The sequence below is a fragment of the Pinus tabuliformis genome, chromosome J (genome assembly GCF_031772625.1).
Source record: "Pinus tabuliformis cultivar Carrire ecotype Pingquan chromosome J, CPIR1, whole genome shotgun sequence".
NCBI lineage: Eukaryota > Viridiplantae > Streptophyta > Pinopsida > Pinales > Pinaceae > Pinus > Pinus tabuliformis.
In genome coordinates, this window is record NC_142295.1 from 864881394 (window position 1) to 865025572 (window position 144179).

The 144179-nt window shown below is 37.5% G+C and overlaps 1 pseudogene; it reads left to right on the plus strand.

Annotated features, from left to right (window-relative positions):
- Positions 1–2625: 2625 nt before the first annotated feature.
- On the plus strand, positions 2626–99915 carry LOC149229419 (peroxisomal adenine nucleotide carrier 1-like; annotated as a pseudogene).
- Positions 99916–144179: the final 44264 nt, after the last annotated feature.

Consider the following 144179-nt stretch of genomic DNA (forward strand, 5'->3'; position numbering starts at 1 on the left):
GATAAATCGGGATCTAATGGTTTGAAATGCACTATTATGATATGGTTGATTATGCGTATTTCTAGATCTGCATACTGTCGCAATATTATGTTCTGGGTCTAACTGATGTCTGGTACAGCTGCAAGTTGAGAGAATTTATTTTTAGATCTGTACGCAGGTTGGATTAGGTAAAAGCGCGTGTATACGCGGGTTTCGCTCATTGAAGTAGCGTATATCTCTTGAAGCTTGATTTTTGGGTTTGCAGTTGGATCTGACTGTTATTGCAGAGTTCTGTAGACTGCTCTGTGTTCTGGTATCTGGTGATTGACAGGGTTCAGTGGTTCAGTGATTCAAAGTTTGATAATGCTAGTATTGGTTGTTTTATGCTTCAATGATCTGTTGTGAAAGTTGAATGAATTGGGGTCTACAGATTGTAATGTTGTGCTTCAGGAATATCCAGTCTGAAAATGTATGAAAGGTGGTACCTGAAAGAAAGAAGATTGTAGGTCAGCACCTACGTACTAGTATCTTAACTAGTACAAGAGCAAAGGGGGTTGGAGCTCCCTTCCAAGGAAGTTTGGAGAACGAGAGAAGGTTGTAGCCTTCTGCAGGTTGTAGCCTGCGTACTGGTATAAGGCTGCACCAGTACAAAAAGATTGTAAACTGAAGTTTCATATTAAAGAAAGATAGAGACAACTTGCAGCAGGTGGTTTTCACCCACATTGGGTTTCCACCTTATATCTTGGTGTTCATGTGTGTGACTTTTGATCTGTTCTGTTATACTGCACCTGTTTACTGTTAATGTGGTGAATAATGTCATGATGCACTTAACTGAAGAATAAGCTGACTAAATTATGAGTTTTCTTCTTATACGCTGTTTTATTTAGTCACAGTAGCGTGTACACGCTGGTTCACTTAACTGAAGTAGCGTATATGTTTCTGAGCATTGAAAAAGTTTGATTGATCTGATAATACTGATTCACCCCCCCCCCTCTCAGTATTATTTCCAACAAATACATGTAGTCTAGAACATGGTTTCCACTGAGAGATGTCTTGCTCAGTGGTTTGAAGGTTTCAATACATATTGTTCCCCCGTGTTTCTATATTTTGTGGGGCATATGGAGAAGTAGGAATGAGAAGATTTTTGAACAAACATAACCAAATACTAGAGGCACCTATTTAAATATCTTTGCATATTTTGTGGAGATAGGGCCAATGAAGGAGGAACAACCTAGCAGACATTTTTGACTCATGGAGCTATGGTCACACTTTCCTATTTTTTTTTCTTAATGGAACATCCACTGATAGGGTTTGTAGAAGTGGGGCATGGACAACGCATTCCATTTCAATTGGTATAGTGACACACATTCAAATAATGGAGTTGAGCTAATCACATTTTGGGGGGATCTTCTACGTGCTACCTAGCTTGCAATTAAAGATTTAGCTGTGTTTGGAGATTCCAAGGTGATCTTGGATTGGGTACAGTTGAGAACAAAATTTGGATCACCTTCCTTTACTTTTTGGATGTAATGCATAAGATATTTGATGAAGACCTTCCAGAGACTAGCTTTTAATCATGTCTATAGAGAAAAAAATCAAGTGGAAAATATTGTATCAAAGAAGGGATGCAAATGTGTGCCAGGGAGGATTTTCTACTAAGCTTTTGACAAAGTAATCCTTTTCATCTCGAGGATTTTTCACTTATAAAGGGATGCCCTTGACAATTTTTCCTTCATCTGGTTTATTTGTCATCAGTCCATAACAATTTCCATAGATCATCATTTGTTTTTGTCATGCTTGAATCATATATGTTATACTTTTCATCCTGAAGAATTTTAAGATCACATACAAATATTATGTTGTGAATATTGATATAGTAGACAATGGTCACATATAGAATAACTACAATTTAGAGTAGTAACATACTTAGAGATTTAAATATTTTGTTTTGAGATCTCGTATGTGACTCACTAATGCAAATACATTAGCAATGAAATACTATAATATATATCTACTTTTTATTAATAAAAATTAAATATATTTTTTCTTATTAAAAAAAATAAAAAATTAACCTATTGAAATATTATTTAACTTCTTTCCATACTTGATTAATCCAAAATTAAAATAAATTTAATAACAATGTTTAATTTGCAATCCCACTTGACTAGTGCACAATACCTCATTCAATATCATTGTGAACCACACAACATGTAGTTACATAGAGCAGTCTCGCCCAATTTTAAACTTAGCTTCATCAAAGAGCTCTAATTCCAATCTAGACCTACATTGGGATCCCAGAGAAATTTTTGCATCTTAGTTAATTGAGACAACAAACATCCACACAGTCAAAATATTCAAATGTGGCTGAAATATGACCTTCATCGTAACTGATAGCCCATTCAATTCATTAAACATGCTAATTTTTCTCTATTCTAATCCCTCAAGGGTATTTTTAAATTTTATTTGGAATCTCAATTGCGAGCAGCCCAACTTATTATTTTTGGACCTCCAGCTTCAATCATCAATAATTTGTATTCACACTAGGAATGTAAATTTAAAATTATGTTATGAATACTTGATTTTATACCCACACCGTAGACAGATATATAAGAGATCAAAGATTTTATTTGGTGGAATTTATATGAAATGGGGGTTGATTTTGAATTTGTGACAGGAGAAACTTCAAGAGACATAGGAGGGCTCATTAGCACTACCACATTGTATCCCTTAGATACCAAGTACCATATAACAAGCATAAGTTCATGCCGGGGGTCAACAAAAATATAGGTTTGTAGCTCCAACGCATATTTTCCTTAGAATTAATCTGGATTGTTTCTTCTTTTTTGGAATGGGTTTTGCAGAATTCAGTATCGAACACATGTATTTCCTTAGAAATCATTTGGTTTCAATATTTTAAAATGGTTTTTTGTATCTGGTTGCAATTTGCGTCACTGGATCGTTGGTTGGTGTCCTTAAAATTGATGGGGCTGATCCTTCTGTAAGAATGCATTGTATCTAGACTGTCTATTGGGTTCATTGAAGGTGGACACTAAAACTGTCCCATATAAATCTTGCATATGTCAAATTCAGAAAAATGGTCGACATTCAAATATTAGAGATAGTTTAAACCCCAAGGTGCAAATAAGACCATGGTTTAGATGGTTTTGTGCTAATAATCTTTCATTCCTCTTCGAAGATTAAAGAGTGACTAAGATTGAAATGCACACAACCTATATATTTTGTTATGGATGTTTGCTGATTTAGGATATTGTCCCAATATGGAATTTGTGTTTGATTTTGAGTTTGAAAATGAATTGTCTAGCCATTCTGCTTTGGTACATAATTAATAGTTCCATGGATTCACCACATTTTGTTTTTGAGTTGTTAATTTGCATGGACTAAAAGTAAATTCATGTTAAATAGGCATCTATATTCTTACCATATTATCATGGTTTAAGAGGGTTGCATTGTTTTCATAAAGGTTTTTGGACATCATAGCCTATCTCCTTAGAATCTTTTCCATAATAGTCCCAGTAACCTATGGTACTTTCCCAATCACCCTCTCTAGAGGGTTGCACTGTTTGCTTAAAGGTTTTTGACCACCATAGTCTGTCTTCTTAGCATTTTATCTATAATAGTCATAGTAACATATGGTACTTTCCAAATCACCCTCTCCAAAAGCATCCAATAAACACTTTCACTATGGAACCAGATGCATCTATTTTACGAATTAGGTCCTTGAACACCTTGACTACTATATTTTAGTCTTAGTTGGTAAAGGTCAGGGCTTAAAGTTAACTCCATGCTTATCAGAAACCCAGATTGTTAGGTTGTCTTAAGAAGCTTGTGCTAGTTGTTTATGAAGTTTTGATCATCATGGTTTATTTGTCTAGCAGTTTTCTCAAAATTCTCATCATAATTCTGGGAATTCACTGGATTAACCTACCCAATGAGATCCAAAAGATAGTCTCACCATGGAATTGAGTGTCTTAGATCCACAAATGTGCCCTCTAGGTGAATTCATTGCTCAGAGTAGTTGTGGTGGAAAAACTGTATATAGTATTTTACTATTTTGCATAAATAACAGATGTTATCATTTTTGAATTTGTAGGAGTACAAATAATTCTTCAAAATTAGTGGTTTATAAAATAATAATTTAGTTGTCTATCTATTTTGGAAAAACCCCAATACTTATATATCACTAAAAGGGATATAATTGTCATCTCTTCAAAGATTACATGCTAAGCTATTATTACATCAAAATAGCTTCGTCACTATCAACCCTCTAGCTTGTTGTGGTCTTTTCTCAAGGAAATTAATTGAGTGGAATGTTGAATAACTGTAGAATCCAAAAGCAAGAACTTGTTAATTCTAGCTCCCCTTTCTTTGGGAAAATCTACGAAATTCTCGTCACATCTATTTTGCCATAGGAAATGGAAGGAAACTGTCTTGATTACTTGCCAGATAGATTTGTGGTAGTACCATGGGCTCTCGGGAAGAAACAAAATTGATTTATTAACATTGTTTGTTTGTCTTCATCTGCATTTATTTCCATTTGCATGCTCTCTTTTGTTATGTTTTAGTGTGTTTAGTCATATGAATCAATTAGCAGTAATTTTCAGCATGAGAGACAAAAGTCTTCATTGCCTATGTTTGGGGACAAATATTAAGAGAGTGCTCCACCATTTGATCAAAAAGTTACAAAATATTTTATAGTAAAATTGTTCAGACAGACAAATAATGTTCTTTTCTATCACCTATAATATGTATCAATAAATGAATATGATAAGAATTGTTTTAGCTATAGTGTTTTGAGGTTTTTCATTCTTCTTTTGATGATTACATCTTGATCTTGTGGAGGTTTGTTGCTTTGGCATGTTCATTGTTTGCATTGCATATATGATATTATGATTGCTCAACGCTGCCTGCTGTCGTTGAAATTTCTGCATAGACTATGTTGTTAAGGTTTTGGAATTCACCTTAGTTTGAAATGTTTTAATGATTCCAACTAATTCTAAGTAAATAGGATGTTTCATCCTAGTCTCTGAGGATTATGAGGGATATTAGATAAATTACGTCTTCTTCCCTACCATAGGCTTGTAGAATAGTTATGCATCGATGAAAATTACTATAACTGTAGAATCACCACTATAAATATGAGTCATTATTACTATAGTTTGCAATTGCACTTATGGAAATGAATTGTAAATGAAGCTGCACTTTTTACTGATTCTCGTTATATTTTATGCTTAAATGTGCATACATCTATCTGTTGTGTTGTGGGAGGTGGTTTCTACTAGGCAATTTCATTATTTTTATTAGGACCTTGGCACCAAAAATTTACAATTATTCATATCTCGATATATTTATTTTATATCTATGGTTACTTTAATATATTTTACTTGAAACAAAGTAAGCAGAAGTATATCGGAAAAAAGGAAAATTTGACTGTAGCCCTCGAAGCTAGAGCTTGCACATCTGTGATGACATAGGTGTTATAGCATCATTTACCACTCTTGGTATTTGTGATGCTTTGTTTATGGCCTGGGGCAACCCCTCCTTCCATACTAGGTCCAAATATGTAAAAATAAGTGTTTTATTCCCTGTACGCTACTTTTCCCTGAGCTAAAAGTGTGTGCACGTGGGTCAGTCAATACCCAACCCACGTATATATATATTAAAACACTTAAAAAAATTAAATTTCCTTAATTATGTGTAGAGTTCATGGGCTTTTACCTATTTATTACCTCCTATTTCCCGTGGCCCAACTGTTTCCCAACTAAAAGACTAATTAGGAAAGGTATAAATAGACCTCTACTGGAAGGCCTTATGGGGGGGAAGAAATAGAGTTATTATACTGATATTATCCCTGATTGGGTATGATGAATCCCTATGCCTCATGCACCTCCCCAAGCTTCAAGAAAACCTTGTTTCCTTGATTATAAATATCCTTAATTTTGCTTGAGATATCATGGTGTTGGTGATGGAAGAAGATTGTTGAAGGCTGGGATAGGATGAATCTAGAGGACGGTTCGCCTTTGAGCCAGACGAAGAAGACTCAAGTGGATTCTCTCAATGTTATTTATATCTTACTACAATAAAAGAAATGTTGTCTTGTTTCCGAAATTAACTATGCTTATGCATCAAATTATGTTTTAATTCATATATGAATTTCGTTTTGATGTATGATCAATAATTTGTTTATATGATATAAGTCAATTTCGTGAATATGCTTTACTTCTATACTACTATGTATGTTCGAATTGAATGATTTTCAGGTTTGAAGAACATCGAGATTTGTAGAGGGTATGAACCTTGCGGGACCTACTCGAACGAAGGAAATCTAGGTACGGTCACTCTTACGTAGTTTGATAATATAAGAATTTTTCCTTAGCTATATGAGTATTTCTTGTTGTAGTTTGCTTCTGCTCTGTTGGGGTTCTAACCCAAAGCCTTAGGGTGCTTCCGCCCGAAACAAAATTGGTGACTCCACTGGAGATACCAATCTTCTTATTCCTGGTTTGGGTTGTTCATTATCAATCAAGGCTCAGCCTTTTCTTTGCTTGTTGTTACAGTGTTATGTGGTCTACTAGAGTCTCAGACCTTAAGTCTGATCTTTTGGATCAGACTTTGCTTTTTATATTTCTTGCAAAGCTTTGTATATACACTTTACTTTGTTTATAGTAGCGTATACATGCTAGTTTCTGTAAGGTGAACTCACGTATACACGAGTTTCCTATGTCAGAAGCACATGTGCATACTTCTTTGTTTGAACACAGTTGCATATGCAAATTTTTGCATTGTTTTTTCATATCTTTCCGCCCAGATAGATTTGTTGCCTGGTCTTTGCAGTCTTTGTGTGGTCAATTGCTATCTGAAGAATTTAATTACTCTGCAAACTTATAGTTTCGAAGTCTCTTCCTAATTGAAAAGATTTGGCCTAGGTTTGCGTCTTTAGTGAGTTTGTAGTTTCTTTTTTGGCACAAAAGACTTCGGTCTGAAGTTCTTGATTGTTCTAGTCCTCCAAAACATGAAATTGTTTTCAGTTTCAATGTCAATCCCCGATTTCACATCTACTTGATTTTCTTTCCTTAGTTTTGTGGCCTCATAGATTTTCTTGCTTTTTGAAAGTCTTTTTGACCAATTTGGAAGTATTTCTTTCCTCCCTTCTTGGTCAGTTTGTCAAACTCTTTGCTGCTATTTGGGTCGTTTTGTACAAGTTGAAGTCTTATGTCTCAAGTTTTCATTCATTTTCAAGTTTGTAACTTGCAAAGACTCCTTATTCCTTTTTTTCAATCTTTTGAGCTTATAGTAGCATTTTGGTGATTTCAAAAAGTTGTTTTGGTTGCTTCTTTAAAAAATAAAAAATCTCAAAAAACTTAGTTTTTGTTTTTCTTTTGCCAAGTTTGGTTTTTGGCTTCCTTTTGTTGTTGAAAGTGAATTGTGATCTTTTATAATTTGTCCTTCTTGTTTGGAGAGAATTGTGTGTTAAAAATTTGTATCCTCTTCAGTAATTAAGTTGGCTCATTTTTAATTATAAACAATTGCTTTTTGATTTTTAAGTTATTTAGGATCTTGCATCTCCATCATATCTTGCATTAGGGTAATTTGCATTGTTAAAGCATTCACAGTCTTTTAGTTTTTGGGTGTTTGAAGTGTGTTTCAAGAAAAGAAGAGAAAAAGTACTTTGCTTTGTAGAAGTCTCGTAGAACCCATACAGAGATATCTTTTCATCGAAGAAAAAATGATTGCATTCATGTAGTTAGTTTTTCATTGATTTATGTTGTGTCATCGAAACATCATTGGTTTCACTCCCATCTATACCCTTGACTTAAAGAACAGCCATTAAAATCAAGAAATTAATGAAAATAAACTAGAACCTTTGTATTGTCAATTGAATACACCAACAAGTTTAGGTTTATTAGGGCCTTGGAATAGGTGAGAGGAGAGTTAACTCTCCATATCCACTCAAAATTACAAAACATAGAAGTTTGATTAATGAGAAAAATCCAATAGTGTTAGGGAGACCAGGAAAGCTCCATAACTAGGAGTAAAGAATGAGGGAGAGTGAAGATAAGGACGAAAGGTACCCCCTCTATTACTTGTCTGATCCTGCCTCACGACTGTTCCGCTCAGCTTTTGATACAAGTTGGTGACCATAGTTGCATATCCTAGGGATCACACATGTGGCTGCGGAGGGGAATTCCATGGCACCGGAGGTTGACGTTGTATCATGTTCAGCAGTACTTCTGGAGGGTACCCTTGCAAAGCTTGGGTGCTTGCACCGGCAAAGGCTATTGTCTGGAGTTCAACGTAACTACCTTTGATACCTTCGCTAGTATGCCTGGGGTGTAATTATCCCAGCATATTTTGGGAAGGCCCTTGTTATTAACTTTCTTGTATTTTGGTGTCTAATCCTAATCACCTGGAGCAGAAATACTTGAGAGTTGTTTGATTGCTGATATCTTTAGGGACCTTTAGTGAGTTTTCTTTGCTACTAGTTGGCCTAGCTTTATAATTTTTTGAGTCTTTAAGTAGATATTTTAAATAATTCAAAGTGGCTAACCAACCATCTCGACGGTCTAGGAGACTTTGTGGGCTATCACCTATGAGTCCTGAGCCTTCTCCAAGAAGGCGTAGGATCCAGGCGCATCGGAGATTGATCCTATGCTTGGGGTCATTGATTCACAAGATAGACCTAGCACTAGTAGAGAGTTAGAGAGGAACACACCAGTTCTTTTTCGAGTACTTTTTCAGTCAGAAGATAATATCGAAGTTGAAGAGCTTTCAGAGTCAGTTGTGGCTCTGAATTCTCCTCTTCCTCCTAATCATCCAGACATTCTATTATACATCGGAAATCCAACTCGTAGGCCTTCGAGCACAGGTTAACATCCATGTATTCCTTCGATGACCACTGCTGGAAGCATGGAATCTATGACGAGTGTTGCAAGCATACAGACTCCCATATCTGTACAAGGTGTAGGAACTATTTCCATCCCTTCTATTACTCCCAACACGGATAGAATTGGGTCTACTTCCACTCCGTAAATGAGTGGAAGTTCTTAGGCTACTGCATACGATTTTGGATTTATCCCTTATGGAATGTCGTCTCACGGGATTCCTTCAATTCCTTTGAACATACCATCGACCGCTTCTACATCCATGATGAGTGGATCGACTTCTTTTCAGGGTTTCCCATTTGGAAGTCATCATATACCACATTCCAATATTATAGTAGGTTCAATGCCTTTTTCTTTTACAAGTCAAGGTAATAACCCATTCCTGAGTTGGACAAACCCTGCGGTTAGTGGCATGGGAGATGGGAATAAATTTTTCAGCCAACAAGGGAATGTGTCATATTCTTCAGCTAATTCATTTTAGAATTTTCCTGTCTTTGCTAACACATGGAATCCTTATTAGGGGCTATCAACTCCTTTCAACACTTCGTTAGGGGTAACTTCACTAGTTATAGAGGATTTTAGACAGGAGTTGGTCAAACTCAAAATTTTGTTGGACCACAAGGACTACCTTTTGGCTCAGTAGGCTCTACGAGTTACTTTGGGCAACCTGGTGTTTTTAAAAATCCAGGTCATTCTTTTCAGACCTTTGGGAACCCCACCCGCACTAGATGGAATTCCCAAGGTCCACCACGACTCCCTTTTCTGGCCACGCTGAACTTGCCAGACTTAACTAAATGGAAAAATGATCCGGTTCGATACAATCCAGCTTGGCCATCAGTCCTGACTAAACTTCCCACGGATATCCCAAAATTCGAAGCAAAGAGTGGTGAAGATCCGGGAGACCACATAACCACATTTCACTTATGGTGCTCATCCATCTCCCTGATCGATGATTCGATCAGGTTGAGGTTATTTCAGTGCACCCTAACTGAAAATGTGGTCAAATGGTATATAGAGTTTTCAGGGGGCACCATTACTTCTTTTTGTGATTTGGCTAATATATTCTTGAACCATTTTCAGTTGCTTGTCTGATATGAAGTCGGAACTAAACTTCTGGCTAACCTTCAGCAAGACACCGCAACTCACATTTCATATCATATCCAAGAATGTAGGAGGAGGAAAAGGCTTATCAAAGCTGAAATCCCATAGAGTTCCTTCTTCAATGGTTTCTCAAATCATTACAACTTGAGATCTCAAAGTATGTGTCTCTTTCCGGCGTTTATTCGAAAGAGCAGGCCATTTTTCGAGCCCAGCAATTGGAACTGATATATTCTCAGTCTAGGACTCTTCAAAAATTTCTACCTCATGCTCCCAGATCTAAAATCGATTTAGCCAAACTGAAACTAGGTCCCCATGCTGATGGTATAGTCAGATCGATTGATATTAACGCAGTGAACCTATTGAATCAATTACAACAGTTGTCTCTACAAATTGTTTCTTCTAACCAGGCAGCACCGTATGTACCTACACCTTCCCAACCTACCTCTATAAACATCATCCAGACCTCTAACCCCAAAGGAAATCAAAAATTTGATGGGAAGAGGAAATGACGAGGTAAGAAGAAGAACCAGGAAGGGAAAGGCAATGCAAACAAACCCGATAATGGTGTCGGAGTGGGTAGGAAAGAGTCCAATAAAAAGGTAAAATTTCCATGCAAGTTATGCAATGGAGATCATCTGTCTCACCTCTGCCCCAAGATGCAAGATGCTCAGTGCTTATTAGTGTAGCAAGGGTCCTCTATCTCCCAAGTTGTTTTGACTAACCCTTTTCCCCAAGGGCAAAAATTACATGCTGGCGCGAATTCTAATGTTGGTACCTCCTCTAGGGCTAACCAGGAAGGGGACAATTCATCAAATGTTTATATGATGAGCTCTCATATCGACGTCGCTACATGAGCATGTGATTATGGTGAATCGGAAACATCTAAGGCTAAATATGTTCCTGAAGCCACAAAACCACTTCATATTGAGCGACCCTCTATTGAGTCTATACCTCGGATATCGAAAGGTTTCGCGAAGTGCTCGACTATTAACCCTAATGCTAGGGAAACTCAGAACTACTTGATTGTAGAAGATTTGGCTCAAAGTCCTTGTGTTATGTCTGCATTGGAGGTACTCCAGTCATGCCCTACTTAGAGAAGTTCTTTACTTTTGGCATTGGCGCAGTAGATCCAAGGAGTTCTTTAGTGCTCACTTTTGATATGTTGAATGTCAAAAAGAGACTTCCTCACTATATGGCTTTCCAGATAAAGTCCACATATTGAAAGACCAATATTTTTGGACAGTTATAGATGAGGGAGCTTCCAAACATGTGATGTCTATGTCATGTTGGAAGGCCCTTGGATCACCTTCAGTTGTTCCTTCACTGACTCTTTTGACAGCATTTGATGGACATTCTCATAGTTTGCATGGGATTATCCCAGCCTTTCCTATATGTGTTTGGGGAAAGGTAGTTAATATTGAGGTAGAAATTGTCGATGCGAACCTAGATTATAACCTCGTCTTAGGCAAGAATTGGATTTACGATATGGATGCCATAGTTTCATTATTATTCGGAATCCTCTGTTTTCCTCATGAGGGGAGGATTGTTAGAGTTGATCATTTAGATTATTCTCTAGGTGACTCTCACGCAACTTCGAATTCTACTGTCCCATTGGTGGACAATCCCCGTCAACCTATTGAGAATTTATGAGTTGGGATGTACTCTTTGTTAATGGGTATATTTGACTTACCTCCTCCTCAGCTAGAATTAATACGATTTCATCTTCTAGGGGACCTTCTCAGAAAGAGTTCTTTCGAACTCATTATTTTTTGGACCCTTGGCCCTTACCTTCATCTACCACCACATTAGATGGAGGGCAGGTAGGTGGAATGACATTTCCTATGTCTGTAGCAGAACTTAGTTATCAATCTATCGTTAAATCTGTAAACAACCACCCCACTCTTTTTTCACAAGAGGAGTTAGATGGCGATGTGGCTCTGGGTTGGACCCTCGATTCTTCTTCAACTCTGGATTTCTTTGATATAGTCTTACCATCTTAAGAAACAATTTTGGAGGAAATTATGGGTGTAGATCGACCATGGGAGGATTTACATCATCGTTCATATTTTCTCCCTCCATTGCATGAAGTTGAATCTAGTTTGTCCAATATGTCTACTAGTGATGTTTGTACAGTTTCAAACCCTTTGGCTCCAGCACAATTTTCTGCTGAAGGTAACATGTCGGTTATCTCATGAACTGTACCTATAAACATCTCTAGGAATCCCAACGTAATTGAAAATTTCTTCATCGAAGTTGATTGTTCCCTTGAAGAAATTCAAATCTATATCGATCTCTTTAAAGAGTTTCGAGATGTGTTCGCTTGGTCTTATGAGGAAATGCCTGGAATTGATCCATCTATAGTCCAGCATGAGATCAAGACATACAAAAATGCCAAACCTATTCGTCAAAAACTTTGACCGGTTAATCCTTAGAAAGCAGCAACTATTAAAGCTAAAGTTTAAAATCTACTTAAGGCGAGTTTCATTTACCCCGTTCCTCTAACTGAGTGGGTTTCCAACCCAGTCCCAGTAGATAAGAAGCAAGGAACGATCTGAGTATGTTTCGACTTTAGGGATTTAAATAAATCTTGTCGAAAAGACAATTACCCCACACCTTTTATTGATCAAATTGTTGATAAATGTGTGGGTAATGAAATTTTTTCATTCGTGGACAAACTCTTTAGTTACAATCAAATTACAATCCATCCAGAGGATTAGCATATGACAACCTTTATTTGTCCTTGGGGCACATTTGCATACAATAAGATTCCTTTTGGCCTTAAAAATGTTGGAGCTCCTTCTCAGCGGGCCATGTCTTATGCTTTCCATGACATCAAACATGTTATTGAAGCATACCTGGATGACTTAGCTGCTCGTTCTTGCAAGAGAATTGATCATCCCAGCCACCTTCAGTTATTCTTTGAGAGATGTCGTTTTATAAAATCCGATTGAATTCGAATAAGTGTGTTTTTGCGGTCACATACGATCAACTGTTAGGATTCATCGTATTGACTAAAGGAATTTGTTTTGATCCTTTCAATGTTGAGGCAATAATTCAGTTGCCTCCCCCGTCTTCCATTCGTCAACTTCAAATTCTCCAAGGAAAGGCAAATTTCTTGAGGAGATTTATAGTAAATTACGCTGAGATTACCAAAGGATTTATGCGTTTGATTAAGAAAGGAGTTCCATTTTTATGGTACAATTTCATGCAACAATCTCTTGATGCTTTGAAAAAAGCATTAACCTCTGCTCCATTATTGAGTCCACTAGATTATGGCAGAGATTTCCTTTTGTATCTCGCTGCGGTACAAGTAACCATCGGTATGGTTCTATTTCAGGAGGATGATGCTCTCAGTGAGCATGTAATCTACTACTTGAGACGAGGCTTAGTAGGACATGAGCTACGCTATACTTCCATCGAGAAATTGGCCTTGGCAATTGTCCATGTTGTCTAGCAGCTTTGTCATTACATTCTACTTTGCAAAATGTTCGTCTTAGCAGCTATCAATCCTTTTCAGTTTGTCCTTAGTAGGTGAGTGATTGGGGGCAAGTATAATCGATGGATTGTTATTTTGCAAGAGTTCGATCTCGAATTCTTGTCAACAAAATCAAAGAAGTCATTAGCTTTTGTGGAATTGATTTCAGAGCTGCCTTGTGAGGAAGCTATTGTTTATGAGGAAAATTTTGCCAATGAACATTTATTCCTCATTTCTTCACAAGATCCCTAGTGCATAGATATCATTATATATCTCTAGACTTTGAGGTTTCCACTTGCTTTCTCCAAAGATGAGCATCGAAAGTTACATCACCTTGCCAAAAACTATGTTATTATTGGTGAAACATTATATCACATAGGGGTTGACTCAATCCTTAGGCGTTGCTTAAATTTGGAAGAAGTTGAGTCTGTACTTAATGATTGCCACAGTGGAGCTTGTGGCAGTCATCTATCAGGGCTTGCAACAACCCAAAAATTTTTGTGAGAAGGCTACTTTTGGCCTTCAATTTTCAAAGACTGTATTGAAGTGGTCAAACATTTCCATCCTTGTCAAGTTTATACTCGGAAAATGCGCGTGCATCCAGCTCCACTTTTTCCTGTTATCACTGTCGGTCCATTTATGAAGTGGGGCATTGATTTTACTACTTGTAATCTGCCTTCGGCAGGGAATCACAAGTACATCATTGTGGTTGTCGACTACTTTACGAAGTGGGCTGAGGCCATGCCTACTTTCAAAAATGATAGTGAGACAACAACCTTGTTTCTCTTCAACCAGGTTATTTCATGATTTGGTATCCCAAGATAGATTGTCACTGACCATGCCAGTCACTTCCAAAATCAACTGATGACCGAATTAGCTCTCAAGTTGGGCTTCCGGCAGGAGCATTCATCTCCATATTATCCTCAAGGCAATGGCGAGGTTGAAGTCGTGAATAAGTCCCTTAAGACTATCCTGCAAAGGACAATTGATAAAACTCAATCCAATTGGCACATCATGTTGTACCCTGTGCTCTGGGCATATCGAACCTTAGTTAATACTTCCACTAGTTTTACTCCTTTTCAACTAGTTTACGGGTTGGAATCTATTTTCCCTATCAAATGTGAACTTTTGTCCCTTAAGCTAGCTGTAGAACTTCTTTCGAAGACACCTAGTCTCAAATAACGCCTCATTCATTTGGAACATATTGATGAGCAGTGTCAAGATGCAACCATAATAAACGAAGCCCATAAGAAGAGGATTAAAACTCAATATGATAAAGTTGTCCATCCTCTAGTTTTTTCTGAAGGCGACCTTGTCTTAGTCTATGACCAAGACGAAGACGCCCTAGGGGCAGGCAAGTTCAAATCTATGTGGTATTTTCCCTTTATAGTCAAGCGTGTTTTGGGAAAAGGGGCTTATGAATTAATTGATTTTGAGGGGAACAAGCTAGCGAAGCCTCGAAATGGGCTCTACCTTAAGAAAAAAAATTCTTTGGCTTCGGCCGAGCAATTGCTTGTTTGTATGCGTTGTATATTTGTACACATTTTTCTGTAACTTTGTGATATCGATATTTTTTGATCTTCTTTGGCAGGTATTGATGGATAATTTGATATATTTCAGATTCTCTTATGGTGCAAGTCGGCACATTCAAAATCTTACTTCCGTGGCTTGGGTGATTTATTATCCATCTGGCCAGTTAATGGTGTCGAGGGGAATATGTACTGGCCCTGCTTTGAATAACATTGTCGAATATACTGTCGTTCTTAATTTACTATCCGAAGCAATATCTTATGGGATTGATTCATTAGTAGTTTATGTAGACTCAAAACTGGTGGTGTCACAGTTAAATAACACTTATAATGTTTGTGATCCTTATTTGTATTACCAATTTTTGAGAGTGAAAGTGTTGCAACGATCATTTATTTATATTACATATGTTCACATTCCATGATCTGAGAATTCATTAGTAGACTCTATTTCTAATCAAGCATTATATTTGCACATTAATCATTCATCAAATTAAATAACATAAAAAAAACTGAATCTGTATATATATCATAAAAACGTTTGTATATAGATGGAGTGTTCAAAACATAATATACAAAATTAGGATAGGATGCCCTAAAAATTTGGGCTTATTCCCATAATCATGTCCAGTCATACATGGGTATACCTATCGACCCAACTTAGGATGAGTGGCTAAAAAGTTAACCATAGTGTTGGCTACACACCAAAGTATCCCAACCCAGTCCCATGGTACCCCTACCACAGGGCGCTGCATCTCCTCAGGTAGATCCTCTACATCTATCATAGGTACCTGGTGAGTTAGTCTCACCAATTTTCTCTGAATAGCATAAAGGACTCTCTCTGTCTCAGTTGCCACCTCTTCGACCCCTCTTCTGTGACGCATATGCCTCGGAAATCCATGAGGTCTCACTGGACCCACATCTGGAACATGGTCATTATATTTTGTCAATATTTTGTCTCATCAAAAATATTTTCTAAGTTCATTTCATATTAAAAATCCAAAAAATCTTAAAAAATTCACAAAAACTTAAAAATTGTTACCTATGTCTCCCCATGCCGCATTTGGTGGTAGCACTAAGTCTGGATCTCCTCGGAAATCCATGCCAGCATATGGGTAGTCATCGACCGCGATGATTTGTTGATCCCACCAGGTGAAAAACTCATCATCAAAAGTCATTCTAGGCATGTCTCTGCCACCAAGGCACTTCATCATGTTCACCCATATAACCATTCGTGGATCTCTAAGGCTACTGATGGACACTGATACTTTGGGACGTAGCCCAGCTATCTTCTTGAAGAATAATGAACACAAGATGGTTCTGTATCCAAAATTCTTCATTTGACCCTTCTGTATAGAGGTCAATTGACTCTTCATGTTAGTTAGAAGAGGTGTACACCAGTGAAATACTGTGGTAAGACATTCCACTACTAGGCTCATAGATACTCGTGATGCCTGATGTAGGGAAGCTGACCCCTTTACCCGTGCAATGGTAAATAGTAAAATCCTTAGGGATAAAATTTCCACATGTTCAATTGGAATTTGACTTCCAATCTTCTCTGGATGTCTAGGACAATATATATGGACATAGTCTTCCACTAAAAGACTACCTCTCGTTTGGCCAATCGAATGCACGACCTCCCATCTTTGGGAGAGACCGGTAATAACATATATATCTTTGACCTCAATCCATAGAGGCATCTAGTCTATCATGAAAGCATCATCCTCTGCACTCAAGTAGTGGATCAAAAGTTCTAGCAAGCCTGTATTGGCTTTCATATTTGGCATTTTGAAGAACTTAAGTAAGCCACAACCTCTCGGCGCATCCAATGCATTTTGGTTATTCATTACCTCATTATCAATAGTGGCATGCTCTCTTTCCCTCCAAGTGATAGTAATCCTGCAAAAAACTGAAGTTTCAAACATTAGTTTTAATGTTAAAACTTTAACTCATGTACACGCGGGTTCCCTTTACACACAGTCGCGTGTAGGGACATCGTATACACGGGTTGTTCACATCCAACCCACGTGTATGTAAAGTTGAATTTTTGGGCATAGTTTCCCACGGTCAAAACTTTGAAAAAGCTTCTAAAAACTATCATAAAACATTGCAAGTAGGATTTGAGGGTTACCTGGAAACCTTGTGGTGATTTGAATGGTCCAATTGTTCAGAGGAAAGCTTACTTCATTTTTCTCCACAGCTCTTTGCTCCAAACATAAATGAAAAAACTATGAGTCCAAAAGTCATTATATAACTTTGAAATTGCAAAATATTTTTTCAAAAATTGATTTTTGTCTCATGGATTTTTTGACTTGTGGGCTTGGATTGTCAAGAGTGGGTTGTTTTTTTAGGAAATTTTGAAGACTTCTTTGAGATGTTAATTCAGTCCCATGACCGCTGACCCGTCATGGCAGGTATCATTCTCTCACTAGCATTTAGGTTATGGAAAACCATTTTTCGCTGCATCTTGCATACTAGCCTCCATTCAGTGATACATTAGCCATAGGGTCGACCCCATTGTATCTTGGTTAGAAAACCATTTTCACTCACCGATTTTTAAATCATGATGCAATGGTAGAGCCATCCTTTACATGGGCATCTTAGTTAGAAACTTGCTGACATTGGGTGCCCATGCTACTATACTGAGTAGGCTCGAGAGTCCTCTTTAGTCCACCATGACTGATGCGTTGAAGACACATTCTCCTTTCTTCCGTGCTAATTTATGGTCTTATACCCTAGAGTCTCCTTTGTGTTGACTTGTACTGCTACATTGCATTTTGACTATTTGTACCTTTTTAAGCCACTTATTTGACCATGTCTTCTGCGAAATCAACCGTGCAATCACTTAGCTTCTGAAACTTGAAGCATCCTTTTACCAGTGGAAAGAGCATCCCTTTAAGTGTCCTTGACCAGTTTCGCCTCCCTGCATTGAGCATATAAATGTTTCCCTCCCAAGAACTAGATCATATGTTTCTCTGACACTCATTCTTTCCACTATACTATAACATTATTTTATTCTTTTTCCAACTTAAAGTAAAAGACAAAAAAAATATATATTCCAAAAAGAGCATGAACGGGACAACATTTCCATATTTTTTTGGCAGCTAGAGTCAGTTGTGTCACCCTTGAACAAAGAACTCAAAAGAAAGTCTCTCCTCCATTTGGGTGGGATTTAGTTTGACTTAGGTGCGCCTTAACCTTGTTATTGAGTCAGTACTCCTCTGATTGGTTATCTCTTCCAATCATATGGAGATTTTGCTTATGCCTCTTGCATGACAAACTTATATAGAGTTATCATATGCTGCCATATAGTCATCATTGAGTCGTGCTTTTGCTCAAGGGAAATAAACCTGAGTCGGCCTCTTTGCGATGTCCCTTGACTTATTTTTCAGTCGGCCATCCCTGGTTGTTAGCATCATGTTTGTTATCACATCAGTTATATTGGTCCTTTACTCATTCTGGTTTGAGAAGGTCTCCACTGACTTCTTACTGGCGGGTCTTGTCCTTATCGACTATGACATAATGCTCTGAGGGTAGACCTAGAGTCACACCCTTGCCCTATTTTCATTATTGATAGGTCACCTTGTGCTCAGCATCGATCAGTATCATGGGTCTTTGACTGAGTAGTTTCCCTTATGTTCAACGTCAATTTTCATTATCACGCATTGGGTTCATGCAGTGACTTGGTTTCCATTTGACCCTATTGGTGGATTCCTTGCCTCTGTGTCAGCTTTCATTATTGGTTGGTTCAGAGGGATTCTATCGTGTGTTAGCTACATCTTGTGTACGCCGGAAACATGCTTTGGTTGGGTTACTGCATCTTTTTTGTCTGATTCCTTCCATATTATTGGCCTACGGGTTATACTCACACTAGATTGATGAAGGATGCCTTAATTCCTTCCTTCTAGTGGATCTTTTCCTATCGACTACAACTCATTTTCTCTAGGAAAACGATCTAGAGTCCATTTGGTAGTACCTTGGGGTTTGCAGTCATCAGTGGCCGATTGCTTTGCTATCGACAGTGGGAAACCATCATTGTCTCCTGATTGATAGATTATTTCAAGTTTTCGACTTCAGCTCATTTATTTGCACTTGTTAGATTGCACTGGGTACCTTGACTATCATTATCATTATCGATGAGTAGTCTCGCATTTGTTAACGGTATACATCAATGACCGATAATCAAATTATTTCTCACGTGGTCGACCTCAGATCATTTATTCCCATTGTGTAGAAATGTACTGTGACGATCGGTGAAGACCTCGGGTAGCATCAAAATCTTTTGGTTCACTTATCAGTTTCTCCTATCGCTGCTAGTTGGCACCATCCATCTTATATGTTGCAATTCTTCACAGCAACATCCTATATGCTGGTATCCGAGTTGCGATGTAGTATCATTTTATTCCATCATGTTCATTTGGTACTATTAGGATCAGTTTTTTGACATCAGTGATTAGCTTCATCCTTCAACATCATTTATCATCTTCTTATATGTGATATTCAGACATGTACTTTTTTTATCACGATCAGATGATCCATTATGTACTTTCAGTTCCTTTATACTCGAATACAAATTGGATCCGATTGTAATTGATATGCAGACATGCTTTAATTTCCCTGAGCATGAGTATGCCCATCTCAGACAATAATTTCTTTCAGATCTCTTTTGATATCTTGGCAGACTGAATTCTGGTGAAGTCCTTCTTAGTCTCGATAGGATTCTTTCCACATACTTAATACATTTCGGCCATCATGTACCCCTTCTGACCTCATATATTAGGGAGCATCTGTTATAGTACCATTTACCACTCTTGGTATTTGTGATGCTTTGTTTATGGCCTACGGAAACCCCTCCTTCTAGACATGGTCCAAATATGTAAAAAACTGTGTTTTATTCCTTGTACGCTACTTTTCCCTGAGCTAAAAGCGTGTACACGCGAGTCAGTCAATACCCAACCTGCGTATATGTATTAAAACACTTTAAAAATTAAATTTTCTTAATTATGGGTGTAGTTCACGGGCTCTTACCTGTTGATTACCTCCTATTGCCCATGGCCCAACTGTTTCCCAACTAAAAAACTAATTGGGAGAGGTATAAATAGACCTCTATGCGAAGGCCTTAAGGGGGGAAGAGATAGAGCTATTATACTGAGATTATCCCTGACTGAGTCTGTCGAATCCCTGTGCCTCATGCACTTCCCCAAGCTTCAGGAAACCCTTGTTTCCTTGATTATAGATATCCTTCATTTTGTTTGAGATATCATGGTGTTGATGATGGAAGAAGATTGCTGAAGGCTGGGATAGGATGAATCCGGAGGACAGTTCCACTTGGAGCCAAAAGAAGAAGACTTAGGTGAATTCTCTCCATGTTATTTATAGCTTACTGCAATAAAAGAAATGTTGTCTTGTTTCCGAAATTAACTATGTTTATGCATCAAATTATGTTTTAATTCATATATGAATGTCGTTTTGATGTATGATCACTCATTTTTTTATATGATATAAATCCAATTTAGTGAATATGCTTTACTTCTGTATTGCTATGTATGTTCGAATTGAATGATTTTCAAGTTTGAAGAACATCGGGAGTTGCATAGGGTATAAACCCCATGGGACCTACTCGAACGAAGGAAATCCAGGTATGGTCACTCTTACATAGTTTGGTAATATAAGCATTTTGCCTGACCTATATGAGTATATCTTGTTGTAGTTTGATTCTACTCTATTGGGGTTCTAACCCAAAGCCCTAGGGTGCTTCTGCCCAAAACAGAATTGGCGACTCCACTAGGGATAAAAATATTGTTATTCCTGGTTTGGGTTGTTCATTATCAATCAAGGCTCAGTCTTTCGTTTTCTTGTTATTACAGTCTTATTTGGTCTACTAGAGTCTTAGGCCTTAAGTCTGATCTTTTGGATCAGACTTGTTTTTTATTTTTCTTGTAAAGCTTTGTATACACACTTTACCTTGTTTATAGTAGTGTATACATGCTAGTTTATTTAAAGTGAACTTGCGTATACATGAGTTTCCTGTGTCAGAACAGCGTGTGCACGCTTCTGTGTTTGAACACAGTCGCATATGCAAATTTTTACATTATTTTTTCAAATCTTTTAGCCTAGATAGATTTGTTGCCTGGTCTTTGCATTCTCTCTGTGGTCAATTTTTGTCTGAAGAATTTGATTATTTTGCAAGCTTACTCTTTCGAAGTATCTTCCTCATTGAAAATATTTGGCCTAGGTTTGCTTCTTTAGTGAGTTTTTAATTTGTGTTTTGGCACACAAGACTTCATTCTGAAGTTCTTGATTGTTCTGGTCCTCTAGAACATGAAATTGTTTTCAGTTTCAGTATCAAGCCTGGATTTCGCATCTACTTGCTTTACTTTCCATGGTTTTGTGGCCTCATAGATTTTCTTACTTTTTGAAAGTCTTTTTGATGAATTTGGAAGTATTTATTTCATGGCTTCTTGGTCAGTTTGTCAAACTCTTTGCTACTATTTGAGTCATTTGTACAAGTTGAAGTCTTCTTGCTCAAGTTTTCGTTCATTTTCGAGTTTGTAACTTGCAAAGACTCCTTGTGCTCTTTTTCGATCTTTTGAGTTTTTAGTAGCATTTTGGTGATTTCAAAAAGTTGCTTTGGTTTCTTTTTAAAAAAATAAAAGATCTCAAAAACTATTTTCTTTTGCCAAGTTCGGTTTTTGGTTTCCTTTTGTTGTTGAAAGTGAATTGCGATATTTTACAATTTGTCCTTCTTGTTTGGAGAGAATCGTGTGTTAAAAATTTGTATCCTCTTCAATACTTAAGTTGGATCATTGTTAATTATAAACAATTGCTTTTTTCTTTTTGAGTTATTTAGGATCTTGCATCTCCATCATACCTTTCATTAGGGTAATTTGCATTGTTAAAGCATTCATAGTCTTTTAGTTTTTGGGTGTGTGAAGTGTGTTTCAAGAAAATAAGAGAAAAAGTACTTTGCTTTGTAGAAGTTTCGTAGAACCCATATAGAGATCTCTTTTCATCGAAGAAAAAATAATTGCATTCATGTAGTTAGTTTTTCATTGATTTTTGTTGGGTCATACAAACATCATTGGTTTCACTCCCATCTATACCCTTGACTTAAAGAACATCCATTAAAATCAAACGATTAATTAAAATAAACTAGAACTTTTGTATTGTCATTAGAATATACCAACAAGTTTATGTTTATTAAGGCCTTGGATTAGGTGAGAGGAGAGTTAACTCTCCAAGGCCACTCAAAATTACAAAACATAGAAGTTTGATTAATAACCGAAATCCAATAAAGTTAGGGAGACCCAGAAAGCTCCGTAACTAGGAGTAAAGCATGAACGAAAGTGAAGATAAGGATGAGAAATACCCCCTCTCTTACTTGTCGGATCCTGCCTCACAACTGTTCTGCCTGGCTTTTGATACGAGTTGGTGACCATAGTTGCCTATCCTAGGGATCACACAGGTGGCTGGGGAGGGGAATCCCGTGGCACCTGAGGTTGACATTGTATCACATTTAGCAGTACTTCTGGAGGGTACCCTTGCGAAGCTTGGGTGCTTGCACCGGCAAAGGCTGTTGTCTGGAGGTCAACATAACTACCTCTAATACCTTCGCTAGTAGGCCTGGGGCGTAATTACCCCAGTCTATTTTCGGAAGGCCCTTGTTAGTAAATTTATTATATTTTGGTGTCCAATCCTAATCACTTGGACTGGAAATACTCGATATTTTTTTATTGTTGATATCTTTAGGGACCTTTAGTGAGTGTTCTTTGCTCCTAGTCAGCCTAGATTTATAATTTTTTGAGTGTTTATGTAGATCTTTTAAATAATTCAAAGTGGCCAATAGACCATCTCAACAATCTAGGAGACTTCATGGGCTATCACCTACGAGTCCTGAGCCTTCTCCTAGAAGATGTAGGAACCAAGCACATCAGAGATTGATCCTCAACTTGGGGTCATTGATTCACAAGATAGACCTGGCACCAGTAGAGAGTTAGAGAGGAACACATTATTTCTTTCTCGAGTACTTTTTCACCCGGAAGATAATATCGAAGTTGAAGAGATTTTAGAGTCAGTTACAGCCCCAAATTCTCCTCTTCCTCCTGAACATCCAAACGTTCTATTGTACGTCAGAACTCTAACTCATAGGCCTTCGAGCCTAGGTTTACATACATCTATTCCTTCGATGACCACTATTGGAAGCATGACATCTACGATGAGTGTTGCGAGCATGCAGACTCCCATATCTATACAAGGAGGAGGAACTATTTCCATCCCTTCTATTACTCCCAACACAACTGTATTTGGGTCTACTTCCATTCCTTCAATGAATGGATGTTCTCAGGCTACTGCATCCAGTTTTGGATTTATCCTTTATGGAATGCCGTCTCACGAGATTCCTTCAGTTCCTTTGAACATACCATCGATCACCTCTACGTCCATGATGAGTGGATCAACTTATTTTCAAGGTTTCCCATTTGGAAGTGGTCATATATCACATTCCAATCCAACAATAGGGTCAATGCCTTTTTCTTTTACAAGTCAAGGTAATAACCCATTCCAAAGTTGGACAAACCCTGCGATTAGTGGGATAGGAGTTGGGAATCAATTTTTCGACCAACAAGGGAATGTGCTGTATTCTTCAATTAATTCGTTTTAGAATTTTCCACCCTTTTCTAACACATGGAATCCTTATTAGGGGCTATCAGCTCCTTTCAACACTTCGTTAGGGGGTAACTTCACTAGTTACGAAGGATTTTCGGTAGGAGTTGGTCAAACTTAGAATTTTGTTGGACCACAAGGACCACCTTTTGGTTCAGTAGGCTCTACAAGTTACTTCGAGAAACTTGGTGTTTTTCAAAATCTAGGTCATTATTTTCAGACCATTGGGAACCCTGCCCACACTGGATGGAATTCACAAGGTCTGCCACAACTCCCTTTTCTGGCCACGCTAAACTTGCTAGACTTAACTAAATTGACAAATGATTCGATTTGGTACAATCCAGCTTGGCCTCCAGTCCCGACTAAACTTCCCTTGCATATCCCAAAATTCGAAGGGAAGAGTGGTGAAGATCTAGGAGACCACGTAACCACATTTCACTTATGGTGCTTGTCCAACTCCCTGATGGATGATTCGATCAGGTTGAGGTTATTTCAGTGCACCCTAACTGGAAATGCAGCCAAATGGTATATAGAGTTTCTAGGGGGCACCTTTACTTCTTTCTGTGATTTGGATAATATCTTTTTCAACCATTTTCAGTTTCCTATCTGATATGAATCCGAAACTGAACTTCTGGCTAACCTTTAGCAAGACACCACAACTCACATTTCAGATCATATCTAGGAATGGAGGAGGAGGAAAAAGCATATCAAAGCTGAAATCCCACCAGAGTTCCTTCTCGAATGGTTTCTCAAATCATTACAACCTGAGATATCAAAGGATGTGTCTCTTTCCGGTGTTTATTCAGAAGAGCAGACCATTTTTTGAGCCCAGCAACATATTCTCAGTCTGGGACTCTTCAGAAAATTCTACCTAATGCTCATAGATTGAAGGTCGATTTAGCCAAACTGAAACCAGGTCCCCACGCTGATGGTATAGTTAGATCAATTGATATTAACACGATGAACCTATTGAATCAATTACAATAGTTGCCTCTACAAACTGCTTCTTCTAACCAGGCAGCACCATCTATACCTACACCTTCCCAACCTACCTCTATAAACATCTTCTATACCTCTAACCCAAAAGGAAATCAACAATTCGATGGGAAGAGGAAAGTACGAGGTAAGAAGAAGAACCAGGAAGGGAAAGGCAATGCAAACAAACCCAGCAATGGTGCTTGAGAGGGTAGGAAAGAGTCCAAGAAAAAGGTAAAATTTCCATGCAAGTTATGCAATGGAGATCATCTAACTCACCTCTGCCCCAAGATGCAAGACACTCAGTGCTTATTAGTGCAGCAAGGTTCCTCTAGCTCCCAAGTTGTTTTGACTAACCCTTTTCCCCAAGGGCAGCGATTACCTACTAGCATGAATTCTAATGTTAGTACCTCCTCGAAGGGGAAACCAAGAAGGGGACAATTCATCAAATGTTTATATGATGAGCTCTCATATCGACGTCGCTACGCAAGCACGCGATTATGGTGAATCGTAAACATCTAAGGTTAAATCTGTTCTTGAAGCGACGGAACCACTTCAAATTAAGTGACCCTCTATTGAGTCTATACCTCAGATACTGAAAGGTTCCATGAAGCGCTCGATTATTAACCCTAATGCTAGGGCAACCCAGAACTACTTGATTGTAGAATATCTGGCTAAAAATCCTTGTGCTATTTCTGCATTGGATGCACTCTAGTTGTGCCCTGCTCAGAGAAGTGCTTTGTTCTTGGCAATTGGCATAGTAGATCCAAAGCACTCTTTAGTGCCCACTTTTAATATATTGAATTTCAAAAAGATACTTCCTCACCATATGGATTTCCAAATAAAGTCCACATACCAAAAGACCAATATTTTTCGGACAATTATAGATGAGGGAGCTTCCACATGTGTGATGTCTATGTCATGTTGGAAGGCCGTTGTATCACCTTCAATTGTTCCTTCACCAACTCTTTTGATGACATTTGATGGACAGTCTCATAGGTCGCATGGGATTATCCCAGCCTTTCCTATATGTGTTGGGGGAAAGGTAGTGAATATTGAGGTAGAAATCGTCGACGCAAACCTAGATTATAACCGTGTCTTAGGCAGGAATTGGATTTATGAGATGGATACCATAGTTTCATCATTATTTTGCATCCTCTGTTTTCCTCATGAGCGGAGGATTGTTAGAGCTGATCAGTTAGATTATTCTCTAGGTGACTCTCACACAACTTCAAATTCTACCGTCCCATTGGTGGACAATCCCTGTCAACCTATTGATAATTTATGAGTTGGGATGTACTCTTTGTTAATGGGTATATTTGACCTACCTCCTCCTACAGCTAGAATTAATGCAATTTCATCCTCTAGGGGACCTTCTTGGAAAGAGTTCTTTCGAACTCATTATTTTTCAAACCCTTGGCCCTTACCTTCATCTACCACCATATTAGATGGAGGGCAGGTAGGTGGAATGGAATTTCCCATGTCTGCAACAAAACTTAGTTATCAATCTATCATTAACTCTGCAGACAACCATCCCACTCCTTTTTCACAAGAGGCGTTAGATGGTAATGTGGCTTTGGCTTAGACCCTCGATTCTTCTTCAGCTCTAGATTTCTTGGATACAATCTTACCATATGAAGAAGAAATTTTGGAGGAAATGATGGGTGTAGATTTACCACAGGAGGATTTACATCATTGTTCATATTTTCTCCCTCTATTGCATGAAGTTGAATCTAGTTTGTCCAATCTGTCTACTAGTCATGTTTGTATAGTTTCAAACCGTTTGGCTCTAGCACAATTTTTTGTCGAAGGTAACATGTCGGTTATCTCACAAACTGTACCTTTAAACATCTCTAGGAATCCTAATGTAATTGAAAATGTTTTCATCGGAGCTGATTGTTCCCCTAAATAAATTCAAATCTATACCGATCTCTTTAAATAGTTTCGAGATGTGTTCACTTGGTCTTATGAGGAAATGCCTGGAATTGATCCATCTATAGTCCAGCATGAGATCAAGACACACGGAAATGCAAAATCTATTCGTCAAAAACTTTAACCGATCAATCCTCAGAAAGAGGCAACTATTAAATCTGAAGTTGAAAAACTACTTAAGGCGGGTTTCATTTACCCCGTTCCTCTAACTGAGTGGGTTTCCAACCCAGTCTTGGTAGATAAGAAGCAAGGAACGATCCGAGTATGTATCGAATTTAGGGATTTAAATAAATCTTGTCCAAAAGACAATTACCCCATGCCTTTTATTGATCAAATTGTTGATGAATGTGCGGGTAATGAAATTTTTTCATTCATGGAAAGATTCTTTGGTTACAATCAAATTACTATCCATCCAGAGTAACAACACAAGACAACCTTTATTTTTCATTGGGGCACATTTGCATACAAGAAGATGCCTTTTGGCCTTAAAAATGCTAGAGCTACATCTATGTGGGCCATGTCTTATGCTTTCCACGATATCGAAGCATACTTGGATGACTTAGATGCTCATTGTCGCAAGGGAATTGATCATCCCAGCCACCTTCGGTTAGTCATTGAGATGTGTCATTTTATAAAATCCGGTTGAATCCAAATAAGTGTGTTTTCATGGTCACATCCGGTTAGTTGTTAGGATTCATCGTATTGACTGAAGGGATTTGTGTTGATCGTTTCAAGGTTGAGGCAATCATTCAGTTGCCTCCCCCATATTCCATTCATCAACTCCAAAGTCTCCAAGGAAAGGCAAATTTCTTGAGGAGATTTATAGCAAATTACACTGAGATTACCAAAGGATTTATGCATTTGCTTAAGAAAGGAGTTCCATTTTTATGGTACGATTTCACGCAATGATCTTTCGATACTTTGAAAAAAACATTAACCTCTGCTCCATTATTGAGTCCACCAGATTATGGCAGAGATTTCCTTTTCTATCTTGCTGCAGTAGAATCAACCATCGGTATGGCTCTAGTTCAGTAGGATGATGCTCTCAGTGAGCATGTAATCTACTATTTCAGTCGAGACTTAGTAGGACCTGAGCTATGTGATTCTCCCATAGAGAAATTGGCCTTGGCAGTTATCCATGCTATCTAGTGGCTTCGTCATTACATTCTGCTTTACAAAACATTCATCTTAGCGCTGTCAATCCTTTTCAATTTGTCCTCAATAGGCGAGTGATTGGGGGCAAGTATAATCGATGGATTTTTATTTTGCAAGAGTTCGATCTCAAATTCTTATTAGTTAAATCTATGAAGTCATTAGTTTTTGTGGAATTGATTTTGGAGCTACCTTGTGAGGAAGCTATTGTTTATGAGGAAAATTTTCCCGACAAACATTTATTCCTCATTTCTTCACAAGATCCCTAGTACGGAGATATCATTATATATCTCCAGACTTCGAAGTTTCCACCTGCTTTCTCCAAAGATGAGCATCGAAAGTTACGTCACCTTGCCAAAAACTATGTTATTATTGGTGATACATTATATCACAGAGGGGTTGACTCAATCCTTAGGCGTTGCTTAACTTTGGAAGAAGCTGAGTCTGTACTTAATGATTGCCACAGTGGAGCTTGTGGCGGTCATCTATCAGGGCTTGCAACAACCCAGAAAATTTTGCGAGCAGGCTACTTTTGGCCTTCAATTTTCAAAGACTGTATTGAAGTGGTCAAACATTTCCATCCTTTTCAAGTTTATACTCGGAAAATGCACGCCCATCCAACTGCATTTTTTCCTGTTATCACTGTCGATCCATTTACGAAGTGGGGCATTGATTTTACTACTTGTAATTCACCTTCGGTAGGGAATCACAAGTACATCATTGTGGCCGTCGACTACTTTATGAAGTGGGTTGAGGCCATGCCTACTTTCAAAAACAATAGTGAGACAACAGCCTTGTTTCTCTTCAACTAGGTTATTTCACGATTTGGTATCCTAAGAGAGATTGTCACTAACCATGGCAGTCAGTTCCAAAATCAACTGATGACCAAATTGGCTCTCAAGTTGGGCTTCTCGCAGGAGCATTCATCTCATGTTATCCTTAGGCCAATGGCCAGGTTGAAGCCGTGAATAATTCCCTTAAGACTATCCTACAAAGGACAATTGATAAAACTCGATGCAATTGGCACATCATGTTGTACTGGGCACTCTGGGGAATATCAAACCTTAGTTAAGACTACCATTGGTTTTACTCCTTTTCAACTAGTTTACGAGTTGGAATCTATTTTCCCTATCAAATGTGAAATTCCGTCACTTAAGCTAGCTTTAGAACTTCTTTTGAAGACATCTATTCTCTAAGAAAACCTCATTCATTTGGAACATCTTGATGAACAACATCGAGATGAAACCATAATAAATGAAGCCCATAAGTAGAGGATTAAAACTCAATATGATAAAGTTATCCATCCTCGGGTTTTTTCTGAAGGTGACCTTGTCTTAGTCTATGAACAAGAAAGAGACACCCTCAGGGCAGGCAAGTTCAAATCTATGTGGTATGGTCCCTTTATTTTCAAGCATGTTTTGGGAAAAGGGGCTTATGAATTAATTGATTTTGAAGGGAACAAGTTGGCAGAGCCCCAAAATGGGCTCTATCTTAAGAATAATTTTTCTGAGGATTTGGTCGAGCAATTGCTTGTTTGTATATATTGTATAGTTGTACATATTTGTCTGGCATTTTGTGATATCGATATTTTTTTATCCACTTTGCTAGGTATTGATGGATGACTCGATATATTTCGGATTCGCCGATGGTGCAATTTGGCACACTCAGAATCTTGCTTCCGTGGCTTGGGTGATTTATTATCCATCTAGCTAGCTGATGGTGTCGAGGGGAGTATGTGTTGGCCCTTCTTCGAATAACATTGTTGAATATACTGCCATTCTTAATGTACTATCCGAAGTAATATCTTATGGGATTGATTCGTTGGTAGTTTATCTAGACTCACAACTGGTGGTGTCACAATTAAATAACACTTATTGGGTTCATGATCCTTATTTGTATCACCAATTTCTTAGAGTGAGAGTGTTGCAATGATAATTTATTTATATTACATATGTTCACATTCCACAATCTAAGAATTCATTAGCAAACTCTATTGCTATTCAAGCATTAGATTGGCACATTAATCATTCTGTTATCTCAAAATCAGGCCTTGGAAGGTTGCAGACCAGGAAGACTTCAAGTAACTGTTTCAAACCTACTTTAGGCTGAGGCTTAGCCTCCCCAGCCTGAGAGGGCTCTCTCAAAGGATTAGAGGTTTTTTGATTATGATCAGATGGTTAACTCTTGTGAAACAAATAAAATTGAAAATGGTGGAAACACAACTAGAAAGTATCCATTGGGCTTATGGAGTCATATATGATTCAGTATTAACAGTAGGGTTGGCTTTGCATAAAAGTCAAGGCATTCGGATTTCAACATATGTAGAGCACACCAAACACATAGAAGGCCGTTTACGAGTATATGAAGGAAATTAGAGCACTGTAAGTGATTTCTAAGTAATCAAATACTCATAACATTGTAGATAACATGAAAAGACAACAAAAGAAACTCATACATTGAACTCTCTATGATTCTTGAGAAGCATAAGCCAGTACTGTATTACCAAAAAACAGAGTCTTTACATAAGCCAAATATCAGAGCTTTTTTCCATAAATTTCCAACCCTTGGTACATTGCTCTTTCTCCTATATATAGAGTTCTTTTACAAAGCTGAGGTTCCCCCTCCAACATGAGGGGAAATCGAATTCTACTTCTTATGACACCTATTCAAATTTTAACTACCTATTAAATGTAACAAACTACTACTAGACATTTTAGAGATCTAAGTCAAATAGGAGTCTAACTCCATATCATGCTAATAATAGCCTTAATTACAATCATTCTCATTCTTTGACAAGTGGTATTGTTTTTAGTTTGGCTGTGGTGGATGTTCGAAGCTCCATACTGGTCCTCAATGTCACATCTTCTCCATTGCCCCTGAAAAATAGGAAACTGCCCCTGTTTATCTGCCTTTGGTTTTCCTCAAAGATATTCGAATCCAATGAACCATGCCCTTCATCTTTGATTATACAAAATATATCAGAATGCCACGTCCTTGATGTGCTGTCAACCGTGTGAAGACAAAAGCTCCTCCAAGTTGTCTGACATATCATGGACTGTAGTAAATGTGATCACTTGATAACAAAAAGTTTAGAGTTGGGTTCGAATATATGTTTCCTCCACCTGTCTTGACTTTGTTGAAAGTTGATACCTTTAGATGATCCCTTGAAGATATTCCTTTTTCAAAAATTTCCCTCGGTCTTTAAAAATCGATTGACTGAGTTTAAATTATGTAGCTTCAATAGTTTCGTAGCGCGCTACGAAACTGTTGTGCATTAGTCATCATCTTCAACAGTTTCGTAGCACACTACGAAACTGTTGTGTAACTCCAAAAACACAATTTCAACCCAAAATTTTGCTATTTTGAGCCTCTTGATATTTAAACATCCCTTTCAATTTCTCCAAATCTTTTCAAAACTGAGTGGAAATGTATGATTCTTCAAGAACGATTATAACAAGGAAAACCATCAAAATTTGAAACATAGCCTTACTTGATGTGTGACTGCCTTAAGGAAATTGTTTCTGCTGGCTTAACTGTATCGTTAAGTCTTCAATTTGTTTCTTCATGACTCTGATCCCAGCTCTCAGGTTTGTATTGACCTTTTTGATGAATTGCGCTTCCTTTATTGCAGGGACAGTCCAGCTACGGAATTGAACATCAAAATCAACCACCTAGGGTATTTGAAATGTTTTGTCCTCCCACCGAGCTTGCATTTGGTTAAAATAAGCCTCTTTGATTGCAAATTTCCTGGAGGCTTTCTTCAGTCTAGCAATTTCAAAGTTTGCCAATTCCAACCTCCTTTTCAACTCTTCCATACTATCTTCTTCTTGAAGGGTAACTGCTTTGCCTTTATCTTTTCCTTCATGAGGATGTGTTACCTCCCCTGTTTCATCTACTCTTGGCAGTACCTCCTGTATTTGTTTAAAATTCATTGTTATGGGTCTCCTTGGCTTAAATACAAATTCATCAACCTGATCATCAAACTTGATTTTTTTCGAGGCTTTGACTCTCTTAGCCTTGTCTTTTCCTGACTCTATCAAATCTGCTTGAACCAAGGGAGATTCTTCAATGTCAATGGCTTGTAGTAAGTCATTTAAGTCTCCCTTTGAAACAAGGCTTTCTTCAATAATCACTGATTTTCCTTTTTCTTTAGCTACCTGGCTCCTAGTCCTTCTTCTTTGAACTCCTTCACCTGTGCTTGATTCATGTGCACCTTCTTTGACCTGAGCTTTCTCTTTAAGGGACTGCTGGGGTGTATCCTAGATAGTCAGTGGCTTGGTGAATTCTCTTACTTGTTTCCTAGCCTTCAACTTTGAAAACCTCCTGGATCTTGTTTTTGCCTGATGACCAGTTGTTGTTGGAAGATCTTTTGCAGCTTGAGGACTGAGACCAGTCTCGTTCTTGAAACCAGACATGAATATGAATGTGGGCCAGTCCCTACCTACTCTCTGGAGTTCATGCAGAACAATCAACTTAATTAAACCGTGGTGAAACAATGAGGTCTCACAGGCTTCTTTCCTTAGCTGCACCTTATCACACGTTTTTCTTAAGCTACGGAATAAGTAAAAAGGTAAATCAAGGTATATCTTTCCTATAAAATGTAGCAAAAGCTTGAAATGGTATGAATACACCTTACTATATATCCCTTCACAGGTAAGGTACCTTTGTATACAGGTAAGCAAATTGGCATATGAGTCCTTGACATAATTTCTAGGCACAGACTTGTTTAAATTTGAGTCAATGTACTCTGGCTTTAGAAATTCTTTGCAGGGGGTCATATCAAATTTGAAATTCTTAAACCAAGTTTGTTGTCCCCTTGGAATCTCAGTAACTGTGGATATTACCTCTGGTGAGACTTGCAATTCGAGCATCCCAACCTTTGAATTCAGCTCTATGAAAGTCAAAGCAAATTCCTTGGTGATTTTTGCTTGACCTCCCTGGAGTTTCCCACAAAAATTCCGACATCCAACCTGCTTGAATGCATGCTCAACTTCTTTGTTTTTCAAGACAATGTCTACACCTTAAGGTTTGTTTCTCAAGCATCTGCCTAATCTGTGGTCTTTTCTTTCTGCAGATCCCTCCATGAGACTTCAGCGTAATGAAGGTTTGAAATGCTAGTGCTGCTCAAACTTCAATCTCTGCCTCACTTGATAACTGCCTCGCTTGATAAAAATGCCTTCAAATTGAAAACTTGCAGACTTGTTCCCCATGCAACGAATATAATCATCATTAAGACTGTGAATACCTGGCTTTTCTTGGAACTTGCAATCCGTGTGTACCAAGGTACCTAGCGGCTGTAATGATGGAGATAAGCGGTTGGACATGATATGTGGAGTGTATAAGCTGACAGTGAATGATGCAACCATAACTGAACTTGACAGATTTGACAGTTAGGAAAGATTTGCTACGGATTGCACGAATCTCCGATTTCGTAGCGCAGCCAGTGTAAAATTTGAGTTATGCGCTACGAAATCACCTAAAACATGTTGCGCTGCGAAACTACTAAAAAGATTTAAAAGGATTTATGCGCTACGAAATCACCTAAAGAGCTTTGTGGCACATAGTAACCTTTGAACAAAGCTGACACATGGTTATGAGACCGGTGATGAATGAGAATGCATAATTGACCTTTATTTAAGTATACCATCAAGACTCCTAAGACTCAGACTCTAAGGCAAACAAAAATCAAACTTAGACTAGCACCGACCTTTACCATCAAACTAATGTGAGAAATTTGGGCATTAGACTTCTTAAGTGATAACACATTCTTCAAATTAAATAATAATAATAAAAAAACGAATCTGTATATATATCATAAAATCAGCTATATATAGATGGAGTGTTCAAAAAATAATATATAAATTTGGGATAGGATGCCCTCAAAATTTGGGCTTATGCCCATTATCATGTCTAGTCATACATAGATCTATCTATCGACTTGGCTGATGATGAGCGACTAAAAAGTTAACCATAGCATTGGCTACACGCCGAAGTATCCGGACCCAGTCTCGTGGTCCCTTAACACACGGCGCTACATCTTCTCAAGTAGATCCTCTGCGGCTATCATAGGTACCTGGTGAGTTAGTCTCAACAAGTTTCTCTAAACAACATAAAGGACTCTCTGTCTCAGCTGCCACCTCTTCAGCCCCTCTTCCATGATGCCTATGCCTTGTAAATCCATCAGGTCTCACTGGACCCACATCTGGAACATGGTCATTATATTTTGTCAGTATTTTGTCTCATCAAAAATATTTTCTAAGTTCATTTCATATTAAAAATCCAAAAAATCTTAAAAAATTCACAAAAACTTAAAAATTGTTACCTTTGTCTCCCCATGCTGCATTTGGTGGTAGCACTAAGTCTGGATCTCCTTGGAAATCCATGCCAGCATATGGGTAGTCATCAACCGCGATGATCTGTTGATTCCACTAGGTGAAAAACTCATCATCAAAAGTCGTTGTAGGCACGTCTCCGCCCCCAAGGCACTTCATCATGTCTGCCCATCTACCCATTTGTGGATCTCTAGGACTACTGATGGACACTTATACTTTGGGACATAGCCTAGGTACCTTCTCGAAGAAGAATGAACACAAGATGGTTCTGTATCCAAAATTCTTCGTTTTACCCTTCTGTATAGAGGTCAATTGACTCCTCATGTTAGTTAGAATTGGTGTGCACCAGTCAAATCCTGTGGTAAGACATTCCACTACAGGCTCATAGATACTCATGATGCCTGATGCAGGGAAGATGACCCATTTACCCATGCAATGGTAAATATTAAAATCCTCAGGGTTAAACATTCCACATGTCTGATTGGAATTTGACTTCCAATCTTCTCTGGATGTCCAAGACAATATATATGGACATATTCTTCCACTTAAAGACTACCTCTTGTCCTGCTAGTCAAATGCATGACCTCCCCTCTTCGGGAGATACTGGTAATAAAATATATATTTTCGACCTCAGTCCGTAGAGGCATCTGGTCTATCATGAAAGTGTCATCCTCTTTACTCCAGTAGTGGATCAAAAGTTCTAGCAAGCACGTATTGGCTTTCATATTTGACACTTTGAAGAACTTAAGTAAGCCATAGCCTCTCAGCACATCCAATGATTTTTTTCATTCATTACCTCATTATCAATTGTGGCATGCTCTCTTTCCCTCCAAGTGATAGTCATCCTACAAAAAATTGAAGTTTCAATCGTTAGTTTTTATGTTAAAACTTTAACTCACGTACACACAGGTTCCCTTTACACACAGTCATGTGTAGGGCCATTGTATACGCGGGTTGTTCACATCCAACCCACATGTACATAGAGTTAAATTTTTGGGCATAGTTTCCCACGGTAAAAAATTTGACAAAGCTTCTAAAAACAATCATAAAACATTGCAAGTAGGATTTGAGGGTTACCTGGAAACTTTGGGGTGATTTGAACGGTCCAATTGTTCAGAGGAAGCTTGCTTTGTTTTTCTCCACAGTTCTTTGCTCCAAACAGAAATGAAAAAATTTTGAGTCCAAAAGTCATTATATAACTTTGAAATTGCAAAATATGTTTTCAAAAATTGATTTTTGTCTCATGGATTTTTTGACCCGTGGGCTTGGATTGTCGAGAGAGTTTTTTTTCAGGAAATTTTGGAGACTTCTTCGAAATGTTATTTCAATCCTATGACTACTGACCTGTCATGGCAAGTATCATTTTCTCACTAGCATTTAGGTTCGGGAAAACCATTTTCCGTTGCATCTTGCATACTAGCCTCCATTCACCAATACATTAGCCATAGGGTCGACCCCATTGTATCTTGGTTAGCAAACCATTTTCACCTGCCAATTTTTAAATCATGATGTGATGGTAGAGCCATTCTTTACATGGGCATCTTAGATAGAACCTCGTTGACATTAGTTCCCCATGCTACTATACTAAGTAGGCTCGGGAGTCCTCTTTAGTCCCACCATGACTAATGCATTGAAGACACATTCTCCTTTCTTCCGCACTAATTTTTGGCCTTATACCCTAGAGGCTCCTTTGTGTTGATTTGTACTACTACATTGCATTTTGACTATTTGCACCTTTTGGCCTTGAGCTGGCTTCACTTGGACTCATGTTTAAGCCACTTATTTGACCATGTCTTCTGCAAAATCAACTGTGCAAGCACTTAGCTTCTGCAACTTGACGCATCCTTTTACAGTGAAAAGAGCATCCCTTTGAGTGTCCTTGACCAGTTTTGCCTCCCTGCATTGAGCATAGGAATGTTACCCTCCCAAGAACTAGATCATCTGTTTCTGTGACACTCATTCTTTCCACTATACTATAGCATTCTTTTATTATTTTTCTAGCTTAAAGAAAAAGATAAATAAATTATATATTCCAAAAAGAGCAGGAACGGGATGAAATTTCCATATTTTGTTGGCCACTAGAGTCAGTCATGTCGCCCTTGAACAAAGCACTCAAAATAAAGTCTCTCCTCCATTTCGGTGGGATTTAGTTTGACTTAGGTGTGCCTTAACCTTGTTATTGATTCAGTACTCCTCTGATTGGTTATCTCATCCAATCATATGGAGAGTTTTCTTATGCCTCTTGCATGACAAACATATACAGCGTCATCATATGCTGCCATATAGTCATCATTGAGTTGTGCTTTTGTTCAAGGGAATTAAACCTGAATCGGCCTCTCTGCGGTGTCTCTTGAATTATTTTTTAGTCGGCCATCCCTGGTTGTCAGTGTCATGTTTGTTATGACATCAGTTATGTTGGTCCTTTGCTCGTTCTGTTTTGAGAAGGTCTCCATTGACTTCTTACTAGCGGATCTTGTCCTTATCGACTACAACATATTGCTCTAAGGGCAGACCTAGAGCCACACCGTGGCCCTATTTTCATTATTGATAGGTCACCTTGTGCTCAGCATCGATCAGTATCATGAGTCTTTGACTGAGTATTTTCCCTCGTTTTCAACGTTAGCTTTCATTATCACACATCGAGATTCATGCAATGCCTTGGTTTCCATTTGACCCTATTGTTGGATTTCTCGCCTCTGTGTCAACTTTCATTATTGGTTGGTTCAGAGGGTTTCCATCATATGCTAGCTACATCTTGTGTATGCTGGAAATGTGCTTCGATTGGGTTACTACATCTTTTTTGTCTGATTCCTTCCACATTATTGGCATATGGGTTACACTCGTGCTACATTGATGAAGGATGCCTTAATGCCTTCCTTCTAGCAGATCTTTTCCTATGGACTATAACTCATTTGCTCTTGGAAAAAGATCTAGAGTCCATTTGGAACTACCTTGGGGTTTGCAGTCATCAATGGAAGATTCCTTTGCTATCGACAATGGGAAACCATCATTTTCTTCTGATTGATAGATTCTTTCAAGTGTTCGACTTCAACCCATTTATTCGCATTTGTTAGATTGTACTGGGTACCTTGACTCTCAATATCATTATCGATGAGTAGCCTCGTGTTTGTTAACGGTATACATCAATGACTGGTAATCAAACGATTTCAAACGTGGTCAACCTCAGATCATTTATTCCCATGTAGAAATTTACCGCAGTGATCGGTGAAAACCTTGGGTTGCGTCAACATCTTTTGGTTCACTTGTCAGTTTCTCATGTTGCTGCTAGTTGACACCATCCATCTTATATGTTGCAGTTCTTCACAGCGACATCTTATATGCTAGCATCCGAGTTGCGAGTAGTATCATTTTATTCCATCATGTTCATTTGGTACTATTGGGATCCGTTTTTTGACATCAATGATCAGCTTCATCCTTCAGCATCATCGATCATCTTCTTATATGTGATATTCAAACATGTAATTTTTCGATCACGATCAGATGATCCATTATGTACTTTTAGTTCCTTTATACTTGGATACATATTGGATCCGCTTGTACTTGATATGTGGACATGCTTTACTTTCTCTGAGCATGGGTATGCCCGCCTGAGATAGCAGTTTCTTTCCGATCTCTTTTGATGGCTCGATAGGCTGAACTCTAGTGAAGTCCTTCTCAGTCTCGACATGATTCTTTCCATACACTTAATACATTTCGGCCATCATGTACCCCTTCTGACCTCATATATTAGGGGGCATCTGTTATAGCACCATTTACCACTCTTGGTATTTGTGATGCTTTATTTATGGCCTAGGGCAACCCCTCCTTCTAGACTTGTTCCAATATGTAAAAAATAGTGTTTTATTCCTTGTATGCTACTTTTCCCTAAGCTAAAAACATGTACATGCAGGTCAGTCAATACCCAACCCACGTATATGTATTAAAACACTTTAAAAATTAAATTTCCCTAATTATGGGTAGAATTCACGGGTTTTTACCTGTTGATTACCTCCTATTGTCCGTGGCCCAACTGTTTCCCAACAATTTCCCAACTAAAAAGATAATTGGGAGAGGTATAAATAGACCTCTATGGGAAGGCCTTAAGGGGGAAGAGATAGATTTATTATACTGAGATTATCCTTGACTGAGTCTGATGAATCCCTGTGCCTCATGCACTTCCCCAAGCTTAAGGAAACCCTCGTTTACTTGATTATAGATATCCTTCCTTTTGTTGTAGATATCATGGTGTTGGTGATGGAAGAAGATTGTTGAAGGCTGGGATAGGACGAATCTGGAGGACGGTTCTGCTTGGAGCCAAAAGAATAAGACTCAGGTGAATTTTCTCTGTGTTATTTATAGCTTACTGCAATAAAAGAAATGTTGTCTTGTTTCCGAAATTAACTATGTTTATGCATCAAATTATGTTTTAATTCATATATGAATGTCGTTTTGATGTATGGTCAGTCATTTGTTTATATGATATAAAGTCAATTTCATTAATATACTTTACTTCTATACTGCTATGTATGTTTGAATTGAATGGTTTTCAGGTTTGAATAGCATTGGGAGTTGTAGAGGGTCTGAACCCTGCGGTACCTACTAGAATGAAGGAAATCTAGGTATGGTCACTCTTACATAGTTTGATAATATAAGCATTTTGTCTGAGATGTATGAGTATTTCTTTTTTTAGTTTTATTTTTCTTTGTTGGGGTTCTAACCCAAAGCCCTAGGGTGCTTCCGCCCGAAGCAATAGGTAAAGGTCCTTTTCTTCCTGTGTTGCCCTAGTGATTTGGATTTTCTAGCCAAATTTTGGTATTTTGACTTATACATTTCTTCTGGAATTTTATACATCAACAATTTTTTATGTGGTTGTTTATTTTGTTTTGGAAATCCACTACACATAGCTTGTACTCAGATGCAAACTAGTGCATTTTGGAATTCAAAGGGAATTTGGTAAACTCTTACTGATGGTTCTTGGAAAGAGGCATTCGATGGACTTGGCATGTCTTTACTATTGACATCAAATATTGCTATACAGGTACTATTAACACCACACTCTCTATTTAGTTTCTGAGTTAAGAAATTGCATTTTTCATTTGTATATATTTTATATGTTCTAGTTTACATGTTTAGCTCTAATTGATATATTCTTTGTCTACTAATGGTTTGTTTTATTTCTTACTTGGTATGGGAAAATGAATAATTGAAACTAAACTATGAAAACTATATAAATCTACAGAAAACCCTTTAACTATATTTCATCATGATCAAAGCCTATGACTTTGCTAAAATATGCCTACAACTTTAACAACAAAAAAGCTAGAGACTCATTGTAGGTTGAACATGGCTTTAAAATTATATAACATCAAATTAACATCTCTGAGTAACTGCAGATGCAACTTAACAAAATACTAATATTTTGTTGTATATTAAGTCAATTTCCTCTCAATCCTGGGGTTTGAAGCAATTTATTTTCCCATTGAGATGATTTTTTCTAGAACCATGCAATAAATTTTTTGTTATCTATGGCAAACATTTATGAAAATAATGTTAAATAATCTAGTGTATTGAATCATTGTTCGATCTATACTTTGTTTGACTTAACTCTGTGTCTTCCTATGCTAGTCACTCTTTTAATGATTCAATTTCTCACTATGGTAATATTTTTTTGATCAGTTGGTTCATATCCTTTGTGAGATTTTCTACCTTGTTTAACTATGACAATCTTCTCCACAGTAATAGGGTGCACTCAGTTGATGGGCACAACAGTAGTAAGGGCATAATTTTTGCAGGTCCATACAGCAACAATAATGGCAACAGTTTGCCATGGTTCCTATGCACATTATAGTATCAGGGAGGTGTCGTTATGTAGGAGAGTAGAGGGTATATTTCTAGTTTGGCTACTGTTGGTAAGGTAAATCCCCTCTGCGGACAGAGGCGATCCCACTAGCCTATCACAGAACTAGCCACAAACAAACCACGCTGCTACGCAAGTTCCTAGTTATGCATCAAAGGTGAATCAAGAAGACTAACCTGGAGTCCAACACTATGATTGAAGCAGAGTTGATATCCTCGCTCCCTTGCTCCAACAGATCATAAACGAACACCTGCACATGCAAAGGAAGAGACAGATACCAACATAGAAACTACCAAGGCACAACTATATTTCAGTCAGAAAGGAAATAAATCAACATATCACCATGATAGATAATGAGATTGGAACTATAATAGCAGTTGCTCATCAATTAATAAACAGGAAAAGTTACAACCATTGTTCTGACGTCGACCCTTCTCCTGGCTGGGCGAATAACTATATGTGTCTTGACATGCATCTCCTCTCCGGCAGCACAACCTCTCTAGCACTCATTAGCATTCCTCCAAGAACTCAACATCTAACACTCCATGACCAATAATCATCACTACTATAACTCAATCACCAAATCACTAGCATAACACTAACACCAACACTCTCTAGCTTGTCCAATGCATAATGACAAGCTTATATAGATGGAGAAGGGAGGAGGATGCAATGAACCTGGACACCTTTCGCGGATTAGCAAAAGCCATAAAGATGGATAAAGCTCGACAAAAGACTGATTTTCTATCCTCAGAAAAGCTCCATGTAATGAAGGAAACAACAGTCGGACGTGCATTAAGGCAAAAAGCACGACTAAATTTGGTTGGCGCGACTGTTGCTCTAAGACAGAGCGCCAATGGTCGCGCCCCCTTTTGAGGATCTCCATCATTGGCGCGGGTAGAATACTGTGGACTTGCGCCAATGGAAAAATAACACTTTTTAGGGATGAGGTGTCTTTAGGGAACATGGAGTACATACTCAGGGGAACATAATGCAAGTGTTTTTAGCCTTTGTCACTTCTTATAACTCCCGGGACGGGTCCTCCAAGGTACAACAAGAGGAGTAACAGGGATGGTGACAAATTACTGTGTAACAGATGCCCCCTAAAGCATGAAGCCCGAGAGGTGGAGAGGGGTGAAATGCTTTACAAGAACACACACATAAGAGCACACAAGAGCACATATAGTTACTGCCGCCAAGGAGCTGTATTAAGAGACATGACTGATAGTTCAATTACATGATGTACATGGTATGGTCGCAGCCATCCATAAGAGAGTACATAAATAATCTGGATCCATAGTATGGACGCAGCCATCTGGTTAGGATCAATGATTTGACTCAGGTATGGTCGCAGCCATCCAGTGAATGAGTCAAGTACCAAGAATCACGCCTAGATTACAACAGACAGAATCCAGGGTCTTGCGCTCCATCTCGACCCGAACAAGAGTACAAGTTCAAGCATGTGAATTTATGAGCTGAAGTCGAACATGCATGAACATCGTCTGATTACCAGTCAATGGTGGGAACTGTTAGCAGACGCGAGAGGTACCACCAATAATGACAATGGCCCTCAAGGTACTATAGGTACAATCTACGACGTGTGAATCAATGAGTTGAAGTCGAACACCCGTAGAATCATTCGATCGGAGGCCAATGATGAAAACCTCATGTCGAACACGAAGAACCTGCCATTGAGGCATGCAGGCTCCAAGGCACCGGAAGGGAGTCTCTAGGTCAACTTCCTGGATAATGAGCTGAAGTCGACAGGGAGTGACCTTGATCGAAGGTGGGCCATAATGTTTCCCACATCATCGACACGAGACAGAGAGATAATGTCGTGAATCAAGATTGTACGAACTATCAGAGGGAGGTTGTTTATTCAGAGGTCAACTTCTCTTGAACATATCGGCGGCACATTAACGGAATTGGCAGTATTTGACATCAATGTATCAAAGGTCATTATGACGAGGCAATGAGTGAATGAGAGGTCAAATAGGGTACCCAAATCCATGGAAGCAAGTGAAAAATATGAGATGAGATATCCCCACCCCGGACACGAAAGCAAAAAGTGCCATGTTCAAGAGCGACATACTGCCTTTACGGTAATAATTATGGTTCAAAATTTTCTTTTCCCCCCGCCATTTCTGGCGAGTACCCCAGTTATTTTTAACAAGCTTGATGGGGATAGCATATGCTTGTATTGTGATAAAATCCGATGTCATTAAGTTTTAACGAGTCTGACAAAGGAAGAACTCGGCGTCTTTTCATGTTTAGAGAGTTTGAAAAGACAGCAGAAAAGGAAACTCCAGGGATGTCCTTTTTCGTAAAGTTGTGTCTCTCGGGCCCGAAAAAGTATAAAACAATACCCGAAAGAACCGCCCGATCATTACGATCGAGGAGTACTTTTCATGATTAGTGACTTTGACCTGAAAAAGTAAAAAAGCGGTCAAAACCACGTCGTTTCGTAACCACTAACGAGTTTGAAACGACAAAAACTCGGTAATCTTTTTATGTTTTAACGGTTAACAAAAAGAACTTAAAACAACCGCCCCTTATCACCATTTAACGAGTCAAGAGGAGGGACTCGGCAATCTTTTCCTCTTTAAATGGTCAGAAAAGAGATAAAAGCGGACCTCCATTTTTATTTTCTTTAACGAGTCAAAAAGGGAAAAATACTCGGAAATCTTTTCATATTTTACGAGTCAGAAAAGAGCGTAAAGGCGACTCGTCCTGAAGGAACGAGTGGTATAAGGGATAGCAACTGGTTCCGGTAATTTTGTTGCATGCCCCCAGCATGATTATACCAATCGAGGTACATGCCCCCCAAGCTTCATGGCATTCACGGAGTGGATGGAATGAAGGTTTACTTGGAAAGACTTGATTGGAGGATGCCCCCGGGCTTCAGTCATGCGCCCGGGTGAGCTGCCGTCATTAGAATGACGGGGTGGGTGCTGGCTCATTTCCTGTGGAAATAAGACCATTTAGGAATGGCAAATGGCTATACGTGAAGTGTGAACCGGGGAATGAAAGTTGGTCTACGACTTTGATCGTTCTTCCTTCATGCGGAAAACACATCACTCTAAAGAGTGAGGACACAATAGCACATATGCAATAAATATAGTCTCGTCCAAGGAGTAAATTGTAATCTAACGGACCTTGGACTACCATGAGACCCATTTGGATAGTCTTCCCTTCTAACGTGATAGGTACATTGGGAAGAATTCCTAAAGGTCGAGTGATTTCTCGATGGAAACCTACAAGGCTTCTCATCTCAGGCAGAAGCAGTGGGGAACCAAGTGCTTCCCAAGCTGTTGAAGAAAGGATACTCACAGGAGATCCTTCATCAATAATTGTACCAGCCATCACCATGCGATAGACTTGAACTATAATTCGAAATGGTATGGAGGCTGGTAACCGAGGATTGACTAGTTGATCCCAATTAAAGGAAATAACTAGGTTGCTTGGAGGTGGGACTGGATAGACAGCCGGATATGCCTCTAATGGACTTTCTTCCTGTTGTGAAGAAATGAGAGGGATGCTCACTTGATCATTAACGTCTATGTCAATGAATAGAATTTGGATGGTGGGTTCGTCATTCTTGGCAGTGATAACGTCATCTGAGGAGGTAACTTCTGAAGGCGAAACCGGGTCACTTGTAATCCGGACCGTTTGACTGTTGTCTGGTTTGGATTCAGATGTAGGATCATCTAGGGGTGGAAGTTCTGAAAGCAAAACCGGGTCACTTGTAAGCCGGACCTTTTGACTTTCATCTGGTTTAGATTCAGATATAAGAGCAGCTAAAGATGGAACTTCTGTAGGCAAAACCGGGTCACTTGTAAGCTGGACCTTTTGAAAGACCGGGTTACTTGTAAGCTGGAACTGTGGACTTTCAGTTGGTTTGGACTCAGGGGGTTCATCTTTGATGATCAAGTGGTGCGTAGATGATGAATATAAATCACTTGTTCCGACCAGGGACTGGTCTGGAGCAGGCGGAGCACAGGTAGGTTCAGGAAGAGAAAGCTGGACTAAAGAGGAATCATGTTTGATCACTTGGTTAGTGGAGAGACGCTCTGCAGGTGTAAAAAGACGCTGATATCCAGCGGGTAGTTGGGGTAAGGAATCCGACAGACTTGCCAAAAGACGGGAAGCTTCATCCATAAGTGGACAAAGGTGAAGGAGATGATTACCTTCACAATGTCGACAAGGGAAACGAACCTTCCCTCTTCTGTTACCAACTAGTAAGGTATCGTCGATTTGTGACAGTAAGGGGCAAGTCGGGTCACGGGACCATATATCTAGGATCCTGGGAATGCCAGGACAATCAGAAAGAAAATGGTCCCCTTTGCATAATCGACAAGGAGACCGAAGCTTCCGCGGAGGAGTAGAAGGTGGTTCCATTTCTGATAGTTTCGTGGTAGATACGACCTTTCCCTTAGGAGACTTCTTCTTTTTCGTCTTCTTCTTCTTCTTCTTCTTAGCCACCTGGTTAGTGAAATCCAAGGTTTCACCAGGCAAAGTAGAAGATGAGGATGCAGCAATAGGCGAAGAAGGGAAGGGGTCCACCTTGGAATCAACATGGTGTTGTTCGGGTGGAGGAGGTGGTGGTGGGACAGGAGTCATCACACTTGAGACCACCGAGTTTGAAAACAACCATACGGGTAAACCAATGGTCAACCCAGGCAAAGACAATGTTGCGATATACTGAACACCAACATTTCCAACGGAAGGAAATGGGCGAGGGTTCCCATCAGGAGGAACACCTTGGCCGGTGGGCACCGGAAAGGCTGCCATTGAACGAGAAATAACCCTACTCAAGCTAACGCAAACAAAATCTAATTGGGTAATGTTATCGTGGCCAATATTTTTTAAGACACTGAACTTAACCTTTTCATTTTTTAAGAGTCGAGAAAAGGGTAAAAGATGACTCTAGTCTCCTTCGAATATTTAATGAGCACGAAGTGACAAGACGCTCACAGGCACCTTTTCGTTTAGGGAGTCCGAAAAGGATCAAAAGTGACTGCTCTGGAATTCTAGGTAGAGGGTGTGCCAAACTTTTCGCAAAACCACAGAATACTTTTTAGGGTACGGGTGGTCGATCTTCGTGAATGCTGTGTTCACTGCATTGCGAATCGTAGGGTGGCTGACACAACTTCCTATGGATAAAGGCTTTATTCCTATAGGGGTATCCCAATATATACTCGACGGTGCGTCGGAGCACAGTCCGTATTGGCAGCTACCATTTCACCGTGGAGGAATCACCCAACCACTCGACGATAAACTACCAGGTTTAACGACGCCGGAACACGTCTCTAACCTAGACCTCTAGAGTGTTTGCGTTATGTTCCAATGCGTTGTTATGTTCATTGAGTTCATTTTAAAGTTTATCTTTGATTATGTTTCAGTTTTTTGGTCCTACCGTATGTGATATCTCGAAAACTTTTTACATGCAAACTATATGCCGAAATTAAATCATTTGATTCGATGAATTCTATCTACAGGAGGGTTGAGATCTTTTTCACAAACGAAACGATCACTTCAACAAACAACAAAGATCCTAATGCAGCTAATAACAAGAAACGAAATTTTGTCTTTTTCTTTTTAATAGCAACAAATAACAATAAATGCTAACTACTATGATGCAAGAGATTTTTTGTTTTTCTTTCCTTTAAGATGGCATGATGCATGTAAACAAATTCTAAGAGATATGCACAATCCAAGTTCAGTCAATAAGATAGAACCAATCCTAAAACACAAAATGAACCATGCAAGCAAGGAAAAACACAAAGACTAGTGAAATCCAAAGAAGCTAGAAGTGGAGTATTCAGAGTATAGAAGATCAAGCTTTAACAAATCACTGGATAAGTGTAGAACAATCAACAAGCTGACTGGATGATCAAGAGACCGAAACTTCCCACAGAAGGCTAGACATGCAAAGTCTCTGGAAATAAGCACACAGCTGAGGGATACAGGCTAAGACCAGTCAAGCAGAGGTTCAACACAGTTCCAGAGGCTAAAAGAGATATATAAAGAGACTGAATGAGCTTTCCACCCACACACAGGAAAAATTTACAGAGTTGGCGCGACTGTCAGCCTGCAACTTGCGCTACCACAGAATTGGCGCGAGTCGCTTTTGAGCAACGTGCGCCAACTGGCGCGACTGTCAGAGAAATAACCGCGCCAATTAAGCTTGCCAACTAAAAAGATAAAAGATACGACCTCAGGTCAGGTTGACAGTGCTCAGATGGGTCGAACAGTAAAGAATCAACTCAAAACTGACTCAGGAAGCTCATGTACTCAAGCAAGCAGAAGAAAATTAACATGCAAGACAGAAATCAAAGAGTTACTCCCCAGTGGAGTCGCCAATTTGTTGGTAAGGTAAATCCCCTCTGCGGACAGAGGCGATCCCACTAGCCTATCACAGAACTAGCCACAAACAAACCACGCTGCTACGCAAGTTCCTAGTTATGCATCAAAGGTGAATCAAGAAGACTAACCTGGAGTCCAACGCTATGATTGAAGCAGAGTTGATATCCTCGCTCCCTTGCTCCAACAGATCATAAACGAACACCTACACATGCAAAGGAAGAGACAGATACCAACATAGAAACTACCAAGGCACAACTATATTTCAGTCAGAAAGGAAATAAATCAACATATCACCATGACAGATAATGAGATTGGAACTATAATAGTAGTCGCTCATCAATTAATAAACAGGAAAAGTTACAACCATTGTTCTGACGTCGACCCTTCTCCTGGCTGGGCGAATAACTATATGTGTCTTGACATGCATCTCCTCTCCGGTAGCATAACCTCTCTAGCACTCATTAGCATTCCTCCAAGAACACAACATCTAACACTCCATGACCAATAATCATCACTACTATAACTCAATCACCAAATCACTAGCATAACACTAACACCAACACTCTCTAGCTTGTCCAATGCATAATGACAAGCTTATATAGATGGAGAAGGGAGGAGGATGCAATGAACCTGGACACCTTTCGCGGATTAGCAAAAGCCATAAAGATGGATAAAGCTCGACAAAAGACTGATTTTCTATCCTCAGAAAAGCTCCATGTAATGAAGGAAACAACAGTCGGACGTGCATTAAGGCAAAAACCACGACTAAATTTGGTTGGCGCGACTGTTGCTCTAAGAAAGAGCGCCAATGGTCGCGCCCCCTTTTGAGGATCTCCATCATTGGCGCGGGTAGAATACTGTGGACTTGCGCCAATGGAAAAATAGCACTTTTTAGGGATGATCTGCAGAAGGTGTCTTTAGGGAACATGGAGTACATACTCAGGGGAACATAATGCAAGTGTTTTTAGCCTTTGTCACTTCTTATAACTCCCGGGGCGGGTCCTCCAAGGTACAACAAGAGGAGTAACAGGGATGGTGACAAATTACTGTGTAACAGCTACCCTCAGTTAATTTTAGTTTGCATGTTGTTTAAGATTTAGCAATTACAACTTTTCTTCATTTAGTTCTACATGCATGATCTAATATTTGGAGGGCACAAACCCCTAGATAATCAGAGCACTTTTGCATAAGGTTCCAGTCTAGTTAGGGGACACAGTTCTCATTGAAGAGGACGCATGTTTTTGTTTGTCTGCTAGTTGAGATACAATTATGTGGCACACTTATCCATGCAGCTAGGATACACTAGATGATTATATTTGGGCTAGCATTTGATTTAGTCACCTTCAATGCTTCATGCATGTGACCAGATACTTTTTATCTTTTCTCATATTCCTTTTCTATAAAGGAGATGTATGGTACACTACGATGTTGGTTAGCAAGGTTTTGGTTTTGAGTTATTGCAATGTATTTTCTTTTCCCTCCATCCAATAAAAGATAGATGTGATTGAGAGTTAAGATCCGTTTGCATGCTCTTATTATTTTTCCACACTGTGTTTTTGTAGATTCTAGTATACCCATCAAGGGCTTTAGATTACCTATGATCTTAGGATTATTCTTTTAGTGCAAACTTTACTTGCTATTTTATGGATTACGTGGTATCAGAGCACTTTCAGTGAAACTAATAGGAAGTTGTGCATGGATAGTATTGAAACTTGTCAGAGGGAGTTGTTGAAGAGTTTCAAGGGTGGGATGGATTAGCTTTGGTAAGTAAAGCATATTTTGACGGTTAAAGGTTGTGGCCCATGGGGTGTGATGTCCTAGTTTCTCCAGGGATTGGAGTGTTATTTTGCATGTTTGCAAAAGGTGGCCTCCACTTATAAGAGGATTCCAATTTGATTCTTAGTTTTCAATATCTTTTCATGTTTGGTTGAAGAGTTGTAATCACAAGAAGTCAAAGTCTTTAGGATTGTCACATGTTGGAGGGAACTTCCAACTCTATATCATTATAGTTTATGCTGCAAAATCTCTTGGAAGAGGTTGAATTGTGGTACCTCGTGGAGAAGGAGGTCATACTTTTCACAGATACCAAGGAGTTGGCTGAGCATATTTCGAAGTTGGTCAAACTGGAATGAATAGTTTTGGATTTGATGAATGATCATCTAATTCCTTTCAATGTAGAGAAGAAGATGGATAGGGAAATGCATATTGCCTTGATCACATTGTATTCGAGAGAGAACATGTCTAGGAGAATTCTCTTGATGAAGGAGGCATCCATTACTACATGAGAAACACTTCTACAGCAGCTATCTATCTAATAAAGATCCAGAGTTGAGATATCAAAGGGCTTCTCTTGGTTACAAGGTAGAAGAGAATGGACTAATTTGGAGTAGTTTGAATGGCTTTGGTCCATCTTGGAGCCATTTTTTAAAATATGTATGTGCTTGTGAGAAGATGCCCTCAATTGAAAACTTGTGGGATTAATTTATTGAGGAGGAAATGAGATTGGAGATGGTTTCAGCCAGTGATTAGGATGTACCAGAGTTATCACTCATGGGAAGGGTGAGGAAAGGAGGAAATAAAATAAGATTTGTGAAGGGTTAAAAGAACAAGAAGGAAGATTTGATCTCTTCTAACCAAAAAAAGAAGTATTTGAGCCATATTAAGTGCAAGAAGCATGGCCAATATGCTTCTTAGTATCTTGAGATGTAGGGGAAGGGTAAGCAATAATAGCAGTAAAATAGTTTGCAAGAAGTGTAGAATTTTCAAGTATGGATGGCCACTATGCTTCTTAGTGTTCTAAGAAGAACGGGAGTGGGTAAGAAACAACAACAATAGAAATAGTTTGCGAGAAGTCTACAAGGTTCATGTCCATACAACTTTATTGGCAGGTGTGGTACAACCTTTTCCATGGTGTCATGCCTTTCCACCAACACTATTTCAAGTGTTGGTGGTATGTTGATAAGTGGAGCCTCGGTACATGACAATAAACAAATTATATTTTTCCAATTTAGAGGACACATTATTGGTATGCAAGGGTAGCTTAACTTATGTTATCCCTTATCTTTTTGTGTATTAAATTTATATAATTGCTTGATGACCCGTGAGCTTATTCCTCCAATTTTCCACTCTAAAAGCATCAAAATGGATCACAAATAATATAATGATCCAATACAAAACAGACCTCATTGAACACACATCTTGTTGGTCTCCCACAAGTAGCCTACCAAATGGTTTCACCATCTTATTTGACAATTCAGACATTTATCTTGAAAATAAAATCCTATACATTAAAAACAACATACTTCTCAACACTATCCATCTTCCCTCCCATATATTGTTTCTCCCTTAAATGGAATAAATTTTAAAGGGATAAAAAAGAGAGGAATATGCTAATTTGGACATGTCCATATCCATAAAAATATGTATGTGTTTGCATGGATTTGTATGCTCATTAATTAAAAATGTGCATATGTTTATGCTTTAACATTAAAAAAGAATAAGAAAGGAAACAAAAATTTTCTAGCCAGAAAATGAAAGGAAATTCCTAGGAAACATTCCCCAAGTGCCTCCACTTTTCTCTATAGGTTTCTAATGTAGACATCTAGAACATCAAGACATTTCAGATAATTTGTTATTTATCATCATAATCTCATTATAGTTTTAACTTCATAAACCCATATTCATGCATACGTACACATTAACTCAAGAGGCAATCTCCTTGGGAAGATGTCAAACATAGACATGTATGTCCTTTGATTGCATGGCACTTAACCTGCCCCTCAAAACCTGGGGTGTTGGCATTATGATGCATGTTTTGTACTTGATGGAAACCCACTTGTAGCAGAACAACTCACTTATATATAACTAGATGAATCTACAGAAGAGATATCGGATGTGATAAAAATCATGGGATGCAGGGTAGCTCAAAGGAATCATTTCAGATGTAATGTACAATGAAAACTCATTAAGATGATAGTTCTCAGTATAGCAAGATAACATTGCCATCAAGTCCAAAGGGGGAGATTGTTGGCATTATGATACAGGTGTTGTCCTTCATGGCAACTTACTAAGATGACAGATCACAATTCAATCTCACAGAATGAAGAAAAAGAGATATACACAGGTTCCCCTTGATAAAGTCACATATACACGCGGGTTAGCCGACCAAAAGGTGCGTATGCATATACACGCACATTCATGCACAGAAAAGCACATACAGTTTGGAAAACTTGGTTTTGGTCCGTCGTATTTGGTCCATGGTATTTGGTCTGAAGTATTGACCCCAAGTATTGGGTCCAAGGTATTGATTCTATATGGTTTTGGACCATGGTATTGAGTAAGGCCTAAGAATATAAAGGGAGGAGAAGATCATTAGGCAAAGGCACTAGAAAGTCTTGCATATCTGATGAAGTATGAGATCAAGTATGCAAGTTACGAGTTCATGATGCTTTGCTTGATCTGAGCCAAGGAGGAATCTCAGCAGTTGATGGAGAACAATATCTAAGGATAGATCGGGATCTAATGGCTTGGAATGAATCATCTCTATATGGTTTGATCATGCTTATTATATATCTGTATACTGACACATGTAATGTTCTGTAAATATCATGATCTGGGTATAACTCAAGTTTGGAATAGCTGCAAATCATGAATGAATATATACAGATGTATACGCTGGTTGAATTTGATAAAAGCACATACATACGCAGGTTAGATACATCTAAATAGCGCATACCATATAAACTATGATGTTTGAAGTTACAGGTGGTTCTGGTTGTTGATGCAAAGTTTGAGTTCTGGTGACTGTTTACTGGTGTCAGTACTCTGCATATTCAGATTGGTTGATTGTGTTTAGCTTCAGTGTTGATGGATGAGATCTAACAATGGATCAGGATCATAATGAATTATTTTTATATGATCTGATGAACTAGATCTGGTTGCTAACACACATATTATCCTTGTATATGTAATGATCTGGGTATGTCTGAAGTCAAGAAGTGCAGCGAAGTTATAAGTAAGTATTTGATAACATATACACTGGTTCGCTTTGGTGAAGTTACGTATACACGTTGGTTCAATTCTTCCAAGTAGCATATGAACCTTGATGCATGATTTCTGATGATACAATTGGGTCTGAATATTGCTGCAGAGTTTTGTGTTCTGCTCTATGTTCTGGTGACTGCATTTTGTTGACAGGGTTTCAGTGATTTAGAAATGAATGATGAAAGTGTAGTTGATGGTTGTATTGCAGTGATGATTGATTTTGTGATATTGATGGGTCCAGTATGAAAATTGGATGAAACGTGGCTTTTAGATTATGGTGTTGTGCTTCAGGAGTATCCAGTATGAAAATTTATGAAACGTGGTCCCTGGAGGAAGAGAGAAGATCGTTGTCTTCTATAGGCCAGCGCCTACGTACTAGTAAACATATTGGCCAGTACAAGAGTCAGGGGGTTGTAGCTCCCTTCCAGTAGTAGTTGGAAAACGAGTGAAGTTTGGAGCCTTCAGTAGGCTGGCGCCTACGTGCTAGTAAATGGATCGGCTAGTATAAGAGCTAAGGGGGTTGTAGCTCCCTTCCAGGAGAAGCTGGAGAATGAGAGGAGGTTGTAGTCTTATGTAGGTAGAAGCCTGCGTACTAGTATAAGACTGCTCCAGTACAGAAATATTGTAAAAAGAAGTTTCCTATTAAAAGAAGATAGAGACGAATTGCAGCAGGTGGTTTTCACCCACATTAGGTTTCCACCTTACATCATGGTGTTCATGTGTGCTTCTTTTCTGTGATGATCTATTCTATTTTATTGCACCTTTTTACTGTTCATATGGTTAATAAAGTTCTGATGCACTAATTAAAGATCAACATTTAATGGATTAACTGAATCATAAGTTTACTGGATATACGCTAGTTGCATTAGAAACAGTTGCGTGTACACGCAGGTTCCCTTAACTAAAGTAGCGTATATGAATATGAGTATGGAAATGAAAAATTATTGATTTGCTAATACTAATTCATGCCCCCCCCCCCCCCCCCCCCCTCTTAGTATTTTTTCCAACAATTGCTATCAGAGCAGGTCCTTTGGTAGAAGCTTGATCGCTTGAAGGAGATCCGTAGAACAATGGGAAGGAAGATAAAGAAGTAAGCGCCTGAAAAGAAGAAGACATCTCAAAGGAACTATGACAGTGGGAGAATCGATTGGGGAATATGTGGAAGAAACACTTCAGATTCAGAATCACTTCAAAATGAAGATGAACAAGCAAAAAAACTATCAGGTATGATTTTTTTATCCTCTGGTGATAAATTTCTCCATCCATTTGAAGATGATGAAAGTGATAGCGAAACAACTGAATTTTCTCTTATGGGTGAGAAAGAAATATATCAAATAGAGGAAGAATTTAAAAGGCTTAAAGACAAAATTAGAGATCAACAAGATCTATTGCACAAAAGGGAATGTGTCTCCAAAGAAGAAGTTACCAATCTAAAAGCTCAACTAGAGGAAGGAAACAAGGTAAGGAAGCTATTCAATGAAAAGGAAGATGAAAGTCAAAAGTTGCAGGATGAAGTAACATCATTAAGAAATGAAGTAAATGAAAGGAGCACAACAATCAAGAAACTTTGAGAAAGATCCAATTATTATGAAAGTCTTGAAGCTAAGATCCTCTTGCTAAAAGAAGATCTTGAAGAATGAAATAAGCATAATAAAGAACTACTCCAAGCTCTTGAAAAACAAGAAAACGAAGTTCTTGAATTAAGACATCAGTTGGGAAAGGGAAGAAAAGCTGAAGGAATCATGAAGAAGTAGTATCTTGAAAAGGAAGAGCAACATCAGGTTGAGGTAAATATTCTAAATGATAAATTAGAAGAAAAGGATAAGCTCTTACGATTTCAAGATAGAACTAAGATATTGGATGATATTCTTAGTAGTCAAAGGTCTCCTACTATCAAAATTGGTCTTGGTTTTCATGAATCTATTGAAGGTGAATCTAGTTCACAAAATAAGACAAGGAACTCTATTGTACAATCTAAAATACTCAAAAAGGAGATGAGAGGTCAATCCCATCAACAACCAAGGAAAGAAATTCTTCAAAGAAAATCTTTTACTCCCCCGATGAATAATGTTAAATGTTATGTATGTCATAATTTTGGACATGTTGCAGCTAGATGCATAAGTAGAATGGTTCAAGACCATCACACAGAAAGATCATCACGTTCCAGGTACTTTAAGGGATATTGTTTTTCTTGCAATATGTTTCGTCACAAAGCCATTGACTGCTATAGAAGGAATATGAACCATATGAGATGTTATGCATGTAACAAACTTGGACATATAGCAAAATAATGCAGGAAAAAAGTATGGGCACCATACCAAAGGAAGAAAGCCTCATCAAACTTGAAGATATTGAAGAAGAAGGAAGTACAGTCAGAAATATGTGGCACAACACAATGTACAGACATAACATACTCAGAGGGAGCTGAAAGTATGAAACTTTAGTGTTCTAAATATCATACGCAAGTTTCATGAAGAGAATTCGCGTATATATGCGAGTTAGTCACTGCACATGATCCAGGTGGATGTTGGTGGCCTTGAACATCTCCTCACTCGGCACAGCATACGGATACGCTGTCAAAAGCGAACAAAAGTTCAAACAGAAGAAGCGAGACTTTGGATCTGCAAATCCGAAGCCCAGAGGACAAAGCCAAGGCGGGGTGACCCCAGACAACCCGTCGAAGCCACAGGAAATGAACAATACCACGAAGCCGAAGAAAGACACAGGGAAGTGGTGTGAGTTCCACAAGAGTCCCACTCATAACACAAGTGAGTGTCGGACCAAGCAGTCGCTGGTGGCCGAGTTGAAGGCTTCTGAATCAGATGCATGTTCTGACCCTGAGCCAGAACCCGACAAGGGGAATGGCAAAGGGAAGCAAATCATTGATGCAGATCCCAGCGCCACTGTTGCCACCGCCAAGATCCAGAAAGATGAGCCCAAAAATCCAGAGGAAGGGGAGCGTCTTTTCCACTCACAGATGTGGGTGAAGGGTTCGCCGCTACAATTCATTGTCGACAGTGGGAGCCAAAAGAACCTCGTTTCAGCAGAGGTTGTGAAGCGGTTGGGCCTACCGACTACACCGCACCCGCAGCCGTACAGTATCGGGTGGCTTCATGAAGGACGAGATCTCAAAGTTCGCCAGCAGTGTCGCCTTCCCTACAGCATCAAGCCCTTCACTGACGAGGTATTGTGTGATGTTACACCTCTGGATGTTTGTGATGTACTATTAGGCCAGCCATACTTGTGGAGGCGACATGCTGTGTATGAGTCAAGGCCTCGCGCTGTCATTATTTCTTTGAATAATTCATTATACAGGATACCAGAGGTAGCCCCACCTACTGCCACATCCTTGATCACTACCAAGAAAGGCAGCAAGCTCATATCACAGACCAGGAAATTCATCTGTCTGGTTCACTCCCAAAATAAGGGGAAGATCGTTGCTACATCCATGACCCCTGCAAAGGGTTCCTCCACGCAGCAGCAGCAACAAAGGGATACGGTCATGACAGAACACAGGAACAACTTCTCCTCACCCACAGGGGTACCACATAAGTTTCAAGTGGGCAGCAAAGTTTGGTTACATCTACAGAAAGAACGCCTTACAAGAGCCCATCAGAAGCTCCGACCACTCCGACATGGTCCTTACAACAGTACCAAGGCTATGGGAAACAATGCTTTGAAGCACAACATTCCTCCATTCCTTCACTTGCACCGAGTATTCAATGTGGACCATCGTCGACCATGCTTTCCACCATTTCTGGACACATCAGAGATTGCAGAACAGCTCACCAGAGAACCAACTCAGCAGAAGCTTCCTCATCTTAGGGAGGAACTCAACGCAATGGGGACCATTGCTTCCTAAGGGGGGAGGAATGATCCAGGTGGATGTTGGTGGCCACCCACCAACCCATTTGGACCCCCACAACTGTCTCTTTCAGTCTTTTCAGTTTCCTAAATTGTAGCATAGTTTACTATTTTTAGCAGTTTTTCGGGTCCTGAACTTCCGGAGTCGTTTTGAGGCCCTAAACGACTTTTTTTTGGGAATCTGGGGAAACATGGGTCCATGGATTGATGTTGCCTCCCAAAGTGGTATTACTCGGATAGATTTTTCTAACGAGCTATCGTACGCGTCAAACAAAGATCGTATGCCAAAGTTACGACCCCGGGAAATTGATGTACCAATTTACCCAAACGGGGCCCACAATTTGGCGTTTCATCTTCTAGGGTTAGGTTTCGGGATGTGAAGGGTTTTCCATTATTTCTCAACAATAAATAGGCCTTCGAGCCTCATTGTAACACAGTTCGGAACAGTTCAGAGGCATGTAGCCGCACATCTCTTCTCAGAGATAAGCTACCATCGCCCTAGCTGGTTTATTTCCATTTCTGGTTGTAAGCATATTTCAGTATTTTCCATTAATGAAATGAAGCATTATTTCCGCTGCATCTCTGCGTTTATGGTTATTGCATCTCTGTATTTATGGTTATCTCTGTAATCTATTGCGTTCCTGTTTAAATCTGGATCAGTGGTATCGGAGCGGTCTGCTTTTTCTTTGTTTTTCTTTGCATGTCCCCAACGAGGTCGGGATATAAGGAGTTAGGGCTTGAAATGGTCGAACCTTTGCAAGACCAGCCTCACAAATCCCGACGGCCTGCCATGGCGGATGAGAAGAAAGACGAGGGGGCAGGAGATCCTATCAAAATCTTGCTCGAAGAAGCGCTCGAGCGGCAAAGGAACGCGATGATGGATAGCTTTGCGCAGATCCTTCAGCGGCTACCCAGAGGCGACGCATCGGCTTCCAACAGCGACTCTGGAAACGCCACACCTTTTAAGGTACAAGTTAATTTTGAAATCCCCATCTTCGAGGGTCAAATAGACGCAGATGTCGTAGATAAATGGTTAAATCTGCTAGATGGGTATTTTTCTGTTCACGAATTTTCAAGTCGGGAAAAGATTGTTTTCGCTCTTCTCAAAGAAGCCCCCCACGTCAAGGACTGGTGGGAAACCTATTGCGAGCAGAAGGATGAAAGTACAGGCTCACTATTTTCAGCCACACGCACTTGGAATGACTTCCGGGATGCCATCAAAGAGCAGTACTACCCTGTCGGAAGCTATGAGGACAAATACATCAAATGGACCACACTGCGGCAGGGACGAGACCAAGATGTGCCGGAGTTCACAAACATTTTTCATACCCTTCGCACACAGTTGGGTATCAAAGATTCTGAGCTGCATCTGGTACTCAAATACCGCGGCTGCCTGCATAGATACATCCACGAAGAGATGGTGTTCTTGAACATCTCCTCACTCGGCACAGCATACCGATACGCTGTCAAAATCGAACAAAAGTTCAAACAGAAGAAGTGAGACTTTGGATCTGCAAATCCGAAGCCCAGACGACAAAGCCAAGGCGGGGTGACCCCAGACAACCCGTCGAAGCCACAGGAAAAGAACAATACCACGAAGCCGAAGAAAGACACAGGGAAGTGGTGTGAGTTCCACAAGAGTCCCACTCATAACACAAGTGAGTGTCGGACCAAGCAGTCACTGGTGGCCGAGTTGAAGGCTTCTGAATCAGATGCATGTTCTGACCCTGAGCCAGAACCCGACAAGGGGAATGGCAAAGGGAAGCAAATCATTGATGCAGATCCCAGCGCCACTGTTGCCACCGCCAAGATCCAGAAAGATGAGCCCGAAAATCCAGAGGAAGGGGAGCGTCTTTTCCACTCACAGATGTGGGTGAAGGGTTCGCCGCTACAATTCATTGTCGACAGTGGCAGCCAAAAGAACCTCATTTCAGCAGAGGTCGTGAAGCGGTTGGGCCTACTGACTACACCGCACTCGCAGCCGTACAGTATCGGGTGGCTTCATGAAGGACGAGATCTCAAAGTTCGCCAGCAGTGTCGCCTTCCCTACAGCATCAAGCCCTTCACTGACGAGGTATTGTGTGATGTTACACCTCTGGATGTTTGTGATGTACTATTAGGCCATCCATACTTGTGGAGGCGACATGCTGTGTATGAGTCAAGGCCTCGCGCTGTCATTATTTCTTTGAATAATTCATTATACAGGATACCAGAGGTAGCCCCACCTACTGCCACATCCTTGATCACTACCAAGAAAGGCAGCAAGCTCATATCACAGACCAGGAAATTCATCTGTCTGGTTCACTCCCAAAATAAGGGGAAGATCGTTGCTACATCCATGACCCCTGCAAAGGGTTCCTCCACGCAGCAGCAGCAACAAAGGGATACGGTCATGACAGAACACAGGAACAACTTCTCCTCACCCACAGGGGTACCACATAAGTTTCAAGTGGGCAACAAAGTTTGGTTACATCTACAGAAAGAACGCCTTACAAGAGCCCATCAGAAGCTCCGACCACTCCGACATGGTCCTTACAACAGTACCAAGGCTATGGGAAACAATGCTTTGAAGCACAGCATTCCTCCATTCCTTCACTTGCACCGAGTATTCAATGTGGACCATCGTCGACCATGCTTTCCACCATTTCTGGACACATCAGAGATTGCAGAACAGCTCACCAGAGAACCAACTCAGCAGAAGCTTCCTCATCTCAGGGAGGAACTCAACGCAATGGGGACCATTGCTTCCTAAGGGGGGAGGAATGATCCAGGTGGATTTTGGTGGCCACCCACCAACCCATTTGGACCCCCACAACTGTCTCTTTCAATCTTTTCAGTTTCCTAAATTGTAGCACAGTTTACTATTTTTAGCAGTGTTTCGGGTCCTGAACTTCCGGAGCCGTTTTGAGGCCCTAAACGACGTTTTTTTGGGAATCTAGGGCAACATGGGTCCATGGACTGATGTTGCCTCCCAAAGTGGTAGTACTCGGATAGATTTTTCTAACGAGCTATCGTACGCGTCAAACGAAGATCGTATGCCAAAGTTACGACCCCGGGAAATTGATGTACCAATTTACCCAAACGAGGCCCACAATTTGGCGTTTCATCTTCTAGGGTTAGGTTTCGGGATGTGAAGGGTTTTCCATTATTTCTCAACAATAAATAGGCCTTCGAGCCTCATTGTAGCACAGTTCGGAACAGTTCAGAGGCATGTAGCCGCACATCTCTTCTCAGAGATAAGCTACCATCGCCCTAGCTGGTTTATTTCCATTTCTGGTTGTAAGCATATTTCAGTATTTTCCATTAATGAAATGAAGCATTATTTCCGCTGCATCTCTGCGTTTATGGTTATTGCATCTCTGTATTTATGGTTATCTCTGTAATCTATTGCGTTCCTGTTTAAATCCGGATCAGCACAGTTGCGTATATGTTAGTTTGAGGAAAAGAAGTGGGACAAGCTCAGGAAAAAGGGTCTGATATGATTCTGTCCCTTATTTGCTCTATTTGATAATGCTTACAATCTGCTGATGATGTGTGGAAATGTCTTGATACTTTTAAGATGTTTAGAAATGTTTTGATCCTAACTTGATGATGATGATGCCTTGATACTCCTTGCTGATATATGCATGATCAAACCTGACAGTGAAAAATATGGCACAGGTTCAGGGGGAGCATATGCTTTTAATAATGCATTGTTGGAATTATGGTTAGTAGTCCTTGGTGATGATGCTTATATGGCTAAATGATACATCTTGCTGTGATATGGCTATGAGCTGTCCATGACAAAATCTCATATGATTCTTGGGGTTACATAGTTGCTGTTCAGATCAAATTTGTGTTTGATTCTCTGATGATGCATATATGGTGCTTACATGGTGATCTTCATAAGGATAAGGAGAAGTACAAAGCCTAAATACACAACTTCATTACTTGATGATGAGTCACTCATATGCTGCTTTCAACATATAATACAGTTATGATGTAGGATTCCTATAGTTCTTGGCACTCACATGGATGAGGATTGTTGCTACCAATGATATCAAGAAGTCTTGACAAAAGATCTTGAGCTCAAGATACATAGTGCTATATACGGTATCCAAGATACATGGGTGATTACTCAAAGTTGCATTGTTGGAGACATGATGATGATGAGCTCTTACCTATATGATGATAGTTTGATACTTACATATGGTTATTGATGCAGATGAGGGATGTTCCTAAGTGATGATACATGGATGGTATATAAGATCATGCAGATCTTGATGATGATGAGATGACTATGGTGTTTTTCACATATGATATAATGTGAATGATTTTGTATGTCATATGTAGAATTCATTCATGGAAGGCTATGATAATGTTCAAAAGAATGAGTTGATATCTATATGCAGACATACCTTGTTACAGGTTGATGACTTCTACACTAATGGACATATACAGGTTGCTAGTTTGGATGTTGTTGATAGATGCCTATGGATCAGATCTTACAGTGTTGATGATACTTGCTGATGACTATCATAGTCTTGTCTTAGATATTTAGTCTCTATGTCATGTATTTCTTTTATTTTCAAAGTCACGTATCAACCTATCTTGTTTCCCCACTATGCCTGGGATGGATGATTTAATGTTCTTTTTTTATCATGTATAAGCTTTTGGTGTATCCCCACTTGGTTGGGTGGATGAGTCAATATTGGTATATCCCCACTTGGTTGGAAGATGGAAGTATGTATGAGTCTTTGGTGATAGGAAGGTCATTTATGATGTATAGAGTCATGTTCTTCTTGTAGAACATCTTCTTGCAGACATTGCTTACAGTCAAGGGGGGGCATGAACAACATACTTCAACAGAGCAGATTTTTCAGCATGTACTCAGAGGGAGCATGGATGGATTGGTACATCTTGGCATATATGAACGGGGAGCTCAATCAGAGATTTCAGCAGGTACTCAGCGGGAGTATGGATAGTGGAATGTATATCAAGGAAGAGAAAATCTTGGTCTGCCCTTTGCCCTTGATGTCAAAGGGGGAGAGTGAATTAGTATGGTTGTTTCCATCAAGTCCAAAGGGGGATATTGTTGGCATTATGATGCATGTGTTGTACTTGATGGCAACCCACTTGTAGCAGAACAACTCACTTATATATAACTAGATGAATCTACAGAAGAGATATCGGATGTGACGGAATAAATGGGATGTAGGGTAGCTCAAAGGAATCAATTCAAATGTAATGTACAATGACAACTCATTAAGATGACAGTTCTTAGTATAGCAAGGTAACATTGCCGTCAAGTCCAAAGGGGTAGATTGTTGGCATTATGATACAGGTGTTGTCCTTGATGGCAACTTACTAAGATAACAGGTCACAGTTCAGTCTCAATCTCACATAATGAAGAAAAAGAGATATACGCAGGTTCCCCTTTATAAAGTCGCATATACATGTGGGTTAGCCGACCAAAAGGCACGTATGTGTATACATGCACTTTCATGCACAGAAAAGCACGTACAATTTGGAAAACTTGGTTTTGGTCTGTGGTATTTGGTCCATCATATTTTGGTATTGGTCCATGGTATTTGTTCCGAAGTATTGACCCCAAGTATTGGGTGCAAGTTATTGATTCTATATGGTTTTGGACCATAGTATTGAGTAAGGCCTAAGACTATAAAGGGAGGAGAAGATCATTAGGCAAAGGCACTCATAAAGTCTTGAATATATGATGAAGTATGAGATCCAGTATGCAGGTTATGGGTTCATGATGCTTTTCTTGATCTGAGCCAAGGAGGAATCTCAACGGTTGATGGAGAAAAAGATCAAAGGATAGATCAGGATCTAATGGCTTGGAATGAATCATCTCTATATTGTTTGATCATGCTTATTCTATATCTGTATACTCACGCAAGTAATGTTCTGTAAATATTATGATCTGGGTATAAATCAAGTTTGGAATAGCTACAGATCATGAATGAATATTTACAGATGTATACGCTGGTTGACATTAATAAAAGCGTGTACATACGCAGGTTAGATACATCTAAATAGTGAATACCATATAAACTATTATGTTTGAAGTTATAGGTGGTTTTGGTTGTTGATGCAAAGTCTGAGTTCTGGTGACTATTTACTGGTGTCAATATTCTGCATATTCAGATTGGTTGGTTGTGTTTAGCTTCGGTGTTGATGGATGAGATCTAAAAATGGATCAGGATCATAATGACTTATATTTATATGATCTGATGAACTAGAACTAGTTTCTAACACACATATTATCCTTATATATGTAATGATCTGCGTATGTCTAAAGTTAGGAAGTGCAACGAAGTTATAAGTAAGTATTTGATAACATATACACTGGTTCACTTTGGTGAAGTTGCATGTACATGCTGGTTCAGTTCTTCCAAGTAGCGTATGCACGCTGATGCATGATTTCTGATGATACAGTTGGGTTTGAATATTGTCATAGAGTTCTATGTTCTACTCTGTGTTCTGGTGACTGCATTTTGTTGACAGGTTTTTAGTGAATCAGTGTTCGATGATTTAGAAATGAATGATGCAAGTGTAGTTGATGGTTGTATTGCAGTGATGATTGATTTTGTGATATTGATGGGTTCAGTATGAAAATTGGATGAAACATGGCCTTCATATTATGGTGTTGTGCTTTAGGATTATCCAATATGAAAATTTATGAAACGTGGTCCCTGGAGGAAGAGAGAAGATTGTAGTCTTCTGTAGGCCAGCGCCTACGTACTGGTAAACATATTGGCCAGTACAAGAGCCAGGTGGTTGTAGCTCCGTTCTAGTAGCAGCTGGAAAACAAGTGAAGGTTGGAGCCTTCAGTAGACTGGCGCCTACGTGCTAGTAAACGAATCGGCTAGTACAAGAGCTAAGGGGGTTGTAGCTCCCTTCCAGGAGGAGCTGGAGAACAAGAGGAGATTGTTGTATTCTGTAGGTAGACACTTGTGTACTAGTATAAGACTACTCTAGTACACAAATATTGTAAAAAGAAGTTTCTTATTAAAAGATGATAGAGATGAATTGCAGCAGGTGGTTTTCACCCACATTGGGTTTCCACCTTACATCATGGTGTTCATGTGTACTTCTTATGTGTGATGATCTATTCTGTTTTACTACACCTTTTTACTATTCATATGGTTAATAAAGTTCTGATGCACTAATTAAAGATCAACACTTAATGGATTAACTGAATCATAAGCTCACTGGATATACGCTAGTTGCATTAGACACAGTTGCATGTACACATGGGTTCCCTTAACTAAAGTAGCGTATATGAATCTAAGTATGGAAATGAAAAATTTATTGATTTGCTAATACTGATTCACCCACCCCTCCCCCCCCTCTTAGTATTATTTCCAACAATTGGTATCAGAGTAGGTCCTTTGGTAGAAGCTTGATTGCTTGAAGGAGGTCCATAGAACAATGGGAAGGAAGCTAAAGAAGAAAGCGCCTAAGAAGAAGAAGACATCTTAAAGGAACTATGACAGTGTGAGAATAGATTGAGGAATATGTGGAAGAAACACTTCAGATTCAGAATCACTTCAGAATGAAGATGAACAAGAAAAAGAACTATTAGGTATGAATTTGTTATCCTCTGGTGATACATTTCTCCATCCATTTGAATATGATGAAAGTGATAGCGAAACAGCTTAATTTTCTCTTATGGGTGAGAAAGAAAGATATCAAATAGAGGCAGAATTTAAAAGGCTTAAAGACAAAATTAGAGATCAACAAGATCTATTTCACAAAAGGGAATGTGTCTCCAAAAAAGAAGTTACCAATCTAAAAGCTCAACTAGAGGAAGGAAACAAGGTAAGGAAGCTACTCAAGGAAAAGGAAGATCACTGTCAAAAGTTGTAGGATGAAGTAATATCATTAAGAAATGAAGTAAATGAAAGGAGCACAACAATCAATAAACTCAGAGAAATATCTAGTTACTATGAAAGTCTTGAAGCTAATATCCTCTCGTTAAATGAAGATCTTGAAGAATCAAATAAGCAGAATAAAGAACTACTCCAAGCTCTTGAAAAACAAGAAAACGAAGTTCTTGAATTAAGACAACAGTTGGAAAAAGGAAGAAAAGCTGAAGGAATCACGAAGAAGTAGTATCTTGAAAAGGAAGAGCAACATCAGGTTGAGGTAAATATTCTAAATGATAAATTAGAAGAAAAGGATAAGCTCTTACGATTCCAAGATAGTACTAAGATCTTGGATGATATTCTTAGTAGTGAAAGGTCTCCTGCTATCAAAACTGGTCTTGGTTTTCATGAATCTGTTGAAGGTGAATTTAGTTCACAAAATAAGACAAGGAACTCTAATGCACAATCTGAAATACTCAACAAGGAGATGAGAGGTCAATCCTATCAACAACCAAGGAAAGAAATTCTTCAAATAAAAACTTTTACTCCTCTGATGAATAATGTTAAATGTTATGTATGTCATAATTTTGGACATGTTGCAGCCATATGCAGAAGTAGAATGGTTCAAGACCATCACATAGAAAGATCATCACGTTCCAGGTACTTTAAGGGATATTGTTTTCCTTGCGATATGTTTGGTCACAATGCCATTGACTGTTATAGAAGGAATATGAGCCATATGATATGTTATGCATGTAACAAACTTGGACATATAGCAAAAGAATGTAGTAACAAAGTACGGGCACCATACCAAAAGAAGAAAACATCATCACACTTGAAGATATTGAAGAAGAAGGAACTACAGCCAGAAATATGTGGCATAGCACAATATACACACATAACAAACTCAAAGGGAGCTGAAAGTATGAAACTTGAGTGTTCAAAATCTCATACACAAGTTTCATGTAGAGAGGTCGTGTATATACGCGAGTTAGTGATTGCACTGTCGCATATATGTTAGTTTGAGGAAAAGCAGTCGGATAGGCTCAGGAAAAAGGGTCTGATATGATTCAGTCCATTATTTGCTCTGTTTGATAATGGTTACAATCTGCTAATGATGTGTGGAAATGTCTTGATACTTGTAAGATGTTTAGAAGTGTTTTGTTCCTAACTTGATGATGATGATTCCTTGATACTTCTTTCTGATATATGCATGATCAGATCTGACAGTAAACAAGATGGCTTAGGTTCAGGGAGAGCATATGCTTTTAATAATGCATTGTTGGAATTATGGTTATGTTGTGGCTAGCAACAACCCCCTTCTTATTTAGTATTATTCCTAATGCTAAATAAGTAGGGACCCTTAGTTAAAAAATTAAAAAAATAAATTAGTGCTTAAATTTCCTTTCCCAATAAAACTTACCATCATAAACTTAGGAAGACCCCCTTGAAAAATCTAAAAATATAAGTTCTATGATAAGGTAAGACAAAAACCTTTCCTTAGGAAATATCGCATCACAAAAGGATAACACGATACCTCCTTACAAGCCGAATTCCAACATTGCGAGATCGCGATATGCGATAATAAAAAAATATCATATCGCATACATCAAGCACAACATACATTGAAACATCTTAAATTGCTGACATGCGATGACGTATATCCCAAATCGCATTTCACCGAAAGCAGATTAACAAAGATTGTCATATATCATGATTCTGCGATATTGCGATTTAGTGATACAGCGACAATGCGATAATGCGATATATCGAGCTACCAACTCTGCGATGTTGTGATTCTGCGATGTTGCGATCTGAGATATTACGAAGAAAATCGCAAAATCGCTTCGTCACAGATATTTCGGGCTCGTGATTCAAAAAAGTATTTTCCATAAACTGACACCTGGTTATGTGCTTTAATGCTAATAAATGAGTTAGTTGCCAGTTATTAAAGGAATATGGTTTCGTTCTTATCGAAAAATCATCTCACGTAAGGTGGTATATTTGATGCGTCTTCTGCATTTAAAACTTTCCCATCACCCTTCCTTATCATTATTCTCACTTCACTTGTGAATTGCAGGAGTGGAGAACAGAAAACGATGCAAAGCAGTATGCAAGATAAAATGGGAAAGAAAAGCAAAGCTCCGAGCTCTGAAGAGAAAGAAATGGCACCCTTGTATATAGACACAGCCTATAACAGAGATGTTGGTATTGCTACGTGGGAAGGCATGTATAATCTACTTGAGGAGGAGAATCCCAAAGTAATGGAAGTTATTGCTACTGCGGGCTCACATAGTTCTTTTGAGGCATCCATCACAGAGCTAGCTTGCTCATTCTTGCACTGAATAGCAACAAAGCCCAAAATTCTCCCATACACGGACATGGCTAAGTGGATACTGGACAACGCTGATAACAGAAATAGACAATTTAAGACTCAGGGTCAAGAGCTTATGGAATCATTATTTTCACAAAATCAGAACTTTATATCCGCTAAAAGAAAAAAGTGCAAAAGGCGAAAAACACATCAAGGAAACCCAGATCAAGAAACGAAGGTAGTTTCCGATGCGCGATTGCGCTAATCGTGCATCGCTGAGAAAAATTTCTCGAAAAGGAAAGCTTCTAATTACTCAGTCACTTGCAAACCCCGAAAATTGCAAGAAAGAAACGATAGAGACAGACTGGAAACAGAAGGCTCAAGAAAAGGAAGAAGCAATCCAAGGGTTAACCAAGTTGAACTGGGATTATTACTGGGCATACTTGGTAAAGCCACATAGCCAGTGGATGACTCTCAAGTGTATCATCAATTCAGTCGAAAGGATGGTGCTAGCTCTTGTTGATTCTATTTTCTCAGCTCAACTAAGATCGGAAGTCAGCCACCCGATTCTTATCAAAAAGATGTTGAATGCGTGCGATTTCAAGGAGAAGATACAGAAGCAGTTTTAATTTTAGATTTAATTTTAGTTTTAATTTTGTTTTATTTTTTCTTGAAATGAGGATGGCCATTTAAACCGCATCCTACATTTTTGTAATAAGTTATTTTTAGATTTAGTTAATAGTATTTAAACCCTTCTCATGCATTTAGAAAAGGGTCCTGAAATTTATCAAAAACTTATCCCCAGAACATGCACTTTTGTACCCTCTGAGGAGGTTTTGATGAATGAATGGAACAGGATTTATTGATATCTGCTACTGATGTTGCACTTTTTTACTCTTAGTGGATGTTAGATCAAGAAGAGATAAATCATTATCGCTTGAAGCTCATGAGTGGGACTAGTTATAAATGGTACTTCTATCTCTTAACTATTTCTGCGTTTGTGTTAAATTGATATTCATGTTCACTTGTTTATATATTGATGCATGAATGCCTGAGTTATCATTTGGCACTTTTGTACGGTGATAGCTATTTATTTATGCTTGATGTATAAGTAGCTTATTATGCGATATGTTTTTCACAACTGTTTCGTCTAACTTTTTATACGAAGTGGTTCATCTTTATTGAATTATTTTCTCATAACAGTTGAATGATCTTTATTACCAGTTGTTATTTGAAATCATTTTAGATCGCATAAAAGAAAGATTACACCTCGGGTTAGTGTAGACTTAGATATTTCTGCTTATTAGAATACAATTTCTATATTATTAGATTAGAGTTAGAGTAAAAGTATTCCATTTAGAGACTGTTAGAAAGAGAAATATCAATCCTTCACACGCACACATAAATTGGGAAACTGGTCCCATATCCCTAGTCGGACCCACTATACCAAACGGAAAAGGAGCTGCTAACCAAGGTCCGGACCGGGTGGGTATCCCCCTTGTTGTAGACCTGATTTTCGGGGCTTCAACATATTTGGCGCTAGAAGGAGGGCCTGAAACTGTGAATGGAAAGCAAATCTAAATCTAAATACCATTCTGAGAGTAAATTGCCCTCACCATCTCCCCCAAATTCTCCATTGCATTTAGAATCTTTAAATCCAGAGTCAGAAGTTGCTGGAGCAACAACCGCTGCTACAAACCCTAACATTTTAGAACAATCTACTATTGAACCTCCTGAAGTTGAATATTTGATTCACAAACTTCAATGATTTTCTATATCTCCTCAAAAATCTGATAAATCTCAAAGCAGCGTGACTTCGCAATATAACCCTGCTCATCCTATTACCAGATTAAAGAGCGAAAAGTTTGGTTTTCAGACAACCGAGTTACCTCTACCTACAAGTAAAAGAGCAAGGAAGTCTCCTAAAGGGTCCGATAGTGGGAATCTTTCATCATCATCATCCATCTCAATCTCTTCACAGCGAAGTCAACCATCCACTCCTCCACTTCAGATCATTGTCCATCAGCCCACTGGAACTTCCGCAACTCCTTCTCAACCATCTGGAGTCGTAATATCCTCATCTTCTCAACCATCTGGAGTGAATGGTACATCATTGCTTTACCATCAAACATAGCAACCTTTGTTGATAGGGCTAACAAAACAACCTTAGTTGAAAATATGAAAGAAGCAATAGCAGTAGAGAAATGTATCATGGCCCTAGAAAAGAAAAATGCCACAGAAGAACAAAAATCTAAGAAGGTTTCTTTCAAAGAAGAGCCAAAGAAAAAACAATCAAAAGATCCATTCGATTTAGAAGGATTACAAAAAGTTTTGAAGACCATGTCTAACGAGATGGTCGACATTAAGAAACAAGTGGCAGAAACTTCTTCTAAAAAGCCATACAGGCCTTTTAAAAGGAATCCTTCAACTGATTCCAAACCCCAAGTGCTGAATCAGAAGAAGAAGAAGAGGAAATCGCTACTGAAGAACATACCGATGAAGAAGAAGTTGTAGAGTTACAAGTCATGTGGGATTTCATCCTCCCGAATGAAGAAGATCAAGAGGCATTCTTGGTTAGTACGCACAGCAGAAATCAACTTGATCCTCCTCAACCTACACCTAAGCCAAAGAGCGCAAGCTCGATGACTAAGGATAAAGTTGCAGCCAAGAAAACATCACCTAAAGCGACTCAAACCAGCCCAGTCCAAACAGACGCATCAACGCCATCTAAAATGCTAATCCTTTCAGATGAAATGGAGTATAATATCATAGAATACATGAAAAAGACTAGGGCCAATATCACTTTTATGAATTGAGCAAGTTAAAGCACCAGCAAAAAGTACTTTTGAAAGAATTACACGCTGTACCAGTTGCACCTTTACCAGTCGCTGTAATCTTTCAAGCTTCCCATGACATGGGAAGACCTCCAACTAATACGATTAATAAAGTTGATCCAAACAATATCCCCTTAATTGGAGGAAGATCGAGATCTCATACTCCCCCATTTCTCCTTACTTATGAAATTTTCAATAAAAACGTGCATAATTGCTTAGTGGATTCTGGGGCTTCATCGAATATTCTACCAAGATCAATATGTGAAAAATTGAACGTTCAACCCCAAAAATCTGTTGTGTGCATAGTCCAATTAGATCGATCGCAAGTCAAAGTGATTGGCGAATTAAATCCGGTTACCATAAGGCTGTCATCCAACCCAAAGGTATTTCAAGTTATCGACATTTTAGTTGCTGATATTCCGGAATTTTATGGCTTAATTCTTAGCAGAGATTGGTTAGAAAAACTTCATGGATACTTTGCAACTCACTGGTCCCACATGTGGGTCTCTTATAATGGTAAACCAAACCAAATAAAAGTTTATCGTGAACGACATCAAAAATATATAGTAACAGAACTTGAGGGAGAAAATGAACCAGTAGCATATAATTCTAACATCATACACAACTATTCAATAGATTCTTTCCGAGGAAATTTTAATGCTCATACTTCACCTTACTTAGAACATTTTGTTTTATCTCAAGTAGAAAATTTCTCTCAAATAGATAGTTCTAAATGTATTAAGTTTATAGATAGTCCTGTAAATAAATCTTTGTTTTGGAAACTATTTTTTGATGGTTCTAAGTCTAACGAAGGAGCAGGAGCAGGATGCGTGTTAGTAAGTCCAGAGGGAGATAAAACTATGCTAACTTGCAAACTCGAATTTGAGTGCACCAATGATACCGCAGAAAATGAGGCTTTAATCCAAGGATTATACAAAGCAATCGAATTAGACGTCAAATACCTTCAAGTTTGCAGAGATTCTGAAATTGTAATCAGACAGGTACATAACACTATACACTGTTTATCAGGTCATTTAAAGCATTACCAATATTTAGTTCAAGATTTGACTGAACACTTTATAACATTTAATATTTCGTCAATTCCTAGACTCCAGAATGCTAGCGCAAACCTCTTAGCCAATGTAGCTTCCAAGCTCATTCCTTCATAAGATTTTAGCCCTGACTGATTTTCAATTGAGTTAATTTTTAGACCATCTATTCCTGATAACATTACCAATTGGAGGATTTTCAAGGATGATCCTGATATTGTGAGTTTCCTCACATCTAAAGGATCCTACACCAATCAAATAATTGAGGAAGACCACCATGACCAACAATTGCAACAAGATAGTACTAACAATGCTATACCTAAATCAGTAGTCAAATTAGAAGACCTTTATGATTTGAAAGATCGATTCAAAAGATCTACCAATTCAAAACTCCAAAGTTCAAATTTTAATTATGAATTAGTAAATCTAGGAATTGATGCCAAACCGCAGAATATCAACCTAGGCCTTGGCCTATCCCCTGAATAAAAAATAGCGTATATCCAACTCTTGAGACAATACAAAAGTGTCTTTGCTTGGAATTACAATGAGATCAAAACATACGACACCTCCATCATCCAACATACTATTCCAATGATCGATAACGAAAAACCTGTCCAACAAAAGTTGAGAAAGATCCATCCCAATTTAGAAAATCAGATCAAAACTGAACTTAATAAGTTATTGAAAGCCAAAATAATCTTTCCTGTTAGACATTCTAAATGGGTCTCCAATATGGTACCTATTAGAAAGAAAAACGAAGATATTAGAATCTGCATTGACTTTCGAAATCTTAACAAGGCCTACCAAAAGGATAATTTTCCTTTGCCCCCCATGGAACAAATACTGTAGGCAGTCACAGGCTCAGAATTAATATCATTCTTGGATGGATTCTCAGGAAACAATCAAGTGTTGGTACATCCCGATGATCAATTAAAAACTACATTCAGAACTAAATGGGGCACATACACATATCAAAAGATTCCATTTGGATTGATTAACGTGGGTGCCACATTTCAGAGAGCCATGGAAATCGCATTCAAGGGGTTAGTTAATAAATCAGTGGTAATCTATTTGGATGATATAACTGTTTATTCCAAGAAGCGAAACAACCATCTTAGAGATTTAAAACAAATCTTCCAACGTTGTTTAAGGTATGGGATTCCACTTAACCCAAAAAAATCCTTTTTCGCACTAAGTGAAGGAAAACTTATAGGATTCATAGTGTCAAAATATAGAATTCACATTGATCCTGACAGAATCAAGGAAATTTCTGCAGTACCCCTACCTCACAACAGGAAAGCCATGCAATCTTTCCTTGGCCAGATTAACTTTGTAAAGAGATTTGTTCCAAACTTTTCAAGAATCGTGTCTCCTTTACAAGCAATGATTAAAAAGAATGCAAACTTTAAATGGGCCCAAGACGAACATGAGGCATTCAATCTAATCAAACAAGAAATTTTTAATGCTCCATCTTTAGCAACTCCAAATTTTTCCGACCCTTTTATTTTGTATACATTTGCCTCGGATAGATCATATGTTGTGATACTCACTCAAGCAAATCAAGAAAAGGCAGAATCCCCGATTGCTTTTTTCAGTTCCAATTTACAAGGAGATGAGTTGAATTATTCAGATGTGGAGAAACAAGCTTATGCTATTTTTAAAGTAATTAAATATTTTAGACCTTTTTTACTCAAAACACATACCAAAATCATAGTACCATTTCTAGCGGTAAGAAATCTTCTAGTACAGAAGGATGTGGGTGAGAAAAGGGCCAATTGGGTTACTGCCTTACAGGAATATGATGTAGAAATCAAACCAACAAGTATTGTAAAAGGTCAAGGCTTTTGAAAAATGCTGGCAGGAGCATCGCTAATGTCCGAAAATCCATCTGCAGAGGTACAAGTGTATGAGGTAAGCCTAAACGATGTTGAGTCATTATATGCTGATATTATTTATTATTTAAAGAATGGATATGCTCCTTCAAACCTCGATCATACAAAGAAAATAGCTCTAAGTTTAAAAGCCAAAGAATATCAACTCGTGAATGATGTTCTTTTTAGAATGAATTATGATTCTGTTCTCCTTAGATGTCTTGAGAAATCTGAAGCTGAAAAAGTCTTATAGGAACTTCACGATGGGCCAGCAGGTGGACACTATGCTAGAGATGCAACTGCTCACAAAATTTTACGCGCAGGCTATTTTTGGCCCACATTATTCAAAGATGCACATAACTATGTCAGGAAATGTCAAGTCTGTCAAACCACTACTGGGAGACAAAAGAAACCATCTTTGCCACTGCAACTAGTTACCATTGAACAACATTTTGATCAGTGGGGACTGGACGTAATAGGTGAGATCGTTCCTCACTCTTCTAAATAGCATAGATATATCCTTACAGCAACAGATTACTTTACTAAATGGGTAGAAGCAGTTCCACTCAAGACGGCTAACGCTGAAAATATCATCGAGTTCATAGATCAGTTCATAATCACCAGGTTTGGGTTGCCTTCCACTTTAATGTTTGATAATGCATCATATTTTTCTGGTAATGCAATGACTGAATTTGCACTCAAAAGGGGTTTCAAGCTTAAATACTCTGCCAATTATTACCCACAAGGGAATGGGTTAGCTGAATCTACAAATAAGAACTTAATTAGGATCATTAAGCGAACCATTGACCAAAATCATAAAAATTGGCATAAGTCTTTAATATATGCTTTGTGGCCAGATTGAATAACGCAGAAAGCCTCAATTGGCACTTCTCCCTTTAATTTCGTTTATGGGAAAGAAGTGGTTCTTCCAACACATCTGACAATTCCCTCTTTAGCCTTGGTTCAATATATTGATGAAACACCAACTTCTTCCTTACAACTAAGGCAACTGGAATTAATTAAATTAGAAGAACAACAAGAACGGGCTAAAATAACTCATGCTCATCATCAAGCATTAGTAAAAGCATCTTTTGATTCCAATATGATATCCATAAAAGATTTTCAGATGGGAGATCTAGTTTTAAATTGGGACAAGGCTCATGAGGAAAAAGGGAAACATACAAAATTTCAAAGAATGTGGCTTGGTCCATTTCAAATCATAGAAGTCATAGGTCCATCTACTTTCATGTTACAAGATTTAACAGGGAAAAGAGAATCTTTACTTGTTAATGGTCAGATCCTTAAAAAATATTTTCCATAGAAGATCATTCTTCTATTTTTGTAGAATAGTCATTTTTCTTTTCATAATAAAACCAGTTGTAGATGGTTACATTTGAGATTCACAAAAAAAAAAAAAAAACACAAATTCTCTTTTAGATTTTGTTTTTTCACTTGTATAAATAGAATTCCTTCTGAAAAATTAATCATTACTATTGAAAGATACAGCTAAAGACTCTATACCTAGAAATGATATTATTTTCAACTATGTAAATTTTGATGAAAATCTACCTTTAATTAGAAATTGTTTTATTTCAGTTGAATGAAAGGTACCAACAACAAAAATGAAGGTTCTCTGTAGAAAAGCTCTTTGCAAAAACTCTATCATTGTCGTCCAGAGCTGTCTTAAGGAATCAATGACTTCCTCCCCACCTAGGAAACTACAATATTTAGGGAATGATCCAAAGATACACTTTAACTTAAAGAGTAAGAGGTCTCATCATGAGCCGACTTATCATGATCATAGATATTATAGCTTGCTGACTTTGCCAAATACTGCATACCACAATAGGGCAATGACTCAAGATTGTTAAAATGAAAAGACAAGGGGTCTCATCACAAGCCACCTTGTTTAGCAAAGTTAATAAATCAGTGAATGACTGTGTCATGAATTGGCTACCAAACCAAGACATTGTTCTTTAAGGATAAAAAGAAAATGAAAGCAAAACGTTTGGACATGGATTTTTCTTTGAAAAGTTGTAAATTTCCCTAAGTAGGATACAGAATCATTGTTGGATAACAGGTAACCCTATCGAAGCTATAAACGCTTGCTGGCAGCAGAGGCTCTACCTACAACAAATTAGCATATTTAAAACTGATTTACAGAGAAGACTTTGTTTTTATCTTTATAAACCAAGTAATAACTGATGTAAATACAAGGAATAGCTTAAGGGAGTAAATAATCAAAGTTGAGAAAAGAAGAAACGAAATATCATTGATAGGTAAAAGCATAATGTACTTAATCTTTCTATAATAAAGTTTAATTTTCTGGAAAATTGTCTGTTTTGGAAGTTTTGAAAATTCAAAAGAAAAGTAGATATAACTGGTTCTTCCAAGTGAATCGCCAATTGTTGTGGCCAACAACAACCCCCTTCTTATTTAGTATTATTCCTAATGCTAAATAAGTGGGGACCCTTAGTTAAAAAATAAAAAAAATAAATTAGTGCTTAAATTTCCTTTCCCAATAAAACTTACCATCATAAACTTAGGAAGACCCCCTGGAAAAATCAAAAAATCTAAGTTCTATGATAAGGTAAGACGAAAACCTTTCCTTAGGAAATATCGCATCGCAAAAGGATAACACGATACCTCCTTACAAGTTGAATTCCAACATTGTGAGATCATGATATGCGATAATAAACAAATATCGCATCGCATACATCAAGCACAACTTACATTGAAACATCTTAAATTTCCGACATGCGATGACGCATATTGCAAATCGCATTTCGCAGAAAATAGATTAACAAAGATTGTCATATATCACGATTCAGCGATATTGCGATATTGCGATTTAGTGATATAATGACAATGCGATAATGTGATATAGTGATCTATCAACTCTGCGATGTTGTGATTCTGCGATGTTGCGATCTGCGATATTGCAAAGCAAATCACAAAATCACTTCATCACAAATCTTTTGGGCTCGTGATTCAAAAAAGTATTTTCCATAAACTGACACCTGGTTATGTGCTTTAATGCTAATAAATGAGTTAGTTTCCAGTTATTAATGGAATATGGTTTCGTGCTTATCGAAAAATCATCTCACGTAAGGTGGTATACTTGATGCGTCTTCTGCATTTAAAACGTTCCCATCACCCTTCCTTATCATTATTCTCACTTCACTTGTGAATTGTAGGAACGGAGAAAAGAAAACGATACAAAGCAATACGCAAGATAAAATGGGAAAGAAAAGCAAAGCTCCGAGCTTTGAAGAGAAAGAAATGGCACCCTTGTATACAGACACAACCTGTAACAGAGACACTGGTATTGCTACGTGGGAAGGCATGTATAATCTGCTTGAGGAGGAGAATCCCAGAGTAATGGAAGTTACTGCTACTGCGAGCTCACATAGTTCTTCTGAGGCATCCATCACAGAGCTAGCTTGCTCATTCTTGCACCGGATAGTAGCAAGACCCAAAATTCTCCCATACACGGACATGGTTAAGTGGATACTGGACAACATCAATAATAGAAATAGATAGTTTAAGACTCAGGGTCAAGAGCTTACGGAATCATTATTTTCACAAAATCTGAACTTTATATCTGCTAAAAGAAAAAAGCGCAAAAGGCGAAAAACGCATCAAGGAAACCCAGATCAAGAAACGGAGGCAATTTCTGATGCGCGATTGCGCTAATCGTGCATCGTGGAGAAACATTTCTCGAAAAGGAAAGCTTCTAATTTCTCAGTCACCTGCAAGCGCCGAAAATTGCAAGAAAGCAATGATAGAGACAGACTGGAAACAGAAGGCTCAAGAAAAGGCAGAAGCAATCCAAGGGTTAACCAAGTTGAACTGGGATTATTACTGGGCATACTTTGTAAAGCCACATAGCGAGTGGATGACTCTCAAGTGTACCATCAATTCAGCCAAAAGGATGGCGCCAGCTCTTGTTGATTCTGTTTTCTCAGCTCAACTAAGATCAGAAGTCAGCCATCCGACTCTTCTCAAACAGATGTTGAATGCGTGTGATTTCAAGGAGAAGATACAGAAGTAGTTTTAATTTTAGATTTAATTTTAGTTTTAATTTTATTTTATTGTCGCTTGAAATGAGGACGGTCATTTAAACCACATCCTACATTTTTGTAATAAGTTATTTTTAGATTTACTTAATAGTATTTAAACCCTTCTCATGCATTTAGAGAAGGGTCTTGAAATTTGTCAAAAACTTATCCCCAGAACATGCACTTTTGTACCCTCTGAGGAGGTTTTGATGAATGAATGGAACAGGATTTATTTATATCTGCTACTGATGTTTCACTTTTGTACTCTTAGTGGATGTTAGATCAAGAAGAGATAAATCATTATCGCTTGAGGCTCATGAGTAGGGCTAGTTATATATGGTACTTCTATCTCTTAACTATTTCTTCCTTTGTGTTAAAGTGATATTCATGTTCAGTTGTTTATATATTGATGCATGAATGCCTGAGTTATCATTTGGCACTTTTGTACGGTGATAGCTATTTATTTATGCTTGATGTATAAGTAGCTTATTATGCGATATGTTTTTCACAACTGTTTCTTCTAACTTTTTATACGAAGTGGTTCATCTTTATTGAATTCTTTTCTCATAATATTTGAATGATCTTTATTACCAATTGTTATTTGAAATCATTTTTGATTGCATAAAAGAAAGATTACACCCCGGGTTAGTGTAGACTTAGATATTTCTGCTTATTAGAATACAATTTCTATATTATTAGATTAGAGTTAGAGTAAAAGTATTCCATTTAGAGATTGTTAGAAAGAGAAATATCAATCCTTCACACACACATATAAATTTGGAAATTGGTCCCATATCCCCAGTCAGACCCACTATACCAAACGGAAAAGGAGCTGCTAACCAAGGTCCGGACCGGGTGGGTATCCCCCTTGTTGTAGACCCGATTTTTGGGGCTTCAACATATTTGGCACTAGAAGGAGGGCTTGAAACTGTGAATGGCAAGAAAATCTAAATCTAAATACCATTTTGTGATTAAATCACCCTCACCATCTCCCCCGACTTCTCCATTGCATTTAGAATCTTTAAATCCAGAGTCAGAAGTCACTGGAGCAACAACCACTGCTACAAACCCTGACATTTCAGAACAATCTACTAATGAACCTCCTGAAGTTGAATCTTTGATTCACAAACTTCAACGATTTTCTATATCTCCTCAAAAATCTTATAAATCTCAAGGTAGCGTAACTTCGCAATATAACCCTGCTCATCCTCTTACCAGATTAAAGAGCGAAAGGTTTGGTGTTCAGCCAACCGAGTTACCTCTACCTTCAAGGAAAAGAGCAGGGAAGTCTCCTAAAGGGTCCGATAGTGAGACTCTTTCATCATCATCATCCATCTCAACCTCTTCACCGCGAGGTCAACCATCCACTCCTCCACTTCAGATCATTGTCCATCAGCCCACTGAAACTTCCGCAACTCCTTCTCAACCATCTGGAGTCGTAATATCCTCATCTTCTCAACCGCAGGGATCACCTTCTGCACTTTCCTTTGTTAGTAGTTCAGCGATGGCCCAATCTCCATGGAATAACGCAGGGGCAGTCTTAATGCCCGCACCTTTGAGTCAGCTACCATCACATCCTAAAAAATGGTTGCCTAAGTTTAATCCTAAGGTAGGCATGCTAGCTGAAGAACATATAAATAACTTTATGCTATCCATAAATCTCAATGGAGTCGCTAACGAAGATGTTGTTGTTCAACGTTTTCCTTATACTCTGCAAGGAACAGCCAAATCGTGGTATTTCGCATTACCATCTGGATCTATTACTAGTTGGGACATCTTCCAAGAACAATTCCTGACCAATTTCGGTGATGATAGGTCTATGACGACACTGATCAACAACTTATCTAACCTTAGGGCTGAGTCGAGAGAGCCTATTAAAGATTTAAATTTACGTTTCAATAAAATCTTAAACAAAATTCCTACTGCTTCCCAGCCTAGCAAAGAAGTGAGAAGTGAATGGTACATCACTGCTTTACCATCAAACATAGCAATATTTGTTGATATGGCTAACAAAACAACCTTAGTTGAAAATATGAAAGAAGCAATAGCAGTAGAGAAACGTATCATGGCCCTAGAAAAGAAAAAAGCCATAGAAGAATGAAAATCTAAGAAGGTTTCTTTCAAAGAATATCCCAAGAAAAAATAGTCGAAAGATCCATTCGATTTAGAAGGATTACAAAAAGTTTTGAAGACCATGTCTAACGAGATGGTCGACATTAAGAAACAAGTGGTATAAACTTCTTCTATAAAGCCATACAAGCCTTTTAAAAGAAATCCTTCAACTGATTCCAAACCCCCTAATGCAATCACAAGTTCTGAATCAGAAGAAGAAGAAGAGGAAATCGCTACTGAAGAACATACTGATGAATAAGAAGTTGTAGAGTTGCAAGACATGTGGGATTTCATCCTCCCAGATGAAGAAGATCAAGAGGCATTCCCGGTTAGTACTCGCAGCAGAAATCAACTTGATCCTCCTCAACCTTCACCTAAGCCAAAGAGCGCAAGCTCGATGACTAAAGATAAATTCACAGCCAAGAAAACATCACCTAAACCGACTCAAACCAGCCCATTCCAAACAGACGCATAAACTCCAACTAAAATTATAATTGTTTCGGATGAAATGGAGTATAATATCATAGAAGACATGAAAAATACTAGGGCCAATATCACTTTTTATGAATTGAGCAAGTTAAAACACCAGCAAAAAGTACTTTTGAAAGAATTACAAGTTGTACCAGTTGCACCTTTACCAGCCGTTGTAATCTCTCAAGCTTCCCATGACATGGGAAGACCTCCAACTAATACGATTAATAAAGTTGATCCAAACGATATCGCCTTAATTGGAGGAAGATCGAGATCTCATACTCCCCCATTTCTCCTTACTTATGAAATTTTCAATAAAAACATGCATAATTGCTTAGTGGATTCTGGGGCTTCATCGAATATTCTACCAAGATCAATATGTGAAAAATTGAATGTTCAACCCCAAAAATCCGTTGTGAGCATAGTCCAATTAGATCGATTACAAGTCGAAGTGATTGGCGAATTAAATCAGGTTACCATAAGGTTGTCATCCAACCCAAAGGTATGTCAAGTTATCAACATTTTAGTTGTTGATATTCCGGAATTTTATGGCTTAATTCTTAGCAGAGATTGGTCATAAAAACTTCATGGATACTTTGCAACTCACTGGTCCCACATGTGGCTCCCTTATAATGGTAAACCAAACCAAATAAAAGTTGAGCACGAACAACATCAGAAATATATGGTAATAGAACTCGAGGGAGAAAATGAACCAGTAGCATATAATTCTAACATCATAGGCAACTATTCAGTAGATTCTTTCCTAGGAAATTTTAATGCTCATACTTCACCTTACTTAGAACATTCTGTTTTATCTCAAGTAGAAAATTTCTCTCAAATAGATAGTTCTAAATGTATTAAGTTTATAGATAGTCCCGTAAATAAATCTTTGTTTTGGAGACTATTTTTTGATGGTTTTAAGTCTAACGAAGGAGCAGGAGCAGGATGCATGTCAGTAAGTCCAGAGGGAGATAAAACTATGCTAACTTGCAGACTCGAATTTGAGTGCACCAACAATACTACAGAATACGAGGCTTTAATCCAAGGATTATACAAAGCAATCGGATTAGACGTCAAATACCTTCAAGTTTTCGAAGATTCTGAAATTGTAATCAGACAGGTACATAATAGTATACACTGTTTATTAGGTCATTTAAAGCATTACCAATCTTTAGTTCAAGATCTGACTGAACACTTTATAGCATTTAATATTTCATCAATTCCTAGACTCCAGAATGCTAGCGCAGACATCTTAGCCAACGTAGCTTCCAAGCTCATTCCTTCAAAAGATTTTAACCCTGACCAATTTTCAATTGAGTTAATTTTCAGACCATGTATTCCTGATAACATTACCAATTGGAGGATTTTCAATGACGATCCTAATATCATGAGCTTCCTCACATCTAAAGGATCCTACACCAATCAAATAATTGACAAAGACCAACATGACCAATAATTGCAACAGGATAGTACTAACAATGCTATACCTAAATCAGTAGTTAAATTAGAAGACCTTTATGATTTAAAAGATCGATTCAAAAGATCTAACAATTCAAAAATCCAAAGTTCAAATTTGAATTATGAATTAATAAATCTAGGAACTGATGCCAAACCGCAGAATATCAACCTAGGCTTTGGCCTATCCCCTGAAGAAAACATAGCGTATATCTGTCTCTTGAGACAATACAAAAGTGTCTTTGCTTGGAATTACGATGAAATCAAAACATACGACACCTCCATCATCCAACATACTATTCCAATGATCGATAACGAAAAACCTGTCCAACAAAAGTTGAGAAAGATCCATCCCAATTTAGAAAATCAGATCAAAACTGAACTCAATAAGTTATTGAAAGCCAAAATAATATTTCCCGTTAGACATTCTAAATGGGTCTCCAATATGGTACCTGTTAGAAAGAAAAACAGAGATATTAGAATCTTCATTGACGTTCGAAATCTTAACAAGGCCTGCCAAAAGGATAATTTTCCTTTGCCCCCCATGGAACAAATACTCCAGGCAGTCGCAGGCTCAGAATTAATGTCATTCTTGGATGGATTCTCAGGATACAATCAATTGTTGGTACATCCCGATGATCAATTAAAAACTACATTCAGAACTAAATTGGGCACATATGCATATCAAAAGATTACATTTGGATTGATTAACGCGGGTGCCACATTTCAAAGAGCCATGGACATCGCATTCAAGGGGTTAGTTAATAAATAAGTGGTAATCTATTTGGACGATATAACTGTTTATTCCAAGAAGCGAAGCAACCATCTCAAAGATTTAAAACAAATCTTCCAACGTTGTTTAAGGTATGGGATTTCACTTAACCCAAAAAAATCCTTTTTCGCATTAAGTGAAAGAAAAATTCTAGGATTCGTACTGTCAAAATCTGGAATTCACATTGATCCTGACGGAATCAAGGAAATTTCCGCAATACCCCTACCTCACAACAAGAAAGCCATGAAATATTTCCTTGGCCAGATTAACTTTGTAAAGAGATTTGTTCCAGACTTTTCAAGAATCATGTCTCCTTTACAAGCAATGATTAAAAAGAATGCAAACTTTAAATGGGGCCAAGACAAACATGAGGCATTCAATCTGATCAAACAAGAAATTCTTAATGCTCCATCTTTAACAACTCCAAATTTTTCCGACCCTTTTATTTTGTATACATTTGCCTCGGATAGATCATATGCTGTGATACTCACTCAAGCAAATCAAGAAAAGGCGGAAGCCCCAATTTCTTTTTTCAGTTCCAATTTACAAGGATATGAGTTGAATTATTGAGATGTGGAGAAAAAAGCTTATGCTATTTTTAAAGCAATTAAATATTTTAGACCTTTTTTACTCAAAACACATACCAAAATCATAGTACCATTTCCAGCGGTAAGAAATCTTCTAGTACAGAAGGATGTGGGTGAGAAAAGGGCCAATTGGGTTACTGCCTTATAGGAATATGATGTATAAATCAAACCAGCAAGTATTGTAAAAGGTCAAGGCTTTTGAAAAATGCTGACAGGAGCATCGCTAATGTCCGAAAATCCATCTGCAGAGGTACAAGTGTATGAGGCAAGCCTAAACGATGTTGAGTCATTATACGATGATATTATTTATTATTTAAAGAATGGATATGCTCCTTCAAACCTCGATCATACCAAGAAAAGAGATATAAGGTTAAAAGCCAAACAATATCAACTCATGAATGATGTTCTTTTTAGAATAAATTATGATTTTGTTCTCCTTAGATGTCTTGAGAAATCTGAAGCTGAAAAAGTCTGACAGGAACTTCACGATGGGCCAACAGGTGGACACTATGCTGGAGATGCAACTACTCACAAAATTTTATGTGCAGGCTATTACTGGCCGACATTATTCAAAGATGCACATAACTATGTAAGGAAATGTCAAGTCTCTCAAACTGCTGCTGGGAGACAAAAGAAACCATCCTTGCCACTGCAACCAGTTACCATTGAACAACCTTTCGATCAGTGGGGACTGGAGATAATAGATGAGATCGTTCCTCACTCTTCTAAACAGCATAGATATATCCTTACGGCAATAGATTACTTTACTAAATGGGTAGAAGCAGTTCCACTCAAGACGGCTAACGCTGAAAATATAATCGAGTTCATGGATCAGTTCATAATCACCAGGTTTGGGTTGCCTTCTGCTTTAATGTTTGATAATGCATCATATTTTTCTGGTAATGCAATGACTGAATTTGCACTCAAAAGGGGTTTCAAGCTTAAATACTCTACCAATTATTACCCACAAGGGAATGGGTTAGCTGATTCTACAAATAAGAACTTAATTAGAATCATTAAGCGAACCATTGACCAAAATCATAAAAATTGGCATAAGTCTTTAATATATGCTTTGTGGGCAGATCGAATAACGCAGAAAGCCTCAATTGGCACTTCTCCCTTTAATTTAGTTTATGGAAAAGAAGTGGTTCTTCCAACACATCTGGAAATTCCCTCTTTAGCCTTGGTTCAATATATTGATGAAACAACAACTTCTTCCTTACAACTAAGGCAGCTGGAATTAATTAAATTAGAAAAAAAACGAGAACTGGCTAAGATAACTCATGCTCATCATCAAGCATTAGTAAAAGCCTCTTTTGATTCCAATATGATATCCAGAAAAGATTTTCAGATGGGAGATCTAGTTTTAAAATGGGACAAGGCTCATGAGGAAAAAGGGAAACATACAAAATTTCAAAGAATGTGGCTTGGTCCTTTTCAAATCATAGAAGTCATAGGTCCGTCTACTTTCATGTTACAAGATTTAACAGGGAAAAGAGAATCTTTACCTGTTAATGGTCAGATCCTTAAAAAATATTTTCCATAGAAGATCATTCTTCTATTTTTGTAGAATAGTTGTTTTTCTTTTCATAATAAAACCAGTTGTAGATGGTTACATTTGAGATTCACGAAAAAAAAAAAAAAAACACACAAATTCACTTTTAGGTTTTGTTTTTTCACTTGTATAAATAGAATTCCTTCTGAAAAATTAATCATTACTATTGAAAGATACAGTTAAAGACTCTAGACCTAGAAATGATATTAGTTTCAACTTTATAAATTTTGATGAAAAGCTACCTTTAATTAGAAATTGTTTTATTTCAGTCAAATGAAAGGTATCAACAACAAAAATGAAGGTTCTCTGTAGAAAAGCTCTTTCCAAAAACTCTATCATTGTCGTCCAGAGCTGTCTTAAGGAAACAATGACTTCCTCCCCACCTAGGAAACTACAATATTTAGGGAATGATCCAAAGATACACTTTAACTTAAAGAGTAAGAGGTCTCATGACGAGCCAACTTATCATGATCATAGATATTATAGCTTGCTGACTTTGCCAAATACTGCATACCACAACAGGGCAATGACTCAAGATTGTTAAAATCAAAAGAGAAGGGGTCTCATCACGAGCCACCTTGTTTAGCAAAGTTAATAAATCAGTGAATGACTGTGTCATGAATTGGCTACCAAACCAGGACATTATTCTTTAAGGATAAAAAGAAAATGAAAGCAAAAAGTGTGGAAATGGAATTTTCTTTGAAAAGTTGTAAATTTCCCTAAGTAGGATATAGGATCATTGTTGGATAATAGGTAACCTTGTCGAAGCTATAAACGCTTGCTAGCAGTAGAGGCTCTACCTATGACAAATGAGCATATTTAAAATTGATTTACAAAGAAGACATTATTTTTATCTTTATAAACCAAGTAATGACTGATGTAAATACAAGGACTAGCTTGAGGGATTAAATAATCAATGTTGAGGAAAGAAGAAACAAAATATCATTGATAGGAAAAGCATAATATACTTAATCTTTCTATAATAAATTTTAATTTTCTGGAAAATTTTCTGTTTTGGAAGTTTTGAAAATTGAAAAGAAAAGTAGATATAACTGGTTCTTCCAAGTGAATCACCAATTGTTGTGTCCAGCAACAACCCCCTACTTATTTAGTATTATTCCTAATGCTAAATAAGTCGGGACCCTTGGTAAAAAATTAAAAAAATAAGTTAGTGCTTAAATTTCCTTTCCCAATAAAACTTACCATCATAAGCATAGGAAGACCCACGTTGAAAAATCTAAAAATCTAAGTTCTATGATAAGGTAAGACAAAGACCTTTCCTTAGGAAATATCGCATCACAAAAGGATAACATGATACCTCCTTACAAGTCGAATTCCAACATTGCGAGATCGCGATACGCGATAATAAACAAATATCGCATCGCATACATCAAGCACAACTTACATTGAAACATCTTAAATTGCCGACATGCGATGACGCATATTGCAAATCGCATTTCGCAGAAAACAGATTAACAAAGATTGTCATATATCATGATTCTGCGATATTTCGATATTGCGATTTCGCAATACATCGACAATGCGATAATGCGATATAGCGATCTATCAACTCTACGATGTTGTGATTCTGTGATGTTGCAATCTACGATATTGCGAAGTAAATCGCAAAATCGCTTCATCACAGATCTTTTGGGCTCGTGATTCAAAAAAGTATTTTCCATAAACTGACACCTGGTTATGTGCTTTAATGCTAATAAATGAGTTAGTTGCCAGTTATTAATAGAATATGGTTTCGTGCTTATCGAAAAATCATCTCATGTAAGGTGGTATATTTGATGCGTCTTCTCCATTTAAAACTTTCCCATCACCCTTCCTTACCATTATTCTCACTTCTCTTATGAATTGCAGGAGCGGAGAACAGAGAACGATACAAAGTAGTAAGCAAGATAAAATGGGAAAGAAAAGCAAAGCTCCGAGCTCTGAAGAGAAAGAAATGGTGCCCTTGTATACAGACACATCTTGTAACAGAGACGCTAGTATTGCAACATGGGAAGGCATGTATAATCTTCTTGAGGAGGAGAATCCCAGAGTAAGGGAAGTTACTGCTACTACGGGCTCACATAGTTCTTCTACGGCATCCATCACAGAGCTAGCTTGCTCATTCTTGCACCGGATAGCAGCAAGACCCAAAATTCTCCCATACACGGACATGGTTAAATGGATACTGGACAACGTTGATAGCAGAAATAGACAGTTTAAGACTCAGGGTCAAGAGCTTACAGAATCATTATTTTCACAAAATCTGAACTTTATATCCGCTAAAAGAAAAAAAACATAAAAGGCGAAAAATGCATCAAGGAAACCCGGATCAAGAAACGAAAGCAGTTTCCGATGTGCGATTGTTCTAATCGCGCATCGCTGAGAAGAATTTTGTGAAAAGGAAAGCTTCTAATTGCTCAGTCACCTACAAGCCCCAAAAATTGCAAGAAAGCAACGATAGAGACAGACTCGAAACAGAAGGCTCAAGAAAAGGCAGAAGAAATCCAAGGGTTAACCAAGTTCAACTGGGATTATTACTGGGCATACATGGTAAAGCCACATAGCCAGTGGATGACTCTCAAGTGTATCATCAATTCAGCCGAAAGGATGGCTCCAGCTCTTGTTTATCCTATTTTCTCAGCTCAACTAAGATCGGAAGTCGACCAACCGACTCTTCTCAAACAGATGCTAAATGCGTGCGATTTCAAGGAGAAGATACAGAAGTAGTTTTAATTTTAGATTTAATTTTAGTTTTAATTTTTTTTTTATTGTTGCTTGAAATGAGGATGGTCATTTAAACCGCATCCTACATTTTTGTAATAATTTATTTTTAGATTTATTTAATAGTATTTAAACCCTTCTCATGTATTTAGAGAAGGGTCCTGAAATTTGTCAAAAACTTATCCCAGAACATGCACTTTTGTACCCTCTGAGGAGGTTTTGATGAATGAATGGAATAGGATTTATTGATATCTGCTACTGATGTTGCACTTTTGTACTTTTAGTGGATGTTAGATCAAGAAGAGATAAATCATTATCGCTTGAAGCTCATGAGTAGGACTAGTTATAAATGGTACTTCTATCTCTTAACTATTTCTGCCTTTGTGTTAAAGTGATATTCATGTTCAGTTGTTTATATATTGATGCATGAATGCCTGAGTTATCATTTGGCACTTTTGTACGGTGATATCTATTTATTTATGCCTGATGTATAAGTAGCTTATTATGTGATATGTTTTTCACAACTGTTTCGTCTAACATTTTATACGAAGTGGTTCATCTTTATTGAATTTTTTTCTCATAGCAGTTGAATGATCTTTATTACTAGTTGTTATTTGAAATCATTTTAGATTTCATAAAAGAAAGATTACATCCCGAGTTAGTGTAGACTTAGATATTTATGCTTATACAATTTCTATATTATTAGATTAGAGTTAGAGTTAAAGTATTCCATTTAGAGACTATTAGAAAGAGAAATATCAATCCTTCACACAGACACATAAATTGGGAAACTGGTCCCATATCCCCAGTCAGACCCACGATACCAAACAGAAAAGGAGCTGCTAACCAAGGTCCAGACCGGGTGGGTATCCCCCTTGTTGTAGATCCGATTTTCGAGGCTTCAACAGGTTAGTAGTCCTTGGTGATGATGCTTATATGGCTAAATGATACATCTTGCTATGATATGGTTATGAAATCTTGCTATGATATGGTTATGAGTTTTCCATGACAAAGTCTCATATGATTCTTGGGGTTACATAGTTGGTGTTCAGATCAGATTTGTGGTTGATTCTCTGACGATACATATATGGTGCTTACATGGTGATATTCATAAGGATAAGGAGAAGTACAAAGCTTGAATACACAACTTCATTACTCCATGATGAGTCACGCATATGCTTCTGTCAACATATAATACAGTTATGATGCAGGATTCCTATAGTTCTTGGCACTCACATGGATGAGGTTTGTTGCTGTTAATGATATCAAGAAGTCTTGACAAAAGATCTTGAGCTCAAGATACATAGTGCTATATACAGTATGCTGGATACATGGATGATTACTCAAAGTTTGATTGTTGGAGACATGATGATGATGAGTTCTTATCTATATGATGATAGGTTGATACTTACATATGTTGATTGATCTAGATGAGGGATGTTCCCGAGTGATGATACATGGATGGTATATAAGATCATGTAGATCTTGATGATGATGAGATGACTATGGCGTTTTTCACATATGATATAATGTGAATGATTTTGTATGTCATATGTAGAATTCATTCATGGAAGGCTGTGATAATGTTCAAAAGAATGAGTTGATATCTATATGAAGACATACCTTGTTACAGGTTGATGACTTCTACACTAATGGACATATACAGGTTGTTGGTCTGGATGCTGTTGATAGATGCCTATGGAGCAGATCTTACAGTGCTGATTGTTAACGCTCGAATCTGCCTCAGGCTGAGGAAGGCAAAACTCAAGGCAACATCAAACCACGCTCAGCCTCGTAGCTAGCCCTACGAGGACAGGAGAGGGCTCTCTCCGGGTCAATCTCGGAAAAATATAATCAATTAGGCTCGAGATGACTGAAAATGTAACTAATCTTAGGCTAGATATTAAGTGCAGAAGTTCAAAGGTGAGTTTTTTGGGGTTTTTGTTGAATCAAAAGGAAAGGCAATTTTGGGTGCGGGGATGAGACACAGTTTCTGCAGAGGTCTGATTGGAGCAGGGTAGGCAATTGTTTTGATGCTTTAAAAGCAATGAGGTGAATAGATCAGACAGGTGAGGAGCTAAGGAGAGCAAGAAAACCTCAAGAGTTCTCCTTAAACAGATGAAAACATAGGATATCAAACAAACTTAAAGGCAGAGCATTACAGATTATGAATTCTACCTTAACACTTCATTTGTTCAATTGCAGAAGATGAGAGAGGGAAAATGATACACATAACAAACTTACACGTACTGAAAGAAGCACACCATCAAGACATAAAGCCACAAGAATTCCAAAAAGTGTTGCAAAACCCTGGTCTTCCCTTTGCCAAAATGCTGAAGTAAAATGTACAATAAAGTCTCAAAGCCTCTTCCCAAAGAGTCCAACCCTGAAAAAGACTAAGAAAATACATAATATAGGCAAGCTAACACATTCCCTTGCCTCTAGGGGTCGATCTCATCATCCTAGGAGTTGTTTCAACCAATTCTAAACAAAGCACTACAATCTAGGCAGTCAAAACAACTTGCCTCTATAAGCTAGGAAACCAATTCATTCATTAAATTTTTTCTATTTTATGAATGAATCATCTAGAATAGGTAAATAAGTGTCAAGTCAACATAAATTTCCATTAATTACATCAAGAAGGGTGAAAATTCCCATCACAAGTCAAAACTGGTCAAATTGGCTACGTTTCCTGAGCTGAAGATGAAAATTGTGCCAAAAAACCTTGATGCGCCGCGCGCCTGAGCCCTATGCGCCACACACCTTTCCACCTGCATTTGGGGCACTTCCTGGCATCCACATTGAGCTCAGGTTGGCTTGTTGGAAAGCCCTGGATGTCTACTTTCCAACCCAACTGGAATTTTCCAATTTGATGTCCATTTGCCCCTCCACAAGTGCATTCTCCCAAGGCTTCACTTGAACGATTAAAGAACTGAAAATTTTGACAATTTTACAAAAATGAGATGGCGACTTATCTTCAAAATAGAGTTTTGAAGAGAAGTCCTAATTCAGCTGTACAATGATGAAAATTATTGAAGTGATGATCTATTAAAGACATCCCTCTGCCCTGTTGGTCTTCTAAGACTTTTCAAGACAAAATTGACTCAACCCTAGACCTAAGACCTCAAAATTTAAAACATGATTGTAAATGACCTTTGAAGACTTATTTTAATAAACAGGCCTGAACCAGCAGTGCCAAGCACGAGGGGAATGAGTGACACAAACCGCTCCATCAGAGTTATGGCATGCCTAACGAAATGCAACTGATCAAAACTGATGGTACACCTAATCATGAAATGCAAAAGAGCTTTGATCTCTGACGGAGGGATAACTAGACCGACTCTAACACTGATGATACTTGCTGATGACTATCATAGTCTTGTCCTAGATATTTACTCTCTATGTCATGTATTTCTCTTATTATCAAGGTCATGTATTGACCTATCTTGTTTCCCCACTATGCCTGGGATGGATGATGTAATGTTCTTGTTTTATCATGTATAAGCTTTTGGTGTATCCCCACTTGGTTGGGTGGATGAGTCAATATTGGTATATCCCCACTTGGTTGGGAGATGGATGTATGTATGAGTCTTTGGTGATAGGAAGGTCATTTATGATGTATAGAGTCATGTTATTCTTGTAGAACATCTTCTTGCAGACCTTGCTTACAGTCAGGGGGAGCATGAACAGCACACTTCAGTAGAGCAGAGATTTCAGAATGTACTCAAAGGGAGCGTGGACAGATTGGTACATATTGGCATATACAAAGGGGGAACTCAATCAGAGATTTTAGCAGGTACTCTAGGGGAGTATGGATAGCAGAATGTATATCAAGGAAGAGAAAATCTTGGTCTGCCCTTTTCCCTTGATGTCAAAGGGGGAGAGTGACTTGGTATGGTTGTTGCCATCAAGTCCAAAGGGGGGGGGATTGTTGGCATTATGATGCATGTGTTCTACTTGATGGAAACCCACTTGTAGCAGAACAAATCACTTATATATAACTAGATGAATCTACAACAGAGATATCGGATGTGATAGAATACATGGGATGCAGGGCAACTCAAAGGAATCAGTTCAGATGTAATGTACAATGAGAACTCATTAAGATGACAGTTCTCAGTATAGCAAGATAACATTGCCATCAAGTCGAAAGGGGGAGATTGTTGGCATTATGATACAGGTGTTGTCATTGATGGAAACTTAATAAGATGACAGATCACAGTATAGTCTCACAGAATGAAGAAAAAGAGATATACGCAGGTTCCCCTTGATAAAGCCGCATATACACACAGGTTAGCCGACCAAAAGGCCCGTATACGTATACATGCACTTTCATGCACATAAAAACACGTACAGTTTGGAAAACTTGGTTTTGGTCCATGGTATTTGGTCGATGGTATTTTGGTATTGGTCCATGGTATTTGGTCCAAAGTATTGACCCCAGGTATTGGGTCCAAGGTATTGATTCTATATGGTTTTGGACCATCGTATTGAATAAGGCCTAAGACTATAAAAGGAGGAGAAGATCATTGGGCAAAGGCACTCAGAAAGTCTTGAATATCTGATCAAGTATGAGATCCAGTATGCAGGTTATGGTTTCATGATGCTTTGCTTGGTTTGAGCCAAGGAGGAATCTCAACGGTTGATGGAGAAAAAGATCTGAGGATAGATCGAGATCTAATGGCTTGGAATGAATCATCTCTATACGGTTTGATCATGCTTATTCTAGATCTATATACTAATGCATGTAATGTTCTGTAAATATTATGATCTGGGTATAACTCAAGTTTGGAATAGCTGCAAATCATGAATGAATATTTACAGATGTATATGCTGGTTGAATTTGATAAAAGCACGTACATACGCAGGTTAGATACATATAAATAGCGTATACCATATAAACTATTATGTTTGAAGTTATAGGTGGTTCTGGTTGTTGATGCAAAGTTTGAGTTCTGGTGACTGTTTACTGGTGTCAGTATTCTACATATTCATATTGGTTGATTGTGTTTAGCTTTGGTGTTGATGGATGAGATCTAACAATGGATTAGGATCATAATGACTTATATTTATATGATCTGATGAACTAGATCTAGTTGCTAACACATGTATTATCCTTGTGTATGTAATGATCTGGGTATGTCTGAACTCAGGAAGTGCAGCAAAGTTATAAGTAAGTATTTGATAACATATACGTTGGTTTGCTTTGGTGAAGTTATGTATACACACTGGTTTGGTTCTTCCAAGTAGTGTATGCACCCTTATGCATGATTTCTGATGATACAATTGGGTCTAAATATTGTTGCAGAGTTCTGTGTTCTACTCTATTTTCTGGTGACTACATTTTGTTGATAGGGTTTCAGTGATTTAGAAATGAATGATGCAAGTGTATTTGATGGTTGTATTACAGTGATGATTGATTTGTGATATTGATGGGTCTAGTATGAAAATTTGATGAAACATGGCCTTCATATGATGGTGTTGTGCTTCAGGAGTATCTAGTATGAAAGTTTATGAAACGTGGTCCCCGGAGGAAGAGAGAAGATCGTAGTCTTCTGTAGGCCGGCGCCTACATACTGGTAAACATATTGGCCAGTACAAGAGCCAGGGGGTTGTAGCTCCCTTCTAGTAGTAGCTGGAAAATGAGTGAAGGTTGGAGCCTTCAGTAGGCCAGCGCCTACGTGCTAGTAAATAGATCGGCTAGTACAAGAGCTAAGGGGGTTATAGCTCCCTTCCAGGAGAAGCTGGAGAATGAGAGGAGGTTGTAGTATTCTGCAAGTAGAAGCCAGTGTACTGGTATAAGACTGCTCCAGTACAGAAATATTGTAAAAAGAAGTTTCTTATTAAAAGAAGATAGAGACAAATTACAGCAGGTGGTTTTCACCCACATTGGGTTTCCACCTTACATCATGGTGTTCATGTGTGCTTCTTGTGTGTGATAATCTATTCTATTTTACTGCACCTGTTTACTGTTCATATGATTAATAAAGTTCTGATGCACTAATTAAATATCAACATTTAATGGATTAACTAAATCATAAGTTTACTAGATATACGCTAGTTGCATCAGACACAGTTACATGTACACGTGAGTTCCCTTAACTGAAGTAGTGTATATGAATCTGAGTATGGAAATGAAAAATTTATTGATTTTATAATACTGATTCACCCCCCCCTGTCACACGGAATGAGTCGATCTTGCAGACAAGATAGACCTTCCTAGAATCTAAAGAAGACCTAATGACAAGCAAACCAATCACAAACTATCTTTCTCTAAATATGTATTTATAAACAAAGGCAAACAAGTGTTTTAGGCCTACCTTGGGTCCAATGTATGTTTGTGAAAGCCTCGCTCCTTCGATCCAAATGAGCTCCCTTGTCGCGAATCTGCAAACACAAACAATCAAACAAATTAAATAGCACCTGAAAAGCTAATATCATAAAACATATTTAACATGAAAGTCAAGGAATTCATGAAACAAATGACATGAGACAATTTGTTGAGAAAAATGAATCTAATTGTATTAATTCAAATCAAAGAAGAACTTTACAACCTGTGCCTTGACGCTGTACAAGCTCCTCCCAAGGTCCAACAAGAAGTCTCCTCTACTTTGACAAGTTTCACTCTCTTCCCAATGAAGCCAAAAAGGTATGTGATCTCTCCTCTCAAGCTCAACTAGGAAGACTTAATTTCACCAGCATTTACCCTCAAAAATGTTTAGCTTCCAACCTCCCTAGCAACCAACCCAATGCCTGAATTTATAGTGCAATGGAGGGAAGTTACTAGGTCCTCCTTCAAAGGGATAGCTCCTCTCATCAAGGGATTAGCTCCTTCTCTTTTGGGATGCATGAACCACCTAAGAGAGGCCAATCCACGTCAAAATTCCTTCTAGAATCATCTATAATTAACCCAAAGTGAGTTTTTTAGAATAAACTTGCGCCTTTTTGACTTTCACAGGGGTCCGCACCCACACCTTTAGGGATAGAGCGGGCAAGTCCGCAGTTTTTGTAAACAAAAGGTGCGGGACCGCAGGCAATAGTGAGAGAAAGTGCGGAACCAGAGCTTTGTTGATTTTCAATGTCTTTCTCTCATTTTCAAAGCTTGACTTGAAGAGTTGGGGTCTGAGACTTGCTTAGGAGGATAGTACAAGTGATGATAAACCCATACTAACTGCAAATAATCATGGTGACGATATTTTTGTGTAACAGATTTCCCCCTAAAGTGCGAAGTCTGTAGTAGATGAGGATTTCATTTATCATTTAAGAAGAGTGAAGTACTTTATCATTTTGAGGATTATCTTGCGGAGAGCCCAGTCGGAACCTGTAAAAACATTCAATGCAAGATATATATATGAGATCATATCATTGCTGAGGTAGGAATTCCCATACTCAGATCAAAACTGACTTAGAAAACTAACTACTGCTCTGATACAAGAATGACCTTGTAAGACATCACAAGTATAGACTCATTTGGACACAGTATGGATGCAGCCATCTGTTTATGAATAGTCCATTATATAATGAATACAAAATTCCTCATAGCTTAGATTGTGGAAACTAGATCCAGGGTCTTCATTTCTACTTCCTGAAACAGTACGATTCTATCCAGTCGAATGATTGTGTTGAAGTCGAACATGGTAGAAACCAATTGATTACCAGTCAATGATGTAAACTGTTAACAAGTGTGAGAGAAACCACCAGTGATGTCAATGGCTCTCAAAGTACCCAATACAATCCATGAGATGTGAATAAATGTGTTGATGTCAAACATGTCACAGAATCATTTGATCGAAGGTCAATGATGCAACCTGTCATCAAAGGCGAGAAACCTGCCACTGAGGCATGCAGATCCCAAGGTACTGACGATTTCTAGATCATCTTTCTAAATGATGAGCTGAAGTCGATAGAAAGCGATCCGTCACAGGCAAGCCCACAACACGAAATCATAGATCAAGTTGAAGAAATTTAGTTGCAAGGACTGACTCAGGGATGGTCAAGATGGATGATAGATATTTTGCAAATGAATGGCTTATTGGCAGTGACCTCTTGAACACATAACAACACAACAAATGGCTTGGTGACAATTGACCCAAAGTTAATACCCAGAAACCAGCTGAAGACTTTCAATGTGGTTTGATCAACTGTTAGGCAAAGGATTTCCCAACCCAGGTGAATAAAAGTGTCGTGTTCGAGAGTGGTTACAAAGTATGACAAACAGGCTCATTTTTCTCTCTTTTCCCCCACCATTTCTGGCAAGTACCTCTTTATTTTTGACAAGCTTGAGGAGGATAACACTTGCTTGATTATAAGCTCATCCTTCAGATGAGTCTGACTTAGTTTAAATTTGAACCCTAAGAAGGAGTGGTTCGTTCCTATTTGTAATTGAACAGGCCCTTTACTGTGAAATTTTAATGAGTCCAGTATAGGAGAACCTCGGCGTTTTTCAATTTTAGAGAGTCTGAAAAAACTTAAGAAGACTCCAGGGTTGACCTTTTTCGTAAATTTGTGTCTCCCAAGCCTGAAAAAGTATAAAATAATACTTGAGAGAACTGCTTGATCTTTATGACCAAGGAGTACTTTTCATAATTAGTGCCCCTAATCCAAAAAAGTAAAAAAGCGATCAACGACACGTCGTTTTATATCCAATATCGAATTTGAAACGACAAAAATCCGACAATCTTTTCATGTTTTTACGGTCAGAAAAGAGCTGTAAGAGGACCGTCTTTTTAGTTCCGTTTTAACGAGTTTAAAAAGAGAAACTCGGCAATATTTTCATGTTTCAGGAGTCAGAAAAGAGCTTAAAGGTGACTCTAAATGTTTTTTGCGTCGAAAATGATAGATTTCATCTGAATAATCCGTTATCCTGAACAAAAATGCAAACATTACTCATACCTGTTTGAAATGGATAAAAATGTTGCAAAAATACCTTTCCAAACCGAAACATAAACAAATTTGCAATTTATTTACTCAAAAAACTTATAAAAAGGGGTTTCATCAATTCATTTTTACTGTTTGAGTTTTGGGTGAGAAAATAGTACTTTTGTTCAAAAAACTTCCCATGAATATTGCGGAAAATCCAACTGTCGGAATCGAACGCCGTCTTCTCCAGGTAATCCACATCATCCCACTCTTCCTTTTTAACCATTTCATTTTTTGTTTTAAGCTTTTATTTCATTTTTTGGAGGGTTTTTGGGCTTAAAACCCGCGCGCGGGGGCCCACAGGCGTAACACTGGCAGCCCGCGGACTCCGACTTTTTCTCAATGGGGAAAAATTCAAGGGTCCGCACCTTCCATGTAGGCAAGGTGCGGACCCACGCATTGTCTCTAATACAGAGGGTGCGGTCCCCGCAGCAAGGGTTTTTAACCCAAAAAATCTCAAATTTGACCCAAACAAATTAATTGCTAGCACTCTAATTTGTCTTTTTATTGGATGCAGAGAGTGCATCATGCTAGATTGGCGTGAACGAGAGCATGAGGATGTGGATCTAGCCACGTTGAATCACCAACCTTCGATCGATGCATTGAAGGCCTGCGGCTTGTACAAATTCTGGGCCATACCTGGCATGAGGGCCCAGGTGGATTTCTTACAGTGGCTGGTTGACAGATGGAGCATATAGGACCAGTGCTTCTTCATTGGTGGCCACCAGCTCGAAATCGAGCTGGCAGACATATATTTCTTGACCGGTCTGCCTAAGAGAGGCGAAGACTTAACTCTATTCGGGACTAGGCCAGGTGGCGAGTCTGTCGATAGCCTCCGGCTAGAGTTCTGCAACAGCCAAGCTAGAGACAAAGGGACAGACATAAAAACCATATCCCTTCCTAAACTCATGGTGATTGCGTTTATTGTCACTAGACTTTGCAGGAGTGTTGTGTTAAATATTGCCACTGGATCCCAGATGCGGATGGCAGTTGACTACTTTCGAGGCACCATCTTCAACTGGTGCGATGCTGTGTTGGACAATGTAAAAGGCCAACTGACCAGAGCCAAGAACGGACAACTAAAGACCTTTGGTTATGGGGCTTTGGTTGTGAGTTTTGGTCTAGAGAGGGTTCCCATGTTGATCCCATAGCACCTTACTGTTGGAGCTGGGCTTCCTCAAGAGCCCAAACTGATGCGATGGGTCGCAGTTATGGCCCGTCATCCGGACGAGGGGACAGAGGTTGTTCGATTCAAACCTAAGTATTTCCAATGGTTGGAAAACCAGGTTTTTTCTATTCAGGACTTCCCTTACGCTGGGGTAGATTTTCGTGGTGACCTAGACATGGCTCTTCCACCAGGAGAGAAATGGGATGACTCAGGTAAAATCATTTTCAACATTTTTCTAATTAAATTTTTTATTATTTTTCTATCGTCCCAAAACTGATAGTAAAAGTTTCAAATGCAAATGTGGGTCCACAGCGACCAGCCGCTCTCTAGCCTTACGAGAGGAAACAACCAGTTGCAGCCGCGCCAGCCCCACGCGACGAATCAGTAGAGGTTTTGGCTGAGTTGGAGAGTCATCTAGAGCGCTTGACAGGAGATATTACGGAGACCACCATATATGACATTCCTTATCGACTTCAGCGCTATGTGATTGGGGTCCCAGGACCTTTTAGGAGGTTCCTTTGCAAGGTGGCCCGTGCAGTGGTTTCTTATCGAGATCATCACCAGTGATAGGATGATCGCCTATTGTAGGCACATATGACATTTTTGCTCTTTGTACTTATCATTTTTGCCGATCATAAGGTGTTTTCAACCTATGATCGAGGACGATGTATTTTTTGACACACTCCTATATATATATATATATATATATATATATATATATATATATATATATATATATATATATATATATATATATATATATATATATATATATATATATATATATATATATCACTATTACCGGCTTATCTTGTAAATCATGCTATGGAATGGTTTTAAATTTACATGTATGATTATTGCAAATGTCTACTTAACATTCGAGAAGCAATTGCATCTGCTAATGTATTTAAAGATCTTGGAATATGCTTATACTCAATATAATCAAATTCACGTTCCAAGAGACGCACTCTCAAAAATAATTTTAATAACATTGGATTTCTAATGGCATACACCCTATTAAGCTATAATACAACGAGTTCAGAATCTAACCTCACTATCAAACTCTGAATCCCAAAAGAAATAGATTCAGATAATAACTCAATCACTGCACTATACTCGGCAATGTTGTTCGTTGTTTGACCGAGGCTTACCCGATGCATAGATACCAACTCGTCAGAGGGCGAATAGATAACCCAAGCTGCGGAAGAAATGTTCCATGTATTACGACAGGCACCATCAGCGAAACCAATGTACATTTGGAGAGGCATCGACATCTGCAATATTAAGAGTAAAACCAAGATAAGCAGGAATAATGACGAAAAAACACTCTCTAAGCTAAGCACACTGTTTAAACTAAACACACCAGCTAGAAAGAAAAAACTATCCTAACTAAAAATCTCCATACCCATCCTTTAAGCATAATATCTCTTCAAGTAAAGACCATTTCTGGGTTTACCTAAAGAGTCCCCGTCAAAGTCTACCAATTCATAGGCCCTTTTGCTAGCTTTCACTTGACAACATAGGGACCATGCCACATAGGAACGAATTTTCGACCGCCTAATTTATCATTAGCTTGATCGTAAACTAAGACTAGATCTCCTTCCGAAAAATTTCGAGGGGTCACATTTCGATCATACTGAGCTTTCATACGTTTTGCGTGAGTCTTGATCGCCAATGCAGCATCACATCGATTCTCATCTAGTTGAGCCAAGTATAACAAACGTTTTTCCTCTTCGGAAGTGGCTGGAAGTAACTCGATGGCCATTTTCAATGACGGGATTTCGCATTCAATGGGTAACACAGCTTCTACACCATAAACTAGTTGGAAAGGAGTGAACCCTGTTGATGTTTTTGCTGAGGTTCGATACGCCCAAAGCGCTGAAAATAGCATGTTATGCCAATTCGACCGATGAATCCCAATGATTCGTCAGATCATGATGACTAAGACTTTGTTGATGGATTCAACCAGACCATTAGCTTGTGGATAATAAGGAGTTTAACTATCGTGATGCAAACCAAGCTGGCCTGTAAGTTCGGTCATCATAACGTTTCGAAAATGATGCCCATGATCAGTGATAATCGCTTGTGGGACACCAAACCTAGCAATTATATGATTGAACACAAAAATTGCAGCTGTCTTGCCGTCTGCCTCAAATGTACGCATTGCCTCGGCCCACTTGGTAAAATAATCTACCGCAAGGATGATATACACATCTCAACTCAAAATCACTAAAAAGGCACTTAAGATGATTAAACAATCTTTTCCCTTCAATGAACTTCTAGCTAGGAAAGAGTTTGAGAATGCAAATACTTTGTAAACACAAATCTTTCTTAACAAACAAATTAAAAGAAGAGCTTTTGTCCTTTCCAATGCACTCAAAACGAGACTACTAGTTATTTTCACAAAAAATTCCCTTCTTTTTCAAAGCACTCAACCACTACAAAAACAAACTTTTTCCAAAAGAGATTTTTTTTATTTTTTATAAAACACTCAAAACTATGGAAATGACTAACTTTAAGATCTATAAATTATAAAAACCTATTTGAAGTCAAAGCTTACAAGATGTTTTTTTTTTAAGGATGTTTTACTTAGCTAGATGTAAACTAAGGACCAATTTATGCAGAATCACAAATTAGTCAAAAACAACCAATTTTGTTTTCTTTTTAAAAATGAAAATACAAACTTTTAAACACAAGCTTTTCGAAGTTTTGTAAAGAGAAAACACAAAGAGGATTCCTCAACAAGGGTAGATTTCATAAATGGTCAGACTCATAAGAAGGCTCGTAGAAACCAAGGTGATCTGAGGTCCCTACAACTTCTAAGCTCAGAGCTACTACAAGACCAAAATGAAAAACAAACCCAACAAGCAAAACTTCTAGGAATTTCACCTAAAACCCTAACACCAATGAAATCAATCTAAGGAAAGCTTCTGACAGGTTATATGCAGGTCTGGGCAGTGGATAATAACTTCTAAACAAAAACTAAGCTGACTAACAGAGGAAATCTTAGTTTTTTCAAAATTTTGAGAGGGTCCGCAGGTCCACAGTTAACATAGGTGCGGTACCGCTCTGTGCAAAAAGCAAAAGTGCGGATAAGTACGCACTGTGTCAAAAGGCTAGGGTGCGGTCCTCTCCCAAAGTTATGAAAAACAAAAAATAACCCTGGATCTACTAATTCTACCCAATTCCACACACAAGAAGCCAAAAACAGAAACAAAAACACAGTTTCTCAGGTCAAAGTAAAAACAAGGAAAAAATCAAGTCCCCAGTGGAGTCGCCATTTTGTCACACGGAATGAGTCGATCTTGCAGACAAGATAGACCTTCCTAGAATCTAAAGAAGACCTAATGACAAGAAAACCAATCACAAACTATCTTTCTCTAAATATGTATTTATAAAGAAAGACAAACAAGTGTTTTAGGCCTACTTGGGTCCAACGCAAGTTTGTGGAATCCTCGCTCCTTCGATCCAAATGAGCTCCCTTGTCACGAATCTGCAAACACAAACAAGCAAACAAATTAAATAACACCTGAAAAGCCAATATCATAAAACATATTTAACATGAAAGTCAAGGAATTCATGAAACAAATGACATGAGACAATTTGTTGAGAAAAATGAATCTGATTGTATTAATTCAAATCAAAGAAGAACTTTACAACCTGTGCCTTGATGTCGTACAAGCTCCTCCCAGGGTCCAGCAAGAAGTCTCCTCTACTTTGACAAGTTTCACTCTCTTCCCAATGAAGCCAAAAAGGTATGTGATCTCTCCTCTCAAGCTCAACTATGAAGACTTAATTTCACCAGCATTTACCCTCAAAAATGTTCAGCTTCCAACCTCCCTAGCAATCAGCCCAATGCTTGAATTTATAGTGCAATGGAGGGAAGTTACTAGGTCCTCCTTCAAAGGGATAAAGCCCTCCTTCAAAGGGATAGCTCCTCTCATCAAGGGATTAGCTCCTTCTCTTTTGGGATGCATGAACCACCTAAGAGCGGCCAATCCACGTCAAAATTCCTTCTAGAATCATCTATAATTAACCCAAAGTGAGTTTTTTAGAATAAACTTGCGCCTTTTTGACTTTCACAGGGGTTCGCACCCACACCTTTAGGGACAGAGAGGGCAGGTCCGTAGTTTTTGTAAACAGAAGGTGCAGGACCACAGGCAATAGTGAGAGAAAGTGTGGAACCAGAGCTTTGTTGATTTTCAATGTCTTTCTCTCATTTTCAAAGCTTGACATGAAGAGCTGAGGTCTGAGACTTGCTTAGGAGGACAATACAAGTGATGATAAACCCATACTGGCTGCAAATAATCATGGTGACGATATTTTTGTGTCACACCCCCTCTCAGTATTATTTCCAACATGGGGATTATAGATAAATCTTAAAGGTTTCCTTTAGGATTCCAAGTAATATTACCGCATAAAAGAAAAATTGACACTAAAACTGATTAGCTACTAATTACTGCAATAAAATAATCCCAATCTGCCAAGGAAGCATACAAGTCTATTTGTATGAGTCAGACCTACCAAATAAAAGAAGAATACATGACATCTTTTATGTGCCCTATTTAAAAAGCTATACCCAATGCCTAGCTCAGATTGGGTTGCCAGTTCTCAACGAGGAAGGGGAAAAGGTATTACAACCCTAAAGAATTTTGCACACCTAAGCCAAATCACTAAGATTTGGATAGAAAATCGAATACTTAGCCTATGGAGGTGGTGCCCTTTTGCTGGAAGGACAATGCTTCGAGGTTGCAATCCCTCTTTCAGGCCGAGGGTTGCGAGATGAAGCTCATGATGGATGGTGACAATTCGTATGTTACGGATAACACCAATTACATCATGGATTCATATTTCAAGACTCCGATCAATGACTCAAAGGCCGCGTCCAAATCCATGTTGGCTTTTGAGGGCGTGGTCAAGCACGGGCTCTTCTTTGACATGGCCATGGCTATAATCATTGTTGGGGTAGAAGGTGTTAGGGTCAATACCAAGTGAGAAATTTTTGGGTTGTCATGATGACTCTCAATGTCCAAGTAGTTTTCTTTAATCAGTCAGAAATAAATGCAATATAAATATTGCATGCATTTTATCCAGTTAGCAGGTAATGTCTTTGATTAAATTCAAATCATGTTTGATTAAATTCAAATCATTTAGGAAGGATACCAATCGTTTCCCTGTGACAATATTTTACATTGAACGAGGTATATAATTTCTCTGAAAAGCCTGCAAATGTTGAAGAAGTTGTTTGATATTAGCAAATGACAAATTTTTCTATCCAGTTATTATTCAATTACAAAGGCTGAGTTGTCTGACGCTTCTTTGTGATGGTTTTTCCCTCTAAAGGCAACATTTTCCCTCCTCTACTATAGGATGTTACGTGTTTTTTTATCTAGTTGCAATGCATATCTAAAACGTTTTGTCAACAAAATCATATTTCTTGTTCTACTATCTCCTGTTTAAATTTTTATAAATTAAACTTATTCCATTTCAGTAGAAAGATTTGGTATTGGATGTATCAAATATATTTAAATTGATTATCATTTTACACTAGTCAAAAATATTGTTGGTCAAACCAAACTCTTGCACTTAAATTTGATGCTTCATTTCATAGTATTAGAAAAATATTTCGTGAATTTGTTTATCATTTTACACTGGTCAAAGATATTGGTGCTCTAACCAAACCATTGTTCTAAAATTTGATGCTTCATGTCATACATTTAGAACAATATTTTGTGATTTTTCTTATCTATTTGCATTAGCATACAACGGTCTTAAAATGAGGCACTAAACTAGTCCATAAATTTGAATTTTCCTCCACCATACTTGTGAGTATGCTCTTTACCAATGGAAAATTGGAATCTTTTACCGCATTTATCTATGATTGATAATTTGTTCTTTCGATTATTTGCAATATGTTTTGCATATTGTGCCATCTGACCATGGAACATCTTTCATTTCTAACAACTATAAAGTGGCATATTTATTTTCAGAAAAACCACTTGTTATTTGAGCTTTTTGGTTATAAATTGAACAATTTTTTTTCAACATTTCGCATGTTTTTACATATTTTATATCCAGAAAGCTCAAGAAACATGATGACTAAATGTTAAAACTTACACACTGAAACCATTTGTTCTTTGCATAATAACTCCAAGATCTTTCCAAGATCTTCTGGTAAAAGGTAAATTGCTTTTCCTATATGTGGTTCGTAATGTTCAAGAATCTATGAAAATGGCTTGTGAGCTTATAAGTCTCGTAGCTCCCCATGCCAATCCTTTGGATTATTTCTAAAGTCGGATCAAATTCTTAATGCAACATTAGAAAAATTTAGCATTGCATATTCACAAATTGTTTGGTTGAAGGAAATTTGTTTATAAATGGTCTTTGAAGGTTCAAGAACAAGAACCATATTCAAATCACCAGAGATTTTAATTCAACAATCTTTTTTGACAATATTGTAATCCAAATTAATGATTTTTTGTATAGACTGCTAGTTCATCATTAAATTATAGTTTAAAAATATGACCTAATTGGTATCAGTCTAAAAAATTATTGGATTCTATTCAGCTGCGTTGAGAATCATCTCTTATGATGTTTTAAGCCACATTAGTATGTGTAGGTTTGTGGGTAATGAAAAGCCAATGTGATATGTGGTTCATGTTATTCTTGTTCAAAGGTAATCTGTTTCCTCATAGTAGAAATTTCCCATTCTATAAAATCAATATTTCTTCACAAGGGTTTTAAATTTTTCATTGGTAAAATAAGTGGTAAATTATATCTCAGTCAACTTTTATCATCTCAATATTTCAATTATTATTTTAATTGTGTATTACCAACTTAACACAAACATGCTAAAAAACCTAAATCGTATACAACAATTATTATTTCAAATCAAAGTGCAACTTTTCCAATTCAACAATTCTAATTTAATAGTTCTATCGGTCTATGTTTGCACCTTTTGGGGCAATTTCTAGTTTACTCCTACACCTAGGATAAATCAAATATTCATATTCAAAAAATAATGTTATGGTTGACTCTGTTTTTTAAATCATTTTTGCATTTCATTGGAGGCTAATTGTGCCATCTCCCTCCTACCACTAATTATTTTTTTTAGAATAAGTGCATATTTTTTAATTTGAGTTGTGCATATCATTTGATCCTCATTAGGGAATTCATTTTTGATTTACAATTTTTGTTTTGGAATGTAAATAGGATTTTAATATCTCTCAGGATTCAGTACTCTGTGATGTTCATGAACAAAGTGGAATGATTTTGAATAAAAATTAGAGATAAAAATGTGCAAAAGCAAAAGCAAAGTGGGCCTATGTTTTTGTTAGTTGGGTAGAACTAAGCATTTGAATTGGTATAACAATATTTTCTAACAAAGTATAATAAAACTACATTGGACTTGTTCTTTTCACTTTTGTTTTACATAATGGTAAATCATTCAAGGATTTCTGTCTATTAATTTGTTCTTGGTGGATCATAACTAGAGACATAAATGAATCTTTTTATCAGAGGTTATTCTCAATTTTTGACCAAAAAAACAATTCCATGGAACTTGCATGCCTTATTTTCAATAAATTTGGTGAGTGACGTTAAACTTAAAGGGAAAGCATTTGTATTCATGTTTTTAATGGAAATGTAGTGCCTTTTGTAGGGTGTAATTGCTTGCATTCCTTAGTGATGGAAGAAAAACTCCATCTTATGAAGTTGCAACCAATACATTATACTAAGGGATTTCATCTGCTTTGTTGCTTTATATTTTTTAAATTGTCTTATTGCTAAAGTTGGATGAACCTTTTGGGGATTAATTTAGTTTGGACTTGCTACACAAAAGATATGTCAGGTTTTCTTTATTGTCTTTTCATGCCTATGGTCCTTTCATATGAATTTCACCCAACATTGGAATTGTCAATAAATATGTTAAAAATGTCAATAATGGATTTAGATTATTCTTTTACAGTAATTATTAAAAAAATCCCTCCTTATGAGTGGTATGGTCATCCTTCTATGTGACTGAAATTTATGAGGCACTTGCAACTAATATATGCATGGTTGCTTCTCTTTATGCAGGTATTGTAGTCTGGTATCCTCCATGGTAAAAACTGGAGAGTGGGATAATGAAGGTGATATCACCTTGCTAAGGAGGTATGGAGTCAAGAAATACTGATTATTTATATTAGTTGATTGATGAGTTATTTAAATCTGAGTTGGTAATCTTTGAATTCGTAATGTTCATTTACTTGGCAGAGAAGCTACTGAAAATCTATGTTATGATAATAATCATTCCATTCTTCACTTAATACCTTGTTAGACAACTTTAAGGTCAACATTATCCTATTCTTTACTCTCACCGCAAAGTGATTGCATCATAATCTTTGCACATAGGTCTCATTTTGGTCAAGTTATTTAGTCAATTGGCATTTTGCATTCAAATGACTCCATTATTGCCACCTGCATGTGTATTGTGGAACTACCAATACTAATAAATAGATGTTTTAACCTTTTCATTGATTTGAAGTCATTTCATTTATTTAATTTCTAAATAACTGAGACATTTTTCAATTAATTTATTCTATCAGGATTTAATATGTTAGTGGTATTTCCCATTTTCTTTCTCAAAGATGATGGAACTTTCATAAATTTGGTAAGGAAATGATATAAGACATTTTAGCAGAATGCTTTGTTTGAAATTGGGTTTACTGAAATACATTTATTTAATCGTATAACTGAATCCATCACAGAAATATCAACCGTCATCATTATCTTATTACCTAGCGTTGTATTCATACCTGAGAAGACACTTTTCCCTCATCTTTCAAAGGGAGAAGACCCTGTAGACTATGTCCTTTCTACAACCACACTGGTATAGATTCACTTAAGAAATACTAATGCTCATCTACTAATCATAAATAAGAACTTGCAGTAATGATAGGTTATTTTAATCACTATCCAATTGGTTTGTTTGGAAAAACCATGAGTGAACCTTTATACCATTACACCGAAGACGTAAAGTATTAGTTACTGTAGATAAAATTATTAGCCAATTTATCTAGGTTATTCGAGTTGAATGAGGGTGGAGATTCTCCATATCTAGAGTCACTCGTTGGATAAAAGGGTGAGGCCTCAGGCTGTCCTAGATTAGTTTCCTTTCCATTTCCTTGTTGAGTGCTAAAATTTGAAATACTATATATTCCCAGCATTGGGTGGAGTTGTTGAGAAACCTCAGGGTGGAGGAAAATCTCTGGAACCCTTGAGATCAGGGTGGATATCTTTATCTCTTGAATCCCTTATTGGATGATGGGTGGATAATTTTATCTCTTGAATCCCTTACTGACTTATGGGTGGATATTTTTATTTATAGAGTCCCTTGTTGGCTGATGGGTGGATAAAAAACTACCTCTGGAACCCCTATATAAGCCTTCAATTAAACAACAATATGCAAGGTGGGGGTGGGCATACCTCTAGAATCCCTGGTATAATCATTGGGATAGGTTTTACAAGCTATGGGGTGGCAGCTGCATGGTTGGTAGTTATCAATGGTTGGGAGTAAAATCATGAAGTCGATCCATATGTCCATTTAGAGGTATCCTACTAACTATGATGCTCATAATTCATCTAGATAGTTCACCACATATCATGGTTACAAATTGCAAGTATATATTAAATTTCATGATATTTCGTAGTTAATTTGAAGCCATATATAGGCGTGGACAATTTGTAGTCATGGACAATGTTTTCCATTTAGGTACTATGGCTGATTTTGTAGTCATGGACACTGTTGTACAATTAGTCATTGTGGCTACCCCATATGATAAATGTATTTCCCCAAGTGAGATATTTTACATGACCTATGGGTCAATATTGTTCTTAGGGAACATTAAACCTAAGGCAAGGTCTGGAAAGGTCTTAAGTCTCATTAAGATTGGGCACTTTAAAAAACCTTATGATATTAGGGTAGAATATTCCTTATTGCCTCAATTGCAATTTGTGAGGTTCATAGTAAAATAGCCTAGTGTTTGATCTAAATTGGATCCAAGAAGAGTTATCAGAGAACCATGACTATATCAGGTTAGGACAGGCTTCAAAAAATTAAGAGTAGTGATCAGAAACACCTCTAAACAATGGCAGTTAGTAGCCAGCGTGGAACGATGAGGACCTCGGTCAAAGTGCGCTGAGCAAGACCCATGGAGACTACACAGGAGGTGAAACTAGCCCCTCAGAATCCTGGAACATGAAAAGGAGGCAGTTTTTGATGCAAAATTAGTGCTAATCGTGCACCACTGGGCAAAACCCCTCAAGAAGGAGAGGCCTTGAGTGCTCGGTTGCACGGGAGCTGGGAAAACCGTGGCAAAAAGGGTAAAGGCTAAGGCAGGACCCACGCTCCAAAAACCAGTGGTATTTATCGGGGCACCCTTGGGCGGTAAGCAGATTTGGTGAAAACGGAGCAATTCCACTCAGTGCCCAATGCATGGCAAGTGGAGGAGAGAGAAAACCACTGCTCATCGCGTGCTAATAGTCGAGCAAGTCAACCGCATGAAATGTGTGAATGGTGTCGAATCTGGAGGCCCCATATCTAACGATTGAGATCACACCCGATGGGGAAACCAGAATTTACAGGGGAATAAGCCGCGATCTATAATAATTTGAGGTCTCATTTGACCACCAAGGTGGCAGAGGACTCATTCCATGTCGTAACTGAATAATTGAACCGACGAGGAAAATGCTGCCGCAGCTCGCAGGAGGATAAGTGGCCACTCCCTGTGAGCCTGATGATGATGCTGAAACAGGGAAATCCAAGTGAATCTGCAGCAAGCGATCCGACGCAAGTGGAAGGGGAATCGAATAGCCATGAGCTCAAATGGCTTTAAAGCCATGAACAAATAAATCAGAAGACACCCAAAGACAGAAGATAGAGAAAGAGAAGAAAGGAAAGAAGATAGAGAAAATGAAGAAAAGACAGTGAAGCAAAAAAAGCAGAAAGAAGACAGAGGGCCGAGCTGACCAAAGGAAGCGTTGAGCACCAGAGAGCTTGAGAGATTCAAGCCATCCCTAAGAGGATCTGTTAGAACTGAGCACCACACTGGGCTCCTTCCATTAAAGACCAGAGAGGTCAAAAAGCTGGTGAGAAAAAGATTCTGTGCACTCTAGTGCTTGGGGAATCCAGGAACCACCCTGCCAAGCCAATTCTGTTTAGGAGACTCATATTGAGCTCCTTCATTGTAATTCTCTACTTTAAGACACAATAAAAGAAGGCCACCACTGAGAGCTAGATTAGAGATGTAGCCTTGGAGGATAGGGTGAACTCCTTATTAAATTCTTATGTTCTTATATTTTCTTACTGTATTTCTCTGTTGTTTTCCATTTCAAGTGTCTGTGTATTTGCAATCTGATCGATCCATTGCCTAAATAACATAGACACACACCAGCACATGAGTCTGCAATACCTTCATTTAATAAATCTTTAATTGAGATCACTCATAGGGTGATTTTCAGATCAAGTGGTATCAGAGCTTTAGGCTGTAAGGTTAGACAAGCTTGTGTTGGGTTAGATGTTGAATTCTCACTAGATCAAAGCTCAAATTAGGAGAACGAGAGTTGGTCAGAGGAAGGTTCTATGGGGCCAAACCCTCAATTCATAGAAAGTTTCATAGATATAAAGTCCATGGTAGAAGAAATGTATATGGACTTTAGAAAACATAAGGATGAAGACTCATCAGGCTCTAAACAAGACAAAGAAGAAGATCAGTCTCACTTCCATGACCACTCCAAAGGAAAATGGAAAGAGGAAAGTTTACTCACCCCTCCTAATAGCCCTGTGCATAACAAGAAGGCGTCTTTAATCAAGCTAGATGTTAAATTTGATTTTCCTATATATGATGGAGAGTTAAATGTAGAAAAGTTGGACAATTGTATTAGACAAATTTATGTTTATTGTAGAGTACAAAACATCGACTCAGACAAGAGAAAGATTCAGCTGGCAAGCCTACGCCTAGGAGGCACTGCCTTGGTTTGGTGGGAAGGCAGAACCCAAGCTGATATGAAAAGACATGTTAAGACTATCTCTGTCTAGAGTGAATTTGTTTCTATAATAAAAAAGCAGTTCTATCCATTGGCCTACATGCAACAAGCCATGATGAGTTGGCAAACTCTTCGGCAGTTGAAAGGGCAAAGTGTGCAAGGGTACACTCAAGAATTTAGAAAGAATGCATTGATTCTAGGAATCTCATTAGACTCACCAGAAACTCTGTTGAAGTACATTGGTGGTCTACATAGCTACATGAGGCATACCATCCTCATGTTTAATCCCACTAGTATAGATGAGGTATCTGTACAAGCTACTCATCTAGAAGCTAGAGGAAAGAATGGAAATCCAAAAGTTGGGGGACTCTCCCAACCCACTACAAGCAAGAGCAAGGAGAAAAGAAAGCAGAAGTGGAAGGCAAGGAAGGCTAACACTGCACAGAATAGCAAAGCTTCATGCACTCACTATAAAAAGGATGGGCATTATGATGAGCACTGCTGGATTCTGTATCCAGAGCTGAGACCTAAGAAATTTGAGGGCAAGAAGAAGAAGACTGTTGCAGCTATGCAGAAATATTTGTGGTCAGACTCGGGAGATGAAACAACCATTGCAGCCATAGATATAAAAGGTAATAATTCTGAAGCATCTACTAGTAATTCTGCTAAATCTATTATTGATGAAGAGAATGAGAGAAAAAGGCATGAGCTTTTCCATATTCAAGTTGTTTCCAAATATCAAAAGATTGATACTTTGTTTGATAGTGGCTCACAAGTAAATTTAATTTCTGAAGCAATTGTAAAGAAATTGGGATTAGCAACTACACCTCACAAGAAACCATATCCATTAGGATGGTTGAATGATAAAGCACAACTACAAGTGACTAGACAGTGCAAACTCAAGTTTTCTTTTGGGTCAGCATTTGTAGATGGGGTTGAGTTAGACATAATTCCTTTGGATATATGTGGAATTGTTTTAGGAAGTCCTTAATTGTATGGTAGAAAGGCTATTTTCTATAGAGATGAGAACAAGTATCTACTTGTTAAAGATGCAATCGAATACTTTACAAGAGCTCATAAGCTCAAGAATAATTAAACTCTCATAAATTCAGGCCAGATGAAAAGAATGATAAATTCATGCAAACAATTCTTACTGATGGTTGTAAAGGAAAATAAACCTGATAAAACCAATGTATCTGAGGGCTGTAATGCTAAACAACAAGCTGACATAGAGAAGGTTTTTTAAGAGTATGATGTCTTGTTTCAAGAACCTAAAGGTCTGCCACCCAAGAAGGAAATAGTACATGATATTATTTTGCAGCAAGATGTTCCATTGCCTAACATTGGAATGTATAGGTTGTCTGCTTTAGAGCATGCTGAAATCAAGAAGCAAGTGCAAGAGTTGCTCGAGAAGGGGTTCATCAGGCCTAGCACATCACCATGTGGGTCACCAGTCATTTTGGTGAGAAAGAAAGATGGCTCGTGGAGAATGTGCATTGAATACCGAGCACTAAATAAGATAACAATCAAAAATCGTTATCCCCTTCCTCGCATAGATGATCTTTTAGATCAATTGAAGGAAGTTGTTTATTTCACCAAGCTAGACTTGCACAGTGGATACCATCAGGTCAGAGTTGCAGAACAAGATGCATGGAAGACTGCTTTCAAAACAATGTAGGGATGGTATGAGTGGCTGGTTATGCCTTTTGGCTTAACTAATGCTCCTGCTACTTTCATGAGATTAATGAATGATGTACTCAGACCTTTTCTTGATGATTTTGTTATTTTTTATCTCGATGACATTCTAATTTTTAGTAAAATGTGGGAAGAACACTTGAAGCATGTTGAGCAGACACTAGATGTTTTGAAAAGAGAAAAACTTCATGTTAAACTCTCAAAATGTGAATTTGGCAAAACATCTCTAAATTATTTGGGTCATATAGTAGGGGGTGGTGAATGGAAAATAGATCCCTCTAAAGTGGCAGTCATTGTAAACTGACCTAAACCCAAGTCTGCTATAGAAGTGAGAATCTTCTTAGGAGAAGCACAGTATTGGAGGAAGTTCATTTCTAACTTTTCCTCAATTGCAGCTCCCTTACATGCTTTAACAGGATTGAACAAGTTGTTTCAGTGGGGAGGAAAACATCAAAAAGCCTTTGACACCTTGAAAGAAAAGATTAGTACATCACTTGTACTAGCACTGCCTAATCTGCAAAGACCATTTGAGATCCAAACAGATGCGAGTGACTATGCCATGGGAGTAGTGTTGACACAACACAGTAAACCCATATGTTAACATTCTGAGACTTTTAATCCTGCAGTAGTTAATTATCCTACATATGATAAAGAATTGTATGCATTAGTTTAGAGTGTGAAAAAGTGGAAACATTACTTAATGGGCAAAGAGACAGTAATACATACTAATCATCAACCACTTCAATATCCACACTCCCAAACTAAGTTCTAGCAATCAAGACACTACATATGGATGGGTTTTCTACAACAGTTTCATTTATTCATCAGATATAAAAAGGGCATACATAATAAATTTGCAGACATGTTATCTAGACCCATTATAAATGCATCTACTATACTTAAGCATAATTCTGTGCTACATGAAAGCTACATTGAATAGTATGCTCAAGATATAGACTTTAAAGATGTATATGCAACTTTGAGTCAAGGAAAATGGGTAGAAGAATTGGATTACCATGTGAAGGACTGACTCTTATACCATTATGGGAAACTCTGCATTCCACAAACTGAGAGAGTAAAGATAATTAGAGAAGCACACACTTCTCTGATGTCAAGTCATTTTGGGGTAAGTAAAATAGTTGCACAGCTGAAAATATTTTGTCATTGGCCAAAAATGAATGAGACAGTTTCCAGATATGTACGAAGGTGTACTATGTGTGCTAAAAGCAAGCCTAGCAACATAAAACTAGGCTTGTTCACTCCACTACCAGTTCCTTCTCACACTTGGGAAAGTGTTTCCATGGATTTTGTTGGAGGACTGCCTAAATCTAGGAAAAGTCATGATTATCTATATGTTGTTGTGGATAGGTTCAGCAAAATGTGTATTTTGATACCTTGTAATAAACAGATTACAGCTGAACAAAATGCAAAACTGTTCTTTGAACATGTATGGGTGCATTTTGAATTACCCACTTCTATTGTATCTAATCGAGATACCCTATTTGTGGGGAAGTTTTGGTCAAGTCTATGGGAACTGATGGACACCAAACTGAAGAAAAGCACATCTTTTCATCCACAAACTGATGGCCAGACAAAAGTAGTTAACAGGATAGTGATCCAGTTACTCAAAGGATATTGCAGCAAACATCCTAAGCTTTGGGATGAACATTTGTGTTATGTGCAACATTCTTACAACAAAGCCAAACATTATTCTACACATAGATCTCCTTTTGAGAGCTGTTTTGGTTTCACACCAAGGTCTCCTTTAGATTTTGTCTTTGGTAAAGATACCACAGTTGAGGGACACAGTGATGTGGACAAGGCAACTAGGTTCATTGAACAAATCCAGGAGATCCACCAAGTAGTATAGGAAAAGCTGGAAAAGAGCTAAGCCAAATACAAGGCTAGGCATGACAAGCATCGAATGGAGCATAATTTCCAAGTTGGTGACCAGGTCTGGCTATATATCAGTAAGGATAGGATGCAAGGTGAAAGTAAAAATCTAAAGCCTAGTAGGTATGGACCTTTCAAAATACTTGAGAAGATTGGTGAGAATGCTTTTCGCCTTGACCTACTAGCTTACATGCACATCTACTCAGTCGTAAATGTAGATTGCTTGAGATTGTTTGAACCCTCACTGATTGAGGATCCTGAAGAGCAAAGTCAGTTGCCTTCTATTGATGACCTGCTACCTGAATATCTTAATGAATTGCAGGAAGACACAGTGCTGGATAGGAAGGTGAGGACGACGCGTAGAGGAGATGTTGAGTACCTCAGAGTAGGGCTTAAAGGTTCAAAGCCGAGCAATGTAAAGTGGATTGAGATTGGACAAGTGAGAAAACAATACCCTCACTTAGTCAATGCATGAAAACAAACTTTTGTTGGTCCAAAATCTTTTTTTTCAGTGGGAAGGCTATGATCCGAATTGGATCCAAGAAGAGTTATCAGAGAACCATGACTATATCAAGTCGGGACAGGCTTCAAAGAATTAAGAGCAGCGATCAGAAACACCTCTAAACAGTGGCAGTTAGCAGCCAACATGGAACAACGAGGACCTCGGTTAAAGCGCACTGACCGAGGCCCACGGAGACTGCGCAGGGGGCGAAACTAGCCCCTGGGAAGCCCGGATCAGGAAAAGGAGGCAGTTTTTGATGCGTGATTTGCTAGGAAAAACCCCTCGAGAAGGAGAGGCCCCAAGCACTCGATCACATGGGAGCCGAGAAAATCGTGGGGAAAAGGCTAAAGGCTAAGGCGGGACATGCGATCCAAAAACCGGTGGTATTTATCAAGGGCACCCTTGGGAAGTAAGAATATTTGGCGAAAATGGAGCGATTCCACTCAACGCGCGATGCATGGCAAGCGGAGGAGAGAGAAAACCACCGCTCATCATGCTCTAATAGTCGAGCAAGTCAACAACACGAAATGTGCAAATGGCATCAGATCTGGAGGCCCCAGATCTAACAACTAAGATCACACCTGATGGGGAAATTGGAATTGACAGGGGAATAAGCCGTGATCTATAAGAATTTGAGGTCTGATTTGACCACAAAGGTGGCAGAGGACTCATTCCACGACGTAACCAAAGAATTGAACCGATGAGGAAAAATTTGGCGCAGTTCACAGGAGGACAAGTGGCCACTCCCTGTGAGCCTGATGATGACGCCGAAACAGGGAACTCCAAGCGAAGCTGCAACAAGTGATCCGACGAAAGTGGAAGGGGAATCGAATAGCCATGAGCTCGAATGGCTTTAAAGCCATGAACAGATAAATCAGAAGACACCCGAAGACAAAAGATAGAGAAAGAGAAGAAAGGAAAGAAGACAAAGAAAATGAAGAAAAGACAGTGAAGCAAAAAAAAAGCAGAAAGAAGACAGAGGGTCGAGCTGACCAAAGGCAGCGTCGAGCACCAGAGAGCTTGAGAGATTCAAGCCATCCCTAAGAGGATCTGTCAGGACTGAGCACCACACTGGGCTCCTTCCATTAAAGACCAGAGAGGTCAAAGAGCCAGTGAGGAAAAGTGTCTGTGCACTCTAGTGGCTTGGGGAATCCAAGAACCATCCTGCCAAGCAAATTCTATTCAAGAGACTCATATTGAGCTCCTTCATTGCAATTATCTACTTTAAGACACAATAAAAGAAGGCCACCACTGAGAGCTGGACCGGATATGTAGCCCTGGAGGATAGGGTGAACTCCTGATTAAATTCTTGTGTTCTTATGTTTGCTTACTGTATTTCTCTGTTGTTTTCTATTTCAAGTGTCTGTGTATTTGCAATCTGATCGATCCATTGCCTAAATAACATAGAAACACACCAGCACATGAGTCTATAATACCTTCATTTAATAAATCTTTAACTGAGATCAATCATAGGGTGATTTTTAGATCAATGTTCTAAGGACACCTTGAATGAAATTACTTATTTTATGCACAAAATTGGGCATATCAATAGTGGCGTGGTATAACGTTGTTCATGATGTAGCATTGATTGAAAGTGGCCTATGATAACTTTGTCCCTATTAGTTCCTTGTATAAGATCAGTTGTTATTACTACTGTTCCTAGAATTCATTTTTATGTGACCTCTCTAATAACTGCACAACTACTAGTCTTCTCATACATATGTATAAAATCAAGAAGAGGAGCTCGTACTATATTAGTCACTATAATTTTACTAGAATTCCTTAATAGACAACAAAGAAACTTAGGACTGTATGCAATTGTTGTACCTTTCTAATTGTGTAGCCATCAAGTGAAATTGTTATGCATTACTCTATTACAAGCATTGCTACAAACAAATGATAGATAAAATAGGCTATCCTTGTGTAATCATGGTTGGGCATGATGTCAAAGCGATGCCATGGTGTATTTCTCATTGGCTATGATGTCATAAGTAATTGAAACATATTTTTGCCAAATGTGGTGTCCTTTATGGTTAAGCATGATGTTATTATTTACATTATTATAGGGTACAAAGCGATGTTACCAAACCTATGTAGTCATGTTTTGTTACTGGGCAGAATGTCTTTCTATAGCAGTAGGGAAATGGTCATCGTTGAACTGCTCATCTAGTGGATCAACACTATTATTGTCACCAATGTGTTGCCCATTGATAACCAAACTAGTGGACTATCCAAACTTTGGTATGTTCGTGTTAATCCACTGAAATTAGATGTGCATTATGCTTACAAATTTTGCAAAAGATAGTTGAGTCATGGAATATTTTAAACTGTAATAGTAGCTCAACACTAATTTGAACATTTTGTGTAATTTCATATGCATAGGTTGATATTTGTATGAGATATATCCATCACTTGAGTGTGTAACCATGCTAAGCACCAATACATAGACAATCAATTCTTGATATGGTATATGTAGAATTAGGAACTTAGAATGTTAATTGATGGTTCAATTTCAATAATTCATATGGATTGTAACATAGAACAATACAGGTATAGATATTGTTTTTCTTTTCACAAGCCAAGTGGTACAACCATACTTAATATAGATTCTCTATATACTAATTTGAACTAGGTGTATCACATCCTATCCTTAATGCTGGTCTCAAGTTCCTTAGAGATTGATTTCTAAAGGTTACTATGATGTTCTATTTCCTTAAAGGCTTTGTGTATAACACCTGCATAGCATCTTGGTTTATCACTTCAATCTTATATTAGGGTGAAAATTTCCCTAGTCACTTTAAGTGCTAGCATGTGGAGCTCTAGAATATGGAAAGTACCTCTAACTATTTCTTAAATATGCAAACAAAACCCAGGTTTTCATTGCAAGAACCATTATTGATTTCCATATATTCATATATGTGAAGAGAATTTATTCATCATGATACCTTATTAGTAATAGGCTCAATATCATGAATTGCACATTTGACAATCTCGTGAATTAGACATAAATCTATGTACAAACACATAGAATTATTCTTTAATTACAGTTAATTATTTTAACTAGTGCATGAGTCTACAATTCAAAACCATTCTATAGTTAGCACATGTACAACCAACATATAGATTGAAATTGCAGGGTTTATTTGGGCCTGTAGCAGCCATTGCATCAATGTTATAGTTTCTCCTTATGCCATATGAGTCATAAAAATGGGAGGCCCACAACATGAAGCCACAAAGGGGTTGTGCCCTTAATAAAACTAGGTGATTAACATTTGTAATGGAAATAAAAGAACACTCTAAATATCCATATGGTTGTATAAAATATTTTCACACAAAAAACAAATTAAAATTCACTTAGGTTATAGAGTACACCTCATGAAATCATATGGATTACATTATAAGCTTCAAGAACCTCTCTGTTACAAATGCGTATGAGGGTTGTTAGTATGTGATACACCCTCTATGTATTTAACGTAGTCATCACCATATGACTTATAACATCAATATTTATGGGGCAGGGAGTCATCTCTATAACTTACACATCCACTCCTTCAAGGAATGGTGTTACAAAATGAGTAACCCAAGTGTAAAAACAAACCTACTTGATTTATAGCTATGCCATGACCATGATATAGCCTCACCAATGCTGAACTTAGACCAATAATAATAATAATAATTTAAGAGGGGGTGTTACAAGTATGGTACAAGATATTTAGTAATTGTTTCTGTTGTTATATTCCGATATCTCCGTGATGGAGCTATGATAATATTCACAAACCATTTTTAAATGGTTGTGTACTCTGCAATTATGATATGCCCTTTCATATGTGGCATGATCTAATATTTAGCATGTTGAACTCTTTAATGTAGGGTTTTCCTATTTCGTTGTTGCTGACCTTCATTTCCATGGACGTCTTGAATATCCTACAACTTTTCTAGGCTGAGATTGATGAATCATGTAATCTAGCTTCTCTAGGTTAAAATTCTTGTATCATGTAAGCTAGTTGAGACCGATGATAACTTGGATTAGTTACCAATTTATTGTAGAAGTTGAGGTCAATTTTTTTCCTTTCAAATTATGAATGTGATGATTTTTTCATCTTGGTTCTTAACCTCATAATGAGACCTTGAAGTATGGTGGTGAATTCTTGCTATGAGTCCATTGTGCATGATGTTCACAATTTGTGATTAAGAAGATTATGCACTTTCGAATTACAATTGTAATTTGAACTAAATATTCTAGTAACTTTTAATTTACCAATGGTGCATGGACATCATAAGAAACATTCACAATAGAATATGAAGAACAATTGGGTACCTACTTCATATGCATTAAAAATTGCTTCTACTACTTAATGTGAATTACAAGCATAATCTTAGCTGGATCTCCAATATATCTTAAACCAAATTTTCATTTTATTTTTTAGTACTATTATATGTTATTGTATCTTACCTCATTTTATGGTTAGCATTGTAACCAAAATATGCATTGTGCTATGGAATTAATACTAACATGTAATATTGATTATTTTTTTCAAGAATGCTATAGGTAATGACCCCGAAGATGATGATCTAGACTAGGCTAAACATGCATTACATATAGGAGATGGTGATGATGAGGATGATGATAGCATTGTTGATGATGATGATGATGGTTATAGCATTGGTGATCATGATTTGGATGAAATTGATCATGATGGTCAGGCTGATGATCACGTTAATGATCATGAGGATGATCTTGGTGGTTCTAGCTAGCGATATCTTGATGATCTTGGAAATTCCTATTTTTAGATGGATGCTATGAATTTAAATTAGAATAATGGTATCTATGAAATATGAAACATTTTGATTTGGTTATCATACATTTACTTTTAGTTGATTTGATTAAAGATGATGATTATATTATCATTATTATCTTGTTACTTAATGTATATATTGAAAATTATCAACATTATTTTGATGGAGAATTATTATGTATGATGATATTACTATCTTTGGATGGATGTTGTGAATTTACCTTAGAATAATGATATTCATGAAATATTTTGATCTGGTAATCACACATTTGAATTTTAGTTGATTTGATTAAAGATGATGATTATATTATTAGTATTATCTTATTACTTTATATATGTGTTGAAAACTGTCATTATTTTTTTATGGAGAATTATTATGTTGTAGGAAATAATACTGAGAGGGGGGGTGAATCAGTATTATCTAATTCTTTTAATCAATCTTCCTTATTTGTTCTTTGAATTATTTTTGCATGTCAATACCATAAAATAATGAGCATGAACAAGGAAAAACAGATAGTCACACCAAGGAACACAAGATGTAAGGTGGAAACCCAATGTGGGTGAAAACCACCTGCTGCAATATGTCTCTATCTTCTTTCAACTTAGAAACTTCTTTTACAATGGTTTTGTACTGGTGCAGTCCTTTACCAGTACGCAGGCTGCAACCTGCAGAGAGCTACAACTCTCTCTCTCTCGTTTTTCAGTCTCTCCTGGAAGGGAGCTACAACCCCCTACTTCTTTTCATAAAGCATCAATTGAACATCAAGTACATGAAAGTTACAGTTCACTACAGTTATCAGGTCAGCAATAACAAAACTAACCCAGAACACCTTATCAACAGAAAAATTCAATCAACAGAACTTTTTAAGACAGGTACGTAGTTTTCCCTTCTGTGGCCTGCGTCGCTACGCAGTTCACCTTCTGCTTTCCTGCGTCTACCCGCAGAGATCCTTCTGCCGCACTGCGTGCCCACGCACTGTTCCTTGAACTGCGCTGCATACTGTTACTGCAGGGACGAACCCAAAGATACTATCGCGCCGCGTACTTTTACTATGTGGACGCACCTGAACCTTAGTCGCTCTGCGTACCCACGCAGCTCTTCTTCTTCTGCTTTGCGTACCGACGCAGGTATCCTTCTTCTGCTCTCTGTACCGACGCAGATCTCCTGTTTCTGCACTGCGTCCCGACGCAGATCTCCTTTTTCTGCACTGCATACCCACGCAGCTCTTCTGTTAAACACATGCGTCCTTCTGATTAGGGCCGAATAGGCAGTCCACTAGAGTGGCATAGTTGCTCAGATCTGATCATGCGCTCGAGAGATCACCCTTCACAGATTCGCCTTCAACTTCCCTTTCATATAGATCAAGCTTTTTAGACCATAACCCAATATTTCAGATCTAAAGATATTCAATTGCAAAAGATGCTTAGCCAAGTGATCTCCTTTGCTTTATACAGGCAAGCTCCTCCTAAAATCATGGAACAATACCACGAGCCGACACCATAATAACCCAAAACCATCGGCTAAATACCAAGAGTAAAACATAAGAAACCCCACGTGTGCTTTTCTTTGCCTTGAAATGTGTGCACTGGGGGGACGCACCTCCTGAACCGCTAGCCTGCGTATCTGGACGCGGTCCCTGCATGGTGTACCTGCGGGTACGCACCTTATGATCTGATTTCCTGCGTACTTCTTTATTTTCAACAAAATGAGGGCCTTGCCACAGGAGTTGCCATCAAGTACAACATTTGTAACATATAGCCATACCAGAAACATAATGCCAACAATCTACCCCTTTGGACTTGATGGCAACCTCACAAACCTCAGCTTCATTCTCCCCCTTTGACATCAAGGGAAAAGGGGTATGCTCCCCCTACGATCATGCTCCCCCTGAAAATGAACCAGATCTGCAGCAAAGAACCATAATCCACCATGAAAGAGATAGAGACATATTGCAGCTACTTCCAAGATCTCCTTCTGACCATCCTCCATAATGCCAACAATGCATTATATGCTCCCCCTGAACATGTACCATCAATCAGAAAAGGTTCAACAATAAGATGATGCATCAACAACCCCCAGCTTTTGCCTGAGGTATTCAAAAGTGTCCCTGGGCAATGGTTTGGTGAGAATATCAGCAACTTGTTCCTTAGAAGGAACATACTCCAACTTGACCTTCTGTTCAAGTACTTGCTCCCGAAGAAAATGGTACTTGATTGGTATGTGCTTGGTTTTTGAATGCATAACCGGATTCTTTGAAATGCTGATTGCACTTGTGTTATCACATAAGATGGGGATAGGTGGTCTACAAGTGATTTGAAAATCTTGCAAAGTCTGCATCATCCAAAGAAGTTGAGTGCAACAAGATGTAGCAGCAACATATTCCGCTTCAGCTGTAGACAAGGCAATCGAACTCTGTTTCTTGCTGAACCAAGATACCAGTCTGGAACCCATAAGGAATGCACCACCACTTGTGCTTTTCCTGTCATCCACGCTTCCGGCCCAATCTGCATCTGTATAAGCATGAAGTGTAAGATCTGTATCTCTAGGATACCATAAGCCATAATTTTGAGTCCCTTGAAGATATTTGAAAATTCTCTTCACTGCCTGAAGATGAGTCTCCTTCGGATTTGCCTGAAATCTTCCAACTATTCCAACTGCATGCATGATGTCCGGTCGGGTACCTGTCAAATAAAGTAAACTTCCAATCATAGATCTGTAGGTTGGTTGATGTACTGCTGCAAATTCATCATTTGCACTGAGGCTACATCCTGTGACCATGGGTGTACATACTGGTTTTGCATCTTCCATACCATATTTCTTCAAAATCTGTTTGAGATACTTGGTTTGAGATAAAAAGATTCCTCCTTCTTTTTGTTGGATTTGCAAACCAAGGAAATATGTCAGTTCTCCTAACAAAGACATTTCAAATTCTTTCTGCATGACCGAGGCAAAGCTTTGACTCATAGCTTCTTCATTGCTCCCAAAAATAATGTCGTCTACATACACAACAAGTATTAGTAATTTGTCATTTTCAACTTTTATATAAAGATTACTATCTGCTGATCCTTTTGAAAAACCTTGTTGATGAAGATATTTGTCCAAACGGTAGTACCAAGCCCTTGGAGCTTGTTTGAGACCATAGAGAGCCTTTTTCAATCTGCATACAAGTTTTGGATCATTTCCAAGAATGAACCCATCTGGCTGTTCAATGTACACTTCTTCTTCCAGGTCTCCATTCAGAAAGGCTGATTTCACGTCCATTTGAAATACTTTGAAGTTTTGAAAACTTGAGAGAGCAAGGAACATTCGGATGGCCTCAAGTCTTGCAACAGGAGCAAAGGTTTCTTCAAAGTCTATTCCTTCTTGTTGCGCATACCCTTTACAAACAAGTCTGGCTTTGTTTCTAATTACTTCTCCATTTTCATTCAATTTGTTTTTGAAGACCCATTTTGTTCCGATAACATTCTTATCCTTTGGTCTAGGAACCAGCTCCCAAGTGTTGTTCTTTTCGATTTGCTCAAGTTCTTCATCCATTGCTTTCACCCAACATTCATCTTTGCATGCTTCTTTCACATTTTGTGGTTCAGTAGAGGAGAGTAATGCCAAATAGCTTGAAGCTTCTGCGACTGTTCTTCTTGTTTGTACACCTGCTTCTTTCTGCCCCATAATCTGAGATTCTGGATGATTCTTCTGAACATATCTGGATGGAGTCTTTTCTTCTATTCTTGTTTGCTCTTCTGGTTCTTCTTGAGGTTCTTCTTGAGGTTCTTCTTCTTCATTATTCTGTCGTTGGGGGTAGCCTTCATCTTCTTCTTCATGATGTACTTGCCTAGGAATGTATCCCTTCTCATCAACCACTACATCAATGCTGTCAACAATTCTGCCAAGTCTTTTATTGTAGCATTTGTATGCTTTGCTATGTGGAGAGTAACCAAGAAGAATGCCTTCATCTGCTCTAGGTTCAAGTTTGCCAAGCTGCTCATCAGTATTCTTGATATAGAATTTGCTCCCAAAGATTTTGAAGTGCTTTACCAAAGGAGTCTTACCACTCCAGAGCTCATGAGGAGTTTGAGCGCTGTTCACCCGGACATTTGTTTTGTTGAGAATAACAACCGCAACATGTGCAGCTTCACCCCAGAAAGTTGCGGGAGTTCCTGATTCATCAAGCATAGCACGAGCCATTTGTTGGACTGTTCTGTTCATTCTTTCCACAACTCCATTTTGCTGAGGAGTTCTAGCTGTAGAGAATTCTCTTCTTATCCCATGTTCTTCACAGAAATCGAAAAATTCATTTGAGGTAAACTCCCCACCTCTGTCGGATCTGAGGCACTTAATTTTGTGACCTGATTCATTTTCAACCAAGGCTTTGAAGGATTTGAATTTTTCGAATGCTTCATCTTTGTGCTTCATAAGTCCTAGCCAGACAAACCTGGAGAAATCGTCAATGAATAATATCAAGTATTCTTCTCCTCTAGGTGTTCTTTTCCTGAATGGACCGCATGTATCTGCATGAACTAGCTCAAGAGGCATGCTAGCTGATCCTTCCTTCTCTGGAAAGTTAGTTCTGGTTTGTTTTCCAAACTGACATGATTTGCATATGGTGTTGTCAAGAATTTTGATATCTGGAAGATCACGAACTGCCTGATATTTGCATGCTTTCCTTATTTGTGAAAAGCTTAGATGCCCCAACCTCCGATGCCATAACCAGTGCTCATCATCCTTGCTCAGATAGCATTGTTGTTGTCCTTCTTCAAATATGTACAGATTATTTGGAGTTCTTTTGCCTTTGATCACTGTTTTACCTGTATCAAGATCACGAACAAGACATCCATTTGATCTGAATATAACCTCGGTTCTTTGATCACACATCTGGCTGACACTTAGAAGATTATGCTTCAATCCATCAACATACAAAACATTTCCAGCCTTGACCTTTTCTTTTAACTGAGCAATGCCCTTTCCTTTTATAGTTGCAGGAGTATCATTTCCAAAAGAGACTTTCTTTCCCTTTTCTAGAGCAGAATAAGACTCGAGTTTTTCTTTATCACCTGTCATATGCTTCGAACATCCACTGTCAATATACCATAGATTTTCCTGTCCCTCTGCATAAAATGCTATCCCACATCTTTCTGTTTGAGGTTCCTTTATTCTCCATGTTTTGGTGCTTGAGGCTTGTTCTTTTTTCTGCTGAAACCTACTCCTGCATTCAGAGTCTTCATGACCAAAGTTATTGCAAATAGAACATTCAACTTCATTTTCAAGAACCGAAAAGTTGTTATAGGTCCTTTTTGTAATCCCTGTCATATTTCTTTGCTTTTGAGCTTCCCTAGTCATGATCGTTTTATATGCAACACATTGAGCTACTTTGTGACCAAAGTTATGGCAAGAAAAACATTGTCCATTGAAGAAACTTCTGCGGTTATTGAATCTACCAGCCAACTGATTGTAGTTTCTATTTTCATCTATTCTTGAACCAAATTGAGAAGATTTTACCTGTGGCTGGTTGTAGCTTTTGTTCACCCTTAAGATGGATTGCCCTTGATAGTTTCTATTTGTAATTCGTTCCTGCTTTACCTGTTGATCTTCTTTGTTCTTCTGCTCATTTCTTCTTGCTGCATCAAGATAACTTTTTGAGGTGGATGCTTGAGAAGTTTCTCCATTATAGCCCAGACCTGTCTTGTTTAGAGGAGACCGCTGCACATTGATAATCTCATCCAAAGTTTCAGATCCTTTGGCAAACTTGAGATTAATAGCTTTTGTTTTCTCAATCTCTTTTCTAAGACCAACAATTTCACCTTCTAATTTTTCAAGATGTTTTTCCTTTTCATCAATTTGAAATTGTAGAGTATCAATGATCATGTTCTTTTCTTCTATACATCTCTTGAGTCTAGTAATTTCATCATCAAGGTTATCCACATCTACAGCATCCATATAATCATCATCTTCAAATGCCATTAACAACTTATATTCATTACCTTGTTCATCTTCATCACTGTTTGATAGACCATCACTATCTTCATGAGTGTAGCAGCTTTTCTTATTTGCGTTCTGTTTCTTGTTCCATCTAGTAGGTTCCTTTCCTTTATCCTTATAAGGACATTTTGCAGCATAATGACCTACTCTTCCACAAGCAAAGCATTTAAAAGGTAACTTACCTTTGAACCTTCCAGAACCCCTTTGAAGATTTCTGACAAAATTTGATTCTTCTTCCTCTTCTTCTGGGACGTGGCTTGCTTCATAATAATCTCCTTTGCATGATGCCTTGAAAGCAGCTTCTCTTCTGTCTGATGGACCTCCCTTTCTCATTTCATAAGCAGTTAGAATTCCATGTAGCTGAGACATAGTAAGAATTCGTAGATTTTCCTTTTCTTCTATTGCAGATACTTTAGATTCAAACTTGGGGGACAATGATCTTAGAACCTTTTCAACCACAATAGCCTCTTTTATTTCTTCACCCAAATTTTTCATACAATTAACAACCTCATCTACCCGAAGAAAATAGTTAGCCACACTTTCATCATTATACATTTTGAGAGTCTCATACTGAATTCTAAGAGTTTGAAGTTTAGCACGCTTTACCTGTTCATCTCCTTCATAGCTCGTGACAATTTTGTCCCATATCTCTTTTGCGGATTTATAGTGCATTACCTTCATGAATTCTGATTGAGATATACATCCTAATAGAGTACTGACTACTTTCGCATTTGTTTCATACTTCTTTTTCTCGGCTGTATCTGTAGGAGTAGCTGAAGGAAAAGCATAGCCTGTCTCTACGATGTCCCAAAATTCTGTACCAAGAGATTGAAGATAGGCAGTAACTCTTACCTTCCAATAATTGAAGTTTGTCCCATCAAAAACCGGTGGCCTGATTGATGCTTCTCTCTCGTAGTTGCTCATGATGAACGATCTACCTTCAAGCGATCAAGCTTCTCTGAAGGACCTGCTCTGATACCAATTGTAGGAAATAATACTGAGAGGGGGGTGAATCAGTATTATCTAATTCTTTTAATCAATCTTCCTTATTTGTTCTTTGAATTATTTTTGCATGTCAATACCATAAAATAATGAGCATGAACAAGGAAAAACAGATAGTCACACCAAGGAACACAAGATGTAAGGTGGAAACCCAATGTGGGTGAAAACCACCTGCTGCAATATGTCTCTATCTTCTTTCAACTTAGAAACTTCTTTTACAATGGTTTTGTACTGGTGCAGTCCTTTACCAGTACGCAGGCTGCAACCTGCAGAGAGCTACAACTCTCTCTCTCTCATTTTCCAGTCTCTCCTGGAAGGGAGCTACAACCCCCTACTTCTTTTCATAAAGCATCAATTGAACATCAAGTACATGAAAGTTACAGTTCACTACAGTTATCAGGTCAGCAATAACAGAACTAACCCAGAACACCTTATCAACAGAAAAATTCAATCAACAGAACTTTTTAAGACAGGTACGCAGTTTTCCCTTCTGTGGCCTGCGTCGCTACGCAGTTCACCTTCTGCTTTCCTGCGTCTACCCGCAGAGATCCTTCTGCCGCACTGCGTGCCCACGCACTGTTCCTTGAACTACGCTGCGTACTGTTACTGCAGGGACGCACCCAAAGATACTATCGCACCGCGTACTTTTACTATGCGGACGCACCTGAACCTTAGTCGCTCTGCGTACCCACGCAGCTCTTCTTCTTCTGCTCTGCGCACCGACGCAGGTATCCTTCTTCTGCTCTGCGCACCGAAGCAGATCTCCTGTTTCTGCACTGCGTACCCACGCAGCTCTTCTTTTAAACACCTGCGTCCTTCTGATTAGGGCCGAATAGGCAGTCCACCAGAGTGGCACAGTTGCTCAGATCTGATCATGCGCTCGAGAGATCACCCTTCACAGATTCGCCTTCAACTTCCCTTTCATATAGATCAAGCTTTTTAGACCATAACCCAATATTTCAGATCTAAAGATATTCAATTGCAAAAGATGCTTAGCCAAGTGATCTCCTTTGCTTTATATAGGCAAGCTCCTCCTAAAATCATGGAACAATACCATGAGCCGACACCATAATAACCCAAAACCGTCGGCTAAATACCAAGAGTAAAACATAAGAAACCCCACGTGTGCTTTTCTCTGCCTTGAAATGTGTGCACTGGGGGGACGCACCTCCTGAACCGTTGGCCTGCGTATCTGGACGCGGTCCCTGCATGGTGTACCTGTGGGTACGCACCTTATGATCTGATTTCCTGCGTACTTCTTTATTTTCAACAAAATGAGGGCCTTGCCACGGGAGTTGCCATCAAGTACAACATTTGTAACATATAGCCATACCAGAAACATAATGCCAACATATGTAAGACGATATCACTATTTTTGGATGAATGTTGTGAATTTACTTTCGAATAATGATATTTGTTATAGGTATTGATTTGGTAGTCATATCTGTATATTGAAATATTTTAATGATTTTTTGATGTAGAATGATGATATTGTTATTTTTTGGATGGATGTTGTCAGTTTCACTTAAATTTATTTACAAACACTATGTTATCAATTTGAATTGTCATATTTTCTTTAATGATATTTAGAAACTACAATATATTTCACTATGTAATTGAAATTAGTAAAATGAACCCATAAGGGGGGTCATAAATGGAAAGAAAAGTACACTCTAAACAAGAAGCCAAATGTGGATGTAAATGTGGTGTAACCATGGATGAAAAATTGGGAGTATAATTGGATGTTAAACTAGGTGTCAAAACAAGATGAAAAAAGGACCAAAAAAGGGTTTTAAACTAGAAGTAAAAAAGGGTGTAACACTAGACACAAAGAAGGGAACCAAACATGGCATACAAAAGGATACCAAACTGGGTGCAAACAAGGACACAAAAATGGACACCAAACTAGATACAAAAAAGGACAAACAACTAGACATAAAATTGGATGCAAAAGAGGATGCCAAATTGGGTTCTAAAAATAAGAAAAAAAGGATGCAAATTTAGATGCCAAATGAGTATGAAATGAATGGTGTAAAATTGGGATGAAATTTGGCTGCAAAAATGGATGGAAGAAAAGACACAAAAAAAGATGCAAAATGGGGATAAGAAAGGGGTGAAACCAATGATGCCATATTGGATGCCAAAAATAATGCATAACTAGATGCAAATTTAGACTCAAACCTAGGAACAACATGATATGCTAATGTGGACACAAAATGAGGAAGAAAAAAGGATGCTAATTTGGATGCTGAAAAGGATGCAAAATTAGAGAAAATGATGCAAAAATGGATGTAAAAAATGGTGCAAAACTGGACACAGGTAAACACATAAAATGGTGTAAAATGGGCACAAAAATGGCTCAAAATTGGATGTAAAATGAGGCACAATAAGCGACGCAAAACTTGGTGCAAAAAAATGCAAAAGTATACATAAAAAATGGCTAAAAATTGAATGTAACATTAGACACAAACTGGTATGCAAAGGTGGTGTTGGAGATAATATAAAGTATTCTTCTCCTCGAGGTGACCTTGTCCTAAATGGAGCACATACATCTGTATGGACTAGTTCAAGGGGCCTGCTGGCTGATCCTTCCTTCTCAGGGAAGTTAGTTCTGGTTTGCTTACCAAACTGACTTGATTTTCATATGGTGTTGTCTGGAATTTTGATATCTGGAAGACCACGAACTGCCTGGTATTTGCATGCTTTCCTTATTTGTGAAAAGCTTAGATGCCCCAACCTCCAGTGCCATAACCAATGTTCATCATCTTTGCTCAAATATCATTGTTGTTGTCCTTCTTCAAATATGTATAGATTATTTGGATTTCTTCTGCCTTTAATCACTGTTTTTCCTGTATCAAGATCACGAACACTACATCCATTTGATCGAAATATTACCTATGTTCCTTGATCGCACATCTGACTGACACTTAGTAGATTATGCTTCAAGCCATCAACATACAAAACATTTCCAGCTTTGACCTTTTCTTTCAATTGAGCAGTGCCTTTTCCTTTTATTGCTGCAGGGGTATCATTTCCAAAAGAAACTTTCTTTCCCTTTTCTAAAGCAGTATATGTTTCAAGTTTTTCTTTATCACCTGTCATATGCTTCGAACATCCGCTATCGATGTACCATAAGTTTTCTTTTCCTTCTGCATAAAATGTTATCCCACATCTTTCTGTTTGTGGTTCCTTTATTCTCCATGTTCTAGTGCTTGAGGCTTGTTCCTTTGTCTGCCGAAACCTGCTCCTGCATTTAGAATCTTCATGACCGAAGTTATTACAAATAGAACATTCAATTTCATTTTCAAGGGCAGAAAAGTTGTTATAGGTCCTTTTCGTAATCCCAGTCATACTTCTTTGTTTTTGAGATTCTCTAGTCATGATTGTCTTATAAGAAACAAATTGAGCTACTTTGTGACCGAATTTATGGCAAGAGAAACATTGGCCATTGAAGAAACTTCTGCGATTATCAAATCCAAATGATTGTAATTTCTATTGTCATCCATTCTTGAAGCAAGTTGAGAATTTTTTACCTGTGGCTGGTTGTAGCTTTTGTTCACCCTTAAGATGGATTGCCCCTGGTTTACCTGGTAGTCTTTGTTTGTTCTTGATGTAATTCGTCCCTGCCTTACCTGGTGATCTCCATTGGGCTTTTGCTCATTCCTCCTTGCTGCATCAAGATAACTCTTTGAGGTGGATGCTTGAGATGTTTCCACATTATAACCCAGACCTGTCTTGATTAGTGGAGAACGTTGTACATTGATAATCTCATCCAAAGTTTCAGATCCTTTAACAAATTTAAGATTAAGAGCCTTTGTTTTCTCAATTTCTTTTCTAAGGCCAACAATTTCACATTCTAACTTCTCAAGAGATTTTTCTTTTTCATCAAGTTGGAATTGCAGAGTATCAATGATCATATCTTTTTCTTCTAAACATATTTTGAGTCGAGAAATCTCTTCATAAAAACCATCTACATCTATAGCGTCCATGTAATAATCATCTTCAAAGGCCATTAAAAGTTTATAATCATTACCTCGTTCATCTTCTTCACTATTTGATAGGCCATCACTGTCTTCATGAGTGTAGTAACTTTTCTTAGTTGCATTCTATTTCTTGTTCCATCTAACAGGTTCCTTCCCTTTGTCAATCTTATCCTTGTGAGTAAATTTGGCAGCATAGTGACCAACTCTTCCACAAGCAAAGAATTTGAAAAGTAACTTACCTCGGAAACGACCAGTACCCCGTTGAAGATTTCTGACAAAATTTGATTCTTCTTCTTCTTCTGACACATGTCATGTCTCATAGTACTCTCCTTTGCCTGAAGCCTTGAAGGTAGCTTCTCTCCTGTCTGATGGACCTCCTTTCCTCATTTCATGAGCAATTAGAATTCCGTGCAGCTGTGACATTTTAAGGCTTTGTAGATTCTCTTTTTCTTCTATTGCAGAAACTTTAGATTCAAACCTAGGGGACAAAGGTCTTAGAACTTTTTCAACCACAACAGCCTCTTTTATTTCTTCACCCAAATTTTTCATACAATTAACAATCTCATCTACACGAAGAAAATAGTTAGCCACACTTTCATCTTTATACATCCTGAGATTTTCATACTGAATTCTGAGGGTTTGAAGTTTGTCTCATTTTACCTGATCATCTCCTTCATAGCTCAGAACAATCTTGTCCCATATCTCTTTTGCGGGTTTAAACTGCATTACCTTAACAAATTCTGATTGAGATAGGCATCCTAATAGAGTATTAACCGCCTTTGAATTTGTTTCATATTTCTTCTTCTCAGCCAGATCTATAGGAGTTGCTGATGGAAAAGTATACCCTGTATCTATGATATCCCATACTTCTGTACCAAGAGATTGAAGATAGGCAGTAACTCTTACCTTCCAATAAACGAAGTTTGTCCCATCAAAAATCGGTGGCTTGATTGATTCTTCCCTATCGTAGTTGCTCCTGATGAAAGATCTTTCTTCAAGCGATCAAGCTTCTTCTGAAGAACCTGCTCTGATACCAATTGTTGGAAATAATACTCAGAGGGGGGGGGGAGTCAATCAGTATTATGAAGTCAATAAAACTTTTTCATTTCCATACTCTGATTCATATATGCTGCTTCAATTAAGAATACCCACGTATATTCAGTAAACTTATGATTCCGTTAATTGATCTTTAATGAGTGCATTAGAACATTATTAACCATATTAACAGTAAACAGGTGCAGTAAAATAGAACAGATCATCACACATAAGCCACACACATGAACACCATGATATAAGGTGGAAACCCAATGTGGGAGAAAACCACCTGCTGTAAGTCATCTTAATATTCTTCTTAATAAGAAAATCCTTTTACAAAAGTTTTGTACTAGTGCAGTCATTTACCAGTACGCAGGCTACTACCTGCAGAGAGCTACAACCCTCTCTCATTCTCCAGTTTCTCCTGGAAGGGAGCTACAACCCCCATAGTTCTTGTACTACCCAATCCGTTTACTAGTATGCAGGCTGCTACCTGCTACAATGCTCCAAAGTTTTCAACTGCTACTGGAAGGGAGCTACCACCCCCCTAGCTCTTGTACTAGCTAAGATACTAGTACGTAGGTGCCAGCCTACAATCTTCTCTCCTCCAGGTACCATGTTTCATCAACTTTCAGACTGGATACACTAAAGCACAACATCATAATCTGAAAGGCCACGTTTCATCCAATTTTCATACTGGACCGATTAATATCATTGAAGCTCACAATCAATCAATACTAGCATCATCAATCTCTGAATTACCCAATACTGAATCAATGCTTTCACCAAAGCCAACCCGCATACAGATCTGCAAAGATTTCCTTATAACTTTGCAGCTGTTCAATACATCAGACATACCCAGATCATACCATTCATAAAACATACGTCAATAATACAGATCTAGTCTATCAAACCAGATAATGATAAACATTACAATCCTTAAGATCCCGATCCATCAAGTATCAAATAGATCTGCAATCAACCAACTTCCTTGTGCATAAACTGAATTAATACTTTCTCAGCACACAGCAACCAGATATCAAATCAGAACCTTGAACACCGTAGTAATAGATAAAAACAGCTAAAACATATTTCAAGTAAAGTCTGCAACTTCACCAACAGAAACCTGCGTACAGATCTATAAATTCATTCTTTCAAACATTCAGATATTAGTTAACCCAGATTATCAGATTTATAGATCAAGCGTGCGCCACATATCACAGATCAAAATCATATAGAGATACCACTATTCCAGCCTTAATATTTTGACCCATCAATAGAACTTATCCTTCTCCTTGCGCTCAGGTTCCTTCTTTATTCAGATCTAGATCTGCACCATAACCCAATCATCGTATTCCAGATCTAGCACTTTATCAGATATTTAATTATTCAGAAGATACTTTGCCAAATGATCTCCTTCCTCTTTTATATTCTTAGGCCTTTCACAATACCACGGTCCAAAACCATAATAACACAATACCACAGACCCAATACTTGGGATCAACACTTTTGGATGCAATACCACGCACCAAAACCATAGGATCAAAAACTATCGGACTAATACCATGAACCAACCATGAAAGTGCATGAACTTTTCTCTTGCATGAAGGGAACTTTTCTCTACATGAAAGTGCGTGAACTTTTCTCTATATGAAAGAAACTTTTCTCTGCATGAAAGTGCGTGAACTTTTATCTACATGAAAGAAACTTTTCTCTGCATGAAACTGCGTGAACTTTTCTCTACATTAAATAAACTTTTATCTTCATGAAAGTGCGTGAACTTTTCTCTACATGAAAGAAACTTTTATCTTCATGAAAGTGCGTGAACTTTTCTCTACATGAAAGAAACTTTTATCTTCATGAAAGTGCGTGAACTTTGTTGCACTATAATTTATCATCTGAGATTTTTCATACTAAGAATTTTCATCTGATTCCTTTGAGTTGTCCTACATCCTATGTGTTTTGTCACATCTGATATCTTTTCCGTAGATTCATCTAGATATATATAAGTGAGTTGATCTTCTATGAGATGGTTGCCATCAAGTACAACACATGCATCATAATCCCAATAGGTGGATGCAAAAAAACAATCAAAATTGAATGTAACATTAGACACAATGGGATGCAAAGGTGGATGCAAAAAAAGGCTCAACATAGGATGCAAATCTAGATGAAAACTTGGATGTTCGAGAAGTTGAAAAATTAGATGCAACAAATGATGCAAAATATGGTGCAAAAAAGGGAGACAAATCAAATGCAAAAGTGGATGTAAAAAATGGTGCAAAACAAGATGCAAAAATGGGCACAAAAATGGATGCAAAATTTGGTGCTAAATCGTACTCAATATATGGTGCAAAATTGGATGAAAAATTTGGTGCTAAATCATATTCAATAAATGGTACAAAATTGGATGCAAAAATAGGTTCAAAAAAGGCACAAAATTAGAAGACAAATTTGGTGTAAGACTAGATGCAAAAACTGACACAAACTAGATGTAAAAAAATGGTGCTAAATTGAATGCAAAAGATGGTGTAAAACCTGATGCAAGTGATTGTACAAAACTAGAATCAAAGAATGGCAAAAAATTGGAAGAAAAAAATGATGCAAAAACATATGCAAAAATTGATACAAAACTAGAAGCAAAACCAAAAGGAAAACCTGTCGTAAAACTAGATGTAAATCCTTCTGCAAAATTGGAAACAAAAGTTGTCATAAAACAAGGTGTAAAACTAGATGCAGAACGTGGTACAAAATTAGATGCAAAACATGAAACAAAATCTGATGCAAAAAAGGATGCAAAATTGTACAATAGAGTCAGATTTAGCGTCAGGATTTTCATCCCAATTGGAAAAAAAATGCACTAAAATCTAGCTAAAATTACCTATTTTGTTGTAGTTAATGGAATTCGATCACAAGGATTTTGTGTGGTTGAGACATAACTGTGATGCTGACTATTGATGAAGTAGTAGGTGCCTACATAGCCTCGGGTGGGAGGGCATGTCTCCAAATAACCCAAGCCAGATGTTGTTATGCTGAAACTAATGAATTTGAAGTAGGTGCATACTAAAGCGGGGTGGGAGGGAACATCTCCAAAGGGAACCTACTCCAAATGTTGCTCCAAATATAAAAAATAATTTAAAATGGACATAACACGGTCAATATAACTCAGAATATTTATTATAACGTATTTTTGGAAACATAATGACCATTTCGCATCTTCCCACGTGGGTTATTTCCACCTCTAGGATGTATTATTATGCTACCTGGGCCACCTTTGTGTTCCTTCAAGTGATGATACCAAGGCCATGGGAGAAAATACTTTTGAGCTCAGCATTCCCCCATTCCTTGGCCTGCACACAATGTTCAATATGGACCACCTTCGGCCATACCTCCCACCATAACTTAAACAAGAACACAACAATTTACAGATATAACTATAAATATAGAGATGTAGTAGAAATAACATTAATATCAAACACTGAAATATCCTTTCAAACATAATGGAAATAAACTAGTTTGGGCGATAGTAGCTTATTTCTCAGAAGATATGTGGCAAAAACACGCCTCTGAACTATGTTACAATGAGGCTCAAGGGCCTATTTATTATTGAAAAACATGAGAAAACCCTAAAAACCCAAAACCCTAACCCCAGGAGATGTAACACCAAGATTTTTTGGGCCCCGTTGGGGTTAGTTGGGAAACTAGCTTCCCGAGGTGATAACTTGGTCATAGTATCTTCGTTTGGTGTGTATGATACCTTGTTGGAAAGGTCTCTCTGAGTACTATAGGATTAGACATGGGCCTATAGAGGACCACAAAAAAACATCATTTTGGGGGTCAAAACTTCTCCGAAAGTTCAAGACCCAAAAAACTCCTAAAAATAGTATGCTGAAATAAACAAGGAAACAAATGGAACTGACTGGAAGTCTATGTGGAATAGGTAGGCGGCCACCAATATCCACCTGGATCAATATTTTTATTAGTCAATGAAGATGCATGGTCAAGAGACCATGAATTTTTTTCACCTTGGGAGTCTGATGCAAGAGCATCCCACTTCCAATTCAAAATTCATTTTGACTAGAATAGGGGTCTTTTCATTTACCAAGGGATTTTGTTCCCTAATTTTGAGGAGTTGTTTAATTTAATGTATTTTCCTAAGTTTCTAGAATAATTGTATAAAATTGATTTAATGTGAGGATATATGTAATCAAATTTTCACTAAATGAAAGTTCTCAAGTCTAGTATTTGGGAAAGTTAGAGAGATTTAAGGGTTAGTTAGATCCCTTGAGAATTATGTGGATTTAGAAAAGCTAGAGATAGAATTTTCTGAGGACATTGTGGATCCTAACCTAAATTAGTTTAGAATCTTATTTTGTATAAATGTAACCAATTTCATGTAAATAGTGGCCAGATAGGGAAGGGTGTGATAGACAGGCTCGAGAGTGTTGGGAAAAATACTTGTGGGGGGGGTGTGTGTTGAATCAATATTTTAAAACTCACTTAAAACTTTCAATTTATTATTCAGATTTTTGTATGCAAGTGTCATTAAGTGACCTAGTGTATGCACATGACTATGATGAAATAAAACAACGTATATCCAATTAGCTAACTTTTCATATATTTCATCATCTGTTCTACTTTAACCAGTATGTCATTAATTACTTAGCCTTTCATTGAACAGTAACCATGAGAAATAATAACATAATAAACCATCACACATAAACAACACATCAACACATGAGGACACATGAATTTTTAGGTGGAAACCCAATGTGGGAGAAAACCACCATTGTCGTCGTCTCTATCTTAATCTTTTATTATAAAGGAAAACATCTTACAATCTTGTATTCGCATAAAATCATACCATTATGCAAGAAACCTAATGGAGAAGGCTACAACCTTCATTAGATCTCCAGCACCCACTAGAAGGGAGATCTAGCCCCCTAATCACATTTACCAGCACCCACCGGAACTAAGCTCCAACCCCCTAATTTGATTTACTAGCTACCACTTGTAGGAAGCTATGACTTCCTCATTGAAGGCTCCAACCCTTAGCACCTCTATGGACCACATTTCATAGTATTTTATACTGGATCCACCTGACTCACAACATCAAACTTTTAGGACACTTTTCATCATATTTTCATACTGGACCCAATACCATCATTTAAGCCTAATGCCAAATAACAAGTCTAAAACCAATCACTGTATCAAATCACTCAATCACTAAACCAACTGAATCATCAAGGAAATCACTGAATCTTAATCAATCAATACAACTATGTCAAACTAAAACATGATAGATCATTTTAAGGCACAAATACTCATCAAGAATCCAAGCATTGTTATCCATCATAGAAACCAACTACTACTACTGCAAAACTTGATCAACCATATGTCAGAATATATATGCTATTGTTCTAATTCATACCTCCATATGTACGCACTTCTCCTTAAGAGGACTTGCATACAGATCTCAAAATACTAAACATTTGATTCTAACTCACTGTCACAGTGAATCAATCATTGAATCACATATTGAACCCATCACAGATCATTGATCTAGATATAGATCATCAGAGAATAGCATCACCGCTAGTCAACATATCATTCCATAAACAATTCAACCCAACCGGAAATGTCAAACATAGATTATCATGAGAAATACATCATCGACGGACAACAACAAACAAACAAAATTGATTAGATACATTAACAAGTCATACTCAAAAACCCTAACCGATGTATGTGACTCTTATAAATCATACCCACGTATGTATGCCCTTATCATTCACCACACCTGCTTACAGATATTTCCACACTGCAAAATATATATATGAAACTAACCATAAGTAGATCCACGTATGTACATGACTTCTCAATGGAAAAACATTGTACAAAATTAGTAGAAGTTGGGTCCATGTCCTGTCCTCCTAGTTTTTTATGTTTTTTTATTTATTTATTTTGTTTGTTTGTTTATCTATATAAGGTATTGGTGTCCTTTATATAGTATTTGTTGTTGATTTATTCTTCATTAGAGTTTATTTTCTTGACCCTTCATGTTTTCTTAAGTATTTTATCATCATATTCATTCTTAACTCCTTTTAGTATTTTTGTTATTTGTTTAATGGGCCTTAGCCCCATATTTTATTGTTGACCCTATTTTATTTATTGATTACTTATATATATATATATATATATATATATATATATATATATATATATATATATATATATATATATATATATATATATATATACTTGTGTATATTTTTGCTTTATTTTATTTATTTTCCATTAATAATTTTTAATTTAGCTTATTTTATTTCCATTAATTATTTTTATTTATTAAATGATCTTGTCTTGATTAGGGTCTTGACTCCTTTTTATAATTTTTTACTTCTCTCCTTGTTTGGAGCTTGACTTTGATTGTTTTATTCTTGTTATTGTTTTATTTATTTTTTAATATTTGATTTTAATAAGTTAATTTAAATATTATTTTTCAAAAACTAGTCGTTTAATATAGCTGGTACTTATTAAAAAAATTTTAATAAATTAATAAATATCATAATTTAAATATTATTTTTCAAAACTAGTCATTTAATATATTCGTTACTTAATAATATTTGTTTTTAATATATTAATAAATTAATATCATAATTTAAATATTATTGTTCAAATATAGTCGTTACTTGAAATTTTGGTCTATACATTGCTCTCTATTTAAGTCTTTGCCATGATCTGCCTCTTCATCTGGTCCTGATGATGAACCACACTTTTTGGTTCGAAATACGTGAGCCAGAAATTTCTCTTATGTGATTTCTACGAAAAGACTTTTTTTTAAATCTGTAATTTTTGAGTCATACCTTCACTGCATAATACAACATCTGTCAAACCCAAATCTCAACACACAAAACTATTACAAACACAAATCATAATATCATGGTCACATATATATCAAACCATAAATAGATTATTCAATATGTGGTCATTTCAGATCTATTAGATTTTATCCATCTCCATGCTCCCTGGTGAACTCCTATTTCAGATCAAGTCATTCATAAATAATTCATCATATGCACACCCTAACACTTGATCTCCATCTCCTTATATAGTATGGGCCTTAACCAATACCTTAGGTCAATCCCTTAGTAATTTTGATGGTGTTCTTTCACAGGATCAATTTTTTTTGTGCTCATTACCATGGGACAATACCATGGTAAAGACCCCTAGAATTTATATTACCATGGTGCAGAAATTATACATGCTTTCTCTTCATCATACATGTGTATGTACATAGATTCTCTTCACAGGACCCGCGTATAATTTCCTAAACTTCACCTTTACCATTTCTCTATCTCTGAACTGGTATTCCTTTGTCCATTCTCTCTCTTACACTACATAACCATCATGTTGACACCTTTATCAAGTAGATTCCCATCAAGGACAACACATTAGTCATAATGCTAACAATCTCCCCCGTTGTACTTGATGGCAACCACTTTGGTATTTAGACACCACTACCTATAGATACCTGCAAACACATATGTAGACATACTAAACTTCTCTCCAAGAATTCTTCTCTAAATACCAAGCTACTCTCCCCCTTTGACTTCAAGGGAAAAGGGTTGATCAATGTTGAATGGAGCCTTCTTGCCCCCTTTGTAGAGAGGATCATTGTAGGTCTGATCTGTTGAAGATGAGTACTAACCATGCTCCCCTTGAGCATATGTTGAATCTTCTAGAAGATTTTTAATGAAGTATATGACTCTATGACTCAACCGAATATGAACTTTCCTATCACAAAAGATTGATGCTTACATTAATCACCCAACTCAGTGGGGTTACATATTTGACTCAACATTACATCAAATGCCCAAAATAATGGGATTACATACATAATTGACTTTGCCTCAATAGTCCAAATATGACTAAGTATTACAATGATTACATCATGGGTCTTTACATTACCTTTACATCAAGAGACCAAGATGACATTTATGACCAAAACGAAAGATAAATACCTTAACCATGCAGTAGAAAGACAATAATAGTCATCATAGGATCTTGCAACATAGATAGAAGCGATATGAACAACAACATCTACATCCTCATCACCAATATTCACGATAAGACAATGTAGCTTTAATTTCATCAACCTGTGACCAAGTATGCAACATCATAAGACTGTTTTGTAGAGATTTGTTATCAACTCATCCCCTTGACCTCATCAAGTTCAACTTTCGCTTTCCTTTTCTAGGAGGAGCCTCAATCCACGTACATCAAATACATATAGATATTTTGCAGAACAACAACATACCTCTTCATGCATCAACAACATATGTGAGAATCAAGAATATCATCATAAGGTAAGATAGGATAATCTATCATCCATCCTCATCAACATCCATATGCGACTAAATATACAATGTCTTCAAGCATCACCCAACAATTGTAGAAATATTATATCAATAACCATCCTCTTATCTTCGTGTAACCTGCCTTTTCCTCATATAGTCAACAATATCATTCTCTTGGCCCATTATCTTCATGCTAGAAGAATTATGATATTATAAACATCTTCACCAATATGCAACTCAAGTAGCCATCCATCATTGAGAACCATATATATGATAACATATACATGTATCATCGCCATGTAACATATGTGAGAACCAAGAACAACACTATACGCATCATCCATAATTGCACCATATGCAACTTATGCATCATTGAAGACCTAATGATAGAAACATATAAGTAGTTAGTGAAACTCGTCATCATCAGCTAAAGTCAATAAGGACCATGGCATCAATATCCTCATCATGTAGAATTATCTCCACTAAGTGCAACTTTATCCAAGACTTTATCATCATTAATGACAAAGTGACAACATTATATGTGTTTTTAACAACAACAATCATGCAACACATAATTATCAAGAAATCATAATTCCAATAATGCACCATTAGAAGCATAGAAAATGCTCCCAACTATTCCCTGTTAGGTCTTATGATACCCATCTTCATCAATTAGTAAATCTATCAAAGTAGCAATGTCATATTACAACTACTCATAAACCATCATAAGACAATACTAATTCTAAGTAGTATCTGAGCATCAACAGACTATAAGCAACCAATGTCAAAACTAAAAAGCTAAATAATAACTAACTGAAGAATATCATAACTTTGCCCTGAGTTTGTCCCATAGTTTTTCATCTCATATACACATACACGGCTATCTAGACCAAAATTTGCATATATATGCCACTGTCCTTTATGAGATCCATGTACAGAAAGTAAAATGTTGAACTTTCATAGCCACAACTCCCCTTATGTATTGTATATTCATGTTTCACAGTTACTACATCAAATGCACTGTCAATAATATAAGAAACATGAATATCAAATCAATATGGGAATCATCATCAAGATATACATATGTATAGCTCCCCCTGAGATCATACATCACTGATCCTGAGGACCTGATAATCATCTCCTACTCTTCATGAGGTCATGTGCCTCTGATCACTTCTACATTCACTATGATAAGTATTCTTTTAAGAATAATGTATTGCAATAGAGATCATCTTCTTTTACTCTGAGTATGAATCCTCCTAATTTATGCGGTAATTCATTTCTTTAAACACATATAATCTATTTGGATTTATATATCCTCTTGCTCTTAATTTCCTAGTTTCTTCATCCATACCCTTGCATTTGGTTCATCTAAACACAATTATATTTCCTTTATCCGCCATTTGACCTACCCTTAGAATATTCTTCTTTAGCCCTTGAACTAATACAATATCAACTACTCCTCTATGTTTATTAACTTTGGCTCTTCCTTTTCCCAAAACTTTTGATGGAGCACTATTTCCAAGAATAACCTTACCATCTTGGTTTTTCTTGAGAGACTATATCTTACTCTTATCTCCAGTCATGTGATGAGGACATCCCTTGTCTATGTACCATTCATCCTCATCTTCAAATGACCAAAGAGAAAGACCAAACCATATAAGTTCTTATTCTTTCTTCTTATTATGACAAATTTTAGTGGATTCATCTTTCTCAGGTATTTTGATGTTATTTGATTTATTTTCATGTTCTCTTTTGCAATTCATTGATTTGTTCATGCATTCTTTTGCTACATGTCCAAACTTGTTACAAGCAAAACATATCATATGACCAGAAAAGGGAGGATAGGAATTACAATATTTCTCTTCCATGTTCGTTCTATTGCAATCAATGGACTTATGACCAAATATGTTTCAAGTAAAACAATATCCCTTGAATAAACCTGAGTACCTGGGAACTGAAGTACTTCTTGTGAGATGACTCCTTACTTGGAAAAATATACTTCTGCAATTGGTTGCAACATGTCTATAATTATGACATATAAAGCATTCAACATTATTAATTAGAGGAGATAATCGATTAAAGTCTCTATTATTAGGAGAAAATGATTTCTTTTGATAATTTATTTCTTTGGATGTTAATCTAGTTGACAACTAATCTCCTTGACAAGAATTTCAAATTTCATAATGTTATCTTTCAAGATCCTTGTACAAGCCTATGAACTAGATTCTTCTTTTAAATTTTCATGAAAACCAAGACAGGATTTAATGGCGAGAGACCTTTGACTACTAAGAATTTTATCCAAAATCTTAGTACTATCTTGAAATCTCAAGTGTTTATCCTTTTCTTCTAATTTACCTTTTAGAATGTTTACCTCAACCTCCATTCTTTGGTATTGCCTTTCCTTTTCAAGATACTGCTTTCTCATTCCTTCGTCAACCTTTCTTCCTTCTTCCATTTGCTCCTTTAAGTTGATGATTTATTCCTTCAACCCATTCTCTTGTTCTTCAAATTCTTGAAGTAGTTCTTCATTTCGCTTGTCTGACTTCTATTTTTAGAGAGACAATCTCTGTTTCAAGGCCTTCGAAATATTGTTTATATTGTACTATAGAATTTAATGACTTAATATGATCCCTTTTATCATATACCTGCAAATTATCTTTAAGATTAACATTCTCTTTTAAAGAAAGATCAAGTTTTCTTCTAATATTAAGAACTTCATCTATTCTGTATTCTTCTGAATCAGTAACATACTCATCTTTTGATGCATCATTATTTTCTTTAGAAATAGGATTACTTGTTGGTTATTCTGATGAACAATCTTCCTTTGTTCTTCCTTCATGGATTTCCTGTAGCTTATCCCATATTTCCTTTGTAGTTTCATAATGCATAACCCTATTTAATGTTGAATGAGGTATGCTATTAATGATGTCACTTAATGCCTTACTGTTCTTTTGTACTTCTTCATCTGATGGAGGAATTTTGGTGAAGCAATTTCATATTAAATACCAAACTTCAAGGTTCATTAGATTAGACTTCATCTTTTCTTTCCATTGTTTATAATGATCATTGCCTACAATAGTTACACCTTCATTTTCCATTGTTTCTGACTTGCCTTGTTTTTCTACTTCTAGGGCCATTATTTTTTATTCTATTTTCTCTCTAGAATTCTTACTTTCACCTTTACCCATGGGTGCAAGTTCAGTGGATTCACTATCAACTTCATTATCATCATTATTACATAGACAAGGAAATGGAACACAATTAGAACGATAACCCACACCTAATATTTCTTTGTTACTGTCTTCTTCATTCTTAATCAATAGAAAGTGGGGTGCTCCCAAAACTGAATATTTTTTGCATATGTAACTATCACTACATCTTATATATCATTGTCACTACCACAATTTTCTGACTCCTTCCTTCGAGTTATCTTCTTTCCCATCATCCTTGATCCACTCCAAGTGGTTAAGCTTCAATTGAAGTGACCTGCTCTAATACCAATTGTTGGGAAAAATACTAAGAGGGAGGGGATGAATAAATATTTTAAAACTCACTTAAACCTTTCAATTTCTTATTCATATTTCTGTATGTTAGTCTCATCAAGTAAACTCGCATATGTACGTGATTATGATGAAGGAAAACAATGTATATCCAGTTAGCTAACTTTTCATATATTTCATCATCTGTTATACTTCAACCACTATGTCATTACTTCGTTAGACTTTGATTGAATAGTAACCATGAGAAGTAAGAATAAAATAAACCATCACACATAAGAAACACATCAACACATGAGGAAACCATGATTTTTAGGTGGAAACCCAATGTAGGAGAAAACAATCATTGTCGTCTTCTCTCTCTTCATATTTTATTGTAAAGGAAAACATCTTACAATCTTGTACTACCGCAAATTCATATTAGTACGCAGGTACTAACCTATAGAAGGCTACAATCTTCACTTGTTATCTAGCACCCACTGAAAGGGAGCTCCAAACCCCTTATCATGTTTATTGGTACCCACTGAAAGGGAGCTCCAACCCCTTGATCAGATTTAGCAACTACTACTACCAGGAAGCTATGACTTCCTCATTGAAGGCTCCAACCCTAAACGTCTCTATGGACTACATTTCATAATATTTCATACCTGATCCACTTGACTCACAACATCAAACTTGTAGGCCACTTTTCATCATATTTTTAGAGTGGAACCACTACCATCATTTAAGCTCAATGCCAACTAACAATTCTGAAACCAATTGTTGTGTCAAATCACTCAATCACTGAACCAATAGAATCATCAAGGAAACCACTAAACCTTAAGCAATCAATACAACTACATCAAACTAAACCAGGATATATCATATCAATGCACAACTACTCATCAATAAGCCAAACACTGTTTCCCATCACAGAAAATAACTATTTCTACTACAAACCCTTCTCAACCATATGTTTGTATATATACGCTATTGTTCTAAGTCATACCCATGTAATAGTTTCCCCAATATCGAGTTTAGTAATGCATCCAGGAACAATCTAATGCATTTTCTTTCCTCGTTCACATATATTTTTCTTTACAATATTTTGTTCAACTTTGTTTCCCACATGAGTTTGCTTTTGAATACCTGGGAATAACATCCCAACATCGAAGGTAATGCATAATTAATGCAAGGAACATAAAAAAATTTCAAATATATGGTATTTTGTGAATCCCAATATGCATTACATAGCATCTTTCTGCATTTGATATACTTTCCAAGAACATATTTTTTATTTCTGAATGGATTCAAACCTCAACATGACTAGAATTGTAAATGTGTCATATTCTCATCACAATGAAAATTCCCAGCTAAACCTTAACACTATGTACATTGGTGTTCTATCTCTTTGCTGCAACTAATTTGTATGTAGCCTAAAGCACTAAAGTAAGGTCACTTCCTTTCTCAAGTGCATCAATCCTAATGGAAACATGTGCTAATGATACACTTTTCCTTAGTTTTTTTCTTTTATTTATGCCTTGTTATTAAAAATTTGGTAGTATTCTCATTAATTGGGTGAAATTATAGAAAATGAGAACTACTAGTAAATATACATTCCCTCATTTCTATTGTTGGTGTAATTATGACTAGCGATGAGAACTAGTGAGAATGGTCTAGAAAGACCAGACACACCCTCATTCTTTAAGACTTATGGAAAGGCATATATGAAAGAGATGAGGACAATGCACCCACATATCCCTCATATGATAAGGAACTATCCATTTGGGGGAACAAGGACAACAAATACTATGTTCATATTACTTCTTCTGTAAGTGAAGAGGTGAGTCATCATATATTTTCAATTACAAATTCTTATGGTGCATTAAAGTAGTCGAAATATCTATATGAATCACACTCAAAATTGGATATTATTCAATTGACATTTAAACTCTTCAACCTTGAGTTTAAAGACAATGACCCTTGGGCTTAGCCTGTGAAATTAGAGCCACCATGCATGATGTGGGTACAACTAGAATTACGATGAAGATTCTTCTCACAACCATCATTAGGGCCTGCTACCCTATATACTCCCATTATCATGAATCTCTGCAAGCTAATAAACAACTCAACTCCATTACTTTTGACTCCCTGGTGAAGAAGTTTTCAAAACAAAAGAAAACTTAATTGCAAGATATTTTTTAAAGAAGATCACATCAAAATTCATTTGTTGACGTGTTTCAGACCATCTTGCGTGATTCATCATTAGGACAAGATGAAGAATCAGATCATGGCATCATATTAAATAGGGATAGTGATGTAGAGAATTAATATTTGAACATTAGAATCTACAAGTTAGTTTTAACTAGAAATTATAAAAATATTTTAATATAGTGAAAGAAACTGTTAGAATATGACTGTTAATCAAGAATTTGAAACTTTTTATTAAATTATAATTTAGAATTAAATAAAATATCTAAAATAAAATATATTAATATTTTTTGTCGTAGTTAAAAAATACATTAAGGTCAAAATAGGATAAACAAATGTAAAATAAATACATAAATGTTTAATTTTGAAGAAATAGATAAATAAATATTTTATTTATTTACTTATTTAGGTATTGACTAAATAAAATAAAGATATGTTTGGACTAATTAAATAAATATTTAGTGATGGATTATGACTAAATAAATATTTTATTTATTTATTTCTTTGTTTATTTATTGAAGTTTTGAATAAAAGTAAATACGATTTGACTAAATAAATCTATAATTAAAATAAACATGCATAAATAAACAAATATTGGGTAGCATGATAATTTTAAATCCTTTCATAGGAAAATTCAATGTATATGGATAGATATGGATGGGTAATCTAAAGTGATAGGTTGAGTGGTTGGAAACATTAAATATTAATGATTGATGTAAGTTATATAAATTTATGTAAAAAATATTTTAAACATGTAAAAATAATTTTTAAAATAAAAAGATGAAATTAGAAAGAAAAAGGAGAATTTTACTATTTTATTGTGTGTGTGGATTTGATACATTACAAAATAAAACAATCATAATAAAGTATGATAGTTATAATCAATATTTTATATATCATTTTCTAGAGTCATTTGTTTATTAGTAAATTCTAAGTAATTAAAAGATAGAAGGCTTATTTCTTCTACGTTAATAGGAAGAGTTGCATTGGCCTTGGAAGATGAAACCAATGGTTGTGTCCACTGTTATATATAATAATCGACATTAATGCAAAATAATCATGTCCAAGAGTTACTTGACCTAGAGATGGTACTAGAGCCAAATTTAGGCAATTTTTCCCACTCTTTCTAACTCCTTCACTATTGATCCATGTTACATCATAGACCTACAACAAGCCATTTTCCTCTCATATTCACTAAGTTTTAGTCATTTCATTGTGCTCCTATTTATTTCACTAGTAGCAACCCTAACACTCCTATCCCTTATCACATGCAAACCTAATGCTCCCTTGTGGGATTCCCACTTGTAGCTCAGTGGTTTTTGCATTGTAAGGATATATATTTCAATTTCTATCAACCTTTTCCTTATTTGAACTCTCATCATCCCCACTAACAATCCTCTCTTTTAGCTACATCCAGTGGGAGCTCACTTTTCTGAATTGAATGTTTAAACCAATTTTGGGACATGGGTAGTCACAATTTGTCAACAAGAATTACAAAGATGTGTTTCAAAATTAAGTGGATGAATTGGAGCTACCAATAGCTTTGGCTAATAAATTTCCCCAATATCAAGTTTTGTAATACATCCATGAACAATCTAATGCATTTTCTTTCCTCGCTCACATATATTTTTCTTTACAATATCTTGTTCAACTTGGTTTCCCACATGAGTTTGCTTTTGAATAGTTGGGAAAGTACATCCCAACATTGGTAGTAATACGTAATTAATGCAAGGAACATAAAAAATTTCAAATATATAGTATTTTTTGTTGCCCAATATGCATTACAGAGTATCTTTCTGCATCTTACATTCTTTTGTGGAACATCTTTTTTATTTCTAAATGCATTTAAACCTCAATATGACTAGAATTTTAAATGTGTCATATTCTCTTTTTTTTGCTAATGCAAGAGTCGGAACTTCAAATTCATTAATCATCAAATAGAGTACATAAAATACAAAAAATCCTGCATGGTCGTGGACCATGGAGAGCCTCTAACAAAACTTGAAACCGGGATCAAAGCATACACCTCCCTCCCTATAACCAAACCTTACATTTCACAAAGGAAAGAAACCAGAATCAGGAAATAGACCTGAAAAGAACAGAAGTTGTCAATAAAATAAGGGTATCACATTCGTCCGACTTCTTAACTCGAGGGATAATGGCCAGAGTGAAAAGTCTTTTGATATCAAGGACACCTGCTTCCGCCAAATCCTAACTTGCCCTTTTAATCTTAACCATTGAACCTGTCTGTTTGATCCAACGACTATGGACCATTTTGCTGTGTTAAGTAGCCTGTTTTTTATCT